The sequence below is a fragment of the Coregonus clupeaformis genome, chromosome 10 (assembly GCF_020615455.1).
Source record: "Coregonus clupeaformis isolate EN_2021a chromosome 10, ASM2061545v1, whole genome shotgun sequence".
NCBI lineage: Eukaryota > Metazoa > Chordata > Actinopteri > Salmoniformes > Salmonidae > Coregonus > Coregonus clupeaformis.
The window spans coordinates 60,892,675-61,036,853 of NC_059201.1; the positions used below are offsets into that span (position 1 = coordinate 60,892,675).

Consider the following 144,179-nt stretch of genomic DNA (forward strand, 5'->3'; position numbering starts at 1 on the left):
CATGAGTAATTACACGTGGAATACTTGTTACTTCTGTGAACATTCATTATCCTCCCTCCTCATGAGGGAGAGAAATTAGAAAATATTTTAAAGATATGTGGTGCACAAGGCAATGTTTCTTAAACTTACAGAAGGCAAATCATTTCTCCAAAACTAAATATACTGTAAGTGGCAGGGGTCTTTACTTCAACATTATTGTGTTAGCTTTCATTTGCCATACAATTTAACATGCTCCTATGAACTTCACATAATAATAATATGCCATTTAGCAGACGCTTTTATCCAAAGCGACTTACAGTCATGCGTGCATACATTTTTTTTGTGTATGGGTGGTCCCGGGGATCGAACCCACTACCTTGGCGTTACAAGCGCCGTGCTCTACCAGCTGAGCTACAGAGGACCACATGGGTGCTCATGGGTACTTTTAGATAGAAATGCCCCTTTCTTCAACATTGTGTCATCATTCCAATGTCTGAAGCAGAATATCTGTATATTCCCTTAATAGATCTTCATAGTATAGGATCACTGTGTTCCTTCTCCTGCTGTGTTAGCTATAGCTGACAGTGAGCAAGGTTTGAACAATGCTGACCTTACTGTAAACTCATGCCCTCAAAGCCCAATATGATAATTAACTTCTCAAGATGATTTATTTTCCCACTGAAATGAAGCTGACATTTCACATTCGCCTGTGTGACTAATGGAGGACCAACACAGCTGTACTGCTTGGCTGAATGCAGGTGTGTGTTTGTGGAGCCACTACAAGTCTCCCAGAAGTGATGGTGCAATTAAGACACACAACCACACATATTCCACATCATTCTCACTTCCCTAGAACTGGTAAGTAGAGAATAACAATATTGAGCAGTGAGGGCTCATTTTTGTAGTTGTATTTGTATTTATTATGGATCCCCATTAGTCGACGTTCCAATTCATCCCAAAGGTGTTCGATGGGGTTGAGGTCAGGGCTCTGTGCAGGCCAGTCAAGTTCTTCCACACCGATCTCAACAGACTATTTCTGTATGGACCTCCCTTTGTGCATGGGGGCATTGTCATGCTGAAACAGGAAAGGGCGTTCTCCAAACTGTTGCCACAAAGTTGGAAGCACAGAATCGTCTAGAATGTCATTGTATGCTGTAGCATTAAGATTTCCCTTCAATGGAACTAAGGGGCCTAGCCCGAATCATGAAAAACAGCCCCAGACCATTATTCCTCCTCCACTAAACTTTACAGTTGGCACTATGCATTGGGGCAGGTAGCATTCTCCTGGCATCCGCCAAACCCAGATTCATCCGTCGGAATGCCAGATGGTGAAGCGTGATTCATCACTCCAGAGAATGCATTTCTACTGTTCCAGAGTCCAATGGCGGCAAGCTTTACACCACTCCAGCCAAAGCTTGGCATTGCCCATGGTGATCTTAGGCTTGTGTGCCGGCTGCATGCAAACCCATTTCATGAAGCTCCCGACGAACAGTTATTGTGCTGTCATTGCTTCCAGAGGCAGTTTGGAACTCGGTAGTGAGTGTTGCAACCGACGACAGACCATTTTTACACGCTACATGCTTCAGCACTCGGCGGTCCCGTTCTGTGTGGCCTACTACTTCGCAGCTGAGCCGTTGTTGCTAGATGTTTCCACTTCACAATAACAGCACTTACAGTTGACCGGGGCAGCTCTGCAGGGCAGAAATGTGACGAACTGACTTATTGGAAAGGTGGCATCCTATGACGGTGCCACATTGAAAGTCACTGAGCTCTTCAGTAAGTCCATTCTACTGCCAATGTTTGTCTATCGAGATTGCATGGCTGTGTGCTCGGTTTTATACACCTATCAGCAAAGGGTGTGGCTGAAATAGCTGAATCCACTTATTTGAAGGGGTGTCCACATACTTTTGTATATATAGTGCACAATATAATAAAACATTAAACATTAAAATACATTTACAACAGATTTCACAATACATTGTGTGTGCTCATAGTGTGGCCATGCTGAAATGCCTGTTTTTTTTACAGAATAAACAAGTGGCAGTCCAAGCAGACAAATATTTCAGCTGTAATAAGGGTGACATGCTCCATCCTATCTCTGAATATGAAAGAGGCGGGACATTAAGAGAAACTACAGTGCAGAGGAAAATTCTCACTTGCCACAAACAGGCCTTGGAGAGCAACGCAGAGATGACGAAAACATTACCTCATCTACTCCCTACTGTGAAAACATCCCCACTTGAAAGCCTGAAGTGTTTTTGGTCCTTCTACATGGGTATAGTGTGGGGTTTATGTATTATTTTTCTCAATCTTTCATGCAGAAGTTACATTAAATAGGCCTATTTGTGATTTCTGGATTGAGTCAGGCAGGAAGCCTTTTCCAATGCTCTGATGCCTTTCAACAATTTGCAGATGCAACGAAGCATTGGCATTGCTTACTTTATGGCTTGGGAGCTGTGACGTGAGGTACTTAACCAACATTAATCTCCTCTTCTGACTCGGCCAGACGCTTTTCATTTTTGGAGATTTGATATTTTCATTTGCATAATAGCATACATTTTGGCCAAGGCCAACCAGCTTTAACTCTGTTCTGCATTATGCAGAAAAAAGAGGCCCCATTTTTGGTAAGCAATGACTTTATTTATTACAGGATTCTTTGATAATGGTGTTTCTTGGCTGTTACTTGACTGGCAATTCCCAAAAGATGCTAAAACACACTTTAAGCATTACAAAGTTGTTCAAGGTTAACAGTTCTAGTAAAGACGCTGACAATGACGTAACTGTAAACTGTTTGGCAACTATGTGTCCCACTTGCACAGGCTCTACAGATATAAAGTAACTCCATCTCTCTAAAAAACAGTGAAAATACATTAATTATCTTGCAAATGGATGTTTGTGAATAAGGTTTTGGAGAACATTTGGACAAAATGAGCACCTGATATCAGAAATACAGTTGAAGTCGGAAGTTAACATACACTTAGGTCGGAGTCATTAAAACTCGTTTTTTCAACCACTCCACAAATGTCTTAACAAACTATAGTTTTGGCAAGTCGGTTAGGACATCTACTTTGTGCATGACACAAGTAATTTTCCAACAATTGTTTACAGACAGATTATTTCACTTATAATTCACTGTATCACAATTCCAGTGGGTCAGAAGTTTACATACACTAAGTTGACTGTGCCTTTAAACAGCTTGCAAAGTCCCAGAAAATGATGTCATGGCTTTAGAAGCTTCTGATAGGCTAATTGACATCATTTGAGTCAATTGGAGGTGTACCTGTGGATGTATTTCAAGGCTCAGTGCCTACAAAAGTATCTATATCCACAGTAAAACGGGTCCTATATCGACATAACCTGAAAGGCCGCTCAGCAAGGAAGAAGCCACTGCTCCAAAACCACCATAAAAAAGCCAGACTACAGTTTGCAACTGCACATGGGGACAAAGATCGTACTTTTTGGAGAAATGTCCTCTGGTCTGATGAAATAAAAATAGAACTGTTTGCCCATAATGACCATCGTTATGTTTGGAGGAGAAAGGGGATGGCTTGCTAGCCGAAGAACACCATCCCAACCGTGAAGCACGGGGGTGGCAGCATCATGCTGTGGGGGTGCTTTGCTGCAGGAGGGACTGGTGCACTTCACAAAATAGATGGCATCATGAGGAAGGAAAATTATGTGGATATATTGAAGCAACATCTCAAGACATCAGTCAGGAAGTTAAAGCTTGGTCGCAAATGGGTCTTCCAAATGGACAATGACCCCAAGCATACTTCCAAAGTTGTGGCAAAATGGCTTAAGGACAACAAAGTAAAGGTATTGGAGTGGCCATCACAAAGCCCTGACCTCAATCCTATAGAACATTTGTGGGCAGAACTGAAAAAGCGTGTGCGAGCAAGGAGGCCTACAAACCTGACTCAGTTACACCAGCTCTGTCAGGAGGAATGGGCCAAAATTCACACAACTTATTGTGGGAAGGTTGTGGAAGGCTACCCGAAACATTTGACCCAAGTTAAACAATTTAAAGGCAATGCTACCAAATACTAATTGAGTGTATGTAAACTTCTGACCCACTGGGTATGTGATGAAATAAATAAAAGCTTAAATAAATCATTCTCTCTACTATTATTCTGACATTTCACATTCTTAAAATAAAGTGGTGATCCTAACTGACCTAAGACAGGGAATTTGTACTAGGATTAAATGTCAGGAATTGTGAAAAACTGCGTTTAAATGTATTTGGCTAAGGTGTATGTAAACTTCCGACTTCAACTGTAAATCAGTGAATATTTGTTGAAATAACATGGGAAGATGTAGTATGATTGGGGAAATATTTATCTGACCTGTTTTGTGGACATTATTAAGCTTTACTAACAGGATTGGGTAAAACTTTACTTGACACCCAGCGTCATAACACGTTATGAAACTGACATAATCATGTCATAATATGTCATAACAGCTGACATAATTTGTCATAAGCTGTTATAATATGGTCATAACACTGTCATGACACATATAGTTAGACCTGTTGTGCCATATATTATGTTATTTTATGGCTGGTTATGACACCTACATAAGAGTGTCAAAACCTACCACACAAGGCAAAACATCCCATTACACAATAGCCTACATGTCAACAGTATGTTTATGTTATATACAGTACCAGTCAAAAGTTTGGACACACCTACTCATTCCAGGGTTTTTCTTTATTTTTACTATTTTCTAAATTGTACAATAATAGTGAAGACATCAAAACTATGAAATAACACATATGGAATCATGTAGTAACCAAAAGTGTTAAACAAATCAAAATATATTTTATATTTGAGATTCTTCAAAGTTGCCACCCTTTGCCTTGATGACAGCTTTGCACACTCTTGGCATTATTTACCATTAATTTCTATTGGACACAAAATAATCATAATCAAAATCAAAACAAACAGAAAATGCATTCAACAAATGTGTAGTGTCACAAGCATGATGTAGTCATTGCGTGCTGTGAATATGGGACCAATGTCACGACTGTCGGTGAGATGCGGTAAAAGAAGTCAGGCGCAGGACACAGAACTCTCGGACACGTACTTTAATCCGATAAGGATCCAAAAGAACACAGAAATAACTCCATGCAGGGAGGAATTAACCCGCTCACTAAAATGACAACCGTGAAGGGAAAAACAATCACACACAATGTCCTGATGAGAGACAGGGGTAATATAAGGGAACAATTAAACAAAATGACGAACAGGTGTAAACAATACAGACAAAACTAAACAAACACCGATAACATCGAACGGCAGTAGCTAGTACTCCGGGGACGACGAACGCCGAAGCCTGCCCGAGCAAGGAGGAGGAGCAGCCTCGGCAGAATCCGTGACAACCAAATACAGTGAGGGAAAAAAGTATTTGATCCCCTGCTGATTTTGTACGTTTGCCCACTGACAAAGACATGATCAGTCTATAATTTTAATGGTAGGTTTATTTGAACAGTGAGAGACAGAATAACAACAAAAAAATCCAGAAAAACACATGTCAAAAATGTTATAAATTGATTTGCATTTTAATTAGCGAAATAAGTATTTGACCCCCTCTCAATCAGAAAGATTTCTGGCTCCCAGGTGTCTTTTATACAGGTAACGAGCTGAGATTAGGAGCACACTCTTAAAGGGAGTGATCCTAATCTCAGTTTGTTACCTGTATAAAAGACACCTGTCCACAGAAGCAATCAATCAATCAGATTCCAAATTAAGGTTTCGAGGCTGACGTTTGGCAACTCAAACCTTCAGCTCCCTCCACAGATTTTCTATTGGATTAAGGTCTGGAGACTGGCTAGGCCACTCCAGGACCTTAATGTGCTCTTCTTGAGCCACTCCTTTGTTGCCTTGGCCGTGTGTTTTGGGTCATTGTCATGCTGGAATACCCATCCACAACCCATGTTCAATGCCCTGGCTGAGGGAAGGAGGTTCTCACCCAAGATTTGATGGTACATGGCCCCGTCCATCGTCCCTTTGATGCGGTGAAGTTGTCCTGTCCCCTTAGCAGAAAAACACCCCCAAAGCATAATGTTTCCACCTCCATGTTTGACGGTGGGGATGGTGTTCTTGGGGTCATAGGCAGCATTCCTCCTCCTCCAAACACGGTGAGTTGAGTTGATGCCAAAGAGCTCGATTTTGGTCTCATCTGACCACAACACTTTCACCCAGTTCTCCCCTCTGAATCATTCAGATGTTCATTGGCAAACTTCAGATGGGCCTGTATATGTGCTTTCTTGAGCAGGGGGACCTTGCGGGCGCTGCAGGATTTCAGTCCTTCACGGCGTAGTGTGTTACCAATTGTTTTCTTGGTGACTATGGTCCCAGCTGCCTTGAGATCATTGACAAGATCCTCCCGTGTAGTTCTGGGCTGATTCCTCACCGTTCTCATGATCATTGTAACTCCACGAGGTGAGATCTTGCATGGAGCCCCAGGCCGAGGGAGATTGACAGTTATTTTGTTTCTTCCATTTGCGAATAATCGCACCAACTGTTGTCACCTTCTCACCAAGCTGCTTGGCGATGGTCTTGTAGCCCATTCCAGCCTTGTGTAGGTCTACAATCTTGTCCCTGACATCCTTGGAGAGCTCTTTGGTCATGGCCATGGTGGAGAGTTTGGAATCTGATTGATTGATTGCTTCTGTGGACAGGTGTCTTTTATACAGGTAACAAATTGAGATTAGGAGCACTCCCTTTAAGAGTGTGCTCCTAATCTCAGCTCGTTACCTGTATAAAAGACACCTGGGAGCCAGAAATATTTTTGATTGAGAGGGGGTCAAATACTTATTTCCCTAATTAAAATGCAAATCAATTTATAACATTTTTGACATGCTTTTTTTCTGGATTTTTTTGTTGTTATTCTGTCTCTCACTGTTCAAATAAACCTACCATTAAAATTATAGACTGATCATTTCTTTGTCAGTGGGCAAACGTACAAAATCAGCAGGGGATCAAATACTTTTTTCCCTCACTGTACTTGGATGACCAAACCTATATATATGAAAATACTTTCAAATTAAAGCTGTCAGTCTGCACTTTAACCTCATAGTCACTGTATAATTTCAAATCCAAGTCACGTGTCCTAGCAAGGCAGAGGTCCCGAGTTTGCACCAGGTATGGGCCAAATCGGGAGGAAGTGGTACTTGCTAAGCAAGCAGTGTGACGTCCTTTACATAAGCATTGACTGTAATACCTCTAGGGTCCTGTGGTGGCATCATGCTACTTTCTAGTGATCTTACTCCCTCTCCATATGAAATTCAATAACAACAATACGCCTAGTCAGTCAGTAACTTGGCTAACTAAACTAATTAAACACTCATGTAAATGTGCACATCAGCCAAATGATACCAATACAGCCTAGTAGTTATACCAATACAGCCCGTGTAGCTCAGTTGGTAGAGCATGGCGCTTGCAACGCCAATGTTGTGAGTTTGTTTCCCACGGGTGGCCAGGGGGGCCAGTATGAAAATGTATGCACTCACTAACTGTAAGTCGCTCTGCATAAGAGTGTCTGCTAAATGACTAAAATGTAAATGTAGTCTATTTGCAGTGAAATTGGGAAGGGCATTTTTCTTGCCAACTCTTTCAGTCATCAATTAATTAAGAAACATGTAGCGGAATGAAGTAGTTTGACAAGTGTTAAAAAATCAGTAATAAGTCTTTAAAATATAGCTAGCAAATGTCATTTATATTTTCTAGAAACCTAGCTAATATTAGCTACACTGCAAGGATGATGGTTGGAGTTAGCTAGTTAGCCAGCTTTCCCAAATGCTGTTTAAATGTAGCTAGATAGCTAGCTAAGTATTGTCATTTATATAAACTTTATCAATCAGATGGTTAACTAGCAAATATATTCATTTTCCCCTCGCATCTAAAGCTGCCTGATAGTGATGTTTTGTTTGATACAGGAGCTCCGAGGCATGCGTCGAAATCGCTAAGCAGCTAACTTTGATGCGTGTATCACTTTGTATGTCATCAATGACGTCCAAAGCTTTGTTTGATCATGTGCTTTTTCAAACCATTTCTTGTAAAATGCAAGATCCCACCAATGACGTATATAAACCCTGGATTGCTGATACTATGTATTGCACATTGAGAAGCTTTGAAGACAACGGTTGGCCATATTGGCACTCCCTAGTAGGAGCAGTCCTCCATAGGAATGAATGGAATTCTACAGTATTTCAATTAATTGTTTCAAGGACAAAATTACATGTATTTAAATATTTGTTGTTGTTGTGGTCGGGACAGTTACATTAATACTCTATAAAAAATATACTTTAAGGAAAATATTTGTATATATTTATATTTAGCTCACATAATATAATTTGAAAGTATGCAAAGGGACAAGTATGAAAAATGTATGCACTCACTAATTGTAAGTCGCTCTGGATAAGAGCGTCTGCTAAATGACTAAAATGTCAATTGGATCACTAAAAAAATGTCAAAGGTGTCTGTAATAGAATAAATGTGTCAAAAACGAATGTAGAATCCTCCTGAGTGGTGCAGTGGTCTAAGGCACTGTATCACAGTGCTAGAGGCATCACTACAGACCCAGGTTAAATCCCAGGCTGTGTTGCAGCCGGCCGCAACCGGGAGACCCATGAGATCCAGGTTAGGGGAGGGTTTGGCCGGGCGGGATGTCCTTGTCCCATCGCACTCTAGCAACTCCTTGTGGTGTGGCGGGCCGGGTGCATGCACGCTGACTTCGGTTGCCAAACGTACAGTGTTTCCTCCGACACATTGGTGCGGCTGGCTTCCGGGTTAAGCGAGCAGTGTGTCAAGAAGCAGTGCGGCTTGTCGGGGACGTGTTTCGGAGGATGCATGGCTCTCGACCTTCGCCTCTCCTGAGTCCGTACGGGAGTTGCAGCAATGGGACAAGACTGTAACTACCAATTGGATATCGTGAAAAATAAATACCAATGTAGACATTAATAAATGCATTTCTATAGCTTCCAAAATCTTTTTTACAATTGAGGAGTACCAAGATGGCTGCGAGGGGGTTTCAATACAGTGCCCCCTGTCAGTCATCCAGGGTTTATACACATCATTGGATCCCACTGATTTCGCCGCGGTTCCGGTGCTTTCTTAGATTTCAAGCTGCTTTCAAACACCGACCTCTATTGGACACCGTACTTACAAATATAGTTAGGACCTTGAACATATGCTGTAGTTTCACCTGACCGGTAGCTTATCAGGTAGAGTAGGGAACTATGGACCAATCAGGGACGTGAGATTATGAGTTCAAATCCTGTTGAAGGCACATTATTTAGAAATGTGTTTTATGTTAAACTACACTTTCTGCACTGTTGTTCAAATAATTTGTTTTATTTAGTATAGTATAAGCTTGTCTTAAGCATCCTAAAATGCCATAGATTCTTTGAAAAAAAGTAAACTTGAAGGCAAAAAAGGGAAGCATGATGTGAGATGCAAACCTGGTATTCCAACTGATTATAGGATACTAAAGCCAGCGACTTATAGCTGCGCCACTGAGTTTTGATGAAAATACATAAAGAAAATATAAAGTATATATTTTATATAGTGGGGAGAACAAGTATTTGATACACTGTCGATTTTGCAGGTTTTCCTACTTACAAAGCATGTAGAGGTCTGTCATTTTTATCATATGTACACTTCAACTGTGAGAGATGGAATCTAAAACAAAAATCCAGAAAATCACATTGTATGATTTTTAAGTAATTCATTTGCATTTTATTGCATGACATAAGTATTTGATACATCAGAAAAGCAGAACTTAATATTTGGTACAGAAACCTTTGTTTGCAATTACAGAGATCATACGTTTCCTGTAGGTCTTGACCAGGTTTGCACACACTGCAGGAGGGATTTTGGCCCACTACTCCATACCTTCTCCAGATCCTTCAGGTTATGGGGCTGTCGCTGGGCAATACGGACTTTCAGTTCCCTCCAAAGATTTTCTATTGGGTTCAGGTCTGGAGACTGGCTAGGACACTCCAGGACCTTGAGATGCTCTTACGGAGCCACTCCTTAGTTGCCCTGGCTGTGTGTTTCGGGTCGTTGTCATGCTGGAAGACCCAGCCACGACCCATCTTCAATGCTCTTACTGAGGGAAGGAGGTTGTTGGCCAAAATCTTGCGATACATGGCCCCATCTATCCTCTCCTCAATACGGTGCAGTCGTCCTGTCCCCTTTGCAGAAAAGCATCCCCAAAGAATGATGTTTCCACCTCCATGCTTCACGGTTGGGATGGTGTTCTTGGAGTTGTACTCATCCTTCTTCTTCCTCCAAACACGGCGAGTGGAATTTAGACCAAAAAGCTCTATTTTTGTCTCATCAGACCACATGACCTTCTCCCATTCCTCCTCTGGATCATCCAGATGGTCATTGGCAAACTTCAGACGGGCCTGGACATGCGCTGGCTTGAGCAGGGGGACCTTGCGTGTGCTGCAGGATTTTAATCCATGACGGCGTAGTGTGTTACTAATAGTTTTCTTTTAGACTGTGGTCCCAGCTCTCTTCAGGTCATTGACCAGGTCCTGCCGTGTAGTTCTGGGCTGATCCCTCACCTTCCTCAATGTCATTGATGCCCCACGAGGTGAGATCTTGCATGGAGCCCCAGACCGAGGGTGATTGACCGTCATCTTGAACTTCTTCCATTTTCTAATAATTGCGCCAACAGTTGTTGCCTTCTCACCAAGCTGCTTGCCGATTGTCCTGTAGCCCATCCCAGCCTTGTGCAGGTCTACAATTTTATCCCTGATGTCCTTACACAGCTCTCTGGTCTTGGCCATTGTGGAGAGGTTGGAGTCTGTTTGATTGAGTTTGTGGACAGGTGTCTTTTACACAGGTAATGAGTTCAAACAGGTGCAGTCAATACAGTTAATGAGTGGAGAACAGGAGGGCTTCTTAAAGAAAAACTAACAGCTCTGTGAGAGTCGGAATTCTTACTGGTTGGTAGGTGATCAAATACTTATGTCATGCAATAAAATGCAAATTAATTACTTAAAAATCATACAATGGGATTTTCTGGATTTTTGTTTTAGATTCCGTCTCTCACAGTTGAAGTGTACCTATGATATAAATTACAGACCTCTACATGCTGTGTAAGTAGGAAATCCTGCAAAATCGGCAGTGTATCAAATACTTGTTCTCCCCACTGTATATCACACACTACTATTTATTGCTGACCAACAGATGTCACTAATGAAGCTCCAAGTAATTAACCGTTTTCGGCACAATTTGGTGAAAGCTCCAAAGCCTTCAGAAAGCCTCGGTTTCCCATCACTACTGCCTAGAAAAGCTAGGATGAATGTCAAGAGGCCAGATAGCTAATGCAATAGCAGCTGTCAGTGCAATGGCTGGTCTGGAGTCCATCTGAAATGTACCATTTGTATTTCACATGATAAGCAAACTACTGTCATGCATTTTCACACCAAAAAATCGATGTACACAGATAAAAGAGACAATTACCTTCAAGTAGATCATTTTTATTTTATTTACCTCATCTTCTCTTGCTCATGTGGGTAGCTACTTCCTGAGATTTGATTGATGGAACAATCCAGCCAATGGTTAGGCGGCTGTGGTTTTGGCTGAGGGAAATGATTGGTCAGGCGCTTACGAATCTCTTTGTAACGTGACAACAGTGAACAAACTCAGAGCGTGTATTTTTTGAGTCACTGCAGAAAATTCATACTCGTAAATGGATTTGTAATCATTCAGAAAATAAATTGTAACTTGAATTTTGAATACATTCAATCAGATTTGCAAGCATATGTTTGTGACCATTGTTAAATCTTTCACACATGATACAAGCTTGTGAAATTAAATGACACATTTGCGAATCGTACTTGCAACCACAAATCTCAATGTGTGACCACGAAATTCTAAATACAAACTCATGAAGTTCTGTCATCATTATAATCTCATATGAATAGATGTATTAGTTATTTGCATTAATAAACACAAACATCAATGGAGTGTTGAAGTAATACGTAAAAGTTGAGATACTACTGTGGCAATTTACAAAAGTATTCCATCCTTGCACAAAGAGGAAAATAGCACCAGTAATGCCAATAAAAAAAGCATAAATATATGGAGGACCAAACCTGCCGTAATTAGAATTAAAGTAATAAATAAATGCACACATAAATAGATAAATCATTATTTAAATAATTAATCCCACTTTCTGTCATTTTATTCATTTTTATTATTTCTTCATTTATTTATGTAATTCTTCCTCCAATATGATAATGATTATTTTGTTAATCTCTGCAGGTTTCTCATCTGATTTCTTGGAGCCTGGTGGAGATAGATGCAACATACTACAAGGCAGGACATCTCTCTGCATCCGGGTTGAGGCTTGCTACCAGCAGGAATATGGAGCACGCCGTGTCAGTAAGTCATGATATTGTTTTCCTTTACATTGCATGATACTAGGCAGGAGGCCCTGGGCCAGTGCGAGATCAGGGGTGAGGGCTCTCTCTCTTTCTAGCACTCACTACATCTATGTTTCTCTCTCCAGGTGCTACAGAGACAGAATGGTCCAAGGACCCCAAGAGCCTTCTTTCCAACTACATGCGATCTCTCCAGAGCACAGAGAAGTAAGCTACACTCATAATATTATACTTGATGCACTATGTAAACTTCCTTCAATATGGCAGTCTGCCTGTGTGACAACATTGCATATTATCCAGGGCCACTGGTTGGATTGGATTTACTGTACTCACGCCAAAATGCATGCTCTCTCCTCCCTGTAAAAGTCTTCCATCCCCAAAAGTGCCCTCCCCCCTATCCCCAGGTGAATCTGCTGGGCTATGGAACTCTAGAGCAGCACATCAAAAACACCTGCCACCCAGTTGTCAGCTATCTGCAGACAGTTCCCTGAGGAAGGATGCAACTATCAAGGCATTCAAAGGCCACATTTGTTGGGGGATGACTAAATGCAATAAAGTTTTGTATAAACAAATTAAAATTGTATTGTTAGATTACAAAACAACTTTTTCATAGCCTGTTTGTCACGTTGGTCTTCACACTAACTTTTGTGGTAACTTAAACACTTAGACAACACTTGGAGCTTATGTTTCAAAAGGTAAATGCAATGTCCAGGGTGAATACAGTTTTATTAATGTATCTGCGCACTCCAGGAACAGGGTTGCCTACCCTTGCTCTAGGATCCTGTGGTGAAACGACTGCTGTGAAATGTATTGGACATCAGCTTTCTTCCAGGGCTCATATTCACATAGCATCTTAGAGTAGGGATAGTGATTTATACTGAACAATGCGTCGTTTTCAGCAGCAGAAGCCTGCACTGCCAGAACCACCACCACCTTCTTTGGGATTGGGTTGACGGATCGCATCCAACTTTTAAGGTGCATACTCCGCCACCTACTGTATTGGAGTGTGAGGCCAGTCACGGCCTACCTACATTAAATTATCTTCATTAGTCCTGTTCCTCTAAGAAAGTAAAATAGAGCCCTAGACACCACTTCCTTCCCCTTTCCTCCACCCACCCACCACACCACCCAAACCCCAACCTCGTTCAGCCTGTAACAATTTCACACAGTCTCTCCACATCTACGTCAAACAGTTCACAAAATAGCAACACATGCTCCTCCGTTTCCTCCACTAAACACTCATTACAGACCTGTTTCATGTCTCCCTATCATCCACGTGGCTTTCAAACCTGTGTGCCCAAACTTCCTCTCCTACATCCCATACTCCACACCTCTTCCTTTACAGACCGGTGCAAGCAATACAATTGCCTCCCCTTACTACTAGCATCCCACTCCCTTTACCAAAGATCGAGCCCTTTTGCCGGGATTAAGGAATTGACGTCCCTGCGGCCCAGCGGGACCTGAATATCTACCCCCTCTCTCCTCACAGTACTCTTAGCCACCACATCAGCCTTCTCATTACCCTCCAGACCCACATGGGCGGGAACCCAGCAAAAGTTTACCACCACTCCCATCCTCTCCAATCCCATTAACAGCACCATCATCTCCACTATCCAAGTCTCCCCTATCCAACCTGCCCGTCCGTCTTCACACTACTCAACACTGCAGCCGAATCAGAGCAGATCACCACTGAGTGGTTTCACCTCCTCCACCCATCTCAAACCTATAATCATGGCCAACAACTCGGCCATATACACTAACACATAATCAGTTAACCGCTTACATACTCTAACATTGAAATCTGGGATATACACACCTGCCCCCACCCGACCACTGACTGGATCCTTTGAACCATCTGTATATATCCTTAAAAACGAATAAAACCGATTATCTATATATCTCTCCACACACTGTCTCACGTCCTCACCCCATTATCTCCTGCCCTCAATCATGTCCACATCTACACTTGATTTTGAAAACAGCCACAGAGGAACGTTCCCCAATGCAATTGCCGGCCCTATCTCTCTCTCCCCCAGTCCATATTCTACCACCTTCTGCCCGACTGTCCACCCGTAAGCGCACTGCTTACCCACTCCTCACTCCCAGCATTCCCCAGTTGCCATGACCGCAGGATGTCCTTCTGAACTCCCTTTCAACCTCGCCCAGTAATGCAAGTTTGTCCCGCCTTATCCTCAGTGGCAGTTCCCCACTATCCACCTGCAATGCCTCAACAGTTGTCGTCCTGAAGGATCCCACACACAATGTCAGGACCCTTGACTGTATCCTATCCAGGTGCTGTAGTACCGTTTTGGCTGCTGATCCATATACAAAGCACCCATAATCCAAAGATGACCTGATCAATGCCTGGTAAATATACAACAGTGTTTGTCTATTCGACCCCCAATCATATCCTGCCACTGTCCGCATGAGGTTCAGCACCTTCCTACACTTAATTTCAATATACTGAACATGTCTCTCCCACGTAAGCCTCTCATCAAACCACATACCTAAATACTTAAACTCAGACACCCTACCTATATCCTGACTGTATATTTGCAGCCTAACATCTTTAATATTCCTCCTAGAATACACCATAAAGCAAGACTTGGCCACAGACATCCTAAACCCCAGTGTTAGAGACCAATCTTCCACAACTCCCACAACTTCTTGCATCTTCCTCAACACATATTTCACATTCCCACCTCTCTTCCATACAGCCCCATCATCGGCACACAAGACCACACCCACTCCCTGTCCCACATCCTTAAATATGTAATCTTTCATCAGTATGAACAACACCGGACCAACCACACTTCCCTGAGGAGTACCATTGTCCACTTCAAACCCCATTGACAATTCTGACCCCACCCTCACCCATATGACTCGATCGAACAGGAAGTCCATTATCCAGTTATACAGACGTCCCCCAATGCCTAATGCACTCAACTTGATCAACAACTCTTCCCTCCACATGGTATCGTAACCTTCTCAATGTCAAAATACACAACACTCATCACCCCTTTTATTGTCAGGGCCTTTGCTATTTCTGTACTAACTGTCACCAGGGCATTCATGGCTAACCTCCCTCTGCTGAACCCACTCTGTGCTACGCTCATCAAACCCCTAACTTCCAAGAGATACAGTGCATTCGGAAAGTATTCAGACTCCTTCCCAATTTCCACATTTTGTTACGTTACAGCCTTATTCTAAAATTGATTAAATATTATTTTGTCCTCATCAATCTACACACAATAACCCATAATGACAAAGCAAAAACCGTTTTTATTTATTTTTTATTTTTTATGTATTAAAAATTTAAAAAACATACCTTATTTACATAAGTATTCAGACCCTTTGCTGTGAGACTCAAAAATGAGCTCAGGTGCATCCTGTTTCCATTGATCATCCTTGAGATGTTTCTACAACTTGATTGGCGTCCACCTGTGGTAAATTCAATTGGAAAGGCACACACCTGTCTATATAAGGTCCCACTGTTGACAGTGCATGTCAGAGCACAAACCAAGCCATGAGGTCGAAGGAATTGTCTGTGGATTGTGTAGAGGCACAGATCTGGGGAAGGGTACAAAAAAAAGTATCCAGCATTGAAGGTCCCCAAGAATACAGTGGCCTCCATCATTCTTAAATGGAAGAAGTTTGGAACCACCAAGACTCTTCCTAGAGCTGGCCGCCAAGCCAAACTGAGCAGTCGGGGCAGAAGGTCCTTGATCAGGGAGGTGACCAAGAACCCAATGGTCACTCTGACAGAGCTCCAGAGTTCCTCTGTGGAGATGGGAGAACCTTCCAGAAAGACAACCATCTCTACAGCACTTCATCAATCAGACCTTTATGGTAGAGTGACCAGACAGAAGCCACTCCTCAGTAAAACGCACATGATAGCCAGCTTGGAGTTTGCCAAAAGCCACCTAAAGGACTCAGACCATGAGAAACAAGATTATCTGGTCTGATGAAAGCAAGATTGAACTCTTTGGCCTGATTGCCAAGCGTCATGTCTGGAGGAAACCTGGCACCATCTCTACGGTGAAGCATGGTGGTGGCAGCATCATGGTGTAGGGATGTTTTTCAGCGGCAGGGACTGGGAGACTATTCAGGATCTAGGGAGAGATGAACGGGCTCCAGAGCCCTCAGGACCTCAGACTGGGGCGAAGGTTTACCTTCCAACAGGACAACGACCCTAAGCACACAGCCAAGACAAAGCAGGAGTGGCTTCGGGACAAGTCTCTAAATGTCCTTGAGTGGCCCAGTCAGAGCCTGGACTTGAACCCGATCGAACATCTCTTAAGAGACGTGAAAATAGCTGTGCAGCGACGCTCCCCATCCAACCTGACAGAGCTTGAGAGGATATGCAGAGAAGAATGGGAGAAATTCCCCAAATACAGGTGTGCCAAGTTTGTAGCGTCATACCCAAGAAGACTCGAGGCTGTAATCGCTGCCAAATGTGCTTCAACAAAGTACTGAGTAAAGGGTTTGAATACTTATGTAAATGTTATATTTCAATATATTATTTTAAATAAATTGCTAAAAAAAAATAAAAAAATGTTTTTGCTTTGTCATTATGGGGTATGGGGGACGATTTAATCAATTTTAGAATAAGGCTGTAACGTAACAAAATGTGGAGAAAGTCAAGTTGTCTGAATACTTTCCGAATGCACTGTACATCATCCTACTCACTATCATATTTTCCATTAATTTACACATGTTGGATGTCAGCGCGATAGGCCTATAACTGCCCGCCCTAGTTGAATCTTTACCTGGTTTTATGAACGACAACACCACTGCACGTTTCCACTCAGCAGGTATCACCCCAGTCCTCCACACCTTATTATACAACCCTAACACTGCTTCCAACACACTGTCATGTGCATGCTTAAACATCACATAACACACCCTGTCTTCTCCAGGAGCAGTCTGCCCGCAACCCTCCAACGCCCTTGTCATCTCAAACATAGGAAGCTCTGCATCCATAGCTTCTCCTGACTCCCCTTTTGTCTTTAAAACATCTCCACGCTCCTTTAACTTTTCCCCACGTCTCTCCCTAGCTCACTCATCCACAGAACCCTCCATTGATAACTTTTGTCCCGCCCGCTCACATCTTCCAGTTAGCTTTCTCAAAGCACCACCTCATGTTATTGCCTCTACTCTGCACACACACACACCCATATTGACCTTACATCGAACTGGAAAATGATTCCAGAACCACCTATGTGAAGCTAGCCACAATAAAGATTAGCCACAATAGTGGAATTTGCAATTCACCTTCAAAATAAAGGTCCAGCATTGAAACGGATACAAATAGTGGAATCATACCATATTTGGAATAGATAATGCTTAACAAGTTTGGAATGTTGTGATATCAATTCATCAAAAGACAATGATTAGTTAATTTGACAAAAAATCTGTTAATCTCACTGTGGATATATTAGACTTCATAATTGCATTGGGGGCATACATATATTTCACGGGACAGCCTTACCTATGGATCTTGGGTCCATGTAATGGTGTATCAGCCTACTCAGTGACACCCGCAGAACCCAACTGTGAAGGGTTCACACAAATATTAGCATCATAGCTCTTATTGTAGGACTTTGACACCACTGTGAAATGAGCCACATTAGCTCGCCAGTCAACCCACTGTGTATTGAACATTGAATATTGCAATGTACAGCCTTACGTATGGATCTTGGGTCCATGAAATGGGGTATCAGCCTACTCAGTGACACCCACAGAACACAACTGTACACAAATATTAGCATCGTAGCTCTTATTGCAGGACTATTCAGCCTAGTGACTGTTGAGCTAATGTGGCTCATTTCTCAGTAGTGTCATTTTACAGCGGTGTCATTGTCCTGCAAAAAGAGTTACGACCTTAATATATGTATAGACCCTTTACAGTTGTGTTCTGTGGGTGTCACTAAGTAGGCTGATACCCCATTTCATGGACCCAAGATCCATAGGTAAGGCTGTCCATTGCAATATGAATGTTCAATACACAGTAGGTTGACTGGTGAGCTAATGTGGCTCATTTCACAGAGGTGTCAAAGTCCTGCAATAAGAGCTAATATTTGTGTAAACTCTTCACAGTTGTGTTCTGGACTGATACCTCATTTTATGGACCCAATATCTGAATAGTGAGGTGAATAGTGAGGTGAGGTGATTTCCCACAGTTAAAGTTCTCCAATAAGAGCTATGATGCTAATATTTGTGTAAACTCTTTACAGTTTTGAACATTTCATGGACCCAAGATCGATAGGCAAGGCTGTACAATGCATACAGTCTGCCCCCAATGCAATTCTGAAGTCTAATACAGCCACAGTGCTATTTCAACTGATTAAAAAAACAAAACATGTTTTGTCTATTTAACTAATTATTGTCTTTTGATAAATTTATATAACAACATTCCAAACTTGTTAAGCATTATCTAGTCCAAATATGGCATGATTCCACTATTTGTATCTCTTTGCTTCAGTTTCAATGCACACTTTTATTTTGAAGGCAAACTGCAAATTACACTATTGTGGCTAATCGTTATTGTGGTTGGCTTCACATAGGCCTGCTTTGGCACCACCTATGTGAAGCCAGCCACAATAGGAAACCACTAGACTCATTTTTAGTCGGAGTGAGGGTTTTGGATCAATGCAACTTGGGAAATCTGGAATGTGGAAATCTGGAATGTGTTGGAGGAAAGTGTGGAGTCAGTGAGAGTCACAAGAAGTGGTCTTATTTAGATTTTTTTTTGTGTCTGCGGAGCAGAATAAGCGTGTTCTAACGCTTTGAACACACCGACTGAAATAGTATGCAGTATCATCTAGATATGTGTGCAACAAAAGTTCAACATTCACCTTCTGCTACCATTTCTGTCAACCCGTTTACGCATACAGTTTGACGCATATCTTCGATAAATCCAACATATGCACCATACAGAACGCACTGCAACTGCCTCTGCAACGCAATGCTGCAAGGCAAATGCAGCGTTCCATTGGAAATGAATGTACTTCTGGTGTCCCAAAACGCAATGACACAGTCGGTGTGTTCGAAGCGTAAGACTCAAAAAGATATCGGAGTGGAATGTTTCCTGTATGGATTTTCGCAGCAGGGCGCCTATCAAGGGGGTTATTTCTGGGGTGGCGCAAGAAATAAAGGCAGAGGATATTACTGAAGACATTGATGGAGAGGTTGGTGCACGTTGACTGACCTGTATGGTGGATGGAGAAAATAAATTCACTTCATCCATGCTACCTACTGTTCTTTGATGAAGAGTCTCTCCCTTCTCATATAAAGTTAGGATTCATGAGATACCCTGTAAGAGCTTTTGTACACAAGCCCCTCAGTGTCATTAATGTAAAATATTTGGTAATATATCAAGTGTGTGCAAAAGGGAAGAGTGTCGTCTGCCAGATGAAGTGAAATGCTGCATCTGTGGAGGTGAACATTCCTGGAGTGCCCTGTTAGGGTGAAGGAGGTCCAGGTGGCAAGAGTAAGGAGTGTCCATCGTGTCTCCAATCTGGAGGCGGTGAGAAGATTGGAAGGAACGAGTGACGGGGAAGAAACAATGTTAGTAGAGCCACCAGGACCAGTGGAGGTTTCTCATCAACCGAGGGACAGTGAAATGCTACATGTTAAAAAGGTGGACTTTGTATTATTTATTGCAATGGTCATAAACTGTACAACACAAGCGGAGAAGAAGTGCAAGAAAATTGTCATCATTGTGAATGCAGCTGAGCCTGTCGGTGAACATTCCGCCATCACAGGCCCCTGAGCCTGTTTAGGGATGTATTTTGGAGTGGACTGTGATTGAAGAAGTGGGATGGGTTTTGTTAGTTGACGTGTTTAATTTTGTTTGATGTCGTTTTTCCCCTTTCCCGCAATGTTTTTTTTTGTTTCGTTTTCAATACCCCGTCCAGCTGGTGTCGGTAATGCACCATTAACATTGGATGCCAACCGCCGTTAAACCCCATCGAAGAAGAAGAAGATTAGGTGTTGATTTATTTATTTATCTATATATGTGTGCATTTATTATTATTTAATTGAATTCTAATTACAGCAGGTTTGGACCTCCATATAAATAACGTAATCCAGTCTAGTCGACTATCCAAAATGTGGTTCTTCTTTTTATGTGTTTTTTTTTTATATCAGGCAGAATGTTTGTAGGTAACATTACACTGTTTCAGACCGGGCAGCATTCGCGGTAGGACAGATTCCGTTAACATTACTTGTGGGAGGGCAAGTATCAGGGTTACAAAACGTGAAGATTTAATTGAAAAAACAATCCGATTCTTGCTTCTTAGTTGGAATACTTAAATATTATAACTTTTGGCGGAGTCATGTATCGGCGACCATTGCAGTCCGTCGTGAGGAAAATAATAAATGTGTCAGCATCAAGAGCCACCTACGGAAAGGTAATTTTCAAGGCTTGCTAACTAGCTACCTAGTTTAGCTTAACGTTAGCAGCTAATAGCTTTAGCTAGCTGTCAAGTCGCAACATTTATTGGTAGCCAAATAAAACAACTCCAGCGCCAACCAAGTCGTGCGCACTGTCTGATTGGAACATGAATAATAGATAGTCGCCTTATTCTATTGAATGTTCCAGAAACATAAGAAAAACATGATCTAACGTTAGCCAATATCAGCTAACATTGATTCCAACCCAGGTGAATGAAAAACAGCTTCTGTGTCAAGGCCATCAGACTGTTAAATAGCCATCACTAGCACATTAGAGGCTGCTGCTGCCTATTGAAATCACTGGACACTTTAAGAAATGGAACACTAGTCACTTTAATTTTTGTTTGTTTTGTTTTTAATGTTTACATATCTTGCACTACTCATCTCATATGTATATACTGTATTCTATTTTATAATATTCTACTGTATCTTAGTCCATGCCGCTCTGTCATTGCTTGTCAATATATGTATATATTCTTAAATTGTGTACTGGGTATATGTTGTGAAATTGTTATATATTACTTGTTAGATATTACTGCACTGTCGGAGCTAGAAGCACAAGCATTTCGCTACACACGCTATAACATCTGCTAAACACGTGTATGTGACAAATAAAATTTGATTTGATTTGAGGTGAACTTAAACGTGACCAGACTGTCACTAACTTAGGCCACGTTCAAAACAACTGGGAACTCGGAAATGTCCGACTTACATTGCCTTAAGAAAGTATTCATACCCCTTGACTTAACCACATTTTGTGTTACAGCCTGAATTCAAAATGGATTCAATATTTTTACAAATTCACCCACAATACCCCATAATGACAAAGTGAAAACATGTTTTTAGAATTTTTGGCACATTTATTGTAAATGAAAATGAAATATCAAATTATATAAGTATTCACACCCCTGAGCCAATACTTTGTAGAAGCACCTTTGGCAGCGATTACAGATGTGAGTATTTCTGGGTGAGTCTCTTAAGAGCTTTCCACACCAGATTGTGAAACATTTTTTATTATATATTTTTATTATTCAAGCTCTGTCAAATTGTTTGTTGATCATTGTTAGACAACCATTTTCAAGTAGATTTAAGTCAAAACTGTGACTCGGCCACTCAGGATCTTTCACTGTCTTCTTGGTAAACAACTCCAGTGTAGATTAGGCCTTGTGTTTTATGTTATTGTCATGCAGAAAGGTGACTTAATCTCCCAGTGTCTGGTGGAAAGCAGACTGAACCCGTTTTTCCTCTGGGATTTTGCCTGTGCATAGCTCCATTCCGTTTTTATCCTGGAAAAACTCCCCAGTCCTTAACGATTACAAGCATACCCATAACATGATGCAGCCACCACTAGGCTTGAAAATATGGAGAGTGGTACTCAGTAATGCATTTGATTTGCCCCAAACATAACTTTGTATTCAGGACAAAAAGTGAATTGCTTTGCCACATTTTTTTGCAGTATTACTTTTGTGCCTGTTTTAGAATATTTTATTCTGTACAGGCTTCCTTCTATTCACTCTGTCAATTAGGTTAGTATTGTGGAGTAACTACAATGTTGTTGATCCATCCTCAGTTTTCTCCCATCACAGCCATTAAACTCTATACAGTGAGGGAAAAAAGTATTTGATCCCCTGCTGATTTTGTAAGTTTGCCCACTGACAAAGAAATGATCAGTCTATAATTTTAATGGTAGATTTATTTGAACAGTGAGAGACAGAATAACAACAAAAAAATCCAGAAAAACGCATGTCAAAAATGTTATAAACTGATTTGGGAAATAATTATTTGACCCCCTCTCATTCAGAAAGATTTCTGGCTCCCAGGTGTCTTTTATACAGGTAACAAACTGAGATTAGGAGCACACTCTTAAAGGGAGTGCTCCTAATCTCAGTTTGTTACCTGTATAAAAGACACCTGTCCACAGAAGCAATCAATCAATCAGATTCCAAACTCTCCACCATGGCCAAGACCAAAGAGCTCTCCAAGGATGTCAGGGACAAGATTGTAGACCTACACAAGGCTGGAATGGGCTACAAGACCATCGCCAAGCAGCTTGGTAAGAAGGTGACAACAGTTGGTGCGATTATTCGCAAATGGAAGAAACACGAACTGTCAATCTCCCTCGGCCTGGGGCTCCATGCAAGATCTCACCTCGTGGAGTTGCAATGATCATGAGAACGGTGAGGAATCAGCCCAGAACTACACGGGAGGATCTTGTCAATGATCTCAAGGCAGCTGGGACCATAGTCACCAAGAAAACAATTGGTAACACACTACGCCGTGAAGGACTGAAATCCTGCATCGCCCGCAAGGTCTCCCTGCTCAAGAAAGCACATATACAGGCCCATCTGAAGTTTGCCAATGAACATCTGAATGATTCAGAGGAGAACTGGGTGAAAGTGTTGTGGTCAGATGAGACCAAAAATGGAGCTCTTTGGCATCAACTCAACTCGCCGTGTTTGGAGGAGGAGGAATGCTGCCTATGACCCCAAGAACACCATCCCCACCGTCAAACATGGAGGTGGAAACGTTATGCTTTGGGGGTGTTTTTCTGCTAAGGGGACAGGACAACTTCACCGAATCAAAGGGATGATGGACAGGGCCATGTACCGTCAAATCTTGAGTGAGAACCTCATTCCCTCATCCAGGGCATTGAACATGGGTCGTGGATGGGTATTCCAGCATGACAATGACCCAAAACACACGGCCAAGGCAACAAAGGAGTGGCTCAAGAAGAAGCAGTGGCCTAGCCAGTCTCCAGACCTTAATCCCATATAAAATCTGTGGAGGGAGCTGAAGGTTCGAGTTGCCAAACGTCAGGCTCGAAACCTTAATGACTTGGAGAAGATCTGCAAAGAGGAGTGTGACAAAATCCCTCCTGAGATGTGTGCAAACCTGGTCGCCAACTACAAGAAACGTCTGACCTCTGTGATTGCCAACAAGTGTTTTGCCACCAAGTACTAAGTCATGTTTTGCAGAGGGGTCAAATACTTATTTCCCCCATTAAAATGTAAATCAATTCATAACATTTCTGACATGCGTTTTTCTGGATTTTTTTGTTGTTATTCTGTCTCTCACTGTTCAAATAAACCTACCATTAACATTATAGACTGATCATCTCTTTGTCAGTGGGCAAACTTACAAAATCAGCAGGGGATCAAATACTTTTTCCCCTCACTGTAGCTGTTTTAAAGTCACCATTGGCTTCATGGTGAAATCAGAGTGGTTTCCTTCCTCTCCGTCAACTGAGTTAGGAGGACACCTGTATTTTTGTAGTGACTGGGTGTATTGATACACCATCAAAAGTGTAATTAATAACTTCACCATGCTCAAAGGGATATTCAATGTCTGCTTTTTTAATGATTTTTCTTTTATCTACCAATAGGTGCCCTTCTTTTCGAGACATTGGAAAACCTCCCTGGTCTTTGTGGTTGAATCTGTTTGAAATTCACTGCTCGACTGAGGGACCTTACAGATAATTGTATGTGTGGGGTACAGAGAAGAGACAGTTCTACTATTATTTAAAAAAAACACTAGAGTCCATCAAACGTATTATTACATTTACATTTACATCATTTAGCAGATGCTCTTTTCCAGAGCGACTTACAAATTGGTGCATTCAACTTATGATAGCAAGTGGGACAACCACTTGGGGGGGGGGGGTAGAAGGATTACTTTATACTATTCCAGGTATTCTTTAAAGAGGTAGGGTTTCAAGTGTCTCCGGAAGGTGGTCAGTGACTCCGCTGTCCTGGCGTCGTGGGGGAGCTTGTTCCACCATTGGGGTGCCAGAGCAGCAAATAGCTTTGACTGGGCTTAGCGGGAACTGTGCTTCTGTAGAGGTAGGGGAGCTAGCAGGCCAGAGGTGGATGAACGTAGTGCCCTCGTTTGGGTGTAGGGTCTGATCAGAGCCTAAGGGTAAGGAGGTGCCGTTCCCCTCACAGCTCCTTAGGCAAGCACCATGGTCTTGTAGTAGATGCGAGCCTCAACTGGAAGCCAGTGGAGTGTGCGGAGGAGCGGGGTGACATGAGAGAACTTGGGAAGGTCGAACACCAGACGGGCTGCGGCGTTCTGGATAAGTTGGAGGGGTTTATATGACTTGTTAAGCACATTTTTACTCCTGAACTTATTTAGGCTTGCCATAACAAAGGGGTTGAATACTTATTGACTCAAGACATTTCAGCTTTTCATATTCAATTAATTTGTAAAAATGTATGAAAACATAAATCCACTTTGACATTATGCGGTATTGTCTGTAGGCCAGTGACCAAAAAATCTCAATGTAATCCACTTTAAATTCAGGCTAACAAAATGTGGAAAAAGTCAAGGGGTGTGAGTACTTTCTAATGGCACTGTATGTGTTCAAGACAATTGGTAATTCGGAAAAAAATAGATTTGACTGGGAAACATCTTTTTGAATGATCATCCAACTCCAAGTCGGGAACTCGGGCCTCTTTCTAAAACTGACTTTCCGACCTGAAGATCACTGACGTCATGATTTGACCTCGTATTTTTCAGAGTTCCCAGCTGTCTTGAAATCCCCATTATTTGAATAGCTAGCTATTAATCCCAACGTGCAGTCAATGTCTCCTTGCCTTTCTGTGTAAAACGCTGAGTGAAAAAATGGTTGAATGCTTGATTACATAAGGGATAATACTCGAAGTCGATATTCACATAAGGAATTCTCAATCACATTCATAAATGGCAAAAAATACATTTAAAAAATGTATAATTAGGAATAAGGTTTTGAAGTGTCTGTCCTATATCTAGGAGATACTGTATAGGAGGCTTAGGAAATATTTTTGTTTTTTAGGACACATATTGAATCCCTTATTTTTGTTGGCACAAAACTACCTCCATACTTCCATTCATTTTTATGGGTTACCTTCAGACGAGTCCCGTGACACTTGTGGGGTGATAGTGGGGTCTGGTTGAACACCAGACGGGCTGCGGCATTCTGGATGAGTTGTAGGGGTTTAATGGCACAGGCAGGGAGCCCAGCCAACAGCGAGTTGCAGTAATCCAGACGGGAGATGACAAGTGCCTGGATTAGGACCTGTGCCGCTTCCTGTGTAAGGCAGGGTCGTACTCTCCGAATGTTGTAGAGCATGAACCTACAGGATCGGGTCACCGCCTTGATGTTAGCGGAGAACCACAGGGTGTTGTCCAGGGTCACGCCAAGGCTCTTCGCACTCTGGGAGGAGGACACAACGGAGTTGTCAACCGTGATGGCGAGATCATGGAACGGGCAGTCCTTCCCCGGGAGGAAGAGCAGCTCCGTCTTGCCGAGGTTCAGCTTGAGGTGGTGATCCGTCATCCATACTGATATGTCTGCCAGACATGCAGAGATGCGATTCGCCACCTGGTTATCAGAAGGGGGAAAGGAGAAGATTAGTTGTGTGTCGTCAGCGTAGCAATGATAGGAGAGGCCATGTGAGGATATGACAGAGCCAAGTGACTTGGTGTATAGCGAGAATAGGAGAGGGCCTAGAACTGAGCCCTGGGGGACACCAGTGGTGAGAGCACGTGGTGCGGAGACAGCTTCTCGCCACGCCACTTGGTAGGAGCGACCGGTCAGGTAGGGACGCAATCCAAGAGTGAGCCGCACCGGAGATGCCCAGCTCGGAGAGGGTGGAGAGGAGGATCTGATGGTTCACAGTATCAAAGGCAGCAGACAGGTCTAGAAGGACAAGAGCAGAGGAGAGAGAGTTAGCTTTAGCAGTGCGGAGAGCCTCTGTGACACAGAGAAGAGCAGTCTCAGTTGAATGACCAGTCTTGAAACCTGACTGGTTTGGATCAAGAAGATCATTCTGAGAGAGATAGCAAGAGAGTTGGCTAAAGACGGCACGCTCAATAGTTTTGGAGAGAAAAGAAAGAAGGGATACTGGTCTGTAGTTGTTGACATCGGAGGGATCGAGTGTTGGTTTTTTGAGAAGGGGTGCAACTCTCGCTCTCTTGAAGACGGAAGGGACATAGCCAGCGGTCAAGGATGAGTTGATCAGCGAGGTGGGGTAAGGGAGAAGGTCACCGGAGATGGTCTGGAGAAGAGAGGAGGTGATAGGGTCAAGCGGGCAGGTTGGCCGTCACAAGTCGCAAGATTTTATCTGGAGAGAGAGGGGAGAAAGAAGTCAAAGCATAGGGTAGGGCAGTGTGAGCAGGACCAGCAGTGTCATTTGACTTAACAAACGAGGATCGGATGTCGTCAACCTTCTTTTCAAAGTGGTTGACGAAGTCATCCACAGAGAGGGAGGAGGGGGGGGGGGTGATTCAGCAGGGAGGAGAATGTGGCAAAGAGCTTCCTAGGGTTAGAGGCGGATGCTTGGAATTTAGAGTGGTAGAAAGTGGCCTTAGCAGCAGAAACAGATGAAGAAAATGTAGAGAGGAGGGAGTGAAAAGATGCCAGGTCTACAGGGAGTCTAGTTTTCTTCCATTTCCGCTCAGCTGCCCGGAGTTCTGTTCTGTGAGCTCGCAATGAGTCATCAAGCCACGGAGCTGGAGGGGAGGACCGAGCCGGCCGGGAGGATAGGGGACATAGAGAGTCAAATGATGCAGAAAGGGAGGAGAGGAGGGTTGAGGAGGCAGAATCAGGAGATTGGAGGGAGAAGGATTGAGGAGAGGGAAGAGATGATAGGATGGAAGAGGAGAGAGTAGCGGGAGAGAGAGAGCGAAGGTTGCGACGGCGCATTACTGTGTAGGGGCAGAGTGAGTAGTGTTGGAGGAGAGGGAGAGAGAAAAGGATACAAAGTAGTGGTCGGAGACTTGGAGGGGAGTTGCAGCGAGATTAGTAGAAGAACAGCATCTAGTAAAGATGAGGTCAAGCGTATTGCCTGCCTTGTGAGTAGGGGGGGACGGTGAGAGGGTGAGGTCAAAAGAGGAGAGGAGTGGAAAGAAGGAGGCAGAGAGAAATGAGTCAAATGTAGACGTAGGGAGGTTGAAATCCCCCAGAACTGTGAGGGGTGAGCCATCCTCAGGAAAGGAACTTATCAAGGCGTCAAGCTCATTGATGATCTCTCCAAGGGAACCTGGAGGGCGATAGATGACAAGGATATTAAGCTTAAATGGGCTAGTGACTGTGACAGCATGGAATTCAAATGAGGAGATAGACAGATGGGTCAGGGGAAAAATTGAGAATGTCCACTTGGGAGAGATGAGGATTCCTCTGCCACCACCCCGCTGACCAGATGCTCTCGGGGTATGCGAGAACACATGGTCAGACGAGGAGAGAGCAGCAGGAGTAGCAGTGTTTTCAGTTGTAATCCATGTTTCAGTCAGCGCCAAGAAGTCGAGGGACTGGAGGGTAGCATAGGCTGGGATGAAGTCTGCCTTGTTGGCAGCAGAACGGCAGTTCCAGAGGCTGCCTGAGACCTGGAACTCCACGCGGGTCGTGCGTGCAGGGACCACCAGGTTAGAGAGGCAGCAGCCACGCGGTGTGAGGCGTTTGTGTAGCCTGTGCGGAGAGGAGAGAACAGGGATAGGCAGAGGCATAGTTGACAGGCTGCAGCAGATGGCTACAATAATGCAGAGGAGATCGGAATAAAATGAACTTAACATCTGGGAAAGGAGAGAGCGGGGCCTCCCTCACCACAACTCCCAAATATAACTCTCCCAACTTCCACCTCAGAAACTATAATTGTTGTAAACTACAGCAGTTCAATGTTTTCTAGGAATAGACTAACCTAGTTTATTCAGCTAGCTAACTAGGTGCAGTATTATTCCGTGAAAAACGTCCGGGCACCTCGTCATAAGACGCCACAGCCAGCTAGCATGCCGGTCTCCAGCAGCAGGGTTTAGCGCCAATACTCAGCCACAACAACCACCAGTGTATCAACACACAAGCAGATCGCTCGTGTCCGTGTCTAACGTTGTGGGTTAGTCCCGACAGCTTGAGCGAGTCCGTCGTCAACTTATTCAGCCAGTTAGTTAGCTAGAATAGTTAGCAAACTAGCTAGCCATTGCTTTCAGACAAAGAAGAACCCCCCCCCTTTCACGGCACGAACACACAGAGAGAGCCAAACCAACGTTAACTAGTCACCCATGTCCCGAATTCCTTGAGCGACTCGGGCTATCAATATGTAAAAAACAAAACACAAGTGTAGGTTATGACTTACCCCTAGCAGCTACTGTTAGCTAGCCAAGTGCAAAGCTAGCCACTGAATTGACTCAGCCAGTTCGCGTCTGTTCGCTCGGTCGTTCCAGCTATTGTTTACAAGGAGCTATCCAGGTTGCAACAAGCTTGCTAATTTTCAAGCACAGTAGCCACTTGCTACCTAACGTTTACGTTTAGAACCTTAACGGTTCAGACAATGAGGTTAGACAACAGCTGAATGGTAGGCAGTTATTGTATGTAATTATTGTAGGCAGCCAGCTGGTGTAATTACAGGCACTCTCAGGCGTGAAACAACTATACCGTTGCTAATAGCTACTCGCCAGCTAGTCCAGGTGGTGAGTTAGCTAGCTAGCTAGCTTCGTGCTACACCCGGCACCGCCGAATACAATACTAACCTACAATAATTACATACAACAACTACCTACAACAACCCACGATACCTACCTACAATACCTAACTACAATCTAAATACATAGTTTAAGCCTTACTCGACAAAGCCCAAGCTATGTATAAAGCCAAACTTACCTGACGACCTCCTCCCAGCTGTTCTCTGGCAAATGACCTCACCACCAAAAAATCCAGAATTTTTAGAGTGGTCATATTAGTTTGTAGGCCAAACTGTTTGGATGCTAGACTTTTTCGTCTCATGGTCTGACAAACACTGCTGTAGTTCGGCCACAACGCAGATGTGGAAGGCCGACATAGGCGGATGCGGTGGATTGAGACGAAAATACTTATTTCCCTCATTAAAATGCAAATCAATTTATAACATTTTTGACATGCGTTTTTCTGGATTTTTTTGTTGTTATTCTGTCTCTCACTGTTCAAATAAACCTACCATTAAAATTATAGACTGATCATGTCTTTGTCAGTGGGCAAACGTACAAAATCAGCAGGGGATCAAATACTTTTTTCCCTCACTGTACATATCCTTAAAAAATATATATATTCCCCTTTATTACTTTCCAACCCCACCACCCTTTCCCTAATTGGAGTAAACTAGTCAACAACAATGCTTAGGCCTCTACTTCTAGCTTATACTTACTACATACATTTTATGGACACAGTCAATTTTACAATAATTATATTTTGTTTGTTTTTTCTCCTGAACTTCTTCTACTCTCAACCTCTCCGATCATTTTCATGATGTCCATCCGGTTTGCTTCTACATGCCATATCTTTCTAACTGTGCTCTTTCACAAAAGCTCCCAACCTACAAGCTATATACTTATTTTGGACACTGTATGCTTACATTATTAGTTATCTTGTTATTAGTCCCATCCTTCAACTCCATTCAACACCACCCATATACAGTGGGGAGAACAAGTATTTGATACACTGCCGATTTTGCAGGTTTTCCTACTTACAAAGCATGTAGAGGTCTTTAATTTTTATCATAGGTACACTTCAACTGTGAGAGACGGAATCTAAAACAAAAATCCAGAAAATCACATTGTATGATTTTTAAGTAATTAATTTGCTTTTTTATTTCATGACATAAGTATTTGTTACATCAGAAAAGCAGAACATAATATCTGGTACAGAAACCTTTGTTTGCAATAACAGAGATCATACGTTTCCTGTAGGTCTTGACCAGGTTTGCACACACTGCAGCAGGGATTTTGGCCCACTCCTCCATACAGACCTTCTCCAGATCCTTCAGGTTTCGGGGCTGTCGCTGGGCAATACAGACTTTCAGCTCCCTCCAAAGATGTTCTATTGGGTTCAGGTCTGGAGACTGGCTAGGCCACTCCAGGACCTTGAGATGCTTCTTACGGAGCCACTCCTTAGTTGCCCTGGCTGTGTGTTTCGGGTCGTTGTCATGCTGGAAGACCAAGCCACGACCCATCTTCAATGCTCTTACTGAGGGAAGGAGGTTGTTGGCCAAGATCTCGCGATACATGGCCCCTTCCATCCTCCCCTCAATACGGTGCAGTCGTCCTGTCCCCTTTGCAGAAAAGCATCCCCAAATAATGATTTTTCCACCTCCATGCTTCACGGTTGGGATGGTGTTCTTGGGGTTGTACTCATCCTTCTTCTTCCTCCAAACACGGCGAGTGGAGTTTAGACCAAAAAGCTCTATTTTTGTCTCATCAGACCACATGACCTTCTCCCATTCCTCCTCTGGATCATCCAGATGGTCAATGGCAAACTTCAGACGGGCCTGGACATGCGCTGGCTTGAGCAGGGGGACCTTACGTGCGCTGCAGGATTTTAATCCATGACGGTGTAGTGTGTTACTAATGGTTTTCTTTGAGACTGTGGTCCCAGCTCTCTTCAGGTCATTGACCAGGTCCTGCCGTGTAGTTCTGGGCTGATCCCTCACCGTCCTCATGATCATTGATGCCCCACGAGGTGAGATCTTGCATGGAGCCCCAGACCGAGGGTGATTGACCGTCATCTTGAACTTCTTCCATTTTCTAATAATTGCACCAACAGTTGTTGCCTTCTCACCAAGCTGCTTGCCTATTGTCCTGTAGCCCATCCCAGCCTTGTGCAGGTCTACAATTTTATCCCTGATGTCCTTACACAGCTCTCTGGTCTTGGCCATTGTGGAGAGGTTGGAGTCTGTTTGATTGAGTGTGTGGACAGGTGTCTTTTATACAGGTAACGAGTTCAAACGGGTGCAGTTAATACAGGTAATGAGTGGAGAACAGGAGGGCTTCTTAAAGAAAAACTAACAGGTCTGTGAGAGCCGGAATTCTTACTGGTTGGTAGGTGATCAAATACTTATGTCATGCAATAAAATGCAAATTAATTACTTAAAAATCATACAATGTGATTTTCTGGATTTTTGTTTCATTGTTTCTGCAGATAGAAAATTGAAAATATACATTTTTGCTAAAAGTATTATTATATTATTGATCGATTGACTATGACTTTTCAGATCACCCAGTAATGCTATCTGCAAGGTTAGCTCCAGGTAAATATTGCAATCCTTTAGCCACTCCTGGACCTGTGTCCAAAAAACAAGCTACAAATGGACAGTACCAAAACAAATGATCTAATGATTCAGTCTCTTCGCAGCAAAATCTGCAGAGCTGGGAAGATTGTATCCCCCATATAAATAACTTTCTATTGGTAGCAAGAATGTTATATTATAATTTAAATTGAAAGATTCTAAGTTTTGAATCCGGTGTCGTTTTGCGTATCAGTTCATAAACACTATGCCATGGGATCGGTACGTAAAAAATCTCTTCCCAACTATTTTGAAATCTATATGGGACGGCTGTTAATCCTTTGGTAATTAAATTAAACTGGTATACTTTTTTATTTATCACAGTTTTCTTTAACCAATTATGTTCTTTAATGCAAGGCCGACAGACAAGTTCCTTACTTTCTCCCCCTTCCACTTTCCTCTTCCATTTTTGCGGTAAGGCAGCAATTATTTGGTTGTGATTTTGGGTAGAGCAGACATTTCCATATGTTTTTGTTAGCTGCATGTGCGACATAACTCCACCAGTCCTACCGATGATATCATTTACGAAGATTATACCTTTTTTAAAATAGGTTTTTTGTCATTTAGTATATTTGAGTTTAACATTTACATTTTAGTCATTTAGCAGACGCTCTTATCCAGAGCGACTTACAGTTAGTGAATACATATTTTTTTATACTGGACCCCATGCTCTATCAACTGAGCTACATCCCTGCCGGCCATTCCCTCCCCTACCCTGGTCGACGCTGGGCCAATTGTGCGCCGCCCATGAGTCTCCCGGTCGCGGCCGGCTGCGACAGAGCCTGGATTCGAACCAGGATCTCTAGTGGCACAGTTAGCACTGCGATGCAGTGCCTTAGACCACTGCGCCACTCTGTTGCATTATTTGTTCTGTTGTTTCTGGAGGATTCAATTGAAATTGCAACCAACTTCCTATGGCTTGTTTTAGAAATAGTGATATTTGAGAGATTAATTCATTTTCAAATAACTGAAAGTGGGAGGTTGTAATCTGAATAAAGGGAAAAAGGCCATTCTTGAACATTGGGTGAGACAATCTTACTAATTTGCTAGATAACCAGTTCGGATTTAAGTATAACTTTTGTATGACTGAAGCTTTTAGTGATAGGTCTAATGCTTTAATATTTAATAATTTCTGTCCTCCGAATTCATATTCATTATATAGGCCCGTTTAATTTTGTCTGGCTTGCCGTTCCAATTAAAATGGAATATGTTTTTCTCATATAATTTAAAAAACTGTTTGCTAGGTGTGGCAAGACCATAAGCAAATAGGTAAACTGGGATAATACTAAAAAGTTAATCAAGGTGATTTTTCCACAAATTGACAGGTATTTACCTTTCCATTGTAGCAAGATCTTATCTATTTTTGCTAACTTTCTATAAAAATGTATTGGAGTGAGATCATTTATTTCCTTTGGGATATGTATTCTGAGTAAATCCACATCACCATCAGACCATTTTATTGGTAAACTACATTTTTATTTTTTAGTGATCCAATACGTAATATAGTACATTTGTCATAATTTGGTTGTAATCCAGAGAGGTTAGAAAAAGTATCTAGATCCTCTGAGGCAGTGGAGGGATTTTAATTGTGGATTTAAAAGAAAACATGAATCATCAGCGTACAATGACACCTTTGTTTTTAAGACCTGGATTTCTAATCCCTTGATATTATTGCTGGATATGATTTTAATAGCTAACATCTTGATGGCCATAATAAATAGATATGCCGATAGTGGACAACCTTGTTTCACTCCTCTTGACAGTTTAAAACTTTCTGAGAAATAGCCATTATTTACTATTTTACACCTAGGGTTACTATACATGATTTTTACCCATTTGATAAGAGATTCTCCAAAATTGAAATGCTCCAGGCATTTATATATAAACCCCAGTCGTACTTTATCAAATGCCTATTCGAAGTCTGCTATGAATAGCAGGCCGGGTTTCCCAGATTTTCCATAGTGTTCTATTGTTTCCAGTACTTGCCTTATATTATCTCCAACATATCTTCCATGTAAAAAACCTGTCTGATTAGAATGAATAATGTCCGACAATACCTTTTTAATTCTATGCGCTATACATTTTGCTAGAATTTTTGCATCACAACACTGAAGTGTAAGGGGCCTCCAATTTTTTTAATGGACTGGATCTTTAGATTTTCCACTTGTATCCTGTTTCAGTAATAATGAAATCAGACCTTCTTCTTGAGTGTCTGATAATCTACCATTTTACATAGGAGTGGTTAAAACATGCTAATAACGGTCCTCTTTAGTATATAAAAAAAGGTTTGGTATACCTCGACTGGTATGCCATCCAACCCTGGAGTTTTCCCGGACTTAAAGTCTTTAATTGCATCCAGAAGATTTGTTATTATGTTACTTACATTGATGCATGGGTGCGTCAATAGACACTTAAGTATTAACACACCCATAAACTCTCAGATGTGTGAGTGCTTTTCCTATTTCTAATAGTATCATTTCAAATAGAGAGAATCTCTTAGCAAAATGTAAACAATGTGTGAGGATTTATGAATCCTGTTTCAGTATCGAAATGACAAGCCACGTGTACAAGTGCATTGGACATGCCCACGAGGCCAATACTAATCCCATCTAATCTGCATTGGGAATGCATGCCATAAATAATCTCACATCCACTGTAACCAAAAGGGTAGAGCACAGATAGTGGAGGAAAGCGAAAAATACCCTTGCTTGTCCACAGTGAATGGTGACTTTTACATGGGCTGCAAATTAGCCATGGAATCTATGAATTCCATCCCTGTATGGCTGACCGGGCCGAGAGGAAAACCCTAATCAAATTACACTTGTAGCTAGCATGCCAACCACCGGAGACGGTGGACAGTGTGTGTAGCAGAAAGAAGCAAATCGCGCAAAATTGCGGGAGGAGATCCACCCGCAGCTGAGATGATTACGGTATTAAAATATAGATAAAATGCATTTGGAAAGTATTCAGTCACCTTGACTTTTTCCACATTTTGTTACGTTACAGCCTTATTAAAAAATTGATAACGATTTACAGTGGGGGAAAAAAGTATTTAGTCAGCCACCAATTGTGCAAGTTCTCCCACTTAAAAAGATGAGAGAGGCCTGTAATTTTCATCATAGGTACACGTCAACTATGACAGACAAATTGAGGAAAAAAAATCCTAGAAAATCACATTGTAGGATTTTTAATGAATTTATTTGCAAATTATGGTGGAAAATAAGTATTTGGTCAATAACAAAAGTTTCTCAATACTTTGTTATATACCCTTTGTTGGCAATGACACAGGTCAAACGTTTTCTGTAAGTCTTCACAAGGTTTTCACACACTGTTGCTGGTATTTTGGCCCATTCCTCCATGCAGATCTCCTCTAGAGCAGTGATGTTTTGGGGCTGTCGCTGGGCAACACGGACTTTCAACTCCCTCCAAAGATTTTCTATGGGGTTGAGATCTGGAGACTGGCTAGGCCACTCCAGGACCTTGAAATGCTTCTTACGAAGCCACTCCTTCGTAGCCCGGGCGGTGTGTTTGGGATCATTGTCATACTGAAAGACCCAGCCACGTTTCATCTTCAATGCCCTTGCTGATGGAAGGTTTTCACTCAAAATCTCACGATACATGGCCCCATTCATTCTTTCCTTTACACGGATCAGTCGTCCTGGTCCCTTTGCAGAAAAACAGCCCCAAAGCATGATGTTTCCACCCCCATGCTTCACAGTAGGTATGGTGTTCTTTGGATGCAACTCAGCATTCTTTGTCCTCCAAACACGACGAGTTGAGTTTTTACCAAAAAGTTATATTTTGGTTTCATCTGACCATATGACATTCTCCCAATCCTCTTCTGGATCATCCAAATGCACTCTAGCAAACTTCAGACGGGCCTGGACATGTACTGGCTTAAACAGGGGGACACGTCTGGCACTGCAGGATTTGAGTCCCTGGCGGCGTAGTGTGTTACTGATGGTAGGCTTTGTTACTTTGGTCCCAGCTCTCTGCAGGTCATTCACTAGGTCCCCCCCGTGTGGTTCTGGGATTTTTGCTCACCGTTCTTGTGATCATTTTGACCCCACGGCGTGAGATCTTGCGTGGAGCCCCAGATCGAGGGAGATTATCAGTGGTCTTGTATGTCTTCCATTTCCTAATAATTGCTCCCACAGTTGATTTCTTCAAACCAAGCTGCTTACCTATTGCAGATTCAGTCTTCCCAGCCTGGTGCAGGTCTACAATTTTGTTTCTGGTGTCCTTTGACAGCTCTTTGGTCTTGGCCATAGTGGAGTTTGGAGTGTGACTGTTTGAGGTTGTGGACAGGTGTCTTTTATACTGATAACAAGTTCAAACAGGTGTCATTAATACAGGTAACGAGCGGAGGACAGAGGAGCCTCTTAAAGAAGAACTTACAGGTCTGTGAGAGCCAGAAATCTTGCTTGTTTGTAGGTGACCAAATACTTATTTTCCACCATAATTTGCAAATAAATTCATTAAAAATCCTACAATGTGATCTTCTGGATTTTTTTTCTTCTCAATTTGTCTATCATAGTTGACGTGTACCTATGATGAAAATTACAGGCCTCTCTGGCTGACTAAATACTTTTTTTCCCCACTGTACATTACCACAGCATGATGCTGCCACCATGCTTCACTGTAGGGATGGTGCCAGGTTTCCTCCAGACGTGATGCATGGCATTCAGGCCAAAGAGTTAAATCTTGGTTACATCAGACCAGAGAATCTTGTTTTTCATGGTCTGAGTCCTTTAGGTGCCTTTTGGCAAACTCCAAGCGGATTGTCAAGTGCCTTTTACTGAGGAGTGGCTTCCGTCTAGCCACTCTACCATAAAGGCCTGATTGGTGGAGTGCTGCAGGGATGGTTGTCCTTCTTGAACGTTCTCCCATCTCAACAGAGGAACTCTGGAGCTCTGTCAGAGTGACCATCGGGTTCTTGGTCACCTCCCTGACTAAGGCCCTTCTCCCCCAATTGCTCAGTTTGGCTGGGCGGCCAGCTTTAGGAAGAGTCTTGGTGGTTCCAAACTTCTTCCATTTAAGAATGATGGAGGCCACTGTGTTCTTGGGGACCTTCAATGCTGCAGAAATGTTTTGGTACCATTCCCCAGATATGTGCCTCGACACAACCCTGTCTTGGAGCTCTACGGACAATTTCTTCGACCTCATGGCTTGGTTTTTGCTCTGACATGCACTGTCAACTGTGGGACCTTTATCTAGACAGGTGTGTGCCTTTCTAAATCATGTCCAATCAATTGAATTTACCACTAGTGGACTCTAATCAAGTCGTAGAAACATCTCAAGGATGATCAATGGAAACAGGATGCACCTGAGCGCAATTTCGAGTCTAATAGCAAAGGGTCTGAATACTTATGTAAATAAGGTATTTCTGTTTTTTATTTTTAATACATTTGCAAAAATGTCTAAACTTGTTTTCGCTTTGTCATTATGTAGTATTGTGTGTAGATTGATGAGGATTTTTAACAATGTAATCCATTTTAGAATAAGGCTATAACGTAACAAAATGTGGAAAAGGGGAAGGGGGCTGAATACTTTCCGACTGCACTGTACATTCATAATAGACAGGAGGAGACACTACTTAAAGTCTCAGGGGGGGATGACATCACAGTGACTACTAGAACTCCGCTGCAACTCACCTCTGCTACAGTCACACCCCTTTCACCACCTCCTACGCCACCAACAGTGTTACTCAGCCGCTGACTGTTTAATCTGAGTCAATGTAGCAGAGTTATATACCCACAAAATGTATTCTGCAGGTGCTAGATTGACTCAGTTCACACAGTCTGCTCTGCTGGCTGCTCAGGTTGATGTGGAGAAGGAGGTCAATGAGTGTAGCAGAGGGTTGAGTGTGTAGCACGTGAGCTAGTTGACAGGTGAGTGCTAGGCTCTTTCTCAATTCATCCTTCCTCGATTCATCTCCTCACCTCCTTCTAAAAACTCAAAAGAGAAGGGTCAGAGGGGTTAAATTTAGATTTTGTCACTGGCCTACACACAATACCCCATAATGTCAAAGTGGAATTATTTGTTATTAATTTTGCAACATTTAGAAAAACATAAGTATTCAACCCCTTTGTTATGGCTTAACAAGTCACATAAGTTGCATGTAGGCTTGGGCAGTATACATTATACCGGGGTATTTGGAAAAAGCCACGTGACGGTTTTTCAATACCATCAATACCGTTATAACTATTTCTTTGAAGTTTTTAAATAATTTTTAATATTTGTTTTGTGCATGCAGCAAACTGTGAGCAGCATTTTTGAGTTACTTGTATACTTGTGTAGTTTAGGTCAGAAACTATTTGAAAAATTCGCAACGCGCGCGTTAGCGTTTAGTTTCCATTCTCTATTGAATTGTACATGTATTTGTTAGCATTGCTAACCTTCAGATTACAGAGTATCATTGGGGTTTGAAAAAAGTGCCCCTTGTGTTCAGTGCCGGTATTACCAAATATCCCGGTATGGCACAAGGTTGGTATGAAAGTATCACAATCTGGATACTGCCCAAGCCTAGTTGCATGGACTCACTCTGTGTGCAATAATGGTGTTTAACAGGATTTTTGAATGACTACCTCATCTCTGTACCCCACACATACAATTATCTGTAAGGTCCCTGAGTAAAGCAGTGAATTTCAAACACAGATTCAACCACAAAGACCAGCAAGGTTTTCCAATGCCTCGAAAAGATGGATAAAAATTAAAAAGCAGACATTGAATATCCCTTTGAACATGGTAAAGTTATTAATTACACTGTAGATGGTGTATCAATACAGCCAGTCACTACAAAGATACAGGCATCCTTCCTAACTCAGTTGCCAGAGAGGAAGGAAACTGCTCAGGGATTTCACCATGAGGCCAATAGTGACTTTAACAGTTACAGAGTTTAATGGCTATGATAGGAGAAAACTGATTCTAGTTACTCCACAATACTTACCTAATTGACAGAGTGAAACGACTGAAGCCTGTACAGAATAAAAATATTCTGATACACGCATCCTGTTTGCAACAAGGCACTAAAGTAATACTGCAAAAAATGTGGCAAAGCTATAACTTTTTGTCCTGAATACAAAGTGTTATGTTTGGGGCACATCCAATACAACAAATTACTGAGTACCACTCTCCATATTTTTAAACATAGTGGTGACTTCATCATGTTATGGGTATGCTTGTAAACTGGGGAGTTTTTCAGGATAAAAAAGAAACAGAATGGAGCTCAGCACAGGCAAAATCCTAGAGGAAAACCTGGTTGTCTGCTTTCTACCAGACACTGGGAGATGAGTTCACGTTTCAGCAGGACAATAACCTAAAACACAAGGCCAAATATACACTGAGTTGCTTACCAAGACAACATTGAATGTTCCTGAGTGGCCTAGTGACAGTCTTGACTTAAATCGGCTTAAAAATCTATGTCAAGACTTGAAAATGGCTTTCTAGCAATGATCAACCACAAACTTGACAGAGCTTTAAAAAAAGAATAATGTGCAAATATCCTGGTGTGCAAAGCGCTTAGAGACTTACCCAGAAAGACTCACAGCTGTAGTCGCTGCCAAATGTGATTCTAACATGTATTGACTCAGGGGTGTGAATACTTATGTAAATTCAATATTTCTGTATTTCATTATCAATAGATTTGCAGATATTTCTAAAAAAAAATGTTTTCACTTTGTCATTATGGGGTATTGTGTGTAAATATCTATTTAATCCATTTTGAATGCAGGCTGTAACACAACAACATTTGGAATAAGTCAAGGGGGATGAATACTTTCTGCAAATCAAAGATTAATTGTCATTGGTCTTATAATCAGATTGTGAAGCCAAAAAGTCCATCCCACCTGAACAGGCCGAAATTCCAGGGATCTTTTTCAAATGGCTCTTAAGCAAAAAGGGCATTATCATTTGTACAATTTCAGTGTTATTTCGACCTCCATAGTGTGGAAATATCATTTTTTAAAATGGGAAAATCACATTTTAACGGCACTGGCCCTTTAAAAGCATGATGATAACATTTTGCCGATGGACACATGCACAGATAGCTATTTTTAAAAGATGACTTTTTCTTTCAAATGTAATAATTCGATTTTTGTATGGTTATTTCTGTTCTAGTCGTCTAATTGCGTTGCACATCCACTCCCAACTATTAAGGTAAGTAGGCTTAACTGCAGCTGACAATGCCTTTATTGGATTTACCTAATGCCGCATTTATTCTGTCATTATTTTAGGCATTAGAGCAAGAGGCCTGTCTTGCAAGAACTTTTATCGCTTGCCAGTTGGTAGGCACAACCACAACCTCTCCCTTCCAGACACAATGCCGGACACTTCACAGCACTTCACAGGTATGTGCTTTCCACCATGACTCCACATCAAGGCTGGAACAACAGCAACTGTGCCTTCAATTATTGTTCTTTCAGTCTAGCCAAAGGGCATTTATGTAAGCTTGTTAGAGAATATTGTATTGTAATTGTTGATTTGCATCCTAGATATTGCCTTGTTCATAATAAACATCTACCAATGTATTTACGATACCCACTGAATTGCTGCAGTAGGCCTTAGCTTGTACTGTATAAGATGGCGTCATTATTGACATAGCTATCTTACAGTTTGGCAGCTATACACAAGAGGAGTAAATTAGGACATGGCAGCATGGCCGTCATGATTCCAGACCACACTGGTCAATGTAGCTACACATCTAAGAATTGATTAGCCTATTAAAATATAGGTCCATAGTATTGCAGAGGTTCACCCTCGGGTCTGGTGGCTTAAGGTAAAAAAATATTATATTTAAGATCGGGTCAGGCAGGTCAAATCTTGAGCGGAAAACAAAGCTTAGCCTTTTCTTCAATAAATCCCTCTTGTGAAATTATTATCCATATTCTGCAATTAATAAGCCTCCATTGCTCTTACAGTAGGCTATCCTGCAAAAGGTGAGCGTGTGGTACTTCATAGCATGCAGCCACTTACACAACATATTGGAGTGACACATTTGATTGTGGATGAAATCCCTGTTTTAGTCTGCTCAAAAAGTAATCTCTGGTGCGATGTATTCAGTTTGTCTGAACACGTCTTGTAGGGATTCGTGGTAGTATGGTAATGGTAAATCAACAAGCAAATAGCACTAGTAACGGATTCAGGACCATGGACAGCGTCGTTGCCGCCACTCCAGAAAAGATGCTTATATATTTATGATTCTAAAAAATATATTTTAATTACTAAAACCAAATCAAAACTGTGTACGAATGATAATGGACATACATTTATAGTCTCTTCACTGTCCAGCTTCCTAACAGTCATCGAAATTGGAGAAGGAGAGCGGAGCAGCAGAGCATCATTTAAAAAAAAAAGTCAAGTGACCTTCTCACAGTCGTTCTACAAATAAAGTGTCCGATGGGGCATGCCCCCTACCTTTGACACCGCTGCTGAAAAAAATCCTAGGGGAAACACTGAAAGTGTGACACTTGTTGTTGGTCTGCCATTGCAATAAAAGGTTAAATAAAAATACAATAAAATTGCAAACCAATGCTGGATCGGAATGCACATTCAAAGAAATTGCATTTTGAATTAGCAAGTTAAGACGTGTGGGTGCCAGATTAATTATTTAAAATTGCTGGCGGTTGTGGGTTTGAAAACAGAAAAACCCATGCAACACTAGGCTGTGTCTGTAGTAGGCTACCTTTATTGCAGTTTCTTAGTGTGTGGCTCGATTTGGCTCAGCTTGGTTTGAGGAATGGTCCTAATGGCGCCATTATTTTGTACTACCAATGGGCATAGTAACATTCCAGCAGTTATTGAGTACAGTTACATGCACACAATAATACATTTATTGTGGATAGTCAGATTAATATAATAGTTTGATTTAAAACGTTTACATGCTTTGTAAGAAGGAACGATTTCCCTAATAATCCTGTTTACATGGACACATCTGAAATCAGGCTACCTGATGGCACTCTGATAAATGCAAATCGCCAATCAAAATAAACGTTCTACCACAGCGACCATGTTAGTTTTGGGAAGCATATTTGATTCTGAGTTATGACAAACACTGGGTGTACAAAACATTAGGAACACCTTCTCTTTCCATGACATAGACTGACCAGGTGAATCCAGGTGAAAGCTATGATCCCTTATTGATGTCATTTGTTAAATCCACTTCAATCAGTGTAGATGAAGGGCAGGAAACAGGTTAAAGAAGGATTTTTAAGTCTTGAGACAATTGAGACATGGATTGTGTATATGTGCCATTCAGAGGGTGAATGAGCAAGACAAAAGAGGGAGGCTCGCTCGGCTGGTGCTAGCACATGCAAAGGTCAAACACACTACTGGAACGCTGATTAAGGTGTTTAGATGTCTTAATAATTTGAAAGCTTTCTCAGAAAACCAGGTGTTTTAATCAGCGTATGCTTACTTCGATTTTGACCCTACACCGATTCAGATAAGCAGAGTAAGGTGTTTACATGACTATTGCATAATCTGCCTACTGCCATAATCCGTTTAATATCTAATTATTACTGTGCATGTAAACATACTCTGAGTATGTTTACATGCACACCTGGTTTTCTGAGCAGTCTTTCGAATTATTAGGACATGTAAACAGCTTAATCGGCATTGTATTTGATCTGCAAATGTGCCAGGACCGTATCGCAATCCTCCCTCTTATGTGAGTTCGGAAAAACTTAAAGTATGTATCTTAGAAATCGTTTTCGGGGGGCGCTAGTGCGCATGCGTATGGAGTAGAACCGTTCCTTCAGATCTCCTCTCTGCGTATTTTGAACTCTTTTATTATTTCCCAAAAAAAGTATATACACATTGTTTAGTATATTCCCCATGCACTAACTAGCAGCGAAAAAGTGAAATATGGCGATGAAAACCAACAGAATTTGACAAAGGACCAGGCCCAAAAAGCAGCAGCCATTTGATTACAGCTAATCATGGCTACCCGGACTATTTGCATTGTCCCCCCACCCCACTCCCTCTTTTACGCTGCTGCTACTCTCTGTTTATTATCTATGCATAGTCACTTTAACTCTACCCACATGTACATATTACCTCGACTAACCTGTGCCCCCGCACATTGACTCTGTACCGGTACCCCCTGTATATAGCCTCCCTAATGTTATTTTATTTTACTGCTGCTCTTTAATTATTTGTTATTTTTTACTTATGTATTTTCTTTTTATTTAACACTTATTTTTCTTAAAATGGCATTGTTGGTTAAGGGTTTGTAAGTAAGTATTTCACTGTAAGGTCTACACCTGTTGTATTCGGCGCATGTGGCAAATAAAATTTGATTTGATGACGACAACTCTCCAGATACCCAGCAACAAGATTCTGCCACAGCAATGTGTCAACAAAATGAAAGAGGCTGTAATAAAAACTATCAACAATCGTTTTGTCAAGCTCTAAACAAAGTTTGAGTCTCTAAAGACAGCACAGGCTGAACTGAAGGGCCGCATGGACACAGCCGATGAGGCCCTGTCTGATCATGACACCCGGATCGGAGGCCTGGGAACTACCTGCGCGCAGCTTAAAAAGAAGAACGAGGCGCTCCAAGCCAAGGTTCTCGATTTAGAAGGCAGGAGTCGCAGGCAGAACATCAAACTTGTGGGAATTTTGGAAGACGAAAAACAAGGGAAACCCACAGAGTTCGTGTCCAAGCCCATTCCCAAGCTGCTGGATGACGACGACTTCCCAAAGCCCCTCATCATTGACCGTGCACACCGCTTCCTACAGGCGAAGCCCTCACCAAGTGCCAAGCCGCGCACCATAATCGCAAGGCTACATCACTTTCAGGAAAAGGAGCTCATTCTACGACTTGGATGACAGCAAGCTATGGAATACAAGGTTCATCACAACGGCATGACAAGAGTCTTCACCAAGCCCGAAGAGGCTGCAAGCTACGTATCAAAACTACAGCAAACCCCCTGAAAGGGTGTAATCACTCGCCACATATTTCTGGGAAATTGACTGAGCAAAGTTGATTTTATGTTTGTTCATAAACGGTAACGTATTCATTTGTTTTCCAACAACCGCGGAGAGGGCTGTTAAGTCTGACTGTTGTTAGCTTGCTAGCATAGTATTGAGTCTGTTCTAGCCATCATGCCCAGTGGTCCCCAGTGCTTCATTTGGGGAAGCAGTGGGGAGGGTGGGTTTCTCTGGGGTCTGTTACTGTGTTCGGTTTTTGTTTACTGCTGCCAGACAAGTTTTATTTAAATACGTACATGTTTAAGATGTTTTATTTGAAATGCTCTTGGATATAAATGTCAGGAAACGATCTTGGTAATCAGTCAGATGTTAAAGGTGTCACATTAGTCTCGTGGAATGTGCACGTTCTCGGGCACGAGCGCAAAAGGGGTATGGTATTTAAGCACTTGAAATCACTTGGTGCTGACATAATATTCCTGCAAGAAACGCACATACAAGCCACGGTGCAGGTGCATCTGAGATCCAACTGGATTTCTCAAGTTTATCAATCACCCTTCTCCTCCAAGGCTAGAGGTGTTGCTATTCTCTTTTGTAAAAACATCCCTTTTCAACTCTCATGAATGTCTACAGACCCACATGGGAGGTACATCATAGTATCAGGGAACATGAACTCTTTCCCTGTTACCCTATTGAACGTCTATGGCCCAAACATTGACGACCCACATTTCTTTCGTAATGTTTTTGATTTACTCCCAGACCTTAGTACCACTAATCTAATAATCGGAGGCGATTGTTACCTTGATCCGTATCTTGACAGACTGTCTACACATACTCCACCAAATATCACCTCTGTCCAGGTTCTAAATAATCTAATCAAATCCAGGAATGTAGTGGACATCTGGAGACTGCAACATCCCACAGACAAAGACTACTCATTTTACTCTCATGTTCACAAGTCTTATTCTAGAATCGACTACTTCCTAATAGATTCCAAATTGATACCCATTGTGGCCCTCAATCTTTCTTTACCAAAACAGAATTACAGTTGGTGTTTTAACCCCTCCTTGCTCACAGACCAAGCATTAATTTACTGCATGACAGCCAAGTTGAATGAGTTCCTCAAGACTGATGACACAGGAGTGGTATCTGATTCTACACTATGGGAAACTTTTTAAGTGGTTATGAGAGGTCATATTATTTCATGTGTCTGACATAAAAAAAGGGAATCACATGTGATTGGAGGAGACATTCAGAACTTCACTCTCTCAGGTTGACTACAACAATATTTTTAAATTAAAATACGAATACAATTCTATTCTTGGTTCTCAGGTCAGTAACCTCCTATTAAAGCTGAGACAAAAACAATTTGAACTAGGGGACAAACCAGGAAGGTTGCTGGCTAGTCCAGTCTAAGGCGGGCACCTTGCTGAAAGATCCTAAAGAGATAAACAACTGCTTCAAAGAATTTTACTCAGTTATATTCTTCCAGATCCGATGCTTCTAGTTCTGATGAATCAGCCTTCTTTGTTTCCATCAGCCTGCCAAAACTTGATGATGGCGCCAAAAAAGAATTGAACTCAAATTTCACAACAGAGGAAATAATCGAGGCAATGAAAGCTTTCCCACCTGGAAAGGCTGCAGGCACTGATGGTTTTGGCTGTGAATTTGATAAAACATTCAGTGAAGCAAGCTCTCGCTCCCCTCTTACTCAGGATGATCACTGATTAAACAGAAAATAATATTTTGCCCAAATCATTGTATGAAGCCAATATTTGCCTTCTGTGAGAAAAAGGCAGAGATGTAACAGACCCTGCAAATTATAGACCGATAGCATTGCTTAATTTTGATACAAAAATGATCTCCAAAGTGCTTGCTAATAGGTTGAACAACCATTATTCATCCGGATCAGACAGGGTTTATCCCAGGCAGGTTCTCTTTTTCTAATGTGCGCAGGCTGCTTAACGTTCTATATGCAAATCATGGGAAAGGCTCCAAGGCGGCTATTATATCGCTAGATGCTCAAAAAGTGTTTGACCAAATAGAATGGTCATGCATGTTCGAAGCACTCACTTGGTTTGGATTTGGCGACTCATTTATCGCCTGGGTCAAAATGCTCTGCCTGCCCAACATCCTCTATTCTGACCAACAGCATTGCGTTATATGCAGACAATGTGCTTTTATATCTCTCGGACCCAGTAACCTCTGTCCCTAACCTACTAGACTTAAGCAATTCATTTGGCAAACTATCTGGTTATTCAATACATTGGGGAAAAAGTGATCTCTCATGTGTATCTCAGGTAATATTATAGCAAGTGAGCTAGAGAGGATACCATTTAAAGTGGTGCATGACCACTTAACTTACCTGGGACTAAAAATACCTAGAAATCCAAAGCTCATCTTCAAGCTTAACTACAGTGAGCTGGTTGCAATGCTAAAACAAAACATAGAGAGCTGGAGAATATTGCCTCTTTCTATGATGGGGTGCATTAATGCCATAAAAATGGTTTATCTTCCCAGGTTCCTTTTATCTTTGCCAGAATCTTCCAAATTGTCTTACCTCATAATTTTTTAAGACTTTGGACTCGACAATCTTGTCATTTGTCTGGGGTTACAAAAACCATCGTATTTGTAAAGCCCACTTGCAAAAGCCCAAGGATAGTGGCGGCTTAGGCCTACCCATCTTTAAGCATTATTACTGGGCTGCAAATGCCAGGTCATTAACGTACTGGCAACTGGGTTTAACTGATAAGTTGGACACTGTTGCCCCCCTGTGGCTAAATATGGAAGTCAAGTCTGTAACAAATTACTCTCTTCAAGCCTTGCTTTTCTCCAAAGCAGAGTGCCCAAACAAACTGACAGGCAACAACTTTGATTTGAGAAATTCTTTAATAATTTTAAACCAGATTAAGCATGTTTATAAGGTGCCTGATATCTCTGTATACACCACGATATGCTTTAATCATTATTTTGTTCCATCTCGGTCTGATAAGGTATTTGTTAAATGGAGAGAGAAGGGACTGGCTACAATTGAAGACTTATACAATTAGCATCATTCATCCAATTAAAGAATACATTCAATCTTTCCCATTCACGTTTTTGCCATTATTTACAAGTCAGACACTATATCAAAGGGAAAATTCTAAATGTTGACACCCTCCCTGTACAACATTAGTTTTATGATTTGCTACAGCGCCCTCCCAACTCAGAACACCTCATCTCACAGTCTGATTCCTTTTTCTCCAACTATACAGAGGCCTCTACTAGTCATCTCAAGGAGAGACCTGGGGTAAAGAGTTAAATATTGAGATCTCAGATGATCTATGGGAAGAAGCCCTGTCTAGAATTCACTCCTATTCCATCAATACCAGATATCAATTGATACAATACAAAGTCACGCATAGACTTCATTACTTCAAAACCAAATGACATAGAATTGACCCCCAGTTCTCCCCACTGTGTGACAAGTGTAAAGCCTCAGAGGATTCATTAACTCATCTTTTTTGGGCTCTGTCCCCTACTTAATAATTTTTGGAGGAACATCTTTGATTGGTACTCAAAGTTATATGAGAAGGCCATTGAACCTGACTTGCTCTCTTTGGCTGTCTGTTCTAAGATCATCCTATGAGGAACAACAGGCTCTAATGTTTGGAATGTTTTGGAATTTGGTGTCTGTTTCTGGACCGTCTGGACAGAGACTGACTGTGAGCACTGACTAGGAACGCTTATTGTTGTTGTAACTGTCATTGTTGCTCTCTTCTTGTTCCATGTCTTGCTTAAGCAATACTTCATTTCATACATCTGGAAGCTGTGTTTTTACAAGTTTTTTGGTGTGCTTTTGTTTTGTACTAAATTGCAAAATAAACTTCTTTAAAATAAATATACCAAAAATAATTTTTTTCCCATACAAACTGTCCGAACTCAGAATCAAATAGGCTTCGCAAAAATAACATGGTCGATGTGGTAGAACGTTTATTTTGATTTGGCTATTTTCTGCATTTACAGTGCCTTGCAAAAGTAGTCATCCCCCTTGGCGTTTTTCCTATTTTGTTGCATTACAACCTGTAATTGAAATGGATTTTCGTTTGGATTTCATGTAATGAACATAAACAAAATAGTCCAAATTGGTGAAGTGAAATGAAAAAAATAACTTGTTTAAAGAAATTCAAAAAAATAAATTACGGAAAATTGGTGCGTGCATATGTATTCACCCCCTTTGCTATGAAGCCCCTAAATAAGATCTGGTGCAACCAATTACCTTCAGAAGTCACATAATTAGTTAAATAAAGTCCACCTGTGTGCAATCTAAGTGGCACATGATCTGAGTACATATACACCTGTTCTGAAAGGCCCCAGAGTCTGCAACACCACTAAGCAAGGGGCACCATCAATCAAGCGACACCATGAAGACCAAGGAGCTCTCCAAACAGGTCAGGGACAAAGTTGTGGAGAAGTACAGATCAGGGTTGGGTTATAAAAAAATATCTGAAACTTTGAACATCCCACGGAGCACCATTAAATCCATTATTAAAAAATTTAAAGAATATGGCACCACATCAAACCTGCCAAGAGAGGGCCGCCCACCAAAACTCACGGACCAGGCAAGGAGGGCATTAATCAGAGAGGCAACAAAGAGACCAAAGATAACCCTGAAGGAGCTGCAAAGCTCCACAGCGGCGATTGGAGTATCTGTCCATAGGACAACTTTAAGCCGTACACTCCACAGAGCTGGGCTTTACATAAGAGTGGCCAGAAAAAAGCCATTGCTTAAAGAAAAGAATAAGCAAACACATTTGGTGTTCACCAAAAGGCATGTGGGAGACTCCGCTATGTCTGGCGCAAACCCAACACCTCTCATCATCCCGAGAACACCATCCCCACAGTGAAGCATGGTGGTGGCAGCATCATGCTGTGGGGACGTTTTTCATCGGCAGGGACTGGGAAACTGGTCAGAATTGAAGGAATGATGGATGGCGCTAAATACAGGGAAATTCTTGATGGAAACCTGTTTCAGTCTTCCAGAGATTTGAGACTGGGACGGAGGTTCACCTTCCAGCAGGACAATGACCCTAAGCATACTGCTAAAGCAACACTTGAGTGGTTTAAGGGGAAACATTTAAATGTCTTGGAATGGCCTAGTCAAAGCCCAGACCTCAATCCAATTGAGAATCTGTGGTATGACTTAAAGATTGCTGTACACCAGCGGAACCCATCCAACTTGAAGGAGCTGGAGCAGTTTTGCCTTGAAGAATGGGAAAAAATCCCAGTGGCTAGATGTGCCAAGCTTATAGAGACATACCCCAAGAGACTTGCAGCTGTAATTGCTGCAAAAGATGGCTCTACAAAGTATTGACTTTGGGGGGGTGAATAGTTATGCACGCTCAAGTTTTCAGTTTTTTTGTCTTATTCAGTTGTTTCACAAAACATTTTTATTTTGCATCTTCAAAGTGGTAGGCATGTTGTGTGTTAAATGAAATTATACAAACCCCCCCAAAATCTATTTTAATCCAGGTTGTAAGGCAACAAAATAGGAAAAATGTCAAGAGGGGTGAATACTTTCGCAAGCCACTGTATTTAAGTCCCCGTTAGGTAGCCTGATTTCAGATACAGTGGGGGAAAAAAGTATTTAGTCAGCCACCAATTGTGCAAGTTCTCCCACTTAAAAAGATGAGAGAGGCCTGTAATTTTCATCATAGGTACACATCAACTATGACAGACAAAATGAGAAAAAAAAATCCAGAAAATCACATTGTAGGATTTTTAATGAATTTATTTGCAAATTATGGTGGAAAATAAGTATTTGGTCAATAACAAAAGTTTCTCAATACTTTGTTATATACCCTTTGTTGGCAATGACACAGGTCAAACGTTTTCTGTAAGTCTTCACAAGGTTTTCACACACTTTTGCTGGTATTTTGGCCCATTCCTCCATGCAGATCTCCTCTAGAGCAGTGATGTTTTGGGGCTGTCGCTGGGCAACACGGACTTTCAACTCCCCTCCAAAGATTTTCTATGGGGTTGAGATCTGGAGACTGGCTAGGCCACTCCAGGACCTTGAAATGCTTCTTACGAAGCCACTCCTTCGTTGCCCGGGCGGTGTGTTTGGGATCATTGTCATGCTGAAAGACCCAGCCACGTTTCATCTTCAATGCCCTTGCTGATGGAAGGAGGTTTTCACTCAAAATCTCACGATACATGGCCCCATTCATTCTTTCCTTTACACGGATCAGTCGTCCTGGTCCCTTTGCAGAAAAACAGCCCCAAAGCATGATGTTTCCACCCCCATGCTTCACAGTAGGTATGGTGTTCTTTGGATGCAACTCATCATTCTTTGTCCTCCAAACACGACGAGTTGAGTTTTTACCAAAAAGTTCTATTTTGGTTTCATCTGACCATATGACATTCTCCCAATCCTCTTCTGGATCATCCAAATTTACTCTAGCAAACTTCAGACGGGCCTGGACATGTACTGGCTTAAGCAGGGGGACACGTCTAGCACTGCAGGATTTGAGTCCCTGGCGGCGTAGTGTGTTACTGATGGTAGGCTTTGTTACTTTGGTCCCAGCTCTCTGCAGGTCATTCACTAGGTCCCCCCGTGTGGTTCTGGGATTTTTGCTCACCGTTCTTGTGATCATTTTGACCCCACGGGGTGAGATCTTGCGTGGAGCCCCAGATCGAGGGAGATTATCAGTGGTCTTGTATGTCTTCCATTTCCTAATAATTGCTCCCACAGTTGATTTCTTCAAACCAAGCTGCTTACATATTGCAGATTCAGTCTTCCCAGCCTGGTGCAGGTCTACAATTGTGTTTCTGGTGTCCTTTGACAGCTCTTTGGTCTTGGCCATAGTGGAGTTTGGAGTGTGACTGTTTGAGGTTGTGGACAGGTGTCTTTTATACTGATAACAAGTTCAAACAGGTGCCATTAATACAGGTAACGAGTGGAGGACAGAGGAGCCTCTTAAAGAAGAACTTACAGGTCTGTGAGAGCCAGAAATCTTGCTTGTTTGTAGGTGACCAAATACTTATTTTCCACCATAATTTGCAAGTTCATTAAAAATCCTACAATGTGATTTTCTGGATTTTTTTTTCTCAATTTGTCTGTCATAGTCATAGTTGACGTGTACCTATGATGAAAATTACAGGCCTCTCTCATCTTTTTAAGTGGGAGAACTTGCACAATTGGTGGCTGACTAAATACTTTTTTTCCCCACTGTATGTCCACCTTAACAGGATTATCAGGGAAACGGTTCTTCTAGCAAAGCATGCAAACGTTTTAAACCAACTATTATATTAATCTGACTATCCACAATAATCGTATTATTGTGTGCATGTAACTGTACTCATAGTGCCATGGTGTAGACTTGAATTCAGCAGCAACATCATGGCACCATGTGATATGAGTTAGAATATACAGTTGGAGGGAGGGAGTCTGCTAAATATCTCTTCTTACTATAGCGAAGTAGATTTTTGCATTCCTTGTTTCTTTTCTGAAAGATGAGTATTACAATATGTTATGGAAAATAAAGATTGTATACAAAACCAACACCTGTATTTTCTGTGGCCTAATGCCATATTATTGAGGCTATATAGGTTAGGTTATGGGGTATCAATAAAGTTCAGGGTGACATTTGTATTTATGGATGTAGGCCTAATACTTTTCAATCAATATCATTAGCTACATATGAAGTATACAGTATGGCTGCATTTCAACTTCAGTTTGAATTCACTGTGATGCAAATAATATGACGACTAATGCCACCACGCTGCTATTTTCCTAACATTCTTAAGTTAAATGGGGCTTGCGTCTGTGTGTCACACACGCACACTAGATATATTTGAGGTGCAATGTCTCCTTGAGTTGTTGTGATTGTATTACCCCCCTGAGAGATATCATGCATCAAGGCTCTTCCCTCTTGTCCCTCCCGTCCCAGCTCTTTAATGTGAAAGAAACCCCACAGGCGGCCACAGAAGAGGAGGTGGGGGCCTTCACCAAGGTCATCGAGGCCATGGGCTTCACAGGACCTCTCAAATACAACAAATGGGTAAGTGCCTCTAGCGTCACTCAAATGTCCACCCACTACAGTTCTTCATACAGCATTACTGTTGGTCTCTCACAAGTAACCTCTATGATTCGTCAGCTCCCACTGTAATCTATATGTAGGATGTCATGTACAATAATGATTGGTGGATGTACACATTGAGGTTCAGTAGTGAAGGACAGTGCTTCTACAGACAAGATGCAGCCAAAAGAAAGTGCAGAAAGGGGAGTTGCTGCAACTCTCGCTCGTTGTTTAGGCCTAAAAGTTCAGCGTTCATTTCGTTCTGATTAAAAACAGTGATGTTTTCACAAAGGCCTGCCTGCTTCACATTGAATGCACACATTCCGATCTCTAAAGAGATTATACTGGTTACAGGGGGACATGAGGTTTATGCTCCCCCAGCAGGAATCTGCCCTGTGGACGAGCCAAGGACCTCCATGGGTTAGGGTTGACAATGCATGCCAAAACCACCCCTCATGGGTAGGGCCCAGACCTGGGTTCAGATAGCCTACTAGTTTAAATAATTTCAAATACTTAAGCTGTGCTTGATTGAGCTTCCCTGTTGCAATGCAACCAATAGAAAAGTCCCAAAAGTGCAAACTCCGCCCACCTGGGACTCCAGGCAGGCTAAAGCCAACACTCAAAGTATTTGAAAGATTTCAAATGAACCTAGGTTTGGTTCCTAATGTTAGTAAAACTCTGGGCTGGGCCCTAGACTGTTAAAACCCCCTGGAGTATAATATCCATGCCCCCGTGAAAATCTAATAACATAATAATAAAAAAATCCCCATAAAAATCTGTCACTTTAAGCTAGCAATATTTTGCATGGGATGCGTCCCAATCCGCCGATGTCGCACTTCCCCTTCTCACAAAATCGTCTGTAGCATCCGAATGGTTTGGCCTAACAACTATGACCCCTCTATGGAAAGATGACTCTTACGAAAATGATGGTGTTCTCCATTTTGCTCTACGACCCCTACAAGCGTCTTGGGACTCGTCTGAAGTCAGTACAGCCGATCTGCCTACTTCTGTCTGTAGTGTCCAAACAGTTTGGGCTACACACTAATATGATTGGTTTGAAAAGCCTTCCTCTGAAACGTGGTTTACGGTTTAAATTGGTTTGGTGTCAAAAGCCTTAGGGAATGCAAATGCATATCAACTCCAAACAATAGCCATGGCTGCACTGCTGTGCTGTGAGAGTGGGTAGCAGCAGAGTTCCTGAATGAACATCGACTCGTGCACACAGCAGCCGGGGCTTCGCTCAGAGATGGCCGTCCATGCCAGCGCCAAGCTTGCCCAGAATGCCTGGATGGAGAGGTATTCGCATTCTTATGCCACCACCCACCCCTGGCCAAAGCCCTAAGCTTTTATGTGTGAGCTATGGTTTAAATATTGTAGATGTTAAAGGGAAAGTGGAAAGTATTACTCTGTGGAATACTCTTTAGGCTAGCCCACAGGACACCTGCCTCTTCTATCAGCTACCGTTTCAAGTCTGACGCATCCGAATGTGACGTGTTAAACCTACATTGTTGAGTTTAATCAACTTACTGCTACTGTCTGTTTATTTTGCAGAAAATCAAGATAGCTGCCTTGCGCATGTACACATGCTGTGTAGAGAGAGTCAACTATGATGAATTCTTTGAAAGTAAGTATTTGCCTGTATAGATTCCTTCTACTGAGTTCATCACCAGAGAACTTCTAGGTAAGGTAGCCTATCTTCCAGCCAGATGCCAATCCATACACTACAGACAGGTGTTTGTTGAACATTACTCTATAAGCAATCGTCAGGCTAGTAATCTATGACTGATTTGTTGTGCTAGTCTTTGAGTACATTTCCATAGCATTGAGAACAATGGTCATGTGGACCTTACCAGTCCAATGGAGGGAAGCGCTGCTGTTGTGTCATGCAGCACATTTTACGTCCCAAACTAGAGCCACTTCACTTCAACACAACTGCCCAAATATGCCTAAAGGGACCCTTTCATCGGCATTGGGCTCCCAAGTGGCGCAGCGGTCAAAGGCATTGCATCTCAGTGATTGAGGCGTCACTACAGACCCCCTGGTTCGATTCCAGGCTGTATCACAACTGGGCGTGATTGGGAGTCCCATAGGGCAGCGCACAATTGGCCCAGCGTCGTCCGGGTTTGGCCGGTGTAGGCCGTCATTGTAAATAAGAATTTGTTCTTAACTGACTTGCCTAGTTAAATAAAGGTTAAAAATAAATAAAATCCTGAAAGATTGATGTTACACTTTACAGGCCGATTAGGCTGCTTCTTAAGTGTGTGGGGGGTAGAGAGCAGGTGTAAACTCAATAGTGGTTTTGGATAGAATATGGGCCTGGGAGACTTGGTTTACGCGCCCCTCTGATCTCTCCGTCCACAGAATGCTCCCTCCCCGACACACTCAACTCCTGGTTCCTGGTGGCACAGCTCCATGTCTGGTGAGTACCTCTGTGTTACACCCCCTCTACAGGCCCCCCAGGTTACCTTAGCTTTTGCCCCCCACTCTACAGTTTGCACCCCTTTTGGGTACTTTTAAGTTCCGATGGCGATGCTGAGACTGTGCCTTTTATTTTGTACTTCGACCTCAATGCTGTGTTCCTTCAGTCTCCTATCTACTATTCCTTTGACGTCAAATCTAGACTTTAAACCGGTGTTAAGATTTTTTTTTTGTCCGATAGGAATAAGCACCAATTACTTCTACACTGAGTATACCAAACATTAGGAACACTTTGTTAATATTGAGTTGCACCTCCCCCCCTTGTTGCAGTCTTCCAGAGATTTGAGACTGGGACGGAGGTTCACCTTCCATCAGGACAATGACCCTAAGCATACTGCTAAAGCAACACTTGAGTGGTTTAAGGGGAAACATTTAAATGTTTTGGAATGGCCTAGTCAATGCCCAGACCTCAATCCAATTGAGAATCTGTGGTATTACTTAAAGATTGCTGTACACCAGCGGAACCCATCCAACTTGAAGGAGCTGGAGCAGTTTTGCCTTGAAGAATGGGCAAAAATCCCAGTGGCTAGATGTGCCAAATTTATAGAGACATACCCCAAGAGACTTGCAGCTGTAATTGCTGCAAAAGGTGGCTCTACAAAGTATTGACTTTGGGGGGGGTGAATAGTTATGCACGCTCAAGTTTTCTGTTTTTTTTTGTCTCATTTTTTGTTTGTTTCACAAGAAAAAATATTTTGCATCTTCAAAGTGGTAGGCATGTTGTGTAAATCAAATGATACAAACCCCCAAAAAATCTATTTTAATTCCAGGTTGTAAGGCAACAAAATAGGAAAAATGTCAAAGGGGGGTGAAGACTTTTGCAAGCCATATTAAATTAGTAAAGCAGTATGTAAACATTATTAAAGTGACTACTGTCCCATTTATTAAAGTGACCAGTGATTCCATGTCTATGTATATAGGGCAGCAGCCTCTAAGGTGCAGGGTTGAGTAACCGGGTGGTAGCCGGATAGTGATGGCTATTTAACAGTCTGATTGCCTTGAGATAGAAGCTGTTTTTCAGTGTCTCGGTCCCAGCTTTGATGCACCTGTACTGACCTCGCCTTCTGGATGATAGCGGGGTGAACAGGCCGTGGCTCAGGTGGTTGATATCGTTGATGATCTTTTTGGCCTTCCTGTGACATCGGGTGCTGTAGGTGTCATGGAGGGTAGGCAGTGTGCCCCCGGTGAGGTGTTGGGCAGATAGCACCACCCTCTGGAGAGCCCTGCAGTTGCGGGCGGTGCAGTTGCCGTACCAGGCGGTGATGGAGCACAACAGGATGTTCTCAATTGTGCATCTGTAAAAGTTTGTGAGGGTCTTAGAGGCGCTGTTGCGCCTTCTTCACCACACTGTCTGTGTGGGTGGACCAATTCAGATTGTCAGTGATGTGTATGCCAAGGAAGTTTAAGCTTTTCACCTTCTCCACTGCGGTCCCGTCGATGTGGATAGGGGCGTGCTCCCTTTGCTGTTTCCTGAAGTCCACGATAAGCTCCTTTGGTTTGTTGATTGAGAGGTTATTTTCCTGGCACCAATCCGCCAGGGCCCTCACCTCCTCCCTGTAGGCTGTCTCGTCATTGTTGGTAATTGTGTCGTCTGCAAACTTGATGATTGAGTTGGAGGCGTGCTTGGCCACGCAGTCATGGGTGAACAGGGAGTACAGGAGAGGGCTGAGCATGCACCCTTGTGGGGCGCCTGTGTTGAGGATTGGCGAAGTGGAGGTGTTGTTTCCTACCTTCACCACCTGGGGGCGCCCCGTCAGGAAGTCCAGGACCCAGTTGCACAGGGCGGGGTTCAGACCCAGAGCCCCGAGCTTAATGACGAGCTTGGAGGGTACTATGGTGTTGAAGGCTGAGCTATAGTCAATGAACAGCATTCTTACATAGGTATTCCTCTTGTCCAGATAGGATAGTGCAGTGTGCAATGCGATGGCGATTGCATCGTCTGTGGATCTATTGGGGCGGTATGCAAATTGAAGTGGGTCTAGGGTGTCAGGGAAGGTAGAGGGTGATATGATCCTTGACTAGCCTCTCAAAGCACTTCATGGTGACATAAGTGAGTGCTACGGGGCGATAGTCATTTAGTTCAGTTACCTTTGCTTTCTTGGGTACAGCAACAATGGTGGACATCTTGAAGCAAGTGGGGAAAGCAGACTGGGATAGGGAGAGATTGAATATGTCCTTAAACACTCCAGACAGCTGGTCTGCGCATGCTATGAGGACACTGCTAGGGATGCCGTCTGGGCTGGCAGCCTTGCGTGGGTTAATGCGCTTAAATTTCTTTCTCACGTCGGCCACGGAGAACGAGAGCCCACAGTCTTTGGGAGCGGGCCTCGTCGGTGGCACTGTGTTATCCTCAAAGCCGGCAAAGAAGGTGTTCAGCTTGTCCGGGAGCAAGACATCGGTGTCCGCGACGTGTCTGGTTTCCCCTTTGTAATCCATGATTGTCTGTAGATCCTGCCACATAAGTCTCTTGTCTGAGCTGTTGAATTACGACTCCACTTTGTCTCTGTACTGACGTTTTGCCTGTTTGATTGCCTTGTGGAGGGAATAACTACACTGTTTGTATTCAACCATATTCCCAGTCACCTTGCCATGGTTAAATGCGGTGGTTCGCGCTTTCAGTTTTGTGTGAATGCTGCCATCTATCCACGGTTTCTGGTTTGGGTAGGTTTTAAAAGTCACCATGGGAACAACATCCCCTATACACACTTACTGAGGAACTTCGTCACATTGTCCGTGTGTATGTCAATGTTATTCTCAGAGGCTACCCAGAACATATCCCAGTCCGCGTGATCAAAACAATCTTGAAGCATGGATTCCGATTGGTCAGACCAGCGTTGAATAGTCCTTAGCACGGGTACTTCCTGTTTGAGTTTCTACCTATAGGAAGGGAGGAGAAAATTGGAGTCGTGATCTGATTTGCCGAAGGGAGGGCGGGGGAGGGCCTTCTAGGCATCCCGGAAGGGGGAGTAACAGTGGTCAAGCGTTTTAGCAGCGCGACTACTACAGTCAATGTGTTCAAAGAACTTCGGTAGCGTTTTCCTCAAATTTGCTTTGTTAAAATCCCCAGGTACAATAAATGCGGCCTCAGGATATGTGATTTCCAGTGAGCACAAAGTCCAGTGTAGTTCCTTGAGGGCCGTCGTGGTATTGGCTTGAGGGGGAATATACACGGCTGTGACTATAACCGAAGAGAATTATCTTGGGAGTAATATGGTCGGCATTTGATAGAGGTATTCTAGGTCAGGTGAACAAAAGGACTTGAGTTTCTGTACGTTATCACAATCACACCATGAATAGTTAATCATGAAACATACACCACCACTGTCACCTTTATTACTGTCTGTGCGATGTACTGAGAACCCAGCTGGCTGTATGGAAGGGGACAGTATATCCGGAGAGAGCCATGATTCCGTATATTACAGTCTCTGATGTCTCTCTGGAAGGAGATCCTCGCCCTGAGCTCGTCTACTTTATTGTCCAGAGACTGGACATTAGCGAGTAATGTACTCGGAAGTAGTGGATGGTGTGCACACCTCCTGAGTCGGACTAGAAGTCCACTCCAAATACCTTTTTCTCCGCCTGTGGCGTCTTGGAGCAGCCTCTGTGATAAGTTCAATTGCCCTGGGGGGTACAAACAAAGGATACAATTTTGGGAAAGTTGTATTCCTGGTCGTAATGCTGGGTGAGTTACCGCCGCTCTGATATCCAAAAGTTATTTCCGGCTGTATGTAATAACACACAAAAAAAAAAACATCCCCTAAAAAAACAAAATACTGCAAAGTTGCTTAGAAGCTAGAAGCAGAGTTTCCATGTCTGTCGGCGCCATCTTGCCAACGCTACTCTTCTGGCACTGAATGACCGAACTCCACGGAACTTGATATGTGGCATCTATGGACAAAGGTCTCTCAACACAATATTTTCCAGATTTGTACCTAAAACAACTTTGACCAATAAACATTCACGTGTGCGTGGTCTGGCACATAAATTCATATAAATCAGTTAATGATATTCGTATTGTAACAATTTGGTACACGTTGCAAATACTGTCAAGACTCAACATATGCAAGAACATTCATATCGACCTCACGGTCGCGCTATAACGGGCACATGTTTATATCACTTGATCTGTTTGGCACACATGCTCAGAGATGAGTCTAGCTGACCCACGCAATATCTCAGACACCACTGGCCCGATTTTGACAACTTGGGTGAATGATGCGTCTTGCCATAGAGATCCGTCATTTACTAAATTACACTGATAGCCCAAGGGGGCGCTGCATCATTTGTGGGGACGACATGTTTACTGTTGCCTTGTTTAGAGGTCAATCTTGTCCTCTTGATTTTCCAAGAAAAAAATAGCCTCGAACCCCGTTTTGCGTCTGTATGCTCTAACCCCAGGTAGATCAGGTTACATGCCTTTTAGTTAATCAAAAGGGAACCATCGCACTCTCCCAGAAGCTTGGCTGGTGCGTAAAACCTGCGAATTCAGACAAACAAAAAGGTATAATGGGTCCGCACTCAAAATGATGTCGCATTAAGCTTACTTAATTGTTCAATTTTATTTTTTATTTTCACTGCATCAGGGATAGCGTACATAGACGTTTCGGATTTACAGCCGCCTTCAGTATGTAAGCACAATTTTGTTTTAATTCAAAACAGCATTTATAGGGAACAACCAATGAGCAGCAGGTGCTTCTAATCAGGGTTGCCACTCATCTGCCAATGAGGGATGTGGCTTTTCTGGTCTACCTGTATACAAGTTAGTCACAAAGAAATACAGTAGTATAGGGTATGGGAGCTGGAATTAAGTGCAATTCATGAATCAATTGCCTTAGGTGTCTTCTCACTTCGATACATTATATCAATTCATGAGATAGCTTACCACAAAGGACCTCAGGCTCAGCCGTTCATAAATATGTGGGGCTAACTTATCAACGATATGCAAAACCTATGGACAGTGTTCTTGTATACCAGTCTAAATTTGACCTATAGGAAGGAGGTGAAATCGAATTCTTCATTTAAACCGTGTGGAGATACATAATTTAATGTATATATCCACATGGCTTTAGTTACCACATGCCTTGGTATTTGATCCAGACCAGGGAAAGAAAGGTATGCATGAGCTCATCAGAGTTGGGTGATGAATTGCGCTGCAACGGCCCTCTTCATCAAACATGCCCACCACTCCTCTGACTTCCTGTCAAAGCCACTTTCCTGCCACTAATTCTGTTGACTTTGGGATGCGGGATGACATAAGCTCCAAGAGCCAGGCCTGGACTCAATCAAAGCTAAACATTCAGGAAGCTAAACATTCTACATGGTGTCATGTCGGGGGGAAAATGCCCATGGATGCGGATTCCTACTCACACGGGTTTAGGTTATTTGGATTTGGACCCAAGAACCTGTGAGTGAAAATGTAGAACAGGGTTCCCCAACTGGCGGGTGATTTTATTTGGCCCCCCAAGTTTCAAGCAAACAAGAAATATATATATATATATATATATACAGTACCAGTCAAAAGTTTGTACACACCTACTCATTCAAGGGTTTTTCTTTATTTTTACTATTTTCTACATTGTAGAATAATAGTGAAGACATCAAAACTATGAAATAACACATATGGAATCATGCAGTAACCAAAAACGTGTTAAACAAATCAAAATATATTTTATATTTTAGATTCTTTGAAGAAGCCACCCTTTGATGACAGCTTTGCACACTCTTGACTTTCTCTCAACCAGCTTTATGAGGATTGCTTTTCCATCAGTCTTGAAAGAGTTCCCACATATGCTGAGCACTTGTTGGCTGCTTTTCCTTCACTCTGCGGTCCAACTCATCCCAAACCATCTCAATTGGGTCGAGGTCGGGGGATTGTGGAGTCCAGGTCATCTGATGCAGCACTCCATTACTCTCCTTCTTGGTAAAATAGCCCTTACACAGCCTGGAGGTGTGTTTTGGGTCATTGTCCTGTTGAAAAACAAATGATAGTCCCACTAAGCCCAAACCAGATGGGATGGCGTATCGCTGCAGAATGCTGTGGTAGCCATGCTGGTTAAGTGTGCCTTGAATTCTAAATAAATCACTGACAGTAAAACCATCAAAGCACCCCCACACCATAACACCACCACCTCCATGCTTTACGGTGGGAAATACACATGTGGAGATCATCCATTCATCCATACCGCATCTCACAAAGATACAGCGTTTGGAACCAAAACTCTCCAATTTGGACTCCAGACCAAAGGACACATTTCCATCGGTTTAATGTCCATTGCTCGTTTTTCCTGGCCAAGCAAGTCTCTTCTTATTATTGGTGTCCTTTAGGAGTGGTTTCTTTGCAGCAATTCCACCATGAAGGCCTGATTCACACAGTCTCCTCTGAACAGTTGATGTTGAGATGTGTCTGTTACTTGAACTCTGTGAAGCATTTATTTGGGCTTCAATTTCTGAGGCTGGTAACTCTAATGAACTTATCCTCTGCAGCAGCGGTAACTCTGGGTCTTCCATTCCTGTGGCAGTCCTCAGAGCCAGTTTCATCGTAGCGCTTGTTGGTTTTTGCGACTGCACTTGAAGAAACTTTAAAAGTACCTGACATTTTCCGGATTGACTGACCTTAATGTTTTAAAGGAATGATGGACTGTCGTTTCTCTTTGCTTATTTGAGCTGTTCTTGCCATAATATGGACTTGTTTTTTTACCAAATAGGGCTATCTTCTGTATACCTTGTCACAACAGAACTGATTGGTTCAAACGCGTTAAGAAGAAAATATATTCCACAAATTAACTTTCAAGAAGGCTGTTAATTGAAATGCATTCCAGGTGACTACCTCATGAAGCTGGTTGAGAGAATGCCAAGAGTGGTGTGCAAAGCTGTCATCAAGGCAAAGGGTGGTTATTTGAAGAATCTCAAATATAAAATATTTTCATTTGTTTAACACTTTTTTGGTTACTACATGATTCCATGTGTTATTTCTTAGTTTTGATGTCTTCACTATTATTCTACAATGTTGAAAATAGTAAAAATAAAGAAAAACCCTTGAATGAGTAGGTGTTCTAAAACCTTTGACTTGTAGTATGTATCATATAGAGTGATACCACTTTCACTCTAGTGGTAGCATGAGACGGAGTCTACAACCCACACAAGTGGCTCAGGTAGTGCAGCTCATCCAGGATGGCACATCAATGCGAGCTGTGGCAAGAAGGTTTTCTGTGTCTGTCAGCGTAGTGTCCAGAGCATGGAGGCGGTACCAGGAGACAGGCCAGTACATCAGGAGACGTGGAGGAGGCCGTAGGAGGGCAACAACCCAGCAGCAGGATCGCTACCTCCGCCTTTGTGCAAGGAGGAGCACTGCCAGAGCCCTGCAAAATGACCTCCTGCAGGCGACAAATGTGCATGTGTCTTCTCAAACGGTCAGAAACAGACTCCATGAGGGTGGTATGAGGGCCCGACGTCCACAGGTTGGGGTTGTGCTTACAGCCCAACACCGTGCAGGACGTTTGGCATTTGCCAGAGAACACCAAGATTGGCACATTCGCCACTGGTGCCCTGTGCTCTTCACAGATGAAAGCAGGTTCACACTGAGCACATGTGACAGAGGTGACAGAGTCTGGAGACGCCGTGGAAAACGTACTGCTGCCTGCAACATCCTCCAGCATGACCGGTTTTGCGGTGGGTCAGTCATGGTGTGGGATGGCATTTCTTTGGGGGGCCGCACAGCCCTCCATGTGCTCGCCAGAGGTAGCCTGACTGCCATTAGGTACCGAGATGAGATCCTCAGACCCCTTGTGAGACCATATGCTGGTGCGGTTGGCCCTGGGTTCCTCCTAATGCAAGACAATGCTAGACCTCATGTGGCTGGAGTGTGTCAGCAGTTCTTGCAAGAGGAAGGCATTGATGCTATGGACCGCCCGTTCCCCAGACCTGAATCCAATTGAGCACATCTGGGACATCATGTCTCGCTCCATCCCCCAACGCCACGTTGCACCACAGACTGTCCAGGAGTTGGCGGATGCTTTAGTCCAGGTCTGGGAGGAGATCCCTCAGGAGACCATCCGCCACCTCATCAGGAGCATGCCCAGGCGTTGTAGGGAGGTCATACAGGCACGTGGAGGCCACACACACTACTGAGCCTCATTTTGACTTAAGGACATTACATCAAAGTTGGATCAGCCTGTAGTGTGTTTTTCCACTTACAATTTTGAGGGTGACTCCAAATCCAGACCTCCATAGGTTGATACATTTTGATTTCCATTGATAATTTTTGTGTGATTTTGTTGTCAGCACATTCAACTATGTAAAGAAAAAAGTATTTAATAAGATTATTTCATTCATTCAGATCTAGGATGTGTTGTTTAAGTGTTCCATTATTTTTTTTTAGCAGTGTGTATATGTGTGTATATATATATATATATATATATATACAGTGAGGGGAAAAAAGTTTTTGGGCCTCCCACGGGGGGCCAGTATGAAAAATGTATGCACTCAGTAAAACTGTAAGTCGCTCTGGATAAGAGTGTCTGCTAAATGACTAAAATGTAAATGATCCCCTGCTGATTTTGTACGTTTGCCTACTGACAAAGACATGATCAGTCTATAATTTTAATTGTAGGTTTATTTGAACAGTGAGAGACAGAATAACAACAAAAAAATCCAGAAAAACGAATGTCAAAAATGTTATGAATTGATTTGCATTTTAATGAGGGAAATAAGTATTTGACCCCTCTGCAAAACATGACTTAGTACTTGGTGGAAAAACCCTTGTTTGCAATCACAGAGGTCAGACGTTTCTTGTAGTTGGCCACCAGGTTTAAACACATCTCAGGAGGGATTTTGTTCCACTCCTCTTTGCAGATCTTCTCCAAGTCATTAAGGTTTCGAGGCTGACGTTTGGCAACTTGAACCTTCAGCTCACTCCACAGATTTTCAATGGGATTAAGGTCTGGAGACTGGCTAGGCCACTCCAGGACCTTAATGTGCTTCTTCTTGAGCCACTCCTTTGTTGCCTTGGCCGTGTGTTTTGGGACATTGTCATGCTGGAATACCCATCCACGACCCATTTTCAAGGCCCTGGCTGAGGGAAGGAGGTTCTCACCCAAGATTTGAAAGTACATGGCCCCGTCCATCGTCCCTTTGATGCGGTGAAGTTGTCCTGTCCCCTTAGCAGAAAAACACCCCCAAAGCATAATGTTTCCACGGTGTTCTTGGGGTCATAGGCAGCATTCCTCCTCCTCCAAACACGGCGAGTTGAATTGATGCCAAAGAGCTCGATTTTGGTCTCATCTGACCACAACACTTTCACCCAGTTCTCCTCTGAATCATTGATGTTCATTGGTAAACTTCAGACGGGCGCTGCAGGATTTCAGTCCTTCACGGCGTAGTGTGTTACCAATTGTTTTCTTGGTGACTATGGTCCCAGCTGCCTTGAGATCATTGACAAGATCCTCCCGTGTAGTTCTGGGCTGATTCCTCACCGTTCTCATGATCATTGCAACTCCACGAGGTGAGATCTTGCATGGAGCCCCAGGCCGAGGGAGATTGACAGTTATTTTGTGTTTCTTCCATTTGCGAATAATCGCACCAACTGTTGTCACCTTCTCACCAAGCTGCTTGGTGATGGTCTTGTAGCCCATTCCAGTCTTGTGTAGGTCTACAATCTTGTCCCTGACATCCTTGGAGAGCTCTTTGGTCTTGGCCATGGTGGAGAGTTTGGAATCTGATTGATTGATTGCTTCTGTGGACAGGTGTCTTTTATACAGGTAACAAGCTGAGATTAGGAGCACTCCCTTTATGAGTGTGCTCCTAATCTCAGCTCGTTACCTGTATAAAAGACACCTGGGAGCCTGAAATCTTTCTGATTGAGAGGGGGTCAAATACTTATTTCCCTCATTAAAATGCAAATCAATTTCTAAAATTTTTGACATGCGTTTTTCAGGATTTTTTTGTTGTTATTCTGTCTCTCACTGTTCAAATAAACCTACCATTAAAATTATAGACTGATCATTTCTTTGTCAGTGGGCAAACGTACAAAATCAGCAGGGGATCAAATACTTTTTTCCCTCACTGTATATATATATATACTTATCTCAGCAAAAAAAGAAATGTCCCTTTTTCAGGACCCTGTCTTTCAACGATAATTCGTAAAAATCCAAATAACTTCACAGATCTTCATTGTAAAGGGTTTAAACACTGTTTCCCATGCTTGTTCAAACAATTAATGAACATGCACCTGTGGAATGGTCGTTAAGACAATAACAGCTTACAGACGGTAGGCAATTAAGGTCACAGTTATGAAAACTTAGGACACTAAAGAGGCCTTTCTACTGACACTGAAAAACACCAAAAGAAAGATGCCCAGGGTTCCTGCTCATCTGCGTGAACGTGCCTTAGGCATTCTGCAAGGAGGCATGAGGACTGCAGATGTGGCCAGGGCAATAAATTGCAATGTCCGTACTGTGAGACGCCTAAGACGTCGCTACAGGGAGACAGGATGGACAGCTGATCGTCCTCGCAGTGGCAGACCACGTGTACCAACACCTGCACAGGATTGGTACATCCGAACATCACACCTGCGGTACAAGTATAGGATGGCAACAACAACTGCCGAGTTACACCAGGAACGCACATTCTCTCCATCAGTGCTCAGACTGTCCGCAATAGGCTGAGAGAGGCTGGACTGAGGGCTTGTAGGCCTGTTGTAAGGCAGGTCCTCACCAGACATCACCGGCAACAACGTCGCCTATGGACACAAACCCACCGTCGCTGGACCAGACAGGACTGGCAAAAAGTGCTCTTCACTGACGAGTCGCGGTTTTGTCTCACCAGGGGTGATGGTCGGATTTGCGTTTATCGTCGAAGGAATGAGCGTTACACCGAGGCCTGTACTCTGGAGCGGGATCGAGGTGGAGGGTCCGTCATGGTCTGGGGCGGTGTGTCACAGCATCATCGGACTGATCTTGTTGTCATTGCAGGCAATCTCAACGCTGTGCGTTACAGGGAAGACATCCTCCTCCCTCATGTGGTACCGTTCCTGCAGGCTCATCCTGACATGACCCTCCAGCATGACAATGCCACCAGCCATACTGCTCGTTCTGTGCGTGATTTCCTGCAAGACAGGAATGTCAGTGTTCTGCCATGGACAGCGAAGAGCCCGGATCTCAACCCCATTGAGCACGTCTGGCACCTGTTTGATCGGAGGGTGAGGGCTAGGGCCATTCCCCCCAGAAATGTCCGGGAACTTGCAGGTGCCTTGCTGGAAGAGTGGGCTAACATCTCACAGCAAGAACTGGCAAATCTGGTGCAGTCCATGAGGAGGAGATGCACTGCAGTACTTAATACACCAGAGACTGACTGTTACTTTTGATTTTGACCCCCCCCCCCTTTGTTCAGGGACTCATTATTCAATTTCTGTTAGTCACATGTCTGTGGAACTTGTTCAGTTTATGTCTTGTTGTTGAATCTTGTTATGTTCATACAAATATTTACACACGTTAAGTTAACAGAAAATAAACGCAGTTGACAGTGAGGACGTTTCTTTTTTTGCTGAGTTTATATATATATATATATATATATATATATATATATATATATATATATATATACACACACACTACCGTTTTCGAAAGAAAAGCTATTTTTTTGTCCATTAAGATTGATCAGAAATACAGTGTAGACATTGTTAATGTTGTAAATGGCTATTGTAGCTGGAAACGGCTAATTTAAAACAAAATAGAATATCTACATAGGCGTACAGAGGCCCATTATCAGCAACCATCAGTCCTGTGTTCCAATGGCACGTTGTGTTTGCTAATCCAAGTTTATCATTTTAAAAGGCTAATTGATCATTAGAAAACCCTTTTGCAATTATGTTAGCACAGCTGAAAACTGTTGTGCTGATTTAAAGAAGCAATAAAATTGGCCTTCTTGAGACTAGTTGAGTATCTGGAGCATCAGCAATTGTGGGTTCGATTTACAGGATCGAAATGGCCAGAAACAAATAACTTTCTTCTGAAACTCATCAGTCTATTCTTGTTCAGAGAAATGAAGGCTATTCCATGCGAGAAATTGCCAAGAAACTGAAGATCTCGTACAACGCTGTGTACTACTCCCTTCATAGAACAGCGCAAACTGGCTCTAACCAGAATAGAAAGTGGAGTGGGAGGCCCCGGTGCACAACTGAGCAAGAGGACAAATACATTAGTGTGTCTAGTTTGAGAAACAGACGCCTCACAGGTCCTCAACTGGCAGCTTCATTAAATAGTACCCGCAAAACACTGGTCTCAACGTCAACAGTGAAGAGGCGACTCCGGGATGCTGACCTTCTAGGCAGAGTTGCAAAGAAAAAGCCATTTCTCAGACTGGCCAATAAAAAGAGAAGACTAAGTTGGGCAAAAGAACACAGACACTGGACTTTTTCTTTGCAACTCTGCCTAGGTCAGCATCCCGGAGTCACCTCTTCACTGTTGACGTTGAGACTGGTGTTTTGCGGGTACTATTTAATGAAGCTGCCAGAACTACATGGTTCTAGTCAGATCAAAGCCCATTTTAAGAAAAGGGTTGAAAAAACATGAGATCTCGCCATAGCAGAATCAACATGAACAACTTAACAGCAGCACTGTGTAGATAAGAAACCAAAGATGCCAAATTGTAACTTGATACAAACGTGTGACTAGAACTTAAATAAATCATGCATGACATAAGTAGAGGATTTCAACTTCCTAGGTATGAATGTGTATCTCAAGTTGGGATTTGGCCCTTCAGGGCAAGAGGCTGTCCGTCCTTGTCAGGTATAGTGTTAACTCTCTTTGTGTTCTCCTCTGTAGGATGTGTCTGGTGCGGATGAGGCAACAAGGCCGTGAGGGGAAGTACATGTGCCGCTACATCGTCCACTCAATGTGGGAGGACGTGGAGCAGAGGAGCAAGATCATGGGAGTATGTCCCTCAAACTCCAACCTCATGTCTTTAGCAGTCTAAAATCTGGGGCCGTATTTATCAAGTGTCTGAAAGTAGCAGTGCTGCTCTAGGATCAGGGCCCCTCTGCCCATGTAATCTTATTTATTATGACTTAAAAGGCTAAACTGATCCTATAGTCGGACAGCTAATAATGGCTCCACTTAGCCTTCTGATTAGCTAGATGGAGTTTCCACAATTTTCCTTGCTTAATTCTCATGCAGTAATTTCAGTTCAAGGCTACGTGACGTTTTTACTGGCTGAAAACAAATGGGGATTAATTGCATATTGGATATCTCCATTGAATCTGTGTGCCGAAAAGGTACCAATGAGAGGAACAGAGAGTAGGGTTGGGCGGTATACAGATTTTCATATCGTCCTTCTCTCATCCCAGGATTTACGGTATTACCGGCTTAGTACACAAGGTGGAGACAAAAAACAACAAAAAAGGCCATTGGTTGTCTATTACCAGAATGCTAACAAAATTAGCACAAGTAATAGTGAATTTCCATGGAGGCTGCTAGCTAAATATACTAACGAGCGCAAACGAAAATAAACGAATTGCAAAGACAGGCAATCCAGCTCATGAAGTTATACATACAGTACAAGACCAAAAGTATGTGGACACTTACGTGTCGAACATCTCATTCCAAAATCATGGGCATTAATATGGAGTTGGTCCCCCCTTTGCTGCTAAAACAGCCTCCACTCTTCTGGGAAGGCTTTCCACTAGATGTTGGAATATTGCTGCGGGGACTTCCTTCCATTCAGCTAAAAGAGCGTTAGTCAGATTGGGCACTGATGATTAGGCCTGGCTTGCAGTCTGCATTCCAATTCATCCCTAAGGTGTTCGATGGGGTTGAGGTCAGGGCTCTGTGCAGTCCAGTCAAGTTTTTCGAGACCGATCTCAACAAACCATTTCTGTAAGGACCTTGCTTTGTACACGGGGGCATTGTCATGCTGAAACAGGAAAGGGCCTTCCCCAAACTGTTGCCACAAAGTTGGAAGCACAGAATCGTTATTCTGGCATCCGCCAAACCCAGATTCGTCCGTCGGACTGCCAGATGGTGAAGCGTGATTCATCACTCCAGAGGACACGTTTCAACTGCTCCAGAGTCCAATGGCGGCGAGCTTTACACCACTCCAGCCGACGCTTGGCATTGCGCATGGTGATCTTAGGCTTGTGTGTGGCTGCTCGTCCATGGAAACCCATTTCATGAAGCTCCTGACAAACAGTTATTGTGCTGTCTTTGCTTCCAGAGGTAGTGAGTGTTGCAACCGAGGACAGGTGATTTTTACACACTTCAGCACTTGGCAGTCCCGTTCTGTGAGCTTGTATGGCCTACCACTTCACGACTGAGCCGTTGTTGCTCCTAGACGTTTCCACTTCACAATAACAGCACTTAAAGTTAACCGGGGCAGCTCTAGCAGGGCAGAAATTTGACGAACTGACTTGTTGGAAAGCATCCTATGACAGTGCCATGTTGAAAGTCACTTAGCTCTTCAGTAAGGCCATTCTACTGCCAATGTTTGTCTATGGAGATTGCATGGCGGTGTGCTCGATTTTATACACCTGTCAGCAACGGGTGTTGCTGAAATGGCTGAATCCATTACTTTTAAGGGGTGTCCACATACCTTTGTATATACAGTACATTTCGAAAGTATTCAGACCCCTAGACTTTTTTCATTTTGCTACAGCCTTATTCTAAAATTGATTTCTTTTTTTATTTATTTCCCTCATCAATCTTCGCACAATACCCCATAATGACAAAGCAAAAACAGGTTTTTAGAAATATTTGCAAATGTATAAAGAAAATTACTTTAAAATCACATTTACATAAGTATTCAGACCCTTTATTCAGTACTTATTTGAAGCACCTTTGGCATTGATTACAGCCTCGAGTCTTCTTGGATATGACGCTACAAGCTTGGCACACCTGTATTTGGTGAATTTCTCCCATTCTTCTCGACAGATCCACTCAAGCTCTGTCAGGTTGGATGGGGAGCGTCGCTGCACAGCTATTTTCAGGTCTCTGCAGAGATGTTTGATCGGGTTCAAGTCCGCACTCTGGCTGGGCCACTCAAGGACATTCAGAGACTTGTCCCGAAGCCACACCTGCGTTGTCTTGGCTGTGCACTTAGGGTTGTTGTCGTGTTGGAAGGTGAACCTTCGCCCCAGTGTGAGGTCCTGAGCGGTCTGGTGCAGGTTTTCATCAAGGATCTCTCTGTAGTTTGATCCGTTCATCTTTCCCTCGATACTGACTAGTCTCCCAGTCCCTGCCGCTGAAAAACATCCCCACAGCATGATACTTCCACCACCATGCTTCACCGTAGGGATGGTGCCAGAGACGTGACGCTTGGCATTCAGAGTTCAATCTTGGTTTCATCAGACCAGATAATCTTGTTTCTCATGGTCTGAGAGTCCTTTAGGTGCCTTTTGGCAAACTCCAAGCAGGCTGTTATGTGCCTTTTACTGAGGAGTGGCTTCCGTCTGGTCACTCTACCATAAAGGCCTGATTGGCGGAGTGTTGCAGAGATGGTTGTCCTTCTGGAAGGTTCTCCCATCTCCCCCGTTTGCTCAGTTTGGCCGGATGGCCAGCTCTAAGAAGAGTCTTGGTGGTTCAAACTTCTTCCATTTAAGAATGATGGAGGCCACTGTGTTCTTGGGGACCTTCAATGCTGCAGAAATGTTTTGCTACCCTTCCCCAGATCTGTGCCTCGACAATCCTGCCTCGGAGCTCTACGGACAATTCCTTCGACCTCATGGCCTGGTTTTTGCTCTGACATGCACTGTCAACTGTGGGACCTGATATGGACAGGTGTGTGCCTTTCCAAATCATGTCCAATCAATAGAATTTACCACAGGTGGACTCCAATCAAGTTGTAGAAACATCTCAAGGATGATCAATGAAAACAGGATGCACCTGAGCTCAATTTTGAGTCTCATATCAAAGGGTCTGAATACTTAATTAAAAAAGGTATTCTGTTTTTGCTGTGTCATTATGGGTTATTGTGTGTAGATTGAGGATTTTTATTTATTTAATCCATTTTAGAATAAGGCTGTAACGTAACAAAATGTGGAAAAAGTCAAGCGGTCTGAATACTTTTTGTGAATGCAGTAGGAGCTACCGAATGCCATTTTTGCTGAGTTTGGACGTTTACAAGCAAATGTGAACGAGATACGTTGTGCAAATGAACATAATTTTGATGAATGAAGGAAGAACAGTACTGGCTCTGGAGCAGCAGAGAAGAGGGGTGGGGGGGAGGGAGCAGACTGGCCGAGAACAGAGAGGAGAAAAAAATCACCCAAATCAAGATGGCAGTTGAACAGATTTCTCAAACACGGCAGAAAGCTAACGCTATATGATACCCCTTGTTAATTCAGCCACTTAATAACTAGCAAGTTAAACTTAGGGGACGCGTTAACGCAGAATTCTGCGTTTTTCACGCAGATGTTTCTTTTTTTTAAATGCGTTTTGTAAACAGATCTAAAATGCTTCCATCTGACTAATTTTGTACTTCAGTTGCACTTCCCCATTCGGATGAGAATTCCCGAACAGGCATTCTATCAGCACACAACGCTCTGTCTGTGTACGTACTTTTCTCCTGTACTTTTAGTGTAGCCTAATTTTCTCAGATAAAATGCAAGCTTAGAAATATGATGGCCATGCATCGTTTTTGTGTAAAATACCTTGCATTTTCGTTGTAAGCATTTACTTGTGTGGTTGCCAGCCAAATAGTGTTGCACTTCTGTTGTCATCTGATGAATGTGTTGCATTATGTATTTTCTGTGAAGGAAAACTGTAGTTGCACTCCCCTGATCACTCTATTGAAGCAAAAAAACACTGACTTTCAGTATAAAACACAACCCCTGTCAATACACAGCTGGACTTACCTGCTCCCACTTTCTCCCATTGTGCTATTTACAAACAAACGTGACTGGTTCAACTATTCTGGGGAACTACGGTAAGCTTCAAAATGTAAAATATTGTGACAGGTGAAATGAAGAACGCGATCTGCTTTATCTCCTAACCTATTGCACAAGTTGACTGCAGGTATTTACTTAAGTAGCTACAAATATGTATATATTTTTTAAACGTCAAATAAATAGTTTTGACGGTATTGAAAAACCATCCCATGGCTATTTCCAAATACCCAGGTATACGGTATACAAGCCTTCTTGGGTGGAAACTTCTTCTGCTTATTACTTTTAATATGGGCATCATGCATCTTGTACAATACACTGAAATCTGTTGCAATCACAAAGCATCCCGTATTATCTATAGGCACATAGAGTGGGGTCCGAAATGATTGACACCCTTGATAAAGATTAGCAAAAAAGACTGTATAAAATACATAATTCAAATACTGAGCTATATTGTATGCTCAAAGAAATTGGGAAATTATTTTATACTAATACAATTGCTCATAGAAATAGATTTTGTTTAAAGGCCCAGTGCTGTCAAAAACTAGGATTTCCTGTGTTTTTTATATATATTTCCACTCTGAGTTGAGTTTCTGCCTGCCTGAGGTGGTAAATTACTTAATAGACCAATAAGAAAGAGTTCCAAACCTCTCTGCCAATAACAGCTAGTTAGTATTTTTTTTTTTCTCAAACAGGTAGTGGTCAAAATGATTGACACCCCTGTTTTCAATACCTCACCTTGCGAGGATAACGGCAAGGTGGGGTATAGTTAGAAAACACATTGGGAGGGATCTTCGACCATTTCTCCATACAGAATCTTTCCAGATCCTTTATCCTTTGTCTGCGCTTATGGACTGCCCTCTTCAATTCAAACCACAGGTTTTCAATGGGTTTCAAGTCCGGCGTCTGAGATGGTCAACGGCATCATGAACTTTACGCAGTACCATGACATTTTAGCCAAAAACCTGGTTGCCTCTACCAGGAGGCTGAAACTTGTCCGCAAGTGTATCTTCTAGCAAGACAATAACACCAAGCACACATCAAAATCCACAAAGAAATAGTTAATTGGCCAAAAAATCTACATTTTTGCAATTGTAGTAGTATAAAATAATATAATTTCCCAAATTTGTTTGAGCATACTATATAGCTCAGTATTTGAATTATTTATTTTATACAGTAATTTTTTCCTAATCTTTAGCAAGGGTGTCAATAATTTGAGACCCCACTGTATATATTATGTCCAAGTCGAATGCTTATTCGGTCCCAATGTAGCAGCCTCAGGTAGTGCCGCTGTTAACATTACCAAAGCAGGGGCTGCAATAGTGGTTGAAGGGCCTTTTAAAGTTGTCGGTTGCCGCTGTCATGACAATAGACCTCAACACAGCTGTGAAAAGTCAGTGCAGGTAAATCTCAGAAAAGGTATAACTGTGACACCCACAACCCACATTTTTCACGTAAAAGGTACAGTATATGCCATATCTCACAATCGAATGCGCTTCCTGAATTTAGTATGTTCGCTGTGACAGAACGTTTATTTTTTTCGTAGATTTGCGTTGTTCCACAAAGTTCTATCTAGCGCTGCAGTGAGTGGGGGGCTGCACAACCTGGTGACATAGCTCTAGCTCTACCTCTCTCTCCCTGAGAGAGAGAGGTGCGCCCTTTGACAGACAGTCCATCAATGAGTCAGTAATTTTTTTATTTGCCATTATTCCCCTTTTAAGTAATAATTTTCTATAACTTAGTCTTGTAAATCATTTATGGTTATAACTTGATAATAGAGAAAGATGTCTAACAAATGAAGACCTTCCTTGTAATATAAATGTCAATGTCGCATTTTGAAGGCCCTGACCTTGTATAACTGTTACTGTGCTCGCACTACCGTCTGAGGCCGACTAGATCGTCGTCCATTTTGCTTGCCCCCTGTAGTTTTACCAATCTCACCCCACTTGGGAACAAGCAAGGGAGAACGGGGGAATGAAATCACCGGCGTTCCCATGCTACCATCCGGCCGGCTTTTCCATGCGGTAACACCAGTGCTTAATTTGTAAATTGGGATGTGCTGGAACAGAAAGTGAGCGCCATCAGGGGAGTTCTGAGGTACTGGAACGCATGAGAAAAAAAACTCACCTTTATAATAAAGCATTGCATGCATATCATTGCATTTGCATAGTGGCATAGAGCAGAAGAGCAGAGACACTTACAGAAGTGGAGCCTAGGGTCCACATGTTTTTTTGTGCCTTTTTATCAATTCTACATAATTCTACATGACTGGAGACTTTGGCAGAATCGTTTTTTAATACCGCACAAATGATCAAAATGACAGGATACTTTGACACTGACAAACTGAGAATCTGACATCAATAAAAACGACCTTGTCTTGAATCCATCAATAGTCTAGGTGTGTGGAGACTCATATTGTAGGCTACAATATGAAGTGGAAATTATAGTCCTAAAAATGCTTTCCATTTTCACTGACTCACCCAATGATGTGCAGTTCACTCGCCGGTGATGGCCAATGCGGTTGTGCCAAAAGCCTATCTTTCTCATGTTTTACTCTGTAAAACAATATTTGGAAGTTTATCAAATATTTTGGTACCCTAAAGCATACAGATTCGTATTCTCTTTTCAGCATGAGCCATTTTGCTTTCCAACCTGTGTTTCCCACGATTGTATTTTAAATATTGTGAAAAGTCTGTTTTTTCTGCATGCTATTCACTGACATTTGCCATGCATTCTAGACTATAGGCTATGCCTTGTTATTGGACTACACACCATCGACAGCTAGGCTATTGTTTTAAAGAAGCTATTGCACCTTTGTGGCTAAATTATAGGCCTTCTCGTGATGTAGTAGGCTATTCTGAATGATTTCATTTATTTCTGAACAGAGATAACTTTGGCAAATGTATTTACATTTATCAGGGGTGCTGCAACTCCTCCTCCAGAACCCTTCACGTGGCTATGATTCTATAAGTAAATAAATGGTGAAGTGCAACGCTGGAGAGAGTGAGAGTTGCTGGCTCATTTACATCAGAGCAGAGAGGGGGCGAGAGGTCATATAAAGTGAATATCATTCTAGTTCTGTGAGATGTAGACGCACTTCTCACACGGCCACATTTTGGTCTCAAGTTACAATGTTGCGCAAACCATAAGCCCTAAAAAAAAGCCACAATTATAAAATGAACTTTGATCGTTTTTGTAAGTATTTTTACATTGCAAAAAGTGAAAATTAGTTTTCATGCCACGAGGTTCCGGAACGAAACAGTCCAAAACGTAGAGTTCCGGCAGGATCCGGCTCAAATTAAGCACTGGGTAACACCTCTCCTTCCGAGGGGACAGGTAAAATGTATTAGGTCATTATCAGTATTATTTAGCCCAGCTGAGGCGGGTGAGCCGCTTCCAGCTATTTGAAGGAGTTCTCTGTGAGTGGGCCAGCTTGTACAGGGCCCTGAATAATCTAGTAGGGTCTGGCTCCAGCAGATACCTTCTCGCTACACAGACGCTGTGAGAAATAAGAACACAGACAGGTCTAATGCAGGTCTAATGGTGCCAGAGAGGATGGTGCGTTACCGCCACCAACAACACGGGTGGTGAAATTGCATTTAGAATTAGAATTAAAAACTAGATACCAAGCTAGTGTGTGCTAGCTAGCTAGTGCTGTACGATCTAGCTACACAAGCAACAGTGGTTAACACAACACCCTTGACCAGAGCTAGTACGCTAACCGGTATGTGCATAGCACACTGACACCCTGGAACAAAGCTTCTGCAAAAATACCATCTGAGATGTCTGCACATGCGCTTTGAGGTTCGCAGACCAGGCTACGTCAGCGCGCATGATCTGCAGCTGGATGAATAATCACCTCGACATACTGTAACCACCACTATTAAATGGTTGGAATCAGCTGATGGCGCCATCCTGAAACATGAAGCAGTTTTGTGCGACCTGTGTATAGGCCTACACTATTGTACGTGGCAGTTCCATACCACGCCAGGAACACCTGGAGTCAAATATATCCGTGCTCCATGCTCATGTCACCCAAACATGCCTGATTAAAACCTGTTTTCCGTGGAGGATTTGGACGCCCGTTGGCGTGACCTCATTCTCGACGGCGGTGGGGGAATGAGAACTCAAACGGTAAAGATTGATGATGACTGCAGGAGCGGGGCCCTTGCTGTAAACTCAGTCATTTGCCTTCTCCCAGAGAGTAACCACTCCTGAGCCCTGGCAGCCCGAGCCCCGCATGGCACTGCCCCAAACTGGCCCCATTTTCCTGGTCTTCCACCCAACCGGCCTGAGGGCACCACCAGGGCAAGCCCATATAACTCCAGAGGAGAAGGTTACTAGAATGAAGGGACCCCTTGTTAACACTGTGGGGAACATGGCACTGAGCGGATGGCTTTGCCAATGCATATTCTGTTCTTTACCTGGAGAACAGAGCTACAGACTAGTACAAGGCTGACACACACAGGCTGTTTTGTAGAAACAGAGCTTCTTTTTGTTTTGGATTCAGACTGAGTGGGGGTAAGAATGAGCCTAGCCTACTGCAAATGTTTGTAATCATCCACACTGGCAGGTATATTACAGCCTCTCACTGCTAGAGCCCCCAAAACCCAGGCAGTTGTTTCAGATCTAATGTTACTAAAACAAAGGAAAAACACTTGTCATTCCCTCCATTTTCAAAACCCACGCCTGCCGGGCTCTCCTCCATATGTGAAGCAGTGCATAGCAAAGCTAGTTTCAGGTAGGCTGGTGCTTGGGAGGCGGGAGTTGGGGGGTTTATGTCTGAGCAATAACAAAGTAAGATATGACACTAATTTCAAGCGAAAGGGCACCGGCAGGGCCTTCTCCTGCGCTCTCTGGGGTGATTAGTGAAGCATATTAAATATCTTGCTCGAAGGGGCTGCGTCAGCCACAACGGTTGGAGCAAAACGCTGCCACATGTGGGTGATTATGCGCAAGTCCCTAATTATGCACAGGTGCATCACCTCGCGCCACGCTGATAGCCAACCCAGACATGGGTGGAAGCCCTTAAACTGATTTTGAATAAACAAGATCACTTCCAAAAAAAAAATCCAAAAAGACCAGGGCCCGTATCCAGTAAGTGTCTCAGAGTAGGAAATTGGTTGTACGTGCTGAGAATAGACATTTTACTCCTACTCTGATGGGTAAAAATTAAAGCTTTGCTGCATGAAGCCTCTTTAATCATTTAGACCCACCGAGTCGACAGATATTTAGGAGACCTCATGAGCTGTCCTAACCAGTTAAGAGTAACCAGCAGGTGTCTTAATAATAGAAAAATGCAGTGGTTCCTGTGCCACATGCAATTGCTTTGGAGTTGTTAAAATAATGCTTTGATATTTCTATATGATCAACCCAGAAATAATCTAGACATACATGCAATCTCTTGTGCTTTTGACAGTTGTATCACGAGGCCTGTTTCACATGATATGCCTAAGTACTTATAACTACTAGGCTAATAAATAAACAAGTTATCCCTTTGGAGCGCAACATCACGTTGTTAAACAAGATGCCTAAATTGGGCATGCCTATATGTTGGGCAATTGAAGGCATCTAGGGTTTATGTTAACTTTGAGTTTCGATGAAAATGATAGAACGTATGCAACATTATCGGCAAGTGACTTCATGCCTACTGTGCTGCCAAAGCGATTTAGAGTTGTTGATGAGTGTCATATATATATATATATATATATACACTGCTCAAAAAAATAAAGGGAACACTTAAACAACACATCCTAGATCTGAATGAATGAAATAATCGTATTAAATACTTTTTTCTTTACATAGTTGAATGTGCTGACAACACAATCACACAAAAATGATCAATGTAAATCAAATGTATCAACCCATGGAGGTCTGGATTTGGAGTCACCCTCAAAATTAAAGTGGAAAACCACACTACAGGCTGATCCAACTTTGATGTAATGCCCTTAAAACAAGTCAAAATGAGGCTCAGTAGTGTGTGTGGCCTCCACGTGCCTGTATGACCTCGCTACAACGCCTGGACATGCTCCTGATGAGGTGGCGGATGGTCTCCTGAGGGATCTCCTCCCAGACCTGGACTAAAACATCAGCCAACTCCTTGACAGTCTGTGGTGCAACGTGGCGTTGGTGGATGGAGCGAGACATGATGTCCCAGATGTGCTCAATTGGATTCAGGTCTGGGTGCTCAATTGGATTCAGGTCTGGGGAACGGGCGGGCCAGTCCATAGCATCAATGCCTTCCTTTTGCAGGAACTGCTGACACACTCCAGCCACATGAGGTCTAGCATTGTCTTGCATTAGGAGGAACCCAGGGCCAACCGCACCAGCATATGGTCTCACAAGGGGTCTGAGGATCTCATCTCGGTACCTAATGGCAGTCAGGCTACCTCTGGCGAGCACATGGAGGGCTGTGCGGCCCCCCAAAGAAATGTCACCCCACACCATGACTGACCCACCGCCAAACTGGTCATGCTGGAGGATGTTGCAGGCAGCCGAACGTTCTCCACGGCGTCTCCAGACTCTGTCACGTCTGTCACGTGCTCAGTGTGAACTTGCTTTCATCTGTGAAGAGCACAGGGCGCCAGTGGCGAATTTGTCAATCTTGGTGTTCTCTGGCAAATGCCAAATGTCCTGCACGGTGTTGGGCTGTAAGCACAACCCCCACCTGTGGACGTCGGGCCCTCATACCACCCTCATGGAGTCTGTTTCTGACCGTTTGAGCAGACACATGCACATTTGTGGCCTGCTGGAGGTCATTTTGCAGGGCTCTGGCAGTGCTCCTCCTGCTCCTCCTTGCACAAAGGCGGAGGTAGTGGTCCTGCTGCTGGGTTGTTGCCCTCCTACGGCCTCCTCCACGTCTCCTGATGTACTGGCCTGTCTCCTGGTAGCGCCTCCATGCTCTGGACACTATGCTGACAGACACAGCAAACCTTCTTGCCACAGCTCGCATTGATGTGCCATCCTGGATGAGCTGCACTACCTGGAGCCACTTGTGTGGGTTGTAGACTCCGTCTCATGCTACCACTAGAGTGAAAGCACCACCAGCATTCAAAAGTGACCAAAACATCAGCCAGGAAGCATAGGAACTGAGAAGTGGTCTGTGGTCAGCATCTGCAGAACCACTTCTTTATTGGGGGTGTCTTGCTAATTGCCTATAATTTCCACCTGTTGTCTATTCCATTTGCACAACAGCATGTGACATTTATTGTCAATCAGTGTTGCTTCCTAAGTGGACAGTTTGATTTCACAGAAGTGTGATTGACTTGGAGTTACATTGTGTTGTTTAAGTGTTCCCTTAATTTTTTTGAGCAGTGTGTGTGTATATATATATATATATATATATATATATATATATACACACACACACACACACACACACACACACACACACACACACACACACACACACACACACACACACACACACACACACACACAGTGGGGGAAAAAAGTATTTAGTCAGCCACCAATTGTGCAAGTTCTCCCACTTAAAAAGATGAGAGAGGCCTGTAATTTTCATCATAGGTACACGTCAACTATGACAGACAAAATAAGAAAAAAAATTCCAGAAAATCACATTTGTAGGATTTTTAATGAATTTATTTGCAAATGATGGTGGAAAATAAGTATTTGGTCAATAACAAAAGTTTCTCAATACTTTGTTATATACCCTTTGTTGGCAATGACACAGGTCAAACGTTTTCTGTAAGTCTTCACAAGATTTTCACACACTGTTGCTGGTATTTTGGCCCATTCCTCCATGCAGATCTCCTCTAGAGCAGTGATGTTTTGGGGCTGTCGCTGGGCAACACGGACTTTCAACTCCCTCCAAAGATTTTCTATGGGGTTGAGATCTGGAGACTGGCTAGGCCACTCCAGGACCTTGAAATGCTTCTTACGAAGCCACTCCTTCGTTGCCCGGCGGTGTGTTTGGGATCATTGTCATGCTGAAAGACCCAGCCACGTTTCATCTTCAATGCCCTTGCTGATGGAAGGAGGTTTTCACTAAAAATCTCACGATACATGGCCCCATTCATTCTTTCCTTTACACGGATCAGTCGTCCTGGTCCCTTTGCAGAAAAACAGCCCCAAAGCATGATGTTTCCACCTCCATGCTTCACAGTAGGTATGGTGTTCTTTGGATGCAACTCAGCATTCTTTGTCCTCCAAACACGACGAGTTGAGTTTTTACCAAAAAGTTATATTTTTGGTTTCATCTGACCATATGACATTCTCCCAATCCTCTTCTGGATCATCCAAATGCACTCTAGCAAACTTCAGACGGGCATGGACATGTACTGGCTTAAGCAGGGGGGACACGTCTGGCACTGCAGGATTTGAGTCCCTGGCGGCGTAGTGTGTTACTGATGGTAGGCTTTGTTACTTTGGTCCCAGCTCTCTGCAGGTCATTCACTAGGTCCCCCCCGTGTGGTTCTGGGATTTTTGCTCACCGTTCTTGTGATCATTTTGACCCCACGGGGTGAGATCTTGCGTGGAGCCCCAGATCGAGGGAGATTATCAGTGGTCTTGTATGTCTTCCATTTCCTAATAATTGCTCCCACAGTTGATTTCTTCAAACCAAGCTGCTTACCTATTGCAGATTCAGTCTTCCCAGCCTGGTGCAGGTCTACAATTTTGTTTCTGGTGTCCTTTGACAGCTCTTTGGTCTTGGCCATAGTGGAGTTTGGAGTGTGACTGTTTGAGGTTGTGGACAGGTGTCTTTTTATACTGATAACAAGTTCAAACAGGTGCCATTAATACAGGTAACGAGTGGAGGACAGAGGAGCCTCTTAAAGAAGAAGCTACAGGTCTGTGAGAGCCAGAAATCTTGCTTGTTTGCAAATAAATTCATTAAAAATCTTACAATGTGATTTTCTGGATTTTTTTTCGCAATTTGTCTGTCATAGTTGACATGTACCTATGATGAAAATTACAGGCCTCTCATCTTTTTAAGTGGGAGAACTTGCACAATTGGTGGCTGACTAAATACTTTTTCCCCCCACTGTATATATATATATATATATAACAGTAATATTGTCAAAAATCCACTTTTAACAACCATCAGAATTGGTTAAAGAAAACGTTTATGCATGCCAACATAGTGTGCAAAGCTGTCATCAAGGCAAAGGGTGGCTATTTGAAAAATCTCAAATATATTTTCATTTGATTAACACTTTTTTTGTTACTACATGATTTCATATGTGTAATTTAAAAGTGTTGATGTCTTCACTATTATTCTACAATGTAGAAAATAGTAAAAATTAAGAAAAACCCTTGAATGAGTAGGTGTTCTAAAACTTTTGATCGTAGTGTATTAGGAAATAATTAAGAGTAGGCAAAGTGATTGTGTGAAAATCTGACAATGTTTGATGTACAGTCACATTCACTATGGTTATCTGAAGCGTGCTATGTAGTTCACAGCTGGCGATGCCTCATCACAATTGCTTATTCCCCATTATATGCAACAATGTCAATGAGCATCATCACTATCTTTCCTTTGCATTACCTCAAACTGTCGTGATTACCAGCTGACAAATTCTACTCTTAGTTTGTCATAACGGCATCCTAAAACCTACTCTGAGCTTGGAGTTTTTTTTTGTCATAAAACACTAGTGCAGTACAACTGTTTTTCACAGCGTTGCAACCACCTTTGAAAAATTTATGGACAATTTGACATACTTGTATTTTTATATTCTATTATACCAGTATTACTTTAGAAAGTTTACACACATACAGGTATTACATTTACATTTTAGCCATTTAGCAGACGCTCTTATCCAGAGTGACTTACAGTTAGTGCATACTTAAAAATTTAAATAAATCATACTGGCCCCCCGTGGGAATTGAACCCACAACCCTGGCGTTGCAAACGCCATGCTCTACCAACTGAGCTACATCCCTGCCGGCCATTCCCTCCCCTACCCTGGACAAATTGTGCGCCGCCCCATGGGTCTCCTGGTCGCGGCCGGCCAAGACAGAGCCTGGATTCGAACCAGGATCTCTAGTGGCACAGCTAGCACTGCGATGCAGTGCCTTAGACCACTGCGCCACTTGAAAGCTGTTGTGTAGGCTTTATTTAAAGAAATACACTTTTAATCTAATACAAATATATGTAATTAGAATGAATAGAGTCTGCAAAACTTAAATTCATCTCTTATGCTGACCAACGGGTTTAATACAGAGTGCTGTTGACTCCTTAATCCACCCACCACATTCACTGCAATGCAGTACTCTATATGAATTAAATATTGCCTTCTAGAGAAAAAATTCTATGTGCCGAGGTAAAAGTGGTGTTGGGAATACTCACTAGGGACTGTATAATCTATATTTGGTGTTATTTCTTGGGGGACTGAGGTCTAAATACCCAGCAGCACTTTCTACCCCACCCACTCCATTGGTCCCAATGCAATACACTGGAGGCCTATAAATTACATACAGTGCCTTCGGAAAGTATTCAGACTCCTTGACATTTTCCACATTTTGTTACGTTACAGCCTTATTCTAAAATGGATTCAATAAAACATTTTCCTCAGCAATCTACACACAATACCCCATAATGACAAAGCGAAAACAGGTTTTTCGAAATTTTTGCAAATGTATTACAAATAAAAAACGAATACCTTATTTACATAAGTATTTAGCCCCTTTGCTATGAGACTCAAAATTGAGCTCAGGTGAATCCTGTTTCCGTTGATCATCCTTGAGATGTTTCTACAACTTGATTGGAGTCCACCAGTGGTAATTTCAAATGATTGGACATGATTTGGAAAGGCACATACCTGTCTATATAAGGTCCCACAATTGACAGTGCATGTCAGAGCAAAAACCAAGCCATGAGGTCGAAGGAATTGTCCGTATAGCTCCAATACAGAATTGTGTCGAGGCACAGATCTGGGGAAGGGTACCAAAACATTTATGCAGCATTGAAGGTCCCCCAGAGCACAGTGGCCTCCATCATTCTTAAATGGAAGATGTTTGGAACCACCAAGACTCTTCCTAGAGCTGGCCGCCCGGCCAAACTGAGCAATCGGGGGAGAAGGGCCTTGGTCAGGGAGGTGACCAAGAACCCAGTGGTCACTTTGACAGAGCTCTAGAGTTCCTCTGTGGAGATGGGAGAACCTTCCAGAAGGACAACCATCTCTGCAGCACTCCACCAATCAGGCCTTTATGGTAGAATGGCCAGACGGAAGCCACTCCTCAGTAGGGAAGGAGAAGAGTAGTTGAATGTCATCATGTGAGGATATGACAGAGCCGAGTGACTCGGTGTAAAGAGAAAAGAGGAGAGGGCCTAGAACCGAGCCCTGGGGGACACCAGTAGTGAGAGCACGTGGTGCAGACATAGATCCTCTCCACGACACTTGGTAGGAGCGACCTGCCAGGTAGGATGCAATCTAGGAGTGTGCAGAGCCTGAGACGTCCAACCCTAAGAGGGTGGAGAGGAGGATCTGATGGTGTCGAAGGCAGCGGATAGATCGAGGAGGATGAAAACAGAGGAGAGCGGTCTCAGTTGAGTGAGCCGCCTTGAGGCTTGACTGGTTAGGGTCAAGATAGTTCTGAGAGAGCTAACAAGATAATTTGTCAGAGACCGCATGCTCAAGTGGTTTGAAAAAAGAAAGGGGGGATAATCTTGGCTCCAGGCTGTCAGTCCGTCTGTCTGTGCGACAGCTGATGAAGCGCAGATTTTGAAAACACTCTTGTTACAAAGTTGCTTTGACGTTGATAGCAAAACTGGAATTGTGGGTGATTTTCATTCAGCAAGTGATTGAGAATACTTTCTTGCTAGTTGGACCATATTTTAGACTCCTTAGCACGACCAGTACCAGCATGCTGGACACTGAATAATATTCACAAATGCCAGCTCTCTCTACTACTGGTAAGTGAAGCAAGCTAGCTAATTGCAAATGTACATAGCCTACTGGTGGGTGATTAGCCTGCAGCCAAATAAACGTTCATACATTTACTTGGAAACTTTGCTGGAGTTGCTAATTGTTTTCCTCTTGGACGTTGAGTTTACTATTACAACCTTTTGATCGCAAATTTATTTTATAATTCAACCCTATAGTTGCTGAGGGTCGACTTTTCCAGGCAAGTGTTTGCACGGCAAGAGATCAAGCAAAGAACATTGCTACCGTTGCACCGCAATGACATTTTACTGCTGTAAAGTTCATAGCTGACTCCACTTAATCTCAATTTAATCCACTTTAAATTCAGGCTGTAACACAACAAAATGTGGAAAAAGGTCAAGGGGTGTGAATACTTTCTGAAGGAACTGTATAGATTCTACAGACCCTACTGAGTTATCCCAACCCCACTTTTACTTTGGCACATTATTATTTTTTTTATCTATAAGACAATACAGTCAAGGGGTCTGAATACTTTCCGAAGGCACTGTATTTGTATCTCAGGAGGGGAAAATGTGAAGAAAAAAAACAGAGGAACTCTAGCAAAGCAGTAGTTTTGGGACTGTTTACCCAAAATGGTGTAACCAACTTGGGTCCTTGCTCTCTCCTTCCCCCATCCTCTCTTTCGCCCTTCTAGATTGATGCCATTCACCGGAAGGAAAGCATGAGGGCTATGACAGAGACTTTCTACGCTGCTATTTTTGGATATGATGAGGTAAGAAAAATGTATGCACTCACTAACTGTAAGTCGCTCTGGATAAGAGTGTCTGCTAAATGACTAAAATGTCAAATGTAAGACCCAGCTATAACCATTATGGTTATATTTGCGTCAGCTATGCCAGATAGTATAAAACAAAACACACTGGAAAAGATGACTGGGAACAGAAGGGCACCAGAGACCCAGCCTGCTTGGAAACAGGTCAGGAGCTAGCATGTCGTGGTTCTGTCCCAGGCCTGGCTGGCGGAACTGTCCAGCGGGAACCAGTGTGTCCTGTTCGGTCTGGTCCAGTCCTTAGTGCTATTAGACGAGGCAGTGATTAAAGATTCACCTCTGTGTTGCGTTTTGAAGGGAATCTTGTCGGACGACGGGGTGCTGGCGGCCGCCCTGTGGAGGAACATGTTCAACCGCCAGTGCGAGGACCCCAGGCAGCTGGAGCTCATCCTGGAGTACGTCCGCAAACAGGTGAGAGAGGAAGAGAACACTCCGTATCACCAAATAAAAAATATAAAAAATGTTTCTGGCCTCAAGGTTTTCAGCTTGCACCCAAAAATGAGTCAGCCCTGACTTATCAGGTGAGGAAAAACCTGAGGGACGTTTCACAATTTTGTTGTAGCCCTGAACTAGCTCACTTGATTCACCTAGTCAAGGGCTTGATGATTAATTGACAAGCTAAATCAGGTGTGCTAGTTCTGGAATAATTCATATACAGTGGGGAGAACAAGTATTTGATACACTGCCGATTTTGCAGGTTTTCCTACTTACAAAGCATGTAGAGGTCTGTCATTTTTATCATAGGTACACTTCAACTGTGAGAGACGGAATCTAAAACAAAAATCCAGAAAATCACATTGTATGATTTTTAAGTAATTAATTTGCATTTTATTGCATGACATAAGTATTTGATCACCTACCAACCAGTAAGAATTATGGCTCTCACAGACCTGTTAGTTTTTCTTTAAGAAGCCCTCCTGTTCTCCACTCATTAACTGTATTAACTGCACCTGTTTGAACTCGTTACCTGTATAAAAGACACCTGTCCACACACTCAATCAAACAGACTCCAACCTCTCCACAATGGCCAAGACCAGAGAGCTGTGTAAGGACATCAGGGATAAAATTGTAGACCTGCACAAGGCTGGGATGGGCTATAGGACAATAGGCAAGCAGCTTGGTGAGAAGGCAACAACTGTTGGCGCAATTATTCGAAAATGGAAGAAGTTCAAGATGACGGTCAATCACACTCGGTCTGGGGCTCCATGCAAGATCTCACCTCGTGGGGCATCAATGATCATGAGGAAGGTGAGGGATCAGCCCAGAACTACACGGCAGGACCTGGTCAATGACCTGAAGAGAGCTGGGACCACAGTCTCAAAGAAAACCATTAGTAACACACTACGCCGTCATGGATTAAAATCCTGCAGCGCACGCAAGGTCCCCCTGCTTAAGCCAGCGCATGTCCAGGCCCATCTGAAGTTTGTCAATGACCATCTGGATGATCCAGAGGAGGAATGGGAGAAGGTCATGTGGTCTGATGAGACAAAAATTGAGCTTTTTGGTCTAAACTCCCCTCGCCATGTTTGGAGGAAGAAGAAGGATGAGTACAACCGCAAGAACACCATCCCAACCGTGAAGCATGGAGGTGGAAACATCATTCTTTGGGGATGCTTTTCTGCAAAGGGGACAGGATGACTGCACCGTATTGAGGGGAGGATGGATGCGGCCATGTATCGCGAGATCTTGGCCAACAACCTCCTTCCCTTAGTAAGAGCATTGAAGATGGGTCGTGGCTGGGTCTTCCAGCATGACAAAACCCGAAACACACAGTAAGGGCAACTAAGGAGTGGCTCTGTAAGAAGCATCTCAAGGTCCTGGAGTGGCCTAGCCAGTCACCAGACCTGAACCCAATAGAAAATCTTTGGAGGGAGCTGAAAGTCCGTATTGCCCAGCGACAGCCCCGAAACCTGAAGGATCTGGAGAAGGTCTGTATGGAGGAGTGGGCCAAAATCCCTGCTGCAGTGTGTGCAAACCTGGTCAAGACCTACAGGAAACGTATGATCTCTGTAATTGCAAACAAAGGTTTCTGTACCAAATATTAAGTTCTGCTTTTCTGATGTATCAAATACTTATGTCATGCAATAAAATGCAAATTAATTACTTAAAAGTCATACGATCTGGATTTTTGTTTTAGATTCCGTCTCTCACAGTGGACGTGTACCTATGATAAAAATGACAGACCTCTACATGCTTTGTAAGTAGGAAAACCTGCAAAATCGGCAGTGTATCAAATACATGTTCTCCCCACTGTACATGGAATGGCTGTGGGTCCCTGAGAAGAGGAAAGCTGCTCTAGGGTGTCCTCTCAAGTCCAGGATCATTTTTGTTGTGAACAATTGTCTTAAAATTCCACTCTGGAGCGCCTTTTTTAGTTACACGCTTAAGATTTTTAGAACCAGAACAGCTGAGTGGTGTAAAGCAAGCTTTGAACCTAATTATTTTAGATGTCACCAGCCCAAAAGTTTGAAAACTACTATACTTAAACATTGCGACCTTACAGCCTTAATAGTCTCTTACAGTAGCTCTTGGTTAGGTGCTGGAGAATGGTGTTTTGGACTGGTTGCCTCTACGGTCAGCCGTTGGGCTCCATATTAGATTGGCTCACTGTGACTCACTGCCACTTTTTCTGACCATACTCTATGCAACATGCCTGTTATTAGAGTGATGAGGAGAGTAGGTAGTCTCCCAGTCCCACCCTCCTCTCCCTTCCCGCGCCCCTGGGCTCTCTGCCACAGCTCCCAGTGAAGCCCTCTCTGTATATTTTCCTGCCCTGTGATTGAAAACACGCCTGCTTGGAGAAACACCTGCAGGCTGTGTCCGCACAGGCCATATGTTCACTAAGATTCCACAAGAAGGCTCTCCTCACTGCTTGCCCTCTCTCTCATCTATAGCCCCCTACAAACCGAAAGGCCAACATACATTGGGGAAACAAGCGTCAGTCTGCTAGCCAGGTCCTTGATCCTTCCCTGGTCCCCGACACACAGTATCTTGCATCAAGCTTGGGCAAGATCTGTTAAAGGTGGCGGATTTACGGTCAAACTCAAGCGTTTTACCGTTTCCTCAACCCAAGCCAGCGCTGCAACAGTGGAACTGTGACGTTAGTAGAAAAACTAATGAAAGTGGCTTTGGGGAACGTGTGACTTGTCCACTCCACTGGCACAAGCCTTGGTCCTGTTGTGTGTTGTTAGTGTGTACGTAGTCCAGGGCCTGCCCCACTCTCCTGCCTGCTTGCATTAAAGGTGTCCTCCATCACTGCACACAGAGACCGGGCCCTGCCACAGGTTCCAGCCAGCTGCAAGCGCACATTACAAGCACCGCCAAAAATGTATGAGACGAGGGGGGACTTTTCAAGAGAAAAACAAACAAACGAGATACTGTTTCTCTGAGCTCGCCGGGATTGCAAGAGTATAGTCAAGTTCTTGAAGAAGGCGGGGGTCAAGGGGGCTAGAACGGTTTCATCACAGGTGCAGCACATAAAACCTGGCCGTGCCTGATGACACACTTACAGGAGAGGAAATCGCAAGCCCCTGCGATGAAGTCACGTACAGTGGTCACGCGCTGCACTGGCATCATTACTCACACTAATTACTTTCATCAAATGCTCCTTCCATGAGCTCAGGCCACTGGTTGAATTAAGACACCGGGTCGAGGTGTCCTCGCCTTGCCATATTAAGAAATAAATCAATCTATGCAGCCTGCTAACTCCTAAACTGTAGCGTGACCATGATCACTGCACTGTCCCCAGTGGAAGCTAAAATAACTGCCCTCTGGTGGCTAACGCTGGAACAGAGCCATGTTTTTCCACAATTTACAGCTCTTGTAAACAACATGGCACACAAAATACCATGTTAAGAAAAATACTGTGTTTAGTTGGTTGCTTTTGTCAATGTTCTACACACTTATCATTTGACTATTCAGTACATAAGAAAAATATGAAGCATCAGTTTGCTTCCTCTGTAATAGATGTCCTTGAACCAGTCTTAATGGTACTTTCTTTATGTCTGTGCTTGTTCCACACAGATGCAGTTCATCGATACTCTGGACGGGGAGGACCTGCTGCTGACAGGGGAGGTCAAGTGGCGTCCCCTCCTGGAGAAGGATGCACAGAGCATCCTAAAGGTCCCCACCCCCACCTACAACGACGCTGGGCTCTGAGATGCCCACCCCCACCACCCTGCTCCGCCTCCTCATCTTCCTATATTCCTCTGTGTCTGAACACACTGTACTGTAGGCAGGATAGCCAATCAGGGACTCTCACACCTGATCTCCACACACACACTCTCTTTCTCTCTTCACCCCCAACAATAACACCCAAACCGCTGTCCCATCAACCAACTGACTGGCAGGGAATACCATCCACCACCATGTCCTAAATGTTTTGAGAGTAAGAAGATGCTCCTCTTGGAATGTTGCACTTTCTTTAAAAAAAGAGAACTAGAAAGGATTTCTGTATTTATATTTGTTAATCTTTTCTGATGCCACATGCCCCGCTGTCTGTTTGTCTGGTGCAGCAGTTCCGTCTTCCATTGCTCTCAGAACGTAATAGGAAACCTGTACATGTAGCTTCGCAAATTATCACTCTGTATAAAATGGTTTTTTGTCGTAACTGAAATAAAAAATCTCTGGATGTATACCTTTCACAAGTCTCATTTGAATCTTTGTTAATTTTTTGTTTGTATGAATCCCCCCTTTCAAAATGAATCTGAATGAAGTGCCTGATGAATTTAGCCAGTTTTGCATAACAGGTGTGATAGTTGATACGTGTCAGCCGCCTCTAAGCCAATCCACTCAGGTCTTTGACAGTAAATGGAGGCTTCTCCATGGTAACGGAGGTGTTAGATTACCGTCTGACTGACAGAGCACTAGCTTGTGGGTTCACAAGGGGCTCTGGGAGAGGGAAAGGTTCTACTGGGGGCTGTGTGGGGTGGAACAGGTCTGAAGTGTGTATGTGGGAGCTGTTGTGCTCGGGTCTGGATAAGAGCGGCATAAATACAAACTCCTCTCAGGGCTAACTGTTGTCCAATTGCAAATCAATACAGAGGCACCAGCATGAGGCACTTATTGTAAAAAGAAATCAAGGAATGTGAAATGGTAATATTTCCTAGAGGTGTAAGTCCCTTTTTACACCTTTGAGATCTACATAAAGTGGCTAGGGGTTGATTTGTAATTGGGTATGTGTGTGAGTGTTAAGCTGACCGTCTTTGACAGAGAGGGAGCCGGGCCCTTTAGGTTCCACTTCCTGCATTTTTTTAGGGCTGTTTTCCACAGCAGGGGGCATCAGTTCGCTCATTCAGTGAACTCACCTCATCCAGAGAGTCCTCCTATGCTTCTAACACTCACGTGGGAGATGCATGGTCCATTTCCCATGAAAGTTTAGAAACCGCATCTTTTGAAAGACCTCAATCCAAAACAAGCGATAGACCATGAAAATGTTCTTGGTCTAGAGGTAATTTCACTCTATGACAATTGGAAGTGAATAAATTAAAATTGAGTAATCAGCAAGTCACCATTGTTCATTTAAGCCACAGGTCTATATCAAAAGGAGTTTATGTATGGTTGCACAATTGTTGCCAGTGCTTAGTCCTACATGGTCCAATGATCCAGTTTGGTTTACCTTTCAAGGCATTGTCTATTTGCTCTGCAGGCAGCCAGGCGCTGACATCTGCTGCTAACACAGAGAAATCATGTGCAGGTTTACAGCACGGTGGTTTAAGAGCAGTCATCAGAACAGCAGTAAAACATTTTCAGTTTTCCTGTATGAAATGATCCTTCAGGTCTGTCACCTGGTGTTTGTGACCCACACAGCCTGCTCTCGTGACCAGGTGGGCTTCAGTGTGCCACTTATGTTGTTACTCCTTCCCACACTGTGATTCTTTGGGTTCAGATCACATATTTCCCATTTCCTCCATGATTGTTTGTGTTCAGATCAGTGCTCCACCGTTCTACAGAGATTATTTTGTGATCTGAATAGTGGTGCAGTAATCTTATAGAGTTTTCCTGGCCTTGTGTCTCTACCAGGAAAAAACTCTCGGGCTCTAACTACTACCAGTATATTTCCATTTTGGGTAAAAGTTTAGGGAATATTTCCAGTGAATTGTTGGGTAAGGATGTTCTCCTGTCATGAAACAAATGTGGTTTTACCCATAGTTGAAGAAGTACAGTAGATGTACAGTATATACTGAGCTCATGTGACAGATAATGTGACACTTAGATTGCACACAGGTGGACTTTATTTAACTAATTATGTGACTTCTGAAGGTAATTGGTTGCACCAGATCTTATTTAGGGGCTTCATAGCAAATGGGGTGAGTACATATGCACCCACCAATTTTCCGTTATTATTATTTTTTTAATTTTGAAACAAGTTATTTTTTTCATTTCACTTCACCAATTTTGACTATTTTGTGTATGTCCATTACATGAAATGCAAATAAAAATCCATTTAAATTACAGGTTGTAATGCAACAAAATAGGAAAAACGCCAAGGGGGATGAATCCTTTTGCAAGGCACTGCAATTTATATACATACATATATATATATATATATATATATATATATATATATATATATATTTTTAAAAATATATTTTCCTTCATTACTTTCCACTAACCCTACCACCCCTCTCCTAATTGGAGTAAACTAATGAACAACAACACTTAGGCTTCTACTTCCAGCTTATACACACTATATACAGTGGGGGAAAAAAGTATTTAGTCAGCCACCAATTGTGCAAGTTCTCCCACTTAAAAAGATGAGAGAGGCCTGCAATTTTCATCATAGGTACACGTCAACTATGACAGACAAATTGAGAAAAGAAAATCCAGAAAATCACATTGTAGAGTTTTTTATGAATTTATTTGCTAATTATGGTGGAAAATAAGTATTTCGTCACCTACAAACAAGCAAGATTTCTGGATCTCACAGACCTGTAACTTCTTCTTTAAGAGGCTCCTCTGTCCTCCACTCATTACCTGTATTAATGGCACCTGTTTGAACTTGTTATCAGTATAAAAGACACCTGTCCACAACCTCAAACAGTCACACTCCAAACTCCACTATGGCCAAGACCAAAGAGCTGTCAAAGGACACCAGAAACACAATTGTAGACCTGCACCAGGCTGGGAAGACTGAATCTGCAATAGGTAAGCAGCTTGGTTTGAAGAAATCAACTGTGGGAGCAATTATTAGGAAATGGAAGACATACAAGACCACTGATAATCTCCCTCGATCTGGGGCTCCACGCAAGATCTCACCCCATGGGGTCAAAATGATCACAAGAACGGTGAGCAAAAATCCCAGAACCACACGGGGGGACCTAGTGAATGACCTGCAGAGAGCTGGGACCAAAGTAACAAATCCTAACATCAGTAACACACTACGCCGCCAGGGACTCAAATCCTGCAGTGCCAGACGTGTCCCCCTGCTTAAGCCAGTACATGTCCAGGCCCGTCTGAAGTTTGCTAGAGTGCATTTGGATGATCCAGAAGAGGATTGGGAGAATGTCATATGGTCCGATAAAACCAAAATATAACTTTTTGTAAAAACTCAACTCGTCGTGTTTGGAGGACAAAGAATGCTCAGTTGTATCCAAAGAACACCATACCTACTGTGAAGCATGGGGGTGGAAACATCATGCTTTGGGGCTGTTTTTCTGCAAAGGGACCAGGACGACTGATCCGTGTAAAGGAAAGAATGAATTGGGCCAAGTATCGTGAGATTTTGAGTGAAAACCTCCTTCCATCAGCAAGGGCATTGAAGATGAAACGTGGCTGGGTCTTTCAGCATGACAATGATCCCAAACATACCGCCCGGGCAATGAAGGAGTGGCTTCGTAAGAAGCATTTCAAGGTCCTGGAGTGGCCTAGCCAGTCTCCAGATCTCAACCCCATAGAAAATCTTTGGAGGGAGTTGAAAGTCCATGTTGCCCAGCGACAGCCCCAAAACATCACTGCTCTCGAGGAGATCTGCATGGAGGAATGGGCCAAAATACCAGCAACAGTGTGTGAAAACCTTGTGAAGACTTACAGAAAACGTTTGACCTGTGTCATTGCCAACAAAGGGTATATAGCAAAGTATTGAGAAACTTTTGTTATTGACCAAATACTTATTTTCCACCATAATTTGCAAATAAATTCATTAAAAATCCTACAATGTGATTTTCTGGATTTTTTTCTCATTTTGTCTGTCATAGTTGACATGTACCTATGATGAAAATTACAGGCCTCTCTCATCGTTTTAAGTGGGAGAACTTGCACAATTGGTGGCTGACTAAATACTTTGTTTCCCCACTGTATATACTGCTCAAAAAAATTAAGGGAACACTTAAACAACACAATGTAACTCCAAGTCAATCACACTTCTTTGAAATCAAACTGTCCACTTAGGAAGCAACACTGATTGACAATATATTTCACATGCTGTTGTGCAAATGGAATAGACAACAGATGGAAATTATAGGCAATTAGCAAGACACCCCCAATAAAGAAGTGGTTCTGCAGGTGGTGACCACAGACCACTTCTCAGTTCCTATGCTTCCTGGCTGATGTTTTGGCCACTTTTGAATGCTGGCGGTGCTTTCACTCTAGTGGTAGCATGAGACGGAGTCTACAACCCACACAAGTGGCTCAGGTAGTGCAGCTCATCCAGGATGGCACATCAATGCGAGCTGTGGCATGAAGGTTTGCTGTGTCTGTCAGCGTAGTGTCCAGAGCATGGAGGCGCTACCAGGAGACAGGCCAGTACATCAGGAGATGTGGAGGAGGCCGTAGGAGGGCAACAACCCAGCAGCAGGACCGCTACCTCCGCCTTTGTGCAAGGAGGAGCAGGAGGAGCACTGCCAGAGCCCTGCAAAATGACCTCCAGCAGGCCACAAATGTGCATGTGTCTGCTCAAATGGTCAGAAACAGACTCCATGAGGGTGGTATGAGGGCCCGACATCCACAGGTGGGGGTGGTGCTTACAGCCCAACACCGTGCAGGACGTTTGGCATTTGCCAGAGAACACCAAGATTGGAAATTCGCCACTGGCGCCCTGTGCTCTTCACAGATGAAAGCAGGTTCACACTGAGCACATGTGACAGAGTCTGGAGACGCCGTGGAGAACGTTCTGCTTCCTGCAACATCCTCCAGCATGACCGGTTTGGCGGTGGGTCAGTCATGGTGTGGGGTGGCATTTCTTTGGGGGGCCTCACAGGCCTCCATGTGCTCGCCAGAGGTAGCCTGACTGCCATTAGGTACCGAGATGAGATCCTCAGGCCCTGGGTTCCTCCTAATGCAAGACAATGCTAGACCTCATGTGGCTGGAGTGTGTCAGCAGTTCCTACAAGAGGAAGGCATTGATGCTATGGACTGGCCCGCCCGTTCCCCAGACCTGAATCCAATTGAGCACATCTGGGACATCATGTCTCGCTCCATCCACCAACGCCAAGTTGCACCACAGACTGTCCAGGAGTTGGCGGATGCTTTAGTCTAGGTCTGGGAGGAGATCCCTCAGGAGACCATCTGCCACCTCATCAGGAGCATGCCCAGGCATTGTAGGGAGGTCATACAGGCACTTGGAGGCCACACACACTACTGAGCCTCATCTTTACTTGTTTTAAGGACATTACATCAAAGTTGGATCAGCCTGTAGTGTGGTTTTCCACTTTAATTTTGAGGGTGACTCCAAATCCAGACCTCCATGGGTTGATAAATTTGATTTCCATTGACATTTTTTGTGTGATTTTGTTGTCAGCACATTCAACTATGTAAAGAAAAAAGTATTTAATAAGATTATTTCATTCATTCAGATCTAGGATGTGTTGTTTAAGTGTTCCCTTAATTTTTTTGAGCAGTGTATTTTACGGACACAATCTATTTTACAATAGTTATATTTTGTTTGTTTTTAGTCCTGTCCTTCCTCTACCCACAACCTCTCCCATCTATTTCTGATGTCCACAGTTTGATTTCTATTTGCCGTATATTTTTGACTGTGCTGTTTCACACAAGTTCTAAACCTATATACATTTTACAGACACAGTATGTTTTACATTTGTTATCTTGTTGTTATTAGTCCCACCCTTCAGCTACCTTCAACTCCTCCCATCTATCTCTTAACACCATCCATATTGGATTTCTATTTGCCATATATTTTTCATCTGTGCTGTGATGCTTCACAAAAGTTCTGAACCTTTCTATTCTCATTGTTTCTACAGATTGTAAATTAAAGATAAACATTTTTGCTAAAAGTATTATTACATTATTAATTGATTGACTATGACTTTTCAAATCATCCAGTATTGCTATCTGCAGCGTTAGCTCCAGGTAAATGTTGCAATTCTTCAGACATTCCTGGACCTGTGACCAAAAACAAGCTACATGATCTAATGATTCTGTCTCTTCGCAGTGGGGAGAACAAGTATTTGATACACTGCCGATTTTGCAGGTTGTCCTACTTACAAAGCATGTAGAGGTCTGTAATTTTTTATCATAGGTACACTTCAACTGTGAGAGACGGAATCTAAAACAAAAATCCAGAAAATCACATTGTATGATTTTTAAGTAATTAATTTGCATTTTATTGCATGACATAAGTATTTGATCACCTACCAACCAGTAAGAATTCCGTCTCTCACAGACCTGTTAGTTTTTCTTTAAGAAGCCCCCCTGTTCTCCACTCATTACCTGTATTAACTGCACCTGTTTGAACTCATTACCTGTATAAAAGACACTGTCCACACACTCAATGAAACAGACTCCAACCTCTCCACAATGGCCAAGACCAGAGAGCTGTGTAAGGACATCAGGGATCAAATTGTAGACCTGCACAAGGCTGGGATGGGCTACAGGACAATAGGCAAGCAGCTTGGTGAGAAGGCAACAACTGTTGGCGCAATTATTAGAAAATGGAAGAAGTTCAAGATGACAGTCAATCACCCTCGGTCTGGGGCTCCATGCAAGATCTCACCTCATGGGGCATCAATGATCATAAGGAAGGTGAGGGATCAGCCCAGAACTACATGGCAGGACCTGGTCAATGACCTGAAGAGAGCTGGGACCACAGTCTCAAAGAAAACCATTAGTAACACACTACGCCGTCATGGATTAAAATCCTGCAGCGCACGCAAGGTCCCCCTGCTCAAGCCAGCGCATGTCCAGGCCCGTCTGAATTTTGCCAATGACCATCTGGATGATCCAGAGGAGGAATGGGAGAAGGTCATGTGGTCTGATGAGACAAAAATAGAGCTTTTTGGTCTAAACTCCACTCGCCGTGTTTGGAGGAAGAAAAAGGATGAGTACAACCCCAAGAACACCATCCCAACCGTGAAGCAAGGAGGTGGAAACATCATTCTTTGGGGGTGCTTTTCTGCAAAGGGGACAGGACGACTGCACCGTATTGAGGGGAGGATGGATGGGGCCATGTATCGCGAGATCTTGGCCAACAACCTCCTTCCCTCAGTAAAAGCATTGAAGATGGGTTGTGGCTGGGTCTTCCAGCATGACAACGACCCGAAACACACAGTCAGGGCAACTAAGGAGTGGCTCCGTAAGAAGCATCTCAAGGTCCTGGAGTGGCCTAGCCAGTCTCCAGACCTGAACCCAATAGAAAATCTTTGGAGGGAGCTGAAAGTCCGTATTGCCCAGCGACAGCCCCGAAACCTGAAGGATCTGGAGCAGGTCTGTATGGAGGAGTGGGCCAAAATCCCTGCTGCAGTGTGTGCAAACCTGGTCAAGACCTACAGGAAACGTATGATCTCTGTAAATGCAAAGTTTTCTGTACCAAATATTAAGTTCTGCTTTTCTGATGTATCAAATACTTATGTCATGCAATAAAATGCAAATGAATTACTTAAAAATCATACAATGTGATTTTCAGGAGTTTTGTTTTAGATTCCGTCTCTCACAGTTGAAGTGTACCTATGATACAAATTACAGACCTCTACATGCTTTGTAAGTAGGAAAACCTGCAAAATCGGCAGTGTATAAAATACTTGTTCTCCCCACTGTATAACATTCTATTGGTTGCGAGAATTTGGAATAATAATTTAAATTGAAAAATTCAATGTTTTGAATCCAGCGTCGTTTTGTGGATCAGTTCATAAACCATGTGCCATGGAATCGGTACATCGGAAATCTCTTCCCAACTAATCTGCAATCTATATGGCACAGCTGTCAATTTTTTGGTCCTTAAATGAAACTGGTATATTTTTTTATTAATCACAATTTTCTTTAACCAATTTTGGTTTTTAATGCAGGGCCGACAGACAAGTTCCTTACTTTTTCCCCCTTCCACTTGCCTCTTCCAATTTTGCGGTAATGCTGCAATTAGTTGGTTGTAATTTTGGGTAGAGCAGACATTTCCATATATTTTTGTTAGCTGCATGTGTGACATAACTCCACCATTCCTATTTATGATATAATTTACAAAGATTATACATTTTTTAAACATTTTATCAAAAAAATATATATATTTTTTCAATTAGTATATTTGAGTTTAACCACAATATTTGTTTTATTATTTGTCCTGTCTTTTCTGGTGGATTAAACTGAAATTGCAACCAACTTTCTATGGCTTGTTTTTAAAATAACGATATTTTGGAGATGATTTCGTTTTCATATAACCGAAAGTGAGGGGTTGTAATCTGAATAAAGGGAAAAAGGCCATTCTTGAACATGGGGTGAGACGTTCTTACTAATTTGCTAAAGAACCAAATCGGATTTAAGTTTAACTTTGTATGACTGACACCTTTAGTGAAATGTCTAATAATTTAATATTTAATCATTTCTGCTCTTCAAATTCAAATTAATTATATAAATAGGCCCTTTTCATTTTGTCTGGCTTGCCATTCCAAATAATATTGAATATTTTTTACTCATACAGTGGGGAAAAAAAGTATTTAGTCAGCCACCAATTGTGCAAGTTCTCCCACTTAAAAAGATGAGAGAGGCCTGTAATTTTCATCATAGGTACACGTCAACTATGACAGACAAAATGAGACTTTTTTTTCTCCAGAAAATCACATTGTAGGATTTTTAATGAATGTATTTGCAAATTATGGTGGAAAATAAGTATTTGGTCAATAACAAAAGTTTCTCAATACTTTGTTATATACCCTTTGTTGGCAATGACACAGGTCAAACGTTTTCTGTAAGTCTTCACAAGGTTTTCACACACTGTTGCTGGTATTTTGGCCCATTCCTCCATGCAGATCTCCTCTAGAGCAGTGATGTTTTGGGGCTGTCGCTGGGCAACACGGACTTTCAACTCCCTCCAAAGATTTTCTATGGGGTTGAGATCTGGAGACTGGCTAGGCCACTCCAGGACCTTGAAATGCTTCTTACGAAGCCACTCCTTCGTTGCCCGGGCGGTGTGTTTGGGATCATTGTCATGCTGAAAGACCCAGCCACGTTTCATCTTCAATGCCCTTGCTGATGGAAGGAGGTTTTCACTCAAAATCTCACGATACATGGCCCATTTCATTCTTTCCTTTACACGGATCAGTTGTCCTGGTCCCTTTGCAGAAAAACAGCCCCAAAGCATGATGTTTCCACCCCCATGCTTCACAGTAGGTATGGTGTTCTTTGGATGCAACTCAGCATTCTTTGTCCTCCAAACACGACAAGTTGAGTTTTTACCAAAAAGTTATATTTTGGTTTCATCTGACCATATGACATTCTCCCAATCCTCTTCTGGATCATCCAAATGCACTCTAGCAAACTTCAGATGGGCCTGGACATGTACTGGCTTAAGCAGGGGGACACGTCTGGCACTGCAGGATTTGAGTCCCTGGCGGCGTAGTGTGTTACTGATGGTAGGCTTTGTTACTTTGGTCCCAGCTCTCTGCAGGTTATTCACTAGGTCCCCCCGTGTGGTTCTGGGATTTTTGCTCACCGTTCTTGTGATCATTTTGACCCCACGGGGTGAGATCTTGCGTGGAGCCCCAGATCGAGGGAGATTATCAGTGGTCTTGTATGTCTTCCATTTCCTAATAATTGCTCCCACAGTTGATTTCTTCAAACCAAGCTGCTTATCTATTGTAGATTCAGTCTTCCCAGCCTGGTGCAGGTCTACAATTGTGTTTCTGGTGTCCTTTGACAGCTCTTTGGTCTTGGCCATAGTGGAGTTTGGAGTGTGACTGTTTGAGGTTGTGGACAGGTGTCTTTTATACTGATAACAAGTTCAAACAGGTGCCATTAATACAGGTAATGAGTGGAGGACAGAGGAGCCTCTTAAAGAAGAAGTTACAGGTCTGTGAGAGCCAGAAATCTTGCTTGTTTGTAGGTGAGCAAATACTTATTTTCCACCATAATTTGCAAATAAATTCATTAAAAATCCTACAATGTGATTTTCTGGATTTTTTTTCCTCAATTTGTCTATCATAGTTGACGTGTACCTATGATGAAAATTACAGGCCTCTCTCATCTTTTTAAGTGAGAGAACTTGCACAATTGGTGGCTGACTAAATACTTTTTTCCCCCACTGTATATTTGAAAAAAACAGGTCGCTAGGTGTAGGCAAGACCATAAGCAAATAGGTAAACTGGGATATGACTAAAGAGTTAATCAAGGGTGATTTTTCCACAAATAGACAGGTATTTTCCTTTCCATGGTAGCAAGATCTTATCTATTTTTGCTAACTTTCTATTAAAATGTATTGGAGTGTGATCATTTCTTTCTTTCGGGATATGTACACTACCATTCCAATTTATTTATTTTTTAAATATTTGTTTTACCTTTATTTAACCAGGTAAGCCAGTTGAGAACAAGTTCTCATTTACAACTGCGACCTGGCCAAGATAAAGCAAAGCAGTGCGATCAAAACAACAACACAGAGTTACATATGGGGTAAAAAAACATAAAGTCAAAAAATACAACAGAAAATATATATACAGTGTGTGCAAATGTAGCAAGTTATGGAGGTAAGGCAATAAATAGGCTATAGTGCAAAATCATTACAATTAGTATTAACACTGGAATGCTAGATGTGCAAGAGATGATGTGCAAATAGAGATACTGGGGTGCAAAAGAGCAAAATAAATAACAATATAGGGATGAGGTAGTTGGGTGGGCTAATTTCAGATGGGCTGTGTACAGGTGCAGTGATCGGTAAGGTGCTCTGACAGCTGATGCTTAAATTTAGTGAGGGAGATAAGAGTCTCCAGCTTCAGAAATTTTTGCAAATCGTTCCAGTCATTTACAGCAGAGAACTGGAAGGAATGGCGGCCAAAGGAGGTGTTGGCTTTGGGAATGACCAGTGAGATATACCTGCTGGAGCACAGACTACGGGTGGGTGCTGCTATGGTGACCAATGAGCTAAGATAAGGCGGGGATTTGCCTAGCAGTGATTTATAGATGGCCTGGAGCCAGTGTGTTTGACGACGAACATGTAGTGAGGACCAGCCAACAAGAGCGTACAGGTCACAGTGGTGGGTAGTGTATGGGGATTTGGAGACAAAACGGATGGCACTGTGATAGACTACATCCAATTTGCTGAGTAGAGTGTTGGAGGCTATTTTGTAAATGACATCGCCGAAGTCAAGGATCGGTAGGATAGTCAGTTTTACGAGGGCATGTTTGGCAGCAGGAGTGAAGGAGGCTTTGTTGCGAAATAGGAAGCCGATTCTAGATTTAACTTTGGATTGGAGATTCTTAATGTGAGTCTTTAAGGAGAGTTTACAGTCTAACCAGACACCTAAGTATTTGTAGTTGTCCACATACTCTAGGTCAGACCCGTCGAGAGTGGTGATTCTAGTCGGGTGGGCGGGTGCCAGCAACGTTCGATTGAAGAGCATGCATTTAGTTTTACTAGTGTTTAAGAGCAGTTGGAGGCTACTGAAGGAGTGTTGTATGGCATTGAAGCTCGTTTGGAGGTTTGTTAACATAGTGTCCAATGAAGGGCCAGATGTATACAAAATGGTGTCGTCTGCGTAGAGGTGGATCTGAGAGTCACCAGCAGCAAGAGCGACATCATTGATTTACACGGAGAAAAGAGTCGGCCCAAGAATTGAACCCTGTGGCACCCCCATAGAGACTGCCATAGGTCCAGACAACAGGCCCTCCGATTTGACACCTTGAACTCTATCTGAGAAGTAGTTGGTGAACCAGGCGAGGCAGTCATTTGAGAAACCAAGGCTATTTAGTCTGCCAATAAGAATGCGGTGGTTGACAGAGTCGAAAGCCTTGGCCAGGTCGATGAAGACGGCTGCACAGTACTGTCTATTATCGATCGCGGTTATAATATCGTTTAGGACCTTGAGCATGGCTGAAGTGCACCCATTACCAGCTCGGAAACCGGATTGCATAGCGGAGAAGTTTGGGGTCACTTAGAAATGTCCTTGTTTTTGAAAGAAAAGTAGGTTTTTGAAAGAAAAGCAATTTTTTTGTCCATTAAAATAACATCAAATTGATCAGAAATACAGTCTACACATTGTTAATGTTGTAAATGGCTATTGTAGCTGGAAATGGCTGATTTTTAATGGAATATCTACATAGGCGTACAGAGGCCCTGGCTCTAACCAGAATAGAAAGAGGAGTGGGAGTCCCCGGTGCACAACTGAGCAAGAGGACAAATACATTAAAGTGTCTAGTTTGAGAAACAGATGCCTCACAGGTCAACAACTGGCAGCTTCATTAAATAGTACCCGCAAAACACCAGTCTCAACGTCAACAGTGAAGAAGCGACTCCGGGATGCTGACCTTCTAGGCAGAGTTGCAAAGAAAAAGCCATATCTCAGACTGCCCATCTTAATCTTTTATTTTTATTGGCCAGTCTGAGATATGGCTTTTTCTTTGCAACTCTGCCTAGAAGGTCAGCATCCCAGAGTCGCCTCTTCACTGTTGACGTTGAGACGGGTGTTTTGCGCGGGTACTATTTAATGAAGCTGCCAGTTGAGGACCTGTGAGGCGTCTGTTTATCAAACTAGACACTAATGTATTTGTCCTCTAGCTCAGTTGTGCACCGGGGCCTCCCACTCCTCTTTCTATTCTGGTTTGAGCCAGTTTGCGCTGTTCTGTGAAGGGAGTAGTACACAGCGTTGTACGAGATCTTCAGTTTCTTGGCAATTTCTCGCATTGAATATCCTTAATTTCTCAGAACAAGAATAGACTGACGAGTTTCAGAAGAAAGTTATTTGTTTCTGGCCATTTTGAGCCTGTAATCGAACCCACAATTGCTGATGCTCCAGATACTCAACTAGTCTCAAGAAGGCCAGTTGTATTGCTTCTTTAATCACCACAACAGTTTTCAGCTGTGCTAATATAATTGCAAAAGGGTTTTCTAATGATCAATTAGCCTTTTAAAATGATAAACTTGGATTAGCAAACACAACGTGCCATTGGAATACAGGACTGATGGTTGCTGATAGTGGGCCTCTGTACGCCAATGTAGATATTCCATCAGCCGTTTCTAGCTATAATAGCCATTTACAACATTAATAATGTCTACACTGTATTTCTGATCAATTTGATGTTATTTTAATGGACAAAGAAATTGCTTTTCTTTCGAAAACAAGGACATTTCTAAATTACCCCATAATTTTGAACGGTAGTGTATACCGAGTATGTCCACATCCCCGTCAGACCATTTTATTGGTAAACTACAAGGTCATGTATAGGTAGTATAGTTTAGTGATCCAATATGCAATATAGTACATTATCATTATTTGGTTTTAATCCAGAGAGGTTAGACAAAGTATCTAGATCCTCTAAGAAGCTGTGGAGGGATCCAAATTGTGGGTTTAAAAGAAAATATGAATCATCACCATACAATGATGCCTTTGTTTTTAAGCCCTGGATTTCTTACCCCTTAATATTATTGTTGGATTTGATTTTAACAGCTAACATTTCGATGGCAATAATAAATAGATATGCCAATAGTGGACAACCTTGTTTTACTCCATTTGACAGTTTAAAACTTTCTGAGAAGTAGCCATTATTTACTATTTTACACATAGGGTTACTATATATAACTTTAACCCATTTTATAAGAGATTCTCAAAAATTGAAATATTCCAGGTATTTATATATAAACTCCAGTCGTACTTTATCAAAGGCTTTTTCAAAGTCAACTATGAATACCAGTCCTGGTTTCCCAGATTTTTCATAGTGTTCTATTGTTTGCAGTACTTGTCTTATATTATCTCCAATGTATCGTCCATGTAAAAAACCTGTCTGATTAGGATGAATAATATCCGACAATACCTTTTTAATTCTATGTGCTAAGTATTTTGCATCACAACACTGATGTGTATGAGGCCTCAACATTTTTTTAATGGACTGGATCTTTATATATACCACTTGGATCCTGTTTCAGTAATAATGTAATCAGACCTTCTCGTTGAGTGTCTGATAATCTACCATTTATATAGGCGTGATTAAAACATGCAATAACGGTCCTCTGAGTATATCAAAAAAGGTTTGGTATACCTCCACTTGTATGCCATCAAGCCCTGGTGTTTTCCCAGGCTTAAAGGCTGAACCCACTACCTTGGCGTTACCTTGGCGTTACAAGCGCCGTGCTCTACCAGCTGAGCTACAGAGGACCAGATGAGGACCAAGGCGCAGCGTTGCAGGCAAACATACTCTTTAATTAGAGACACGATCAAAACAACAAACGATACGTGACAGTTCACGGTCTAACATAAACAGACTTGAATCAAGATCCCACAAACACAAATGGGAAACAGACAGTTTAAATATGGCTCCCAATCAGAGACAACCAACGACAGCTGACACTCGTTGCCTCTGATTGGGAGCCACTCAGGCCAACATAGAAATACACATACTAAATAAACAAATGAAATGCACACCCTGGCTCAACATACAAGTGTCCCCAGAGCCAGGGCGTGACAACATTTCATATTTTGTGAGCCTACTTTACACTATATTCTTCATAATGCATGTAATACAAGTTAAAAAGGTTAATGTAAAATAATGAATTGTTTGCTTACACTTATGGTACTTCCAAGGCCTTTCCATTATGATTATTACGGTTGTGTCAATCATGTTATATACTTAGGCTATTGTAACAGTTAGCAAGTCAAAAATCTCAGTTTCCTAGTACTGACTAGCACTTGAATGCTGTATTATGCTGGCTTCATATTCTCGTGGGAAATGGGAAAATGGGAAGTCGTAACTCCGACATGATTGTGTTCAAGTGCTTCGAAGTCGGAACAATTCCTAAACCAATAAGATTGGCAACAACATTTTCTCCAGTTCCCACTTGTAATTCCTATTTGGAGGGTAATTCAAGTGAAAATTCCCCGTCGGAACTAGGAATTTCCGATAACTCCGGTAGCACGTGAACGTCGCATTAGTATGCGTGATCGACAACAGTAGGGTCTGGGTCGCCGCGTGTCCAGCCCCCATACCCATTCCCTAGCCTACAATGTGTCCGTTCTACAGTGAAGGAAAAAAGTATTTGATCCCCTGCTGATTTTGTACGTTTGCCCACTGACAAAGAAATGATCAGTCTATAATTTTTATGGTAGGTTTATTTGAACAGTGAGAGACAGAATAACAACAACAAAATCCTGAAAAACGCATGTCAAAAATGTTATAAATTGATTTGCATTTTAATGAGGGAAATAAGTATTTGACCCCCTCTCAATCAGAAAGATTTCTGGCTCCCAGGTGTCTTTTATACAGGTAACGAGCTGAGATTAGTAGCACACGCTTATAGGGAGTGCTCCTAATCTCGGCTTGTTAAATGTATAAAAGACACCTGTCCACAGAAGCAATCAATCAATCAGATTCCAAACTCTCCACCATGGCCAAGACCAAAGAGCTCTCCTAGGATGTCAGGGACAACATTGTAGACCTACACAAGGCAGGAATGGGCTAGAAGACCATCACAAAGCAGCTTGGTGAGAAGGTGACAACAGTTGGTGTGATTATTCGCAAATGGAAGAAACACAAAATAACTGTCAATCTCCCTCGGTCTGGGGCTCCATGCAAGATCTCACTTCGTGGAGTTGCAATGATCATGAGAACGGTGAGGAATCAGCCCAGAACTACACGGGAGGATCTTGTCAACGATCTCAAGGCAGCTGGGACCATAGTCACCAAGAAAACAATTGGTAACACACAAAGCCGTGAAGGACTGAAATCCTGCAGCGCCCGCAAGGTCCCCCTGCTCAAGAAAGCACATATACATGCCCGTCTGAAGTTTGCCAATGAACATCTGAATGATTCAGAGGAGAACTGGGTGAAAGTGTTGTGGTCAGATGAGACCAAAATTGACCTCTTTGGCATCAACTCAACTCGCCGTGTTTGGAGGAGGAGGAATGCTGCCTATGACCCCAAGAACACCATCCCCACCGTCAAACATGGAGGTGGAAACATTATGCTTTGGGGGTGTTTTTCTGCTAAGGGGACAGGACAACTTCACTGCATCAAAGGGACGATTTACGGGGCCATGTACCGTCAAATCTTGGGTGTGAACCTCCTTCCCTCAGCCAGGGCATTGAAAATGGGTCGTGGATGGGTATTCCAGCATGACAATGACCCAAACGACATGGCCAAGGCAACAAAGGAGTGGCTCAAGAAGAAGCACATTAAGGTCCTGGAGTGTCCTAGCCAGTCTCCAGACCTTAATCCCATAGAAAATCTGTGGAGGGAGCTGAAGGTTGGAGTTGCCAAACGTCAGCCTCGAAACCTTAATGATTGGAGAAGATCTGCAAAGAGGAGTGGGACAAAATCCCTCCTGAGATGTGTGCAAACCTGGTGGCCAACTACAAGAAACGTCTGACCTCTGTGATTGCCAACAAGGGTTTTGCAACCAAGTTCTAAGTCATGTTTTGCAGAGGGGTCAAATACTTATTTCCCTCATTACTCCAAGTAATGGCACTCTTTGGGTTCTTTGCCAGGGAACATTTAAATACATTGTTTACGTAAAAAAATATATGTTTTTATCAATGCTATATTGTTGTGCTCATTGCAGTCAGAAAACATATGTTGGCCGACCAAAACACTTGCGGGTGATGTTGCCCATATAGTAACTTATCTAGAATCAGCTTTCTCTCCCCAAACCGTACCAGAAAATAATGGAAAACTGACCCAAGATCAGTAATGTACATAGGCAACTTCAACCCAATGTAATGCGGAGCGCGTTCCAGCTCGTCAACACAATCGGAGGTTACTTTCTGCGTTGTTTGGCGCATATAAAAATATCAGAGTAAATTAATCAAAGAAACACTTTTCCAGGCAGTTTGAATGCATATTCTTCTTCTGTGCAGTATCTGTGTATGTTGACCTACAACTCAGATGCGCATTATGACTTCAACAAAGAAGGCGACTTGGAACGTACCCGCTCCTCCAATGCGATCATCCTCTTTCCCAGTAAGTGAAGTATGCAACAAAACAATGTGGTTGTAAGCGCTAATATGTAATGTTATGGAGATTGACTTGTAGTTTTTTACGACGTTTCTCAATAAATGACTGTGCATTTTCATTGATCTGTCAAGGTTTTAAATGAAAATCTTAGCTATAGGCCTACTCAACAGCTAGCTAGGCTACGGTCTATGGATGTTCACGGTGGGCGCAGGGTTTTGTTCTAGCCAACATCTAAACACCTGATTCAACTAGTTTGAGTGGTTAATTAATTTAGTCCACATGTGTCAATCTCATTCCACGTGAGGGACAAGTGTATGCAGTTTTTCGCGCCACCATTGGAGTTGATTGATAAATTAAGGTCACTAATTACTAAGGATCTCCCAGGACCTGGTTGTCTAGGTGTTAATTGAAAGGAAAAACAAAAATAAAACAGACACTCCGTGGAATGAGTTTGATACCCCTGCTAAGTTTACTCTGTTACTGTTAGCCTACTGTTACTGCTTGTTTAGAAGAAAATCCTGTACCTACTGTATTTGAATTCTACGTTTGCACAAAATAACTTGTATCTCAAAGCTGACATTTTCTGTACTCCCCCTATTATTGGTATGCCATATAGAGCTAGTTCAACTTGTCTTTGCAAAGCCTTTCTAAAAACAGTTTTAGATCTTGTGGAGCAAACAATTGCAAACAATGGATGATATACAAAAATGGTGCCGACAGAGAGGGCTGCCTTGCTTCTAGCTCTTAGGAAACTTTGCAGAATTTTGTTTTTTAATGTATTATTTCTTACGTTATTAGCCCAGAAACTTGTTTGTGTTATTACATACAGCCGGGAAGAACTATTGGATATTAGAGCGGCGGTAACTCACCAGCACTATGACCAGGAATACGACTTTCCAGAAGCGGATCCTTTGTTCGCACCCCCCAGGGCAATTGAACTGATTCCAGAGGCCGACCCAAAACAACGCCGGAGGAGAGATCCTCGGAGCGGCCTTCTAGTCAGACTTAGGAGGCGTGCACACCACCCACCGTTTCCGAGCATATTACTCGCTAATGTTCAGTCTCTGGATAATAAAGTTGATGAGCTCAAGGCGAGGGTTCCTTTCCAGAGAGACATCAGGGATTGTAACATCCTCTGTTTCACGGAAACATGGCTCTCTGGGGATATACTGTCCGAGTCGGTCCAGCCAGTTGGGTTCTCAGTTCATCGTGCAGACAGGAATAAATATCTCTCCGGGAAGCAGAAGGGCGGAGATGATTAACAACTCATTGTGTAACTGTGATAATGTACAGGAACTCAAGTCCTTTTGTTCACCCGACCTAGAACACCTCACAATCAAATGCAGACCATATTATATCCCAAGATAATTTTATTCGGTTATAGTCACGGCCGTGTATATCCCCCCTCAAGCACTTCACGGCCCTCAAAGAACTTCACTGGACTTTATGCAAACTGGACACCACATATCCTTAGGCTGCATTTATTGTAGCTGGGGATTTGAACAAAGCAAATTTGAGGAAAATGTTGCCGAAGTTCTATCAACACATCGACTGTAGTACCCGCGCTGCTAAAACACTCGACCACCGCTACTCCAACTTCCGGGATGCATACAAGCCCTCCCCGCCCTCCTTTCGGCAAATCTGACCACGACTCCATTTTGCTCCTCCCTTGCCATAGGCAGAAACTCAAACAGGAAGTACCCGTGCTATGGACTATTCAACGCTGGTCAGACCAATCGGAATCTATGCTTCAAAATTGTTTTGATCACGCGGACTAGGATATGTTCCGGGTAGCCTCTGGGTGACTGGGAATATGGCCGAATACAAACAGTGTAGTTATTCCCTCCGCAAGGCAATCAAACAGGCAAAACATCAGTATAGGGAAAAAGTGGAGTCACAATTCAACGGCTCAGACACGAGACATATGTGGCAGGGTCTACAGACAATTACGGACTACAAAATGAAAACCAGCCACGTCGCGGACACCGACATCTTCCTCCGGACAAGCTAAACACCTTCTTCGCCCGCTTTGAGGATAATACAGTGCCACCGACGTGGCCCGCTACCAAGGACTGTGGGCTCTCCTTCTCCGTGGCCGACATTAGTAAGACATTTAAGTGTGTTAACCCTAGCAAGGCTGCCGGTCCAGATGGCATCCCTAGCCGCGTCCTAAGAGCATGCGTAGACCAGCTGGCTGGTGTGTTTACGGACATATTCAATCTCTCCTATCCAAGTCTGCTGTCCCCACATGCTTCAAGATGGCCACCATTGTTCCTGTACCCAAGAAAGCAAAGGTAACTGAACTAAATGACTATCGCCCCGTAGCACTCACTTCTGTCATCATGAAGTGCTTTGAGAGACTAGTCAACGATCATATCACCTCTACCTTACCTGCCACCCTAGACCCACTTCAATTGGCTTACCGCCCCAATAGATCCACAGACGATGCAATCGCCATCACACTGCCCTATACCATCTAGACAAGAGGAATACCTATGTAAGAATGCTATTCATTGACTATAGCTCAGCATTCAACACCATAGTACCCTCCAAGCTCATCATTAAGCCCGAGGCCCTGGGTCTGAAACCTGCCCTGTGCAACTGGGTCCTGAACTTCCTGACGGGCCGCCCCTAGGTGGTGAAGGTAGGAAACAACACCTCCGCGTCGCTGATCCTCAGCACTGGGGCCCCACAAGGGTGCGTGCTCAGCCCCCTCCTGTTCACCCATGACTGCGTGGCCAAGTACGCCTTCAACTCAAACATCAAGTTTGTAGACGACACAACAGTAGTAGGCTTGATTACCAACAATGATGAGACAGCCTACAGGGAGGAGGTGAGGGCTCTGGGCGTGTGGTGCCAGGAAAACAACCTCTCACTAAACATCAACAAAACAAAGGAGATGATCGTGGACTTCAGGAACCAGCAGAGGGTGCACCCCCCTATCCACATCGACAGGACAGCAGTGGAGAAGGTGGAAAGCTTCAAGTTCCATTGCGTACACTTCACTGACAAACTGAAATAGTCCACCCACACAGACAGCGTGGTGAAGAAGGCGCAACAGTGCCTCTTCAACCTCAGGAGGCTGAAGAAATTTGGCTTGGTACCTAAAACCCTCACAAACTTTTACAGATGCACAATTGAGAGCATCCTGTCGGGCTGTATCACCGTCTGGTAAGGCAACTGCACCACCCGCAACCGCAGGGCTCTCCAGAGGCATCACCGGGGGCAAACTACCAGCCCTCCAGGACACCTATAGCACCCGATGTCACAGGAAGGCCAAAATGATCCTCAAGGACAACAACCACCCAAGCCACTGCCTGTTCACCCCGCTATCATCCAGAAGGCGAGGTCATCAGTGCTGGGACAGAGAGAATGAAAAACAGCTTCTATCTCAAGGCCATCAGACTGTTAAATAGCCATCACTAGCACATTAGAGGCTGCTGCCCATAGATTAGAAATCACTGGCCACTTTAGTAAATGGAACACTAGTCACTTTAGTAATGTTTACATATCTTGCATTACTCATCTCATATGTATATACTGTATTCTATACTATTCTACTGTTTCTTAGTCTATGCCACTCTGACATTGCTCGTCCATATATTTATATACAGTGAGGGAAAAAAGTATTTGATCCCCTGCTGATTTTGTATGTTTGGCCACTGACAAAGAAATTATCAGTCTATAATTTTAATGGTAGGGTTTATTTGAACAGTGAGAGACAGAATAATAACAAAAAAATCCTGAAAAACGCATGTAAAAAATGTTATAAATTGATTTGCATTTTAATGAGGGTGTGACGTCACGAGAGGCTACACAGCTTTCAGCGGGGTTGCTCAAGTAGTGCAAGGAGACAAGGTTCAAACAAAACAAGGATTTTATTATAGGTCTTGGGAAATTAACGAAAATATAACAAAATTCTGTTCTCTTGTGGCTCTTTAGGGGTTAACAGTTCAGGGATGTCTCTTCCACATCCAAAATCATAATTCTCACTCGCTCAGATAACTTTTCCCCAGCCTTACTGTAGTCCACGTTGCAGCTAGTGGCCAACCCAGCAAAAAGTCCTTCCAAATGTCTCTCACGTATTTCCACAGGTGCATATATCCAAAGGTGAGTGTTTCCCAAAGGTAAGTATCTCCAAATCCTTATATTCCTCCTGGAAGTGGACGTGCAGCACTCTTGTCCTCCAGAGAGCCCAGGTTGGAGACTGTGTTTCTTCACCCCCCACACACTCCCCTCAGTGTGTCTCTTCCCTTCCCAAACCTTCAGCTCATCAGCTCCTCATTTGTTTCAGCTGCGTGGGAAGATTGGCCATAGAGGGGTGGAGTTCCCGACCATACCAGCAGATGGAGCCATAGCTGTCTGGGTTTGCAGCCACCTCAGGGGGATGTAACGTCCCTCCAGGACACAGCCTCTCGTGACATCACACATCCCCCTCCTCGGGACCGACGTCCTCGTCGGGGTAAAGGCAGCGAAGAAGGCATCACGCCGGGAGAGGGCGTCCGCATTGCCGTGGTGCTTGCCAGCCTGCTCTCTCTTCAACTCCTCCACCTCTAGGACCAGGGACTCAGCCTCCTGTTGTCTCTCCTTGAGTTTCTTACTGAACGCATCAGCCTTGGTTTTAGCAGAGTTTAGCTTCTGTTGAGCAGCTTTCAGTTCCTTCTCTCTCTTTGCCTCCGCATTCTTCATCTTGTTCTCCAACACCTTGTACTTCTCCTCTGCCTTCTTCTGGACCTCCTTACTACTGCGCAGGGTCTCCTCACACTCCTCGATGGTCCTGCGCAGCCTCTCCAGCTCCTCCTGTTGCTTATGGAAGGAGCTCTGTTGGAGTGTAGCCTGGAGGATATCTAACTCTTCTGTCTTCATGTCTAACTGTTGCTTTAACAAACGATACCTCTCAGCGGTCGCCTTCAGACCAGACAGTTCCTTGTCCAGATTCTGTAGCTCCGTCTCTGTGTCGGTCTGGGCACCTGCCATCCCTATCAGAGCCCGGGCGGGAGTGAGTAATTCGGAGGATTGCACCGGAGCCTTCCCAGGATGAGTCTTGCCTCTCCGTTTCCGAGGTACTCGGGTTATCCTCTCCTGAGACTCTCTCCAGAGTGGGTAAAAGGCTGGGCAGTCTCGTCCAATTAGGACAGGGACGGGGAGGGAATCAACCACCCCCGCCGTCGTGTGTATGGTTCCCCGTGTGCTGGTCATTGTAAGTTCAGTAATGGGGTATTCTCTGGTGTCCCCATGGACACAGGAAACTGGGAGGACTTTCCCCGGGGTCAGACACGTTGGGCCCACCAAATCCTTACGCACCAGGGTGGCCCGGCTACCAGAATCCAGTAAGGCCTCCACATCATGGTGATTCACAGTTACCGGGCAGGTGGGGGGTCGATCTGGGCCGCCATCTACGACTCCCAAGAGCGAGGCAAAACGGTGTGTGGGTGCTGAGCTGGAGGACTCCGCAGTGGGCATAGGTTCATCGGCTGGTTTCCCACACTGCCAGGAGATATGTCCCATCTCCCCACACTGGTAACACTGTCGAGTTTCCCCCTCCTGGTGTACTCTTCTTGGACCCGCCTGGTTTCTGGCTCCCCCTGGAGCCGGGATAAGTCCTGACGTGGCTGGGTTCGAGACCTTGGGGTCCTTTGGACGGGTTCTTCCCATTTGTGGTGGGGCCGCACTCCTGGGGTCTTTTCGGGAAGCATTCAGCATCTCCGCTGTGGCCTGGTACTTTTCCACAGCTTCCACGGTCAGATCAGCCGTGGTCAAGGCCTGTTGACTGATGAACCGTTTTGCCTCATAAGGCAGGGCGCGTGAGGTAACGATCCACCACAACGGCCTCCACCACCGCCGCTGCTGTATTCCTCTGCGGATCCAGCCATTTCCTTGCGATTCGGACAAGTTCATGCATCTGCGCCCGAGGAGGTTGGTCTGGTTGGAAGGTCCAACTGTGAAAGCGCTGGGCCATACCAAACTTTGTGAGTCCATATCTGCTGAGGATCTCAGACTTCAGGGCATCATAGTCAGTAACCTGGTCAGGGCCCAGGTCCCGGACAGCATTCAGCGATTCCCCGGTTAGAAAGGGGGGCTAACAGACCAACCCACTGTTGCTTGGGCCAGGCTTCCCTAGTGGCCGTGGCCTCAAATGCATGCAGGTATGCCTCAATGTCATCGGTAGCTCCCATCTTAGATATAAAGTCACTTGCCTTTATTGGGCGGGTATTTTGGACAACCCTCTGTCTCTGCAACTGCAATTCCTCTGCCTTCAGAAGGTTGGCTTTCTTTTGCTCCTCCAAGAGAGCCACGTTTGCTTGCATCTGGGCTTGCTGGCCAGCAACAAGGGCTTTCAATATGTCCTCCATTTCAGTCGGCGGGGAGCCTACGGCCAACTTGGAAAACTGGGTGATCAAACCTTCGGTATCCTCCTCTGACATGCACTATTAACGCTTGAGCGTGCCTGTATTCTCCACCATCTGTGACGTCACGAGAGGCTACACAGCTTTCAGCGGGGTTGCTCAAGTAGTGCAAGGAGACAAGGTTCAAACAAAACAAGGATTTTATTATAGGTCTTGGGAAATTAACGAAAATATAACAAAATTCTGTTCTCTTGTGGCTCTTTAGGGGTTAACAGTTCAGGGATGTCTCTTCCACATCCAAAATCATAATTCTCACTCGCTCAGATAACTTTTCCCCAGCCTTACTGTAGTCCACGTTGCAGCTAGTGGCCAACCCAGCAAAAAGTCCTTCCAAATGTCTCTCACGTATTTCCACAGGTGCATATATCCAAAGGTGAGTGTTTCCCAAAGGTAAGTATCTCCAAATCCTTATATTCCTCCTGGAAGTGGACGTGCAGCACTCTTGTCCTCCAGAGAGCCCAGGTTGGAGACTGTGTTTCTTCACCCCCCACACACTCCCTCAGTGTGTCTCTTCCCTTCCCAAACCTTCAGCTCATCAGCTCCTCATTTGTTTCAGCTGCGTGGGAAGATTGGCCATAGAGGGGTGGAGTTCCCGACCATACCAGCAGATGGAGCCATAGCTGTCTGGGTTTGCAGCCACCTCAGGGGGATGTAACGTCCCTCCAGGACACAGCCTCTCGTGACATCACAAGGGATATAAGTATTTGACCCCCTCTCAATCAGAAAGATTTCTGGCTCCCAGGTGTCTTTTATGCAGGTAACGAGCTGAGATTAGGAGCACACTCTTAAAGGGAGTGCTCCTAATCTCAGTTTGTTACCTGTATAAAAGACACCTGTCCACAGAAGCAATCAATCAATCAGATTCCAAACTATCCACCATGGCCAAGAACAAAGAGCTCTCCAAGGATGTCAGGGACAAGATTGTAGACCTACACAAGGCTGGAATGGGCTACAAGACCATCACCAAGCAGCTTGGTGAGAAGGTGACAACAGTTGGTGCGATTATTCGCAAATGGAAGGAACACAAAATACTGTCAATCTCCCTCGGCCTGGGGCTCTATGCAAGATCTCACCTCGTGGAGTTGCAATGATCATGAGAACGGTGAGGAATCAGCCCAGAACTACACGGGAGGATCTTGTCAATGATCTCAAGGCAGCTGGGACAATAGGCACCAAGAAAACAATTGGTAGCACACTATGCCGTGAAGGACTGAAATCCTGCAGCGCCCGCAAGGTCCCTGTGCTCAAGAAAGCACATATACAGGCCCGTCTGAAGTTTGCCAATGAACATCTGAATGATTCAGAGAACTGAGTGTCTCCCGAGTGGCGCAGTGGTCTAAGCTGTGCCACTAGAGATCCTGGTTCGAATCCAGGCTCTGTCGTAGCCGGCCGTGACCGGGAGACCCATGGGGCGGCGCACAATTGGCCCAGCGTCGTCTAGGGTAGGGGAGAGAATGGCCGGCAGGGATGTAGCTCAGTTGGTAGAGCATGGCGTTTGCAACGCCAGGGTTGTGGGTACGATTCCCACCGGGGTATGAAAAATAGTATGTAAAATTTAAAAAAATTATAATAATGTATGCACTCACTAACTGTAAGTCGCTCTGGATAAGAGCGTCTGCTAAATGACTAAAATGTAAAACTGGGTGAAAGTGTAGTGGTCAGATGAGACCAAAATCGAGCTCTTTGGCATCAACTCAACTCGCTGTGTTTGGAGGAGGAGGAATGCTGCCTATGACCCCAAGAACACCATCCCCACCGTCAAACATGGAGGTGGAAACATTATGCTTTGGGGGTGTTTTTCTGCTAAGGGCACAGGACAACTTCACCGCATCAAAGGGACGTCAAATCTTGGGTGAGAACCTCCTTCCCTCAGCCAGGGCATTGAAAATGGGTCGTGGATGGATATTCCAGCATGACAATGACCCAAAACACACGGCCAAGGCAACAAAGTAGTGGCTCAAGAAGAAGCACATTAAGGTCCTGGAGTGGCCTAGCAAGTCTCCAGACCTTAATCCCATATAAAATCTGTGGAGGGAGCTGAAGGTTCGAGTTGCCAAACGTCAGCCTCGAAACCTTATTGACTTGGAGAACATCTGCAAAGAGGAGTGGGACAAAATCCCTCCTGAGATGTGTGCAAACCTGGTGGCCGACTACAAGAAAAATCTGAACTCTGTGATTGCCAACAAGGGTTTTGCCACCAAGTACTAAGTCATGTTTTGCAGAGGGGTCAAATACTTATTTCCCTCATTAAAATGCAAATCAATTTATAACATTTTTGACATGTGTTTTTCTGTATTTTTTTTGTAGTTATTCTGTCTCTCACTGTTCAAATAAACAGGGGTGTACTCAATTTTGTGAGGGGTTTTCTGGAGAAAAAAAATTCTCATTTTGTCTGTCATAGTTGACGTGTACCTATGATGAAAATTACAGGCCTCTCTCATCTTTTTAAGTGGGAGAACTTGCACAATTGGTGGCTGACTAAATACTTTTTTTCCCCACTGTATATATATATATATATATATATATATAGTATCTCACAAATGTGAGTACACCCCTCACATTTTTGTAAATATTTGAGTATATCTTTTCATGTGACAACACTGAAGAAATGACACTTTGCTACAATGTAATGTAGTGAGTGTACAGCTTGTATAACAGTGTACATTTGCTGTCCCCTCAAAATAACTCAACACACAGCCATTAATGTCTAAACCACTGGCAACAAAAGTGAGTACACCCCTAAGTGAAAATGTCCAAATTGGGCTCAAAAGGTTTGTGTGGCCACCATCATTTTCCAGCACTGCCTTAACCCTCTTGGGCATGGAATTCACCAGAGCTTCACAGGTTGCCACTGAAGTCCTCTTCCACTCCTCCATGACAACATCACGGAGCTGGTGGATGTTAGAGACCTTGCACTCCTCCACCTTCGTTTGAGGATGCCCCACAGATGCTCAATAGGGTTTAGGTCTGGAGACATGCTTGGCCAGTCCATCACCTTTACCCTCAGCTTCTTTAGCAAGGCAGTGGTCGTCTTGGAGGTGTGTTTGGGGTCGTTATCATGTTGGAATACTGCCCTGCGGCCCAGTCTCCAAAGGGAGGGGATCATGCTCTGCTTCAGTATGTCACAGTACATGTTGGCATTCATGGTTCCCTCAATGAACTGTAGCTCCCCAGTGCCGGCAGTACTCATGCAGCCCCAGACCATGACACTCCCACCACCATGCTTGACTGTAGGCAAGACACACTTGTCTTTGTACTTCTCACCTGGTTGCCGCCACACACGCTTGACACCATCTGAACCAAATAAGTTTGTCTTGGTCTCATCAGACCACAGGACATGGTTCCAGTAATCCATGTCCTTAGTCTGCTTGTCTTCAGCAAACTGTTTGCGGGCTTTCTTGTGCATCATCTTTAGAAGAGGCTTCCTTCTGTGACGACAGCCATGCAGACCAATTTGATGCCGTGTGCGGCGTATGGTCTCAGCACTGACCAGCTGACCCCCACCCCTTCAACCTCTGCAGCAATGCTGGCACCACTCATATGTCTATTTCCCAAAGACAACCTCTGGATATGACGTTGAGCACGTGCACTCAACTTCTTTGGTCAACCATGGCGAGGCCTGTTCTGTGTGGAACCTGTCCTGTTAAACCGCTGTATGGTCTTGGCCACCGTGCTGCAGCTCAGTTTCAGGGTCTTGGCAATCTTCTTATAGCCCAGGCCATCTTTATGTAGAGCAACAATTCTTTTTTTCAGATCCTCAGAGAGTTCTTTGCCATGAGGTGCCATGTTGAACTTCCAGTGACCAGTATGAGGTAGTGTGAGAGTGATGACACCAAATTTAACACACCTGCTCCCCATTCACACCTGAGACCTTGTAACACTAACGAGTCACATGACACCGGGGAGGGAAAATGGCTAATTGGGCCCAAATTGGACATATACACTTAGGGGTGTACTCACTTTTGTTGCCAGCGCTTTAGACATTAATGGCTGTGTGTTGAGTTATTTTGAGGGGACAGCAAATTTACACTGTTATACAAGCTGTACACTCACTACTTTACATTGTAGCAAAGTGTAATTTCTTCAGTGTTGTCACATGAAAAGGTATACTCAAATATTTACAAAAATGTGAGGGTGTACTCACTTTTGTGAGATACTGTATATATATAGATATATATATATATATATATATATATATATATATATATATATATATATATATATATACAGTGGGGAAAAAAGTATTTAGTCAGCCACCAATTGTGCAAGTTCTCCCACTTAAAAAGATGAGAGAGGCCTGTAATTTTCATCATAGGTACACGTCAACTATGACTATGACAGACAAATTGAGAAAAAAAATTCCAGAAAATCACATTGTAGGATTTTTTATGAATTTGCAAATTATGGTGGAAAATAAGTATTTGGTCACCTACAAACAAGCAAGATTTATGGCTCTCACAGACCTGTAACTTCTTCCTTAAGAGGCTCCTCTGTCCTCCACTCGTTACCTGTATTAATGGCACCTGTTTGAACTTGTTATCAGTATAAAAGACACCTGTCCACAACCTCAAACAGTCACACTCCAAACTCCACTATGGCCAAGACCAAAGAGCTGTCAAAGGACACCAGAAACACAATTGTAGACCTGCACCAGGCTGGGAAGACTGAATGTGCAATAGGTAAGCAGCTTGGTTTGAAGAAATCAACTGTGGGAGCAATTATTAGGAAATGGAAGACATACAAGACCACTGATAATCTCCCTCGATCTGGGGCTCCACGCAAGATCTCACCCAGTGGGGTCAAAATGATCACAAGAACGGTGAGCAAAAATCCCAGAACCACACGGGGGGACCTAGTGAATGACCTGCAGAGAGCTGGGACCAAAGTAACAAAGCCTACCATCAGTAACACACTACGCCGCCAGGGACTCAAATCCTGCAGTGCAAGACGTGTCCCCCTGCTTAAGCCAATACATGTCCAGGCCCATATGAAGTTTGCTAGAGTGCATTTGGATGATCCAGAAGAGGATTGGGAGAATGTCATATGGTCAGATGAAACCATAATATAACTTTTTGGTAAAAACTCAACTCGTCGTGTTTGGAGGACAAAGAATGCTGAGTTGCATCCAAAGAACACCATACCTACTGTGAAGCATGGGGGTGGAAACATCATGCTTTGGGGCTGTTTTTCTGCAAAGGGACCAGGACGACTGATCCGTGTAAAGGAAAGAATGAATGGGGCCATGTATCGTGAGATTTTGAGTGAAAACCTCCTTCCATCAGCAAGGGCATTGAAGATGAAACGTGGCTGGGTCTTTCAGCATGACAATGATCCCAAACACACCGCCCGGGCAACGAAGGAGTGGCTTCGTAAGAAGCATTTCAGTTTCCAGATCTCAACCCCATAGAAAATCTTTGGAGGGAGTTGAAAATCTGTGTTGCCCAGCGACAGCCCCAAAACATCACTGCTCTAGAGGAGATCTGCATGGAGGAATGGGCCAAAATACCAGCAACAGTGTGTGAAAACCTTGTGAAGACTTACAGAAAACGTTTGACCTGTGTCATTGCCAACAAAGGGTATACAACAAAGTATTGAGAAACGTTTGTTATTGACCAAATACTTATTTTCCACCATAATTTGCAAATAAATTCATAAAAAATCCTACAATGTGATTTTCTGGAGAAAAAAATTCTCATTTTGTCTGTCATAGTTGACGTGTACCTATGATGAAAATTACAGGCCTCTCTCATCTTTTTAAGTGGTAGAACTTTCACAATTGGTGGCTGACTAAATACGTTTTTCCCCCACTGTATCTTCCATGTAAAAAACCTGTCTGATTAGAATGATTATTGTCCGACAATACCTTTTTAATTCTATGAGCTATACATTTTGCTAGAATTTTTGCATCACAACACTGAAGTGTAAGGGGCCTCCAATTTTTTAAATGGACTGGATTTTTGTATTTTCCACTTGTATCCTGTTTTAGTAATAATGAAATCAGACCTTCTTCTTGAGTGTCTGATACCATTTACATAGGAGTGGTTAAAACATGCTAATAACGGTCCTCTGAGTAGATCAAAAAAGGTTTAGTATACCTCGACTGGTATGCCATCCAACCCTGGAGTTTTCCCGGACTTAAAGTCTTTAATTGCATCCAGAAGTTCCTCCTCTGTAATTTCACCTTCACATTAGTTTTTCTGTATGGCTGTTAATTTTACATTATTAATTGAAAAAAAATCTCTACAATTAGCTTCAGTTAGAGGAGATGGAGGTGACTGAAACGAAAACATATGCTTAAAGTACTTTGTTTCATCCTTCAAAATATCATTTGGTGAATCATGGGTGACTCCGTCATTTGTAACCAGTTTCAGTAAATTGTTTTTGATAGCATTTCTATACTGAAGATTAAAAAAGAATTTGGTGCATTTTTCCCCATATTCCATCCAGTTTGTTTTATTTCTATAATATATTACACTTGATTTTTCTTGAATAAGTTTCTCCATTTCTTTTTGTTTTTCCTCAAATTTATTCTGAGCCTCTATGTTACAATTTTTATTGCTATCTGTTCTGTTAGACATTCTATTTCCTTTGTTAGTATGGACTCTTTTGACCTAAATTACTTTTGTTTTCGAGATGAGTACTGAATTGCATGGCCTCGAAAGGCACATTTAAAGGTGTCCCATACAATAAGGTGATTTTCGTTTTACATTCCGTCTCTCACAGTTGAAGTGTACCTATGATGAAAATTACAGACCTCTACATGCTTTGTAAGTAGGAAAACCTGCAAAATCAGCAGTGTATCAAATACTTGTTCTCCCCACTGTATATGTTTGTAAATTTACCAATAAAAAATACCATAGTGATTGAGTGTCCATATACAGTGAGGGAAAAAAGTATTTGATCCCCTGCTGATTTTGTATGTTTGCCCACTGACAAAGAAATGATCAGTCTATCATTTTAATGGTAGGTTTATTTGAACAGTGAGAGACAGAATAACAAACAAAAAAATCCAGAAAAACGCATGTCAAAAATGTTATTGTCACGATCGTCGTAATAAGTGGACCAAGGCGCAGCGTGATATGCGTACATCTTCTAATTAAGTACTATTAACAATAACAAAACAACAAAACAAAACGTGAAGTCCTCGGTCATAAAACACAAACCTACACGGAACAAGATCCCACAAATGACAAGTGCACAACAGGCTGCCTAAGTATGGTTCCCAATCAGAGACAACGAGCCACAGCTGTCTCTAATTGGGAACCACCCCGGCCAACATAGAAACACATAAACTAGAACCTGAACATAGAAAACAAAACATAGAAACTACACATAGAAACGAACACCCTGGCTCAACATAAAAGAGTCCCCAGAGCCAGGGCGTGACAGTACCCCCCCCCCCCCAAAGGCGCGGACTGTGACCGCGCCAACTAAACCCAACAGGGGAGGGGCCAGGTGGGCATTCCGCCTCGGAGGCAGATCCGGCTCCGGGCGTGACCACCACCCTCTAACTACCCCCCCCGTAGCGCCCCTGGTCTGGTCTGGCCCCGCTGGCTGGAGCTGGACTGGACATCGGTGGAGCGGATTGCTTAGGCTCCGGTGTGGAGCAGCTGACCGGTACCTGACCAGGCACCGGTGAAACAGGCACGGGCTGTGCCGGACTGACGATGCGCACCACAGGCTTGGTGCGGGGAGCAGGAATGGGCCGGACCGGGCTGACGACGCGCACCACTGGCTTGGTGCGGGGAGCAGGAATGTGCCGGACCGGGCTGACGACGCGCACCACTGGCTTGGTGCGGGGAGCAGGAACGGGCCGGACCGGGCTGACGACGCGCACCATTGGCTTGGTGCGGGGAGCAGGAACGGGCCGGACCGGGCTGGCGACGCGCACCACTGGCTTGGTGCGGGGAGCAGGAACAGGCCGGGCCGGGCTGGCGACGCGCACCGCAGGCTTGGTGCGAGGGGCAGGAACAGGCCGGGCCGGGCTGGCGACGCGCACCACAGGCTTGGTGCGAGGGGCAGGAACAGGCTGGGCCGGGCTGGCGATGCGCACCACAGGCTTGGTGCGAGGGACAGGAACAGGCCGGACCGTACTGGGAACACACACCACTGGCCTTGTGCGGGGATCAGGAACGTCCGGACCGGACTGGTAACACACCCCAATACCTCTCGCCGTGCCTCTACACTCTCCTTCCCTCTAATTACCAATGGCCCCCGTAACCTGGTGGCCTTCTCTCCTAGTCCACAAACTCGCCCTGTATCTGCCTCCAGCAGCCCCGTCGTCCATGCCGTGTGCCCCTCCCCCCCCAAACATTTCTTGGGGTTGCCTCTCGCCTGTCCGACGACGACACTGTTGGCGCCGTACCTCCTCTCTCGCCAGGGCTTTAACTTTAGCCCATGGCCCTTTGCCCACGAACATGTCCTCCCAGGACCACCATTGGCCCACCTGGGCCATCGCCAACCTCTCCAGCTCCTTACCCGGCCTTTGCTCCTGCACACGCTGCTTGGTCCTTGTATGGTGGGATCTTCTGTCACGATCGTCGTAATAAGTGGACCAAGGCGCAGCGTGATATGCGAACATCTTTTAATTAAGTACTATTAACAATAACAAAACAACAAAACGAAACGTGAAGTCCTCGGTCATAAAACACAAACCTACACGGAACAAGATCCCACAAATGACAAGTGCACAACAGGCTGCCTAAGTATGGTTCCCAATCAGAGACAACGAGCCACAGCTGTCTCTAATTGGGAACCACCCCGGCCAACATAGAAACACATAAACTAGAACCTGAACATAGAAAACGAAACATAGAAACTACACATAGAAACTAACACCCTGGCTCAACATAAAATAGTCCCCAGAGCCAGGGCGTGACAAGAATAGCCATGGAGTAGTCTTTGTGTCGCGGAACATTTGGCTGTCAATATACAGTTTATCGACAACAAGAGCAACACGCTTCCCTTTTAATCTATTTTCCTTGAAGATTGGGTACAGAACTTTGCGCCGTTCTGCAATCTCCCTCGGGAACTGATCATTCATGCCTATTTTTCGTGCCAGCAAGTCTTTTACCTAGGCTTTTAACCATTACTTTATCCTTAAATAAAGCAAATTTGGCAACGATTGGACGCTCATATCTCTGTCCTCTTTGTCCAAAACGGTGTACACGTTCGAGTTGGATTTTGTCGACAGCCTCGAGTGGAATTTGAAGCGCTGTAAGAAAGAAGTCCTTCACTATTTCTTCTGTAATCTCTCCCTCTTTTTCCTGGATACCCGTAAGTACTAGATTTTCTCTCATCGATCTAGTTTGTATGTCTAGTAAGGCTTCTCTCAGAAAGTTGTTCTCCTTTTTAAGTTAAGTTCCTTAACGTCTGTTTCCATCCTAGTGACTGTCCCTTTTAGTTTTTTGGGATCGCTCTCCATTATAGCAGCTTTTCCGTCACTCATTTATAGACTCGCCTTCAACTCTTTTACATCATTACTGACCAACTCTAGTATGCCCAGTTTGTCATTTAACAACTTCAACAAGTCGCTTTCCACACTTACCAGTCCCAGTGGTGAAAAGCATAAATCATCTGTTTCAGTCGAGGAGTCGCATTTTCTCTTGGAGATTGATTCTCCTCGTTTATCTTCCGTCATGTTTGGGTGTTGCGTGTTGTTGTAATATTTGTTGAAATATTTCTCTAGCCTTATCATTTGTTTTGTGTTATTATCCAGATAGAGTGTTATTACCCTCGAATATATGATAATAATAATAATAATAATATGCCATTTAGCAGACGCTTTTATCCAAAGCGACTTACAGTCATGTGTGCATACATTTTTAGGTATGGGTGGTCCCGGGGATCGAACCCACTACCCTGGCGTTACAAGCGCCATGCTCTACCAATTGAGCTACAGATTGAGCTACAGAGGACCAAAAGGAGGACCAAAAGACTTCAGTATGCAAGTAAATATTTCAATAGAACGTTTATGATGTCACTGCGACAACTGTCGATAGACGTAGCTGGTAAATTCGCTCTGGTTATCTACAACCCTACTTTCCGTCCAGAGCTTCCAGTGTGCGCTCGAGAGCGAAATGCTCTGAATTTTCGAACGGCCAATCTGACAACGCTCTGAGTTTACGAACGCCCAGAGCAGACCCTGGCACTCGCACAAATCTTTGGTTGTTTAGTACATAGCATCACATGTGAATCCTTAAAGAGATGGGTGGGGCTAAAGCTTAAAAGGGTGTGAACAATGCTGAATGGGTGTAGACAAAGAAGAGCTCTCCAGTAGGTACCAAAACATTCAAGAGCCATTTTCTCAAAAGTGAAGTTACAAGTTTATCAACTTTCAAAGCAGAATTACTTTCCCATTGTTCCTCAACTGTAGTGTATGATATACCATTTCCTAGCTCTGAGGCTCTACTTTTATCCAATGTAAAAAACACAATTTCAAATTTTGCTACATAAGACCGAATCGAGCCGGTCAGTCACATATGCAAAACGAAAGGAATCACTTTTCACACAGTGCAAACGCCGCCCACCCAGGCGCCTGGGCCATCTTAAATAAACACCTTCAGTCTGTGATAGATTGCTCTTCATCAGAGCTGTAGTGGATTCTGTCATAGATGTCATCTAGGTACTCTTCCAGGAGGTAATCTATGAAGTAATCTTCTAGGAGGAAGGTGTCTTGGACCATAGCTTTGCTGTATATCAGTTTGAACGAGTCATGGTGTCTTCTGAGGCTGCTAACTCTCCTCTAAAGCATGGAGAAGAGACCTCAGCTTCCAGCTTCCCACTGATTCAATTGATGGCCTAATACGAACAATCGTAATGTGTAGGGTAAATACAATGAAGTATTCCTTAAATACAATAGCAATTATCGCCCCATAGCACTCACTTCTGTCATCATGAAGTCCTTTGAGAGACTAGTCAAGGATCATATCACCTCTACCTTACCTGTCACCCTAGACCCACTTCAATTTGCTTAGGTCCACAGATGATGCAATCGCCATCACACTGCCCTATCCCATGTGGATAAGAGGAATACCTATGTAAGAATGCTGTTCATTAACTATAGCTCAGCATTCAACACCATAGCACCCTCCAAGCTCATCATCAAGCTTGAGGTCCTGGGTCTCAACCCTGCCCTGTGCAATTGGGTCCTGGACTTCCTAACGGGTCGCCCCCAGGTGGTGAAGGTAGGAAACAATATCTCCACTTCGCTGATCCTTAACACTGGGGCCCCACAAGGGTGTGGGCTCAGCCCCCTCCTGTACTCCCTGTTCACCCATGACTGTGTAGCCATGCACGCCTCCAACTCAATCATCATGTTCGCAGACGACACAACAGTAGTAGGCTTGATTACCAACAACGATGAGACAGCCTACAGGGAGGAGGTGAGGGCTCTCGGAGTGTGGTGTCAGGAAAATAACCTCTCACTCAAAGTTTTAAAAAACTAAGGAGATGATCGTGGACTTCAGGAAACAGCAGAGGGAGTACCCCCCTATTCACATCGACGGGACAGCAGTGGAGAAGGTGGAACATTTTAAGTTCCTCAGCATACATATCACTGACAAACTGAAATGGTCCACCCACACAGACAGCGTGGTGAAGAAGGCGCAACAGCGTCTCTTCAACCTCAGGAGGCTGAAGAAATTTGGCCTGTCACCTAAAACCCTCACAAACTTTGACAGATGCACAATTGAGAGCATCCTGTCGGGCTGTATTACCGCCTGGTACGGCAACTGCACTGCCGGCAACCGCAGGGCTCTCCAGAGGGTGGTGCGGTCTGCACAACGCATCACCGGGGGCAAACTACCAGCCCTCCAGGACACCTACAGCACCCGATGTCACAGGAAGTCCAAAAATAAAAATCAAAGAAAACTACCACCCGAGCCACTGCCTGTTCACCCCGCTATCATCCAGAAGGCGAGGTCAGTACAGGTGCATCAAAGCTGGGACAAGAGACTGAAAAACAGCTTCTATCTCAAGGCAATCAGACTGTTAAACAGCCATCACTAGCACAGAGAGGCTGCTGCCTACATACAGACTTGAAAATCACAGGCCACTTTAATAAATGGAACACTAGTCACTTTAATAATGTTTACATATCTTGCATTACCCATCTCATATGTATATACTGTATTCTATACTATCTATTGCATCTTAGCCTATGCCACTCTGATAATGACATTGCTCATCCATATATTTATATAATTCTTATTCCATTCCTTTACTTAGATTGTGTGTATTAGGTTTTTGTTGTGGAACTGCTTGATATTACTTGCTAGATATTGCTGCACTGTCGGAACTAGAAGCACAAGCATTTCGCTACACTCGGAATAACATCTGCTAACCATGTGTATGTGACCAATACATTTAATTTGATTTTTGAATTACAGGGTGCCAACATCAATTGTACATATCAATGAAAGTGCACCTACTTTGCCTGCTTAGGTCAAGTGCCACATGTGAAGCAAGGTCTTGCACAGTCCCCGATTCCCTCTTTAGGCTTTCCCAGTGCTGCTTGACTTCCTTTAGGACAATTAACTCTTCCTCCTTCAGCCGTCTCAGGAGCATCATCCGGTCAGCTGTAAATTCATAAGAATGCAATGTGGATTTGTAACTTTAAATTGTACTGCTGTTTGTGTTTGCGCAACTGAACAAACACAGATAGCAAAACAGAAACATAGTTATTGTAATTGTGACACACAAACACTGATACTACTTACTTTGTCCATGCAGTTCGCAAGGCCTTGCATGAAGGTCTGCGGAAAGGATTCCATCTGCAGACGATATTGCTGAATCTGGTACAAGGGTGTACTCCGCTATGGCAGCTGTCAATTTGGCCTTTTCCTCCAATATATTTCTGTGCAGAGGGTGTCGTCTCTTGCATCCATCTATCATCAAAACAAAGGAAGAATGGAATTATTTGTTAAATTGCATGGCTTTGAAATGAAAGAGACATTAAGTGTGTGCAATTCAATATTTATGAAATTTGACAAACCTGTCTGACGGTAGAGGTTCTGTTTCCTTTGTTTGATGCTAAGGAACAGGACTTCAATTGTTCTCTGTAGTACCTGGGGACCATCCATGTTCTCAGCTGTTTCCTCTGAAATACAATAAATCAATAAATTAACAATATATGTCCAACGGTGAGTAGTTGCACTCACTTCCTGGAGGAACATACTGTAGGGCCTGTAAAGATTTCTGTAATAAATTATTTGTTATGTGGTGGGTGAGTAAGCCCCATGCATAACCCCCAACCTGGAGGACCAGGGATTGTTTGTCTGCCTCCTACCCTTCGACCTCCGGCTTAGCTCTCAGGGTCATTGGAGTATGCAAGCCTCTCCACCACATCAAGGTGACAGTCCAGGAGAGGAGTTACACTTAGGATTTTGTAAAATGTTTTATTAATTTACCTGTATTAGCCCATTGCTGAACTTCCGTTGTCCAGAGTCTCATCGCTTACACCAAAATCACTCTTCAACTTTTCGAGAGTCTGGGTCTCCTCCTTGTCACGCCCTGGCTCTGGGGACTCTAGTATGTTGAGCCAGGGTGTGAGTTTTCATTTGTGTTTGTTCTGGTTTTGTATATCTATGTTGGCCAGGGTGGCTCCCAATCAGAGACGGCTGTAGCTCGTTGTCTCTGATTGGGAGTCATACTTAGGTAGCCGTTAGGCATTCATTTGGTGTGGTTTCTTGTTCCACTCCTCAATGAAAGGCACATGAAAGCCCGCTTGGAGTTTGCCAAAAGGCACCTAAAGGACTCAGACCATGAGAAACAAGATTCTGTGGTCTGATGAAAGCAAGATTGAACTCTTTGGCCTGAATGCCAGGCGACGACTAGACATATAAAGTGCTTTCATTTCTAAACGGTAAATCAGATATGTCTGGAAATACCCTAAAATAAAAGGGGACATTCTGTACTGTAACCTCATTTCAAACATTCAATCTCAAATCCAATTTAAAAATTTTGCATCACAGTAACACCAACATGACCCCAATCTTGACAGTGAAACTGTTTATACATACCTATTTCTACATCATTGCTGAAAACAAGTTGATGCCAATCCACTGGTCCTTGTCTCTAAAATAAGATGTGCAAAAAAGGATTGGGCTTAAAGGGGCATTCAGTAGTTGATAGAGCCATTTTTGGATTTATATTAATGATATGTACCCATTGATTCTTGAAGAATATAACTAATTAATGCTTTGTGAGCTTATTTCAACTGTCATACCCCATCAGAACTCAAAATATTAGCTTGTTTTACCCAAACTATGAGCTTGTTTTAGTCAAATGTTTGTAAAGAAAGTAAATGTAAAAAAAACACTGTATAGCCTTAAAACATGGTTAAAACGATTATTTGCACTTACCATATCATTGATGGTAAGTGCAAATAGTCTGGGTAGCCATGATTAGCTGTTCATGAGTCTTATGGCTTGGGGGTAGAAGCTGTTGAGAAGTCTTTTGGACCTAGACTTGGCACTCCGGTACCGCTTGCCGTGCGGTAGCAGAGAGAACAGTCTATGACTAGGGTGGCTGGAGTCTTTGACAATTTTGAGGGCCTTCCTCTGACACCGCCTGGTATAGAGGTCCTGGATGGCAGGAAGCTTGGCCCGAGTGATGTACTGGGCCGTACGCACTACCCTCTGTAGTGCCTTGCGGTCGGAGGCCGAGCAGTTGCCATACCAGGCGGTGATGCAACCAGTCAGGATGCTCTCGATGGTGGAGCTGTATAATTTTTTGAGGATCTGAGGACCCATGCCAAATCTTTTCAGTCTCCTGAGGGGGAATAGGCTTTGTCGTGCCCTCTTCACGACTGTCTTGGTGTGTTTCACTGTTGGTGATGTGGACACCAAAGAACTTGAAGCTCTCAACATGTTCCACTACAGCCCCGTCGATGAGAATGGGGGCGTGCTCAGTCCTCTTTTTTTTTCCTGTAGTCCACAACCATCTCCTTTGTCTTGGTCACGTTGAGGGAGAGGTTGTTGTCCTGGCACCACACGGCCAGGTCTCGGACCTCCTCCCTATAGGCTGTCTCATCGTTGTCGGTGATCAGGCCTACCACTGTTGTGTCGTCGGCAAACTTAATGATGGTGTTGGAGTCGTGCCTGGCCATGCAGTCATGGGTGAACAGGGAGTACAGGAGGGGACTGAGCACGCACCTCTGAGGGGCCCCCGTGTTGAGGATCAGTGTGGCAGATGTGTTGTTACCTACCCTTACCACCTGGGGGGCGGTCCGTCAGGAAGTCCAGGATCCAGTTGCAGAGGGAGGTGTTTAGTCCCAGGATCCTTAGCTTAGTGATGAGCTTTGAGGGCACTGTGGTGTTGAATGGTGAGCTGTAGTCAATTAATAGCATTCTCACGTAGGTGTTCCTCTTGTCCAGGTTGGAAAGGGCAGTGTGGAGTGCAATAGAGATTGCATCATCTGTGGATCTGTTGAGGCGGTATGCAAATTGGAGTGGGTCTAGGGTTTCTGGGATAATGGTGTTGATGTGAGTGTATATGTGCTGTAGGTAGATGGCACTAGACCGGCATATGGCACTGCAACAAACATTTGATATGCTATGATACAGTATGTTTGAAAGGAAAAAGTCATATCAGGGACGAATAAAATTAAACACCTAGACGGGATGAAATTTACCAAGAGAAGTGGATGTAGTTGCATTCGTGGTTTGAGGAACAATCTGTCCTCTCTAATCCCTTTGTCTCCATCTGAACGTAATCCACATAGGCTTGTCTTTTTCTTCTTATTTTCCTAAAAAGTGCATTTCAATTATCATGGCTGGTCCACTAATACAATTATCCAACAAGCATGGCTTGCTTGCACACATATGGAGCACAAGCAATACTTTTATTTTCACATAAGGTGAAGTGATTTGTCAGCTGAGGAAAGGCTCCTGCAACAGACCCACGTTCTGGGTCATTCACACAGCTAACAATTTGCAAGAAAGTGCCAACTGAACAACTTGCTATTTAGAGCATTTCCCCCAAATACATGTCTTGATTTTGGCTTCAAAGACAATAACAACTGTAGGCTATAACAAATGTGCATTGTCATGCAGTGACAGAATGATAATTGAGATAATGCAAATAATTAATGATTACCTAGTTGGACTAACTTTTTTTTACTTCTTGCTGTACGGCTACATCATCATCCTCTGCCTGCATCCCTACCTGTAGCCTACCTGCCTCTGATATAATGCATTTCCACCTCTCACTTTATCAGTCTTGCTTGTCCATTTTCCTGAATTAAAATGAGATATTCTAAGAGATCAGTCTTGCTGGCAAAACGTCATTAAATATTGCTAAGTTATTTAGCTATAGTGTGGATGTAGGGCAGTTTTTTTATATATATAATGAGCACCCAATAATATCAGACAGAGACAAGCTGGCCCAGTGAAACATTTTTGCGGGCCGCCTCCGCTCTGGCTACTAGGTTGCAATATTAATATTCTCCGAGCCGCCTCGTTCGTTGATATTCTCAGAAACACCTTGTTGATGCAATGCTTCAATATTCACAGAATGTTTCCCTTCCCTAGCGAATAATGCAGACAGGCAAATACAAAAATGAGCTGCCCACAAACTGAACAGCCTAATTCTAGCTGGGTACTAGACAGAGACGCTGTCCATTCAGCCACACCCCATGGAGTTCCGCTATGCCTACCTGTACCGAGGCGCTGTCCATTCAGCGGTGCTGAATCATGGGCGTGGTCTTAATGTTTAGAATTTTCTTCATTCCTTGGTCGAGTTTGTTTGTCTTTATGCGTCCTTGTTGATTGTAGGCCTAAGTAATTCCTTTGATGTATGCCTTTTATTTCAATGCATGTGTTGGATTTACAGTGCATATGAGACTCGAAATTGAGCTCAGATGCATCCTGTTTCCATTGATCATTGTTGAGATGTTTCTACTTGATTGGTCCACCTGTTGTAAATTCAATTGATTGGACATGATTTGGAAAGGCACACACCTGTCTATATAAGGTCCCACAGTTGACAGTGCATGTCAGAGCAAAAACCAAGCCGTGAGGTCTAATGAATTGTAGAGCTCCGAGACAGGATTGTGTCGAGGCACAGATCTGGGGAAGGGTACCAAAAAATGTCTGCTGCATTGAAGGTCCCCAAGAACACAGTAGCCTCCATCATTCTTAAATGGAAGAACTTTGGAACCACCAAGACTCTTCCTAGAGCTGGCCGCCCTGCCAAATTTAGCAAACGGGGGAGAAGGGCCTTGGTCAGGGAGGTGACCAAGAACCCAATGGTCACTCTGACAGAGCTCCAGAGTTTCTCTGTGGAGATGGGAGAACCTTCCAGAAGGACAACCATCTCTGCAGCACTCCACCAATCAGACATTGGTGGTAGAGTGGCCAGACGGAAGCCACTCCTCAATGAAAGGCACATGAAAGCCCGCTTGGAGTTTGCCAAAAGGCACCTAAAGGACTCAGACCATGAGAAACAAGATTCTGTGGTCTGATGAAAGCAAGATTGAACTCTTTGGCCTGAATGCCAGGCGTCACATCTGGAGGAAACCTAGCACCATCCCTAGCGTGAAGCATGGTGGTGGCAGCATCATGCTGTGGGGATGTTTTTCAGCGGCAGGGACTTGGAGACTACTCAGGCTTGAGGGAAAGATGAACAGAGCAAAGTACAGAGAGATCCTTGATGAAAACCTGCTCCAGAGCACTCAGGACCTCAGACTGGGGCGAAGGTTCACCTTCCAACAGGACAACGACCCTAAGCACACAGCCAAGACAACGCAGGAGTGGCTTCAGGACACATCTCTGAATGTCCTTGAGTGGTCCAGCCAGAGCCAAGACTTGAACCTGATCGAACATCTCTGAAGCGACGCTCTCCATTCAACCTGACTGAGCTTGAGAGGATGTGCAGAGAAGAATGGGAGAAACTCCCCAAATACAGGTGTGCCAAGCTTGTAGCGTCATACTCAAGAAGACTCGGGGATGTAATCGCTGCCAAAGGTGCTTCAACAAAGTACTGAGTAAACGGTCTGAATACTTATAGTTGAAGTTGTAAGTTTACATACACCTTAGCCAAATACATTTAAACTCAGTTTTTCACAATTCCTAACATTTAATCCTAGTAAAAATTCCGTGTTTTAGGTCAGTTAGGATCGCCACTTTATTTTAAGAACGTGAAATGTCAGAATAATAGTAGAGAATGATTTATTTCAGCTTTTATTTCTTTCATCACATTCCCAGTGGGTCAGAAGTTTACATACACTCAATTAGTATTTGGTAGCATTCCCTTTAAATTGTTTAACTTGGGTCAAACGTTTCAGTTAGCCTTCCACAAGCTTCCCACAATAAGTTGGGTGAATTTTGGCCCATTCCTCCTGACAGAGCTGGTGTAACTGAGTCAGGTTTGTAGGCCTCCTTGCTCTCACACGCTTTTTCAGTTCTGCCCACAAATGTTCTATAGGATTGAGGTCAGGGCTTTGTGATGGCCACTCCAATACCTTGACTTTGTTGTCATTAAGCCTTTTTGCCACAACTTTGGAAGTATGCTTGGGGTCATTTGGAAGACCCCCGTGCTTCACGGTTGGGATGGTGTTCTTCGGCTTGCAAGCATATCCCATTTTCCTCCAAACATAACGATGGTCATTATGGTCAAACAGTTCTATTTTTGTTTAATCAGAACAGAGAACATTTCTCCAAAAAGTACGATTGTCACTAAACCGATGTGGATGTGGTGGAGGAGTCAGGCGCAGGACACTGAGGTTAAGTCCAACAGTATTTTAATAGTCCAAAGTATAATAGGAAAACCTCCGACCTCAAAAACACAAAGAGGCGAGGGAGAATTACGCACACGCGTAAACACTAAAACACAAAACAAACAGGGAGCAAAGACGTAGCTCCGACACTGTGGCAGTAATTAGCAACACACAATCATACTAGAACAAAACAAGGAACTTATAAGACACGCAATCAACACACAAATGGACACAGGTGATACAGACAGACAAAAGCAATCGAATGACGAAACATAGAGCGGTGGCAGCTAGTACTCCGGGGACGGCGATCGCCGAAGCCTGCCCGAACCAGGAGGAGGAGCAGCCTCGGCCGAAACCGTGACAGTACCCCCCCCCTTGACGCGCGGCTCCAGCCGTGCGCCGACCCTGGCCTCGGGGACGGCCAGGAGGACGCGGACCCGGGCGCGTGGGATGCCCATGGTGAAACTCAGTCAGGAGGGATGGATCGAGTATGTCCCTCCTGGGCACCCAGCACCGTTCCTCCGGACCGTACCCCTCCCACTCCACGAGATACTGGAGACCACTCATCCGGCGCCTCGAGTCCAAGATGGTCCGGACCCTGTACGCCGGGACCCCCTCGATGTCCAAAGGGGGCGGAGGGGTCTCTCCTATCTCATCTTCTTGGAGTGGGCCAGCTACCACCGGCCTGAGAAGAGACACATGGAACGAGGGGTTAATATTTTTATACTCTATAGGCAGTTGTAACCTGTAACACACCTCGTTCAATCTTCTCAGGACTTTGAAGGGCCCCACAAACCGCCGACCCAGCTTCCGGCAGGGCAGGCGGAGGGGCAGGTTTCGAGTCGAGAGCCAGACTCGATCTCCCGGTGCGTACACCGGTCCCTCACTGCGGTGGTGGTCGGCGCTCGCCTTTTGTTGACGGATGGCCCGCTGCAGATGGACATGGGCAGCGTCCCACGTCTCCTCCGAGCGCCGAATCCACTCGTCCACCGCAGGGGCCTCGATCTGGCTCTCGTGCCATGGTGCCAGGACCGGCTGATAACCTAAAACACACTGGAAAGGTGTTAAATTGGTGGAGGAGTGGGCGGAGAGAGTTCTGGGCCATCTCTGCCCAGGGGATGAACCTAGACCACTCCTCCGGCCGGTCCCGGCAATAGGACCTCAAAAACCTACCCACATCCTGGTTGACACGTTCCACCTGCCCATTGCTCTCTGGGTGGTACCCCGAGGTAAGGCTTACCGAGACCCCCAACCGTTCCATGAACGCCCCCAAACTCTGGAGGTGAACTGGGGACCTCGGTCAGACACTATATCCTCGGGGACCCCATAGTGCCGGAAAACATGGGTAAATAGGGCCTCAGCGGTTTGTAGGGCAGTAGGGAGACCCGGCATGGGAAGGAGACGACAGGCCTTGGAAAACTGATCCACAACGACCAAAATGGTGGTATTCCCCTGGGAGGGGGGAAGATCGGTTACGAAATCCACCGATAGGTGGGACCATGGTCGTTGTGGAACGGGCAGGGGATGTAGCTTACCCCTGGGCAAATGTCTAGGCGCCTTACACTGGGCACACACCGAGCAGGAGGAGACATAAACCCTCACATCCCTAGCTAACGTTGGCCACCAGTATTTCATGCTAAGACAGTGCACGGTCCGGCCAATACCTGGATGTCCAGAGGAGGGTGATGTATGAGCCCAATAAATCAGTCGATCACGAATCTCGAGCGGAACGATCGTCCGCCTCACAGGACACTCGGGGGAGTAGGGTCGGTACGCAGTGCCCGCTCGATTTCCGCATCGACCTCCCATACCACCGGAGCCACCAATCAAGACTCCGGCAATATGGAAGTAGGCTCGTTGGACCTCTCCTCTGTGTCATACCGCCGGGACAGGGCGTCTGCCTTACCATTCTGGGACCCAGGGATGTATGTGATCTTAAAAACAAACCGGGTTAGGAACATATTCCACCTAGCCTGACGAGGGTTCAATCTCCTAGCTGCCCGGATGTACTCCAGGTTACGGTGATCAGTCAGAATGAGGAAAGGGTGTTGAGCCCCCTCAAGCCAATGCCTCCACACCTTTAGGGCCTGGACTACGGCTAACAGCTCCCTGTCCCCAACATCATAGTTACGCTCCGCCGAGCTGAGCTTCTTGGAGTAGAACGCACAGGGGCGGAGTTTAGGTGGCGTGCCGGACCGTTGTGACAGAACTGCCCCAATACCGGTCTCGGACGCGTCTACCTCTACTTGGAATGGTAAAGAGGGATCCGGATGCGCCAGCACAGGAGCCGAGGTGAACAGGTTCTTTAGTTTGACAAATGCCCTGTCCGCCTCAGCCGACCACTGCAAACGAACCGAACCCCCCTTTAGCAGGGACGTAATGGGAGCTGCAACCTGTCCAAAACCCCCGAATAAACCTCCGGTAGTAATTAGCAAAACCCAAGAACTGCTGCACCTCTTTTACAGTGGTTGGAGTTTGCCAATTACGCACGGCCGATACCCGGTCTACCTCAATCTCCACGCCAGACGCGGACAACCGATAACCCAAAAAAGGAGACGGACTCCTGGAAGAACAGGCATTTCTCTGCCTTGACATACAAGTCATGCTCCAACAGTCTTCTCAACACTCGGCGCACCTGGGCTACATGCTCGGCTCGTGTAGAAGAATACACTAGGATGTCGTCGATGTAAACTACTACACCCTGCCCATGCATGTCCCGGAAAATCTCGTCAACAAAGGATTGGAAGACTGAAGGAGCATTCATTAACCCGTATGGCATGACGAAATACTCGTAATGACCCGAGGTGGTGCTAAATGCTGTTTTCCATTCATCCCCCCTCCCTAATGCGCACCAGATTGTACGCGCTCCTGAGATCCAACTTTGTGAAGAACCGCGCTCCGCGTAATGACTCCGTCATCGTCGCAATCAGTGGAAGTGGGTAACTGTATTTAACTGTGATCTGATTGAGACTACGGTAATCAATACACGGGCGCAATCCCCCGTCCTTCTTCTTCACAAAGAAGAAACTCGAGGAGACCGGGAAGTGGAGGACCGTATGTATCCCTGTGCCAAGGACTCGGCTATGTAAGTCTCCATAGCCGCTGTTTCCTCTTGAGACAGGGGATACACACGACTCCGGGGAAGAGCTGCTCCTGTCTGGAGATTTATCGCACAGTCCCCTTGTCTATGAGGAGGTAGCCGTGTTGCCCTCGATTTGCTAAACACGAGTGCTAAATCCTCATACTCAGGGGGAATGCGCAGTGCGGGCACTTGGTTCGGACTCTCTACCGAGGTCGCCCCTACGGAAACACCTAGACATCTCCCTACACACTGGGCAGACCACTCCATAAGAGCCCTCTGTTGCCACGCTATGGTAGGATCATGGGTGCTTAACCAGGGAAGGCCCAACACCACGGGGTACGCAGGAGAGTCAATCAGATAAAACTGAATGATCTCCTCATGATCCCCCTGCGTCGTCATCGTCAGTGGTGCTGTGACATCCCTGATCAGACCCGACCCCAACGGCCGGCTGTCTAATGCGTGGACAGGAAATGGAGCTTCTACCGGCCGAAGGGGAATTCCTAACCTACCACAAAATGCCCGATCAATAAAGTTCCCAGCTGCGCCTGAATCTACTAGCGCCTTATGCTGGGAATGAGGTGCCACCTGTGGAAATCTCACAGGAATACTCATGTGACCAACAGAAAGCTCTGGGTAAGTGGGGTGCCTACTCACCTGAAATGACTCCCCAGTGCGTGGCCTGTTGTCACCTCTCCCAGGAGACCCTCCCCAGCACCTGGCCGCGGTGTGTCCTCCACGACCACAGGTGGTGCGGGGATGGCCCCCTCGGGTTCCCTCTCCTCCTCTCTCTAGCGCCCAGCACCCCGAGCTCCATGGGAATCGGCTCGGAGGTGCTGGAGGGTGGAATGGACGACCCCCACTCGGGGACGTCCGCGGGTAGCCAGCAGGGTGTCTAGACGGATGGAAATGTCCACCAACTGGTCGAACGACAGGTTGGTGTCCCTGCAGGCCAGCTCACGACGAACGTCCTCTCGTAGGCTACACCGGTAGTGGTCGATGAGGGCCCTCTCATTCCACCCCGCATCCGCCGCTAGTGTCCGGAACTCCAGTGCGAACTCCTGTGCGCTCCTCTTCCCCCTGTCGGAGGTGGAATAGACGCTCTCCCGCCGCTTTCCCCTCAGGTGGATGATCGAAGACAGCCCTGAAGCGGCGGGAGAACTCCCGCGTAGGTGATGGTTGCGGCGTCTATTCCCCTCCATTCGGCGTTGGCCCACTCCAACGCCTTGCCGGATAGACAGGAGATGAGGGCGGAGACGCTCTCGTATCCCGAGGGCGCCGGGTGTATGGTGGCAAGGTAAAGTTCCATCTGCAGGAGGAATCCCTGACACCCGGCTGCAGAACCGTCATATGCCCTCGGGAGCGAGAGCCGAATGCCACTGGGTTCCGGTGCTGAGAGAGGAGGACTGGCCGTTGGTGATGGGATGTTGTAAGAGTGCGTGGGCACCTCTCGATTCACCAATCGGCGCAGAGTGTTGGACACCTCTTCCATGGCGGCCCCGAGTTGCCGGATCATGGTGTCCTGGTAGTTGATCCGGTCCTCCAGGGATTCGGGTGCCGCCGCTGTTCCTGCTGACTCCATGGTGGTGTGTTGTTCTGTCACTAAACCGATGTGGATGTGGTGGAGGAGTCAGGCGCAGGACACTGAGGTTAAGTCCAACAGTATTTTAATAGTCCAAAGTATAATAGGAAAACCTCCGACCTCAAAAACACAAAGAGGCGAGGGAGAATTACGCACACGCGTAAACACTAAAACACAAAACAAACAGGGAGCAAAGACGTAGCTCCGACACTGTGGCAGTAATTAGCAACACACAATCATACTAGGACAAAACAAGGAACTTATAAGACACGCAATCAACACACAAATGGACACAGGTGATACAGACAGACAAAAGCAATCGAATGACGAAACATAGAGCGGTGGCAGCTAGTACTCCGGGGACGGCGATCGCCGAAGCCTGCCCGAACCAGGAGGAGGAGCAGCCTCGGCCGAAACCGTGACAACGATCTTTGTCCCTATATATTTGCAAACCGTAGTCTGGCTTTTTTATGGCTGTTTTGGAGCAGTGGCTTCTTCCTTGCTGAGCGGCCTTTCAGGTTATGTCGATATAAGACTCGTTTTACTGTGGATATAGATACTTTTGTACCTGTTTCCTCCAGCATCTTCACAAGGTCCTTTGCTGTTGTTCTTGGATTGATTTGCACTTTTCGCACCAAAGTATGTTCATCTGTAGGAGACAGAACGCGTCACCTTCCTGAGTGGTATGACGGCTGCACGGTCCCATGGTGTTTATACTTGCGTACTATTGTTTGTACAGATGAACGTGGTACCTTCAGGCATTTGGAAATTGCTCCCAAGGATGAACCAGACTTGTGGAGGTCTACCATTTTTTCTGAGGTCTTGGTTGATTTTTTTCATTTTCCCATGATGTCAAGCAAAAAGGCACTGAGTTTGAAGGTAGGCCTTGAAATACATCCACAGGTACACCTTCAATTGACTCAAATTATGTAAATTAGCCTATCAGAAGCTTCTAAAGCCATGACATCATTTTCTGGAATTTTCCAAGCTGTTTAAAGGCACAGTCAACTTAAACACAGGCACAGTCAACTCAACGTAAACTTCTGACCCACTGGAATTGTGATACAGTGAATTATAAGTGAAATAATCTGTCTGTAAACAATTGTTGTAAAAATTACTTGTGTCATGCACAAAGTAGAAGTCCTAACCGACTTGCCAAAACTATAGTTTGTTTACAATACATTTGTGGAGTGGTTGAAAAACAAGTTTTAATGACTCCAACAGTGGCGGCTCCTGAAAAAATTCTCAGGAGGGGCAATTTTTCTGATGATTTAGGTGACCTACACACATTTTAAAAAAGATATGTCCAGCAACAACATGAAGACAGGGGCAGCATATAAGTCAATACCAGAAGCATTTATTGACTGATCTGGGGAGATGGATTCCAGTTTCTGTGACAGATTATAAATAATCTCTGATGCCTTTGTTATATTAGCTTTTGGTTGAATGTACTGTCGTAGTAAATATATAATGTTATAGCTTGGTCTGACTAAAATCTTGTGCATGACCCATTTTGTGTTGGGCGTTTGTTTTCAATCAATGCTGTTCCTATCCTATAACAATGGACAAAAGAGTCCTATCTTGTCAGCCTTGTCAGCAGGTGGCCAAGGACAACACCCACGCCATAGGTCTCTCAGTTCTTCCAACTCACGAGTTCTTGCTCTGAGGACACACACACACACACACACACACACACACACACACACACACACACACACACACACACATCATCATCACTGATAACACACACACACACACACATCATCACTGTTAAACACACACACACAAACACACAAAAATCCCCTCTCTTTAGGCTGAACATTTGAAGACAGAGAACCCAACTCAGAGCCAATGCAACAGTGGAGGGGACCTCGCCCAACTCATCAGGACCAATCAGAAGATCAGAACTACTAGATTCAACCTACATCATTTATTGTATAAAATGTCTGCACACAATGTTTTCGGGGCTCTCTTCAGATAGCTCCCTAAGAGTTTGACGAACGAGTCCGTGCACGCGATTCCAGATATCTTTACCTCTGAATAAACTGCCTTTATTATACCATATCCACCCTGTCCAAAGTCTCTACTTGGTCTCAGTTCTCCAGTAAACTTGTGATTATCAACAGTACACAACGGTAACAAACAATTGGGGAACTCACGGGGCAGATAGTAAGGTCGCAGTGACACAGAAAGCAGTTCAATGTCGGGGGTACAGAGTCGCTCTCTTACCAGGATCGATTTTCCCTGTGACTGTGTCAGATCGCGGTCCGCTCTGACCAGGGTGAAGCCGGCCGGCTCCACTTCTCTGTCCGGGACTCTGTCATCCAGCCAAGTCTCCCAGCTGTATTGGATTCCGCTGCCAGCAGCGTTTTCATTATTTAGTCCGTTCGTAGCGGGTATGTACACGATCAACAAGATCAGTCCAAAACCCACCACTGGAAATCCATGGTTGGCAGAATGTTTGTAAACTAAGTGTACAACTTAAAAACATAAAATAACGCCACTAAGTGTACAAATTAAAAACATAAGATAACGCCACACTGCAGGTCGCAACAGAGACGCTGCTAGCCGCTATTTTCTTAGTTACGTTCATGGTTACGTCACGTATGACGAAAGCGCGTAAGTGCAAGCCCACAGACACCCATAGAGATTGTATTGAAAGCTTTGAAATTTGAAAAAAAAAGATTTTACATGGGAGTCTATGACAGACTTCTGGGCGATTTTCAACATGACTGAAATCACCCCAAAAACGGGCGGGGCCATTTGAAGCACGACTTTAGCCTGATTTGACATTTAGTGGCAGTCAGATCAGATTAGAACACTGATAACTACTGTTGCCGTGATATAATTGATTAGAAAAAAAATCCCTTCCTTTTCCCGTTTGGCAGTGCGTCGCCCATATCGCCCTATTGAACACACCGCCCCTGGACTCCAACCTAAGTGTATGTTAACTTCCGACTTCAACTGTATGTAAATGTGATATTTCATTTGTTTTTTACATATACATTCGTGAAGATTTCTCAACCTGTTTTTGCTTCATCATTATGGGGTATTGTGTGTAGATTGATGAGGGGGGAAAACTATTTTATCCATTTTAGAATAAGGCTGTAACGTAACAAAATGTGGAAAAAGTAAAGGGGTCTGAATACTTTTCCGAATGCACTGTATCTAGTATAGTTTGCATTCGCAGTCAGCTGTTTTATGCTCTGGTTACTTTCACATTGATGTCGGTATTTGAAGTGGGCCTTGATAGCATATATTATGCATCTATTTCATGTTGCACTGTAAGCACTGTTCCACAAGTAGGCTAAATGAGTCAATATAGCCTATGTATGATGATTAGCCTATGTATGTTCATTAGTACATTGTACACGCCATTCCACAGACCTTTAAACCTAATATAAACCTAATATTATGGTGATAATGTCTGGGGGACATTTTTGTTTGTTTTTGCTGTTCTCCAAATAACATTTTATAGTTAAAAAATTGTGTAGAGGTACAGTAAATTAGCTTCAACTGGTGGGTGTATTTCTACACACCCCACTTTTCCATACCCTAGGTTTAGCTGAACTGACGCAACTTAACTAAACTGTTGACAGCCTGTCTGTGCGCTCGAGAAAGGAATAAATGAGAGGAGGAGATGGAAACGCAACATTTATTTATTTATTTTTACCTTACAGGGAGTCACCATTGAGACCAGGGTCTCTATCACAAGGGAGCCCTGTATACACAATTCATAAGACAAAATCGAATCAAAATCAGATACATTGTAAAACAAACTAAAATACAGCACAACACAAATATTCAAGAAAAACTGTTACATTCCTCAGTACGAAGGTCCCCATTCAATATTTAAAATTGCCCGAGCGGCACCAGAACATTCAATTGTAATGTATTTTGTAGTTGATTCCAGCAATGAGGCACACTAAAACTAAAAGCCAATTTACCTAATTCAGTGGAGACCCGAGGAACCTCAAGAGTAAACCAACCCTGTGAACGGGTTTGGTATCTCGTGTTTTTATACTTTAACAACAAAGTTAGGTAAATTGGAAACTTGTGTAGTAGAGCTTTGTAAAGAAAAAGGTAATGAAGTGATCTACGGGACTTTAATGAGGACCATCAAACCTTTTGATACAGGATGCAGTGGTGAGTATTAAAACTGTCACCTGTGATAAAATGAATGGTGATATGGTAGACGGCATCGAAAGGTTTAAGACTAGTGGCTGCTGTAATCTGGTAAATGGTGTCACCATAGTCAAAAACTGGCAGGAAAGTTGACTGCACAATCTGCTTCCTGCTATTCCTAAAAAAGAAGCCCACTTTAAATCTTAGCTTTTTAACAAGCTCATCCGTATGTTTTTTAAACATTAAATCTTTGTCAATACAAATGCCCTGATATTTATAGGCGGGAACCCAATCGATGGGAGAACCATCTAATAAATATGTAGTCCATCTGAAACATTTTTGTGAGAATTAGAGAACAAGATGTATTTAGTCTTGCCCGCATTAATTAAGTACAAGTTTTTGTCACGGTTTACTAAGCCAGAACCCAGAAGCAGACCAGGACAAGGTAAATTGAAACAAAGGTGAGTGTTTATTTAGTAGATCCACGAGTGAGGCTGAATAATCCAGGGAACAGAGCGGGTGGCGTGGATGGGTTGTTGAGGGTGCAGTGGTAGGTCCAGTAATGGCTCGGCAGCCGCCGACCATCAGGCAGAGGTTGGGTGAAGGTTCCGGGTGAGTGACTGCAGATAGAACAAAACGGAGGTAAGTATACAGCAAGTCAAAAAGGTGCAAAACAACAAAACTAACGCTAGAAGTTCCAAGGCTGATACACGGACAAACATACTGTTCATGGCTAACGATCCGGCAGGGAATGGATGTTAGGACAGAGCCTAAGAAGGGTGATGATCAGGACCAGGTGTGCAGATTGCTGATGGGATGCAGGTGCGGAAATCAAGAGAGCTCCCGCCTAGCAACGTTGCCCGGCAACCAGGCAGGAGCGTTCCAGAACCCTCGGGAAACTGGAGATCCCGAGCAGAAAAACTAATACCCAGACAGAAAACCAACTCAGACTGCAGGGATCGTTACAGTACCCCCTCCGACGAACGCCACCGGGCGGACTCCCGGAGCGCCAGGATGGAGGCGGTAGAAGTCACGAATGAGGTCAGCATCTAGGATCTGTCGCCGCGGAATCCAACTCCTCTCTTCAGGACCATACCCCTCCCAGTCCACGAGATACTGGAAACCCCGGCCCCGCCGTCTGGAATCCATGATGCGTCGCACCGTGTAGGCAGGACCACCTCCGATCATCCGAGGAGGAGGAGGAGGAGGCGGAGGAGGCAACAGAGGACTGAGGAGAACAGGCTTGAGGCAGGAGACATGAAAGGTGGGATGGACTCTGAGCGTCCTCGGTAGTTTGAGTCGAACTGCCACCGGATTGATCACCTTCTCCACCACAAACGGACCAATGAACTTCGGTAACAACTTCCTAGACTCAGTCCGTAAAGGAAGATCCCGTGTGGCCAACCAGACCCTATCTCCGATGGTATAGGTGGGAGCGGGGATCCGGCGACGATCGCCTGGAGCTGATACCGGTCCGAAACTCTAAGGAGTGCCTTTCTGGCCCGATGCCAGGTCCGGTGGCAACGCGAATATGGGCCTGAACAGAGGGCACTGAGAGCTCCTTCTCCTGAGAAGGGAACAAGGGAGGTTGGTAGCCATACAGGCACTGGAAGGGAGACATCCCAGTGGCAGATGTAGGGAGAGTATTGTGGGCATACTCAACCCAAGGCAACTGAGAGACCCAGGAGGTGGGGTTGGAGGAGACAAGGCAGCGTAGCGTGGATTCCATCTTCTGGTTGGCTCTCTCCGCCTGACCATTAGATTGGGGGTGAAAACCAGATGTGAGGCTGACTGTAGCTCCAATGGCCAAACAGAAGGACTTCCAGACAGCAGAGGTAAACTGAGGGCCACGGTCGGAAACGATATCACTGGGCAAACCGTGGACCCTGAAAACCTCCCCCTAACCAGGATCTCGGACGTCTCCGAGGCAGAGGGAAGCTTGGCAATAGGCACAAAGTGGGCGAACTTGCTGAATCTGTCCACGATAGTCAGAACGACCGTGTTTCCCTCAGAAGCGGGCAACCCAGTGACAAAGTCCAGGGCCAGATGCGACCATGGTCGCCGGGGAATAGGAAGGGGGTGAAGTAGTCCAGAGCTGGGCCGATTGGTACTCTTATTCTGCGCACACACTGGACAGGCAGCAACATAACCCCGAGTATCCTCGGCCATGGCAGGCCACCAAAAACGTCTGCGAGAAACGCCATCGTCCGAGCCACGCCAGGGTGACAAGCCATCTTGCTGGCGTGGGACCATTTGAGGACAGCAGGACGAACCGACTCAGGCACAAACAACCGACCGGGTGGACCGTTACCGGGACCGGGCTGCGTCCGAAGGGCCGCCATCACCTCCTCCTCAATCTTCCACCTAACAGCTCCCACGACGCAGTTCCGGGGAGAATTGTCTCGGTCTTGGACCCACTCTCCTCCGTCTTGGAGAACATCCGGGACAAGGCGTCCGCCTTGCCGTTCTTAGATCCAGGTCGGGCGTCAGGGAAAAAATTGAATCGTCCGAAAAACAACGCCCACCTGGCCTGACGGGAGTTGAGACGTCTAGCCGATTGCACGTAAGCAAGATTCTTGTGGTCAGTCCAGACAATAAACGGTTGCTCCGCCCCTCCAACCAGTGGCGCCACTCCTCCAAGGCAAGTTTCACCGCGAGAAGCTCCCGGTTACCCACATCGTAATTCCTCTCCGCAGGCGAAAGGCGACGAGAGTAGTAGGCGCAGGGATGGAGTTTACTGTCCGTGGAGCATCGCTGCGACAGGATGGCGCCAACTCCCACATCAGACGCGTCCACTTCAACGACGAACTGACGGGCCGTGTCCGGTTGAGAGAGAATCGGTGCGTTGGTGAATCGCCTCTTCAAATCCAGAAACGCTCGATCCGCCTCCGGATTCCACTTGAAGATCCTGATACTGGAAGTCAAGGCAGTTAACGGAGCGGCCACACGGCTGTAATCCCGGATGAATCTGCGGTAGAAATTCGCAAACCCCAAAAATCTCTGGAGCTGCAATCTCGTACCGGGCTGGGCCCATTCCAGAACCGCTCTAACCTTCTCCTGGTCCATCCTAATCTCTCCCCTGGAGATGATGTACCCGAGAAAGGATGTCGTGTGGGCGTGAAACTCGCACTTCTCGGCCTTCACGAACAGGCGATTCTCCAACAATCGCTGCAGAACCTGCCGGACATGCTGGACGTGGTCGGAAGGTTCCTTCGAGAAGATCAGAATGTCATCCAGGTAAACAAACACAAAGAGACCGATCATATCTCTCAGGACGTCGTTCACCATACTCTGGAATACCGCTGGAGCATTGGTCAGTCCAAACGGCATCACCTGATACTCGAAGTGACCCATCGGTGTATTGAAACCCGTCAACCACTCGTCCCCCTCTCTGATCCGGACCATGTGATACGCATTGCGTAGGTCTAGCTTGGTGAACACCGTAGCACCCTGTAAGGAGTCGAAGGCAGAACTCATCAAGGGCAGGGGATACTTGTTCTTGACCGTGATGTCATTCAACCCCCGATAATCAATACACGGTCGAAGAGAGCCATCCTTCTTACCCACAAAGAAGAATCCTGCCCCCAGGGGTGATGACGAGGGACGAACGAGACCAGCAGCTAGGGACTCCTTGATGTAGGTCTCCAAAGCCTCACGTTCAGGTCGGGAGATACTGTATAACCTTCCCTTGGGGTAGACAGCTCCAGGGAACAGGTTGATGGCACAATCATATGGTCGGTGGGGAGGGAGTGACAGAGCCTTCTGCTTACTGAACACTTCCCCCAAATCGTGATATGTCTCGGGAACCAGGGACAAATCTGGGGGTTTAGCCTCAATCACCTGACTGGGAACCGAATGGGGACAGGCAGTCTTGAGACAGTTAGCATGACAATCAAGGCTCCAACTCGTTACCTTGCCCGTCACCCAATCGAACGTGGGATTGTGTTCCTTCAGCCAGGGGTATCCAAGGACCAGAGGAACATGGGAAGACGGCAGAATGAAGAATGAAATCATCTCCGAATGATTCCCCGACAACAGCATCTTAACCGGTTCAGTCCTCATCGTGATACGTGCCAGACTACTGCCGTTCAGAGTGGTCGCTTCAATGGCTTCCGGCAATTGCTCCTTGGAAAGCCCCAGCTGTTCCACCAACTCGGCATCAAGAAAGCTTCCATCGGCACCTGAATCGATAAAAGCGTTAATCGCTAAGCTCTGATTCCTGTTCATAAGGGTAGCCGGGAAACGGGGTCTGACAGAGGTATTGAGAGGTCGAAACTGGCTCGCTAAAAAGTCCTCCCAACTTTAGCGAGCCGCGCAGTTTGACGACCGCCGGGAACAGGTGGCGAGGTAATGTCCCGAACCACCACAGTAGAGGCAACAGTTAGTCCTACGTCTGAGTTGGCGTTCCTCCTTGGTTAACCCGTGCCGCCCTACTTGCATTGGTTCAGAATCGGGAGACAGGACCTCTCCACTAATCCTGTGTGGTGGACGATGATCGACGTATTCTGGTCCAATCCCCGACCCGACTGGAACCTGAGAAGCTGATCGATTGGACGGAACCCATTGCTTCTCCCTCCTTCGCTCTCGGACTCGATTATCCACCCGAATAGACAAGGCTACCAAGCTGTCCAGGTCACTAGGCTCCGGATAGGAGATCAACTCATCCTTGAGCTGCTCCGACAGACCCTGGTAAAAGGCCGCTTGCAGAGACTCCTCATTCCACCCACTCTCCACAGCCAACGTCTTGAACTCGATCACGAAGTCGGCCACGCTGCGAGTTCCTTGGTGAAGCGAAAACAGGCGCCTAGCTGCGTCCCTCCCTCGGACGGAATGGTCGAAGAGCTTCCTCATCTCGGCCGTGAACCCCTGGTATGAAGCCATGCAGGGGTCTTGTCGTTCCCAAACGGCTGAAGCCCACTCCAGCGCTCGCCCACGCAGCAACTCAATCACAAAGGCTATCCTAGCCTTGTCTGTGGCATAAGAGTAGGGCTGTAGATCGAACACTAACCCACACTGCATAAGGAAAGAACGGCATCTTCCCAGCTC

The 144,179-nt window shown here is 44.1% G+C and overlaps 1 protein-coding gene across 1 annotated transcript; it reads left to right on the plus strand.

Moving 5' to 3' along the window:
* Positions 1 to 20,569: 20,569 nt before the first annotated feature.
* On the plus strand, positions 20,570 to 88,551 carry LOC121575627 (ubiquinol-cytochrome-c reductase complex assembly factor 1). Its single transcript, XM_041888848.2, has 9 exons — positions 20,570 to 20,793; positions 40,134 to 40,247; positions 51,759 to 51,869; positions 53,439 to 53,511; positions 54,249 to 54,306; positions 67,184 to 67,292; positions 83,776 to 83,853; positions 84,208 to 84,321; positions 87,934 to 88,551. Exons 1-9 carry the CDS (start codon positions 20,719 to 20,721, stop codon positions 88,066 to 88,068), a joined length of 867 nt encoding a protein of 288 aa, XP_041744782.2. The 5' UTR covers positions 20,570 to 20,718; the 3' UTR covers positions 88,069 to 88,551.
* The last annotated feature ends 55,628 nt before the right edge of the window (positions 88,552 to 144,179 follow it).

Bases quoted from the DNA above. Each gene is read 5' to 3' on its own strand.
- LOC121575627 (XM_041888848.2), top strand. From the start codon at position 20,719: ATGTATCGGCGACCATTGCAGTCCGTCGTGAGGAAAATAATAAATGTG. The intron at 40,248-51,758 runs GTATGTGCTTTC...CTCCCGTCCCAG, and splicing joins CACTTCACAGCACTTCACAG to CTCTTTAATGTGAAAGAAAC. The intron at 67,293-83,775 runs GTATGTCCCTCA...TCGCCCTTCTAG, and splicing joins AGAGGAGCAAGATCATGGGA to ATTGATGCCATTCACCGGAA.